This window comes from Phyllopteryx taeniolatus, chromosome 19 (genome assembly GCF_024500385.1).
Source record: "Phyllopteryx taeniolatus isolate TA_2022b chromosome 19, UOR_Ptae_1.2, whole genome shotgun sequence".
Lineage (NCBI taxonomy): Eukaryota > Metazoa > Chordata > Actinopteri > Syngnathiformes > Syngnathidae > Phyllopteryx > Phyllopteryx taeniolatus.
Window position 1 is genome coordinate 5,331,868 of NC_084520.1, and position 143,175 is coordinate 5,475,042.

Consider the following 143,175-nt stretch of genomic DNA (forward strand, 5'->3'; position numbering starts at 1 on the left):
AACTATCACTGAAACAATGGCTACTGTATGGGTCTTGGTTGTGCTGGTTCATGCTGTCTTCATGGACAAAGGTGATTTGTTTTCCCCCAGTGTAACTGAATTTGTGTTAAAATGACAATATTTTCCTTGAAATGAGTTTGTGTTTGCAGCCCTTTGTTTTCCAGGTGCGGTTAAACAAGGTGAGTCCAATGCTGTGCTTCTAAAAGGTGTGCTGGGTGAGAACATTCTTGATGAATTAAATGCTTGATAACTTATTTGCTACAGATGTTTCACTTGAGAGAGTTGCTGAACTTCTTGATTCTTTGGATAATGTGTTGAAGCTACATACTCCAGGTGAGAAAATTGGGATGATTGAGGACGTTTGCTTGAGGTATGTTCCCGTACTTTGAATACGATACGGCTCGCAAGCAGGCAACAAAACGTTATGTAGCATAGCAACCTTGTGGTACCACGAATGGTTGGCTGTAAACCTGCTGCCGTTCTGTTGACTCATGCTCTAAAGTTTCGGTGTGGGTGAAGTAATTTAATTACAGTAAGTTGGCACCCATTGTTTGTCATGTAATGTTGGTTTGACCTGACTGATTATAATACACGAGCTGACTAGAGCAGTGATTTCCAACCTTTATGGAGCCAAGAACAATTGAAAATTCTCAAACACCAACAAACAAAGTGGATACATTACTGTATGTACTTCCTGCATTTAATGGATCATTTCTTCTGTCTGTCACAATGCCTCACTGGCATAAATAGATCACCCAAGATACATTTATTGTAAATATAATTTTAGCGCAATTACACAAGTGTATATACAGTAAATGAACAGGTTATTTAAATGGACTCATGCTTGTTGGGTTTTTTTCAGCTGTGATCAGCCCCAAAAATACTGATTGTGTAAAGCCTAATTGTTGCTGACTTAAAGAATTTTAAAATTCAGTATGGTACTTTTAAGTCTAGTTCAGTTGCATGTACCTTAAGTGCAATGGCTTCAATTCAGCTTTTTGAACTGCAGGGTTTCAAAGATCTTTAAAATTTCATGTAACTTGTTGTTCACTGAATTTGGATTGTTCACACATTGCTTATTTCAGTAGTATGCAATATTAAATGTACTTCTGGACTATGCTTTTAGCCATGCTGGGGTTGGGAAGTGCAAAGTGTTTCTGTTTGTACTTTGTATAAAAAGTTCAAGAATTACCTGAATCAGTGTATGAATGTCAAAGTTGGGCATTTTCAGCCACAATGGTTCTTAAATGAAGTTTTTTGCTTAAAACTGCACTGGTTTGAAGTTCTTGTGGGCTGTACAGTCTGCTTATCAATGGCATAGGTTTAACAGATGGCACAGTAGTCTGTTTATAACTATTCTAGTCCCGCTTCTATTAGTTTAATGGCAACTAATGACTTTTTGTTGTAAAGCCCAACCTGCAAGCAAAGGGGTCTTTAGAGACAAAGCAAGCCACAATGTGAGAAACAACCAGACGAGCAGCAAGGGCCACCAGAACGACTCTGTCAGCCATGACCAGCAGAGCAACAACATGAGCAAGGGTCGGCATATTGAGTTATTTCAAGTCCAGGAGAGCATCAACCAGAACAACACGATGAGCCACAACCCCCAGAGTGAGTCCTTTCAACAAGTCCAGGAGAATGTGGACCAGAACAACACTGTGAGCCACAACCCCCAGAGTGAGGCCTTTCAACAAGTCCAGCAGAGCGTCAACCAGAACAACACGGGTAGCCACAACCCCCAGAGTGAGTCCTTTCAACAAGTCAACCAGAACAACACTATGAGCCACAACCCCCAGAGTGAGTCCTTTCAACAAGTCAACCAGAACAACACTATGAGCCACAACCCCCAGAGTGAGTCCTTTCAACAAGTCCAGCAGAGCGTCAACCAGAACAACACTGTGAGCCACAACCCCCAGAGGGAGTCCGTTCAAGTCCAGCAGAGCGTCAACCAGAACAACACGGTGAGCCACAACCCTCAGAGTGAGGCCTTTCAACAAGTACAGCAGAGCATCAACCAGAACAACACGATGAGCTACAACCCCGAGAGAGTCCTTTCAACAAGTCCACCAGAGTGTTAAACAGGATGGATGATGACTCTACAGATGAGGGGTTGATTGTGAATGTTTCATTTGTCATGGAAGAGCTGTTTTCTGTAACTCATGTCTGATTGAATTAAAATCCTTCTTTTTGAAAACATCAAGTTGTGCACAGACATGCAGGTGCAACAATTTTAAGATACCGGTAGTAGCTGTAGCGTATATTAGTTCAGCTAAAAAATGTAACGTAGGAGAAAAGCCAGAAGCAATGCCTGGTTTAGTGTGATTTTTAAGTGTTAAAATTTCTCAAAAGGGCACCACGTCTCATGTAAAACTTCAGGGCAAAGTGACTCAAAACCTGTGTAATCTGAAGGTTGCTACAGGAATTGGTGTTCGGTATAACCAGAGGTCTTGTCAAGTCCAAAAACAAATGATCCAGGCAGTGGATTTTGACAGAAAATTTAATGAAATGAGTTTACAGGAATGATTTAGACTCAAAAGGACAGACAAACATTGGTAAAGGAGGTTGAACTTCTAATGGGAGAGTGGAATGAGCGTGTGGTGACAATGCATAGAACTGGGGGTTCCTGTTAATTTAAACCCAACTATGCACCAATCTGTACTTCAGTAGCCTCTGGGGGACAAAAGGGAGCTACACTGCCTTAAGTTTCCATCCTAGGCTTATTTTGTGGTTTAAAACCAGTGTGATAAAAGAGTGGATCTAAGATGAAACCGGTTTCCAGTTTTGGATTGTCATGCATGGGTTAATCCATGTAAGGAGTGTTTTCAACCTTATGTAGTGGCTAATAACTGTTTTGAGAGAAACACACGCATATTTGGTTGGCAAATTTCACCAGCAGACGTTCAAATTTAGAAAAAATATAATTACATGGCATTGACTGACATTTGTGTGGTGGTAGGCCCTGGGAGCATTCATGCAAAGTTCTTGTCACACAACATTAAAATTCTGGGACGCTCACCCTGAGTGTTGTTCCCATCGGCAGTAACCCTCCACCGCCAGTGGGTGTCGCTGGGTTTCAATTGTCCCAGAGGTCTTCAGTTGCATTTCAAAGGGAAAATGGTCCTTTGAACTTTTATCTTGGGATGTGGGACCAGTGGATTTTCAAACGTTTTGGGTCAGTATCTTGAGCCCTGCACACACGGGGTCGACTGACTGGGAGCCCAGGTTTCTGGGGTAACTGTTCATTAATTTAAAATCCAGGGGGCTCATGTACAAAGACTTGCGTGGATTTACTCCTAAAACATGGCGTACGCTCAATTCCAGAAAACGTCGCACGCACAAAAATATTCACATGTATTTTTCTGAATGTGAAGTTGCTCAATAAAGTGGTGAAAGTCTTTGGCACGCTGTCCTCTGGCGTTAACACGCGAAAGGAGCGAATGGGACAACGCGTGTGTGGCTGTCAATGCTGTGGGGTCGGAACAGCGCACGCACTGAACTAAAAAAGGAGTGGTCGAACAAGGTGGATGTGAAGCGGAGGACAGCTGGCCACAGTGTGGCGGAAGAACCGGCGCAGAGGGCCTCGCCCCGTTCGAGGGGAGAATCGCTGTGATCATGGGTGATGCTGCTCTCTCAGGGGTGATAGGAGGACTATGATCACCCCACAAGGTTAATACCATGTATTTTTTTAGAACTCATAACAAATGTGTTCATACAGTAACCTACACTGTCCTGTGAGAAAAAGATTCATGCATAAATGTATGTGTGGTATTTGTAATCTTTTGAATTCAAATAGAAGCACATCAGCATATCAAAGAAGATATCAAAAAATTTGACTCCTTTTTGATTACTCTTATTTTAATACACAGGAGATGACACGCACACTGACAAAAAAAGTCGTTTTTTTTTAGAAGAGGGGTAAATTGTCATTTTAATCATGTGCAACCGATGTACATGTTCAAATGAAGTAAATTCAAAGGACTTTTTTTTTTTTTTTTTTTCTTCTTTCCCAGTGCATATGCTGGAGTCACGAAGCGATTTTGAGGGTAATAGGTGGCATAAATGATCGCCTTGATCAATTAATATAGGTGTTCTCACAAATATCAGTGGTTCATTAAATACACTGGTTAACAAATGAATTCTCAGTCCTTGCCTCAATTGCATTGTTGAAATCAAATGTTGCCGGGCATGAATTGTTCATCAGTGCTAATTATTCATCTGTCTCTGGTGTGCAGATTTGAGAACAGTTTCCCAGCATCACCTCCACGTGTCGCAAAAGCACCAAAAGCTGCAGAAACATGCATACGCCAGCCATGCAGTTGGCGTGAGGCACCGCACATTTCCACGGTCATGTCACTCTTGATACATCAGACCTTTGCCGTGAAAAAGAACGGATGCCACGTTTTTCTGCGTATGCACCTTTTGTACAGGTGAGAAGTCAGCATTTCTGGTCTCTGCTTTTGATGAGCTCTTTTAGACTGGCTGGTAATTCATTTAGCATCTGTGTGAGATAGACCAGGCATCGTCGTGACCATCTGTCTCGGCGGGGGAGTGTTAAGAGTAAACATTTTAAAAAATTACAATAACCAAGAAGAGCTCAACATTGATTTATCCATATCAATTGAGGTTGAAATATCTTTTTTTAAATGTAGCTTTGTTGCATAGGTGGCACAGCTGGAGCTAATTGGACCCAATTAGCACCAGCTGTGGTCACTCGTCACCTGCTATAAAAGCTCGCCTGGTCGGTCATTTTCACAACTGTCACTGAAACAATGGCTGCTGTATGGGTCTTGGTTGTGCTGGTCCATACTTTCTTCATGGACAAAGGTGATTTATTTACATTTTTTAAAAGCTTTTCCAGGAACATTCCTATACAATGTATAGTTTGAAATGTTTCCACTGCCAGTGACGGTTAAGTTGCCATATCATCTGTAGGTGCTCATTGTGGTTTTGTGAAGTCTTAAATCAACACAGCTCTTTAACAGGGGAAATTAGAGCCATTAGTGTATCCTGTTGACGAACTTTGAGATTCTGATTTTATGCAACTTCCCCCACTGTCAAATCTACCAAAGTTTGGTTAAATCATATTGTGCTTGATTGACCAGCAAACACACCAAACCTGAACAGGAATCACAACAGTGCTAAACACTGGATCACTGTGCTTCCTCGACAGTTATCATGAATCACAAAAATAGCCTCAACTTTATTCAGTAGTTTTCATCCAGTTGTTACCAGCTGCAGAATCTAAGGTGAGAGAATTTATGAAACAAAAGGGATTTAAAAAGGAACATTGAAACATGTAAAATATTATAATGACCAGAAGGAGCTCAACATAGATTTAGTTGAACCTTTCTGCATTTTCAAATGAAATGGTCAGTTTGAGTCCTTATATTCTTGAAACGAAAGCTAAATTTAAATTATTCATCTGCAGCGAATCAATAGTGCAAACCAAAAATGCCGTCTGCTTCTGTGATCTGATGTAATTTTCTTATGTATTGAGCCTGTGCACACATGCAAACACAACTTAAATGAAAAAATGACTTTTTCACCCAAGTTAAAATTTATACTTTCAAAATAAAAGCAAACTAAAATATTTATTTCACCTGGTTAATCTGATTTGCTTCTGAACCTCAGCGCACAGCATCAGTGCTGTAAACCTCACCTTCATTTTTACACACAATTGTAAGCTGAGGTGTGAGTGACGTTTGTTTTTAATGTAGCACATAGCATTACACTTTGATTTCTTCAGAATATTTTCTTCTTAGATTTACTGTAATTTCTTGTGTATAATTTCCCCCCCATAATTGTCAAAAGTCAATGGTGCGCATTATAAATCGCTATAGGGGGGAAATGAAAAAGCTTTCACATTTTATAAATGTATGCTGCCATGTAGAGGTTATGAAAGTTGTACACTTTCATTCCAATGTTACCACCACCTAGAGGTTATGAGAGAGGTGTTGCCTACACTTTCATTCCAATATGACAGAGGTACGTATGACTGCATATCCTGTATGTACAGCTGTGATCATAATTTTACATACCCTGGCAGAATTTGTGAAATATAATCAAACATATGAGCACAACTGTGTGTTTTCTCATTTACTAAATAAAAGTAAAGCTGTGAATTTCAAAATAAGAATTAAGTAAAGTATTAAAAATCATTATCAAATAAAGTGCTTAATTATTTGAAAAATAATACTTCATTTTGATCATATGGGTAGAAGCAAAATCATGCATTGTAGTAATGCATTATACATAGGTGGAAGGGTTTTCCAGAATTTTTAGGTCAACTTTGGGGGAGCGCATTATACATGAGAAATTACGGTACCTGCCAGGGGTCGAGTAGCTCAATCAATCTTGGCGCCGGGTGTTCCACATCGGTGGTTGTGATCCGCATTTTCCATGACAAAAAAATAAATTGTTCACACCATAATTTTAATTTAGAATTAGTTGAAAAATAAACTAAAATTTAAAAAAAAATTATAATTAAATGTTTTTTTTTTTTTTGAATGGTTCATCCTAAAGACGTGCTAAACACTGGATCACCGTACTTCCTCGACGATTTTCATCAATCGCCAAAAATAGCCACAACTTTATTCAGTAGTTTTCATCCAGTTATTCCCAAATGCAGAATCAAAGGTGAAATAAATTTTTAACAAAAGACTTTAATAAGGAAAATGTAAATCCATCCATCCATTGTCTTCACTGCTTATCCTCACTCGGGTCGCGGGTGTGCTGGAGCCTATCCCAGCTATCTTCGGGTGAGAGGTGGGGTACACCCTGAACTGGTCGCCACCCATTCACGCTCATATTCACACCTACAGGCAATTTAGAGCTTCCAATTAACCTACCATGCATGTTTTGGGGATATGGGAGGAAACCGGAGTGCCTGGAGAAAACCCACGCAGGCACGGGGAGAACATGCAAACGCCACACAGGCGGGGCCGGGATTTGAACCCAAGTCCCCAGAACTGTGAACTGGCAGATGTGCTAACCAGTCGTCCACCGTGCTGGGAAAATGTAAATGTTGTATAAAATAATAATACAATAACCTGAAGGAGTTAAACATACTGTAGCTTTATCCATATCAATGGAGATTGACGTTAATTTATTGTTTGGTAGCCCGGCCTCGCCTGTGTGGAGTTTGCATTGCATGTTCTCCCCGTGCCTGCGTGGGTTTTCCCCGGGTACTTCTGGTTTCCTCCCACATCCCCAAAACATGCATGGTAGGTTAATTGAAGAGTCTAAATTGCTGTAGGTGTGAATATGATTGAGAGTGGTTGTTTTTTTTTTCTATGTGCCCTGTGATTGGCTGGCGACCAGTTCTGGGTGTAGCTCACCAGAAGATGGGTGGGATAAGCTCCAGCACGCCCGCGACCCTAGTAAGGAGAAGCGGTACAGAAAATGGATGGATAGGTTGTTTTGTAGCTTTTTGCACAGGTGGTACAGCTGGAGCTATTTGGAGCCAATTGGCACCAGCTGTGGTCACTCGTCACCTGCCATAAAAACTCGTGGTCGGTCTGCTTTACAACTGTCACTGAACCAATGGCTCCTGTTTGGTTCTTGGTTGTTCTGGTGCATGCTGTCTTCATGGACAAAGGTTATTTGTTTATATATACATTTTAAAACTTTTTCTGGAATAGAATTTGTTAAAATGAGAATATTTGTCTTGAACTACTGAGATGAGTTTCTGTGTCTGCAGGTCTGTTTTTCAGGTGGGGCTAAACAAGGGGAGTCCAATGCTGTCCTTAAATAAAAAAGGTATGCATTGAATTAAATGCTTGTGATAAAACTTTTCAATTGCTACAGATATGGCTCCTGATGTTTCACTTGCGAGAGAGAGTTGTTGAACTTTTCCATTCTTTGGACTCTGGGTTTAAACTACACACTCCAGGTGAGAAAATTAATCAGTTTTCTAGTTACATGTTTACTGATCCAAGGCACATTTTTACAGGGGGGGGGGGGGGGGGTTACGGTACTCAGACCCATTATTACGTTTATCACCACCAAATGTTAGTGTAGATGGAATTAATTCTAGTCTCAATGTACACATTTACTTGGTTTGTAATCACTAAATGAAACTTTAAAACTGCATTGTTTTAGTGACATCTAAAATTCAGCCTAGTTCAGTTAGATTTTTCTGTTTGGCTGGCAGACAGTGCATGACAAAGCAATCCTTTCAGTCTAACTTTTTAAAATAAAGTTGGACAGATAGATGATTGCACGGGTAACTTGTACCTTCTACTCATCGCTGGCATTGATTTAAACAAAAATTGCACAGTGGTTTGTAATGACTACTTTAGTCTCAATTTATTTCAATGACAACTGTGACTTTTATCAAGCCCAACCAGCAAGCAAAGGGTCATTTGGAGACAAAGCAAGTGACTATGTGAGAAACGACCAGCAGAACCACAACATGAGCAGCAAGGGTGACCAGAACCACTCCTTCAGCCATGACCAGCAGAGGTACAACATGAGCAAGGGTCAGCACAATGACTTATTTCAACAAGCTCATGTAGCTCTGCTGAACGAGGGCCACCAGAATGAGTCCTTTCAACAAGTCCAGCAGAGTGTCAGCCAGAGCACAATGAGCCACAAGCGCCAGAGTGATGAGAATCTTGACCTGACCGATGACTATAGGTCAGGCTACCAGAATGGACGATGACTCGACAGATGAGGGGTTGACTGTGAATGTTTGATTTGTACGCCATGGAAAAGCTTAGTTTCATGTAACTCCTGTCTGACAGAATTAAAATCCTTACCTTCACCACTTCTACTGTTTTTGAACACATCCAAGCTATGCACACTAAAGACATACACGTGCATCAATTTTAGAATACTGGTAGTAGAAAACTTGAGTCAAGAGTGAAACTGCTGTTCTGGTCAGTGGGCCTACAACTTTGCACACAGTACCAGCATGAATTACATAGTAAGGGTAGCTGTTTATCAAAAACTAGGTCAGATTTTATTTTTACAGTGAATCTAAGCCACTAACATGAGGTACAGTCTAAGAATGGAACACATTATTCAAATGTCAACTGTAGCTGCAATGGTTTGTTTGTAACAGTATTGAACTTAAGGCAGTGAGTCTTGTATATGTCATTGCTATAGTATGGATTATTACAAGGAAATAGTTGATTATGGCTTACTGGCATCTAATATTATCTCAATGTAGGAGAGCGCTGTTGCACTTTAATAACTTAAAATGCATGCAAAGAATTGACTAAACATTTTTATTTTATTTTTTTTTGTTTCACTCCAGGGGTGGTGCAAACCAAGAGTGTATGCTTAAAGAGAATATTAAAAAAATTGGAATATTGTGGCAATCTGTCAAAAGTGAAATTACAATTAATCAATGGTTCTACAACAAAGTACCGCCCCAAAAAATACTTGACACTCAAAACACTAGACCAATGTTCAGAAGTCCTTTCTCAAATACATTGTGCATAACTTTAGCAGATTGCAGTTTGGACTAACATTTTCCTTGCATATATATTTAGTTACTGTACCTAAAACAACTGTTAGGTTAATTTCAAATGTCTTCAACTTAAAATTTAAATAAAACTGGAGAATAATAAAGCTGTTTTGCATACAATGAGGCAGGGGTCGGCAACCTTAAGTATCGTATTTTCAAAACCATAGGGCGCACCGTATTAAAAGCCAAGTCAAGTCAGCCTCCACTCGTAAAGTAGCAGTCAAGCCAGCCGCTTTCAGTTTCAAATTAACCTTGCTGGTTGCATTCCTTAACCGAAGAGCATTGACGTCCGTATTACTGATTGCTACTTTACGAGTGGAGGCTGGCTTGACCGGCGCTATATATCTAGTGGGGGTGTGCCTTGAGCGTCGTCCTTTACGTCCGCATGCTGTCCTCAGCCACGTCCGCTTTTCCTCTGTATAAGCAGCGTGCCGGCAGGAAATGCTCCCAGTCAGTCAAGTGGAGCGCTCTTCACACAACATTTATAGATTTTAGAACTCGGTGCACATATAAGGCGTCCCGTCCATTTTGGAGAACATTTACGACTTTTAAGTGCGCCTTATGGTCGTGAAAATACGGTACTCAGACCCATTTGGACAGTTTCTCACAGTAAAAAAACACTGGCAGCCGCAAAAGTGATTATAACGGCATTGGGTTTTTTTCATCTGTACTGTATGTTTAAAAGCTACAGTGTGGTGCTTTTAAATTTAACTGCCTGCTGAAACATTTAGAACTGCAAAAAAAAAAAAAAACTTGGTTGAAGCGTTCTGTACTTTCAAATGAAAGTCAATTTGAGTCCTCTTATTCTTGAAACCAAAGTTAAACTTTAAATTACTCACCTGCAGTGAATTAATAATCAAAACCAGAAATGCCTTCTGCTTCTGTTCTGCTATAATTTTGTCACATATGGAGCATGCAAACACACACACAACTTGAATTAAAAAGGACTGTTTCACTTAATATAAAATACAGCGGCTAAAATGAGCATTTAAAACCACCATTTTTCTCACCAAATATACTTTCAAAGGTGCGATTGACCTGAAAATGTAACCAGGTGTTTGGAACAACCCAAGTAATCCATCCATACGAAGTAGAACAAATAAGCTCAGAAATTGTGTAAAAATGTGCAATGACACAGGGAAAAAGTATTGAACACTTGAAGAAAGGGAGGTCAAAAAGGCATGGAAAGCCAAGACACCTAAAATCTATCAATAATCAAACAGCTATCCAGCCCCTTGTCAGTGCAAATGAATATCGGCTGGTTCAGTCCTAATTGATGGGGTACAAAAAGGTCTCATTGCCAAGGTGTGAGTCAAGACGTATCTCATGATGGGTAAGAGCAGAGAGCTGTCTCAAGACCTGGCATTGGTTACTGGCGCATATCTAAGCTTCTGAACGTTCCAATGAGCACGGTTGGGGCCGTAATACATAAGTGTAAAGCCAATCATACCACCATAAATTGGCCTCGATCGGGTGCTCCTCACAAAATTTCTGACAGAAGAGTGCAACGAAAAATCAAAAGAGTTGTCCAAGAGCCAAGGACCACCTGTGGAGAGCTTCAAAAATTCCTGGAATGAGCAGGTACTAATGTCTCAAGGATGCCCTGCAATTGGCTGGCAAAGATAGCTGGGACAGGCTCCAGCATTCCCACGACCCTTGTGTGGATAAGTGGCTCAGAAAATGGATGGATAGATGGATGGCAATGCACATTGCGCTAAAAGCACCATACCAACAGTGGAGTTTGAAGGTGGGAACCTGATGGTGTGGGGATGATTTTCAGCAAATGATACTGGTAAACTTCACATTATTGAAGGAAGGATGAATGGGCAAATGTAGTGAGACATTCTTGATGAAAATCTGCTGACATCTATGAGGATGATGAAAATGAAACGAGGGCGGACATTTCAGCAGGATAATGATCCAAAACATGCTGCCAAGGAAACTCTCAATTTGTTACAAAGAAAAAAAAAATAAAGATGCTAGAATGGCCCAGCCAATCACCTGACTTGAATCTAATAAAAAATCTCTGGAAAGAACTGAAACTCAAGGTCCATAAAAGAAGCCCACTGAACCGTCAAGATTTGAAGACTGCTTGTGTGGCAGAATGGGCCAAAATCACACCAGAGCAATGCATGTGACTAGTTTCTCCTTACAGGGGGTATCTTGAACCTGTCATTGCAAACAAAGGCTTTTGCACAAAGTATTAAATAAATACCAGTTGGTGTGTTCAATACCTTTTCCCCGTGCCATTCCACATTGTTACACACAATTTCAGAGCATATTGTACTTTCTTTGTATGTGTGGATTACTTTGGTTGTTACCAACATCTGGTGAAGTTTTCATGTCAATAGCACCTTTGGAAATATATGTAGTGAGAAAAATGGTGACGTGTTAAATACTTATTTCAGGCGCTGTATACACTTAATAATAAAAATATTTTTTTGACCATTTAAAATGCTTGTCTTCGTCTTTTATATTTCCTATTGTCATCCATAGAGGTAAAGGGTAAGTAAAGGGTATAACATTTTCAAATTATGAAGTAAAAGTAAAAAGTCACAAAAAGAAACGCTGAAATAAAGTACATTTACAAGTATTTGTAACCTATTCTAACCACAGGAAAAAAACAGATGTAAGCACAGGAAGAAGTGGAAAACTCCACACAGGTTTGAACCCGACCTCTCGACTGTGAGGCGGACGTGCTACATGCTTTTTTGTTTCTGCTACATGCTTTTTAATCATGTAAAGCACATTGAGTTAGCTTGTGATAGAAATGCGCTATATAAATAAATTTGCTTTGCTTTGCTTTACTACTTAAATACTACTACAATAACCAGACGGAGCTCAACAAAGATGTATCCATATCAATTAAGGTTGACTTTTTTTTTTTTTTTTAAATGTTGTAGCCTTGTTGCACTGGTGGTACAGCTGGTGCTAATTGGAGCCAATTAGCACCAGCAGTGGTCACTTGGCACCTGCTATAAAAGCTCGCCTGGTTGGTCTTCACAACTATCACTGAAGCAATGGCTGCTGGATCGCTCTTGGTTGTGCTGGTCTATGCTGTTGTCATAGAAAAAGGTTTTTATTTTTGTTTGTTTTCCTGTAACTGAATTTGTGTTGAAATAACTATATTTGTCTTGAAATGCTGAGATGGGTTTTTGTGTGTGCAGGCATTTGTTTTCCAGGTTGGGCTAAAGAAGGGGGGTCCAATGCTGTGCATAAAAAAGGTGTGCCAGGTGAGAATGTTATTGATGAATTAAATGCTTGTGATAACGTTTTATTTGCTACAGATGTGTCTTCCAACAATGTTTCACTTGAGAGAGTTGTTGAACTTCTTGATTCTTTGGCTTCTGTGTGGAAGCTGCATAAGCCAGGTGAGAAAATTGGGCTAACTCAAGTTTTGTAGGGGGGCCCTGCTATATATTTTTTGTTTTGTTTTTTTCTCTCTCTCTTTTTCTTCCTTTTGCATTTGTACTTGGTTACAAAAGGTTTAAGAATGACCCGTATCTGTGCATGAATGTCGAAGTTGGGTGTGTTTCTTGCCCAACAATGCATGAATGAAAATTCAGCCACAATGGTTCTTAACTGAACTTCGTTTCTAGTTAAGATGGCACTGTTTGACGTTCTAGTGGGCTGTAATGTTGACAGTGCATGACAAAGCTGTTTTTTCGGTCTAACATGAACAGGTGGCTGCTTACATGGGTAATTGTAGTCTGCTTATCAATGGCATAGTTTTAACAAAGACTGCACAGTGGTCTGTAACTATTCTAGTCCACCCCCCCCCTTTTTTTTTTTCTATTTACTTCAATTGCAACTGTGACTTTGTTTTCAAGCCCAACCTGCAAACAAAGAGGCATTTGGAGACAAAACAAGCCACAATGTGAGAAATGACCAAACGAGCAGCAAGGGCCACCAGAACGTTTCCTTCAGCCATGACCAGCGGAGCTACAAACTGAGCACGGGTCAGCATAATGACTTTCAAGTCCAGGAGAGTGTCAACCAGAACAACACAATGAGCCACAACCCCCAGAGGGAGTCTTTTCAACAAGTCCAGGAGAGTGTCGCCCAGAACAACACAATGAGCCACAACCCCCAGAGGGAGTCCTTTCAACAAGTCCATCAGAGTGTCACCCAGAACAACACAATGAGGGAGTCCTTTCAAGAAGTCCAGAAGAGTGTCAACCAGAACAACACTATGAACCACAACCCCCAGAGGGAGTCCTTTCAACAAGTCCAGCAGAGTGTCACCCATAACAACACTATGAGCCACAACCCCCAGAGGGAGTACTTTCAACAAGTCCAGATGAGTGTCAACCAGAACAACACGATGAGTGAGTCCTTTCAACAAGTCCAGGAGGGTGTCAACCAGAACAACACTATGAGGGAGTCCTTTCAACAAGTCCAGCAGAGTGTCACCCAGAACAACACAATGAGCCACAACCCCCAGAGGGAGTCCATTCAACAAGTCCAGCAGAGTGTCAACCAGAACACAATGAGCCACACCCCCCAGAGGGAGTCCTTTCAACAAGTCCAGCAGAGTGTCACCCAGAACAACACAATGAGCCACATCCCCCAGAGGGAGTCCTTTCAACAAGTCCAGGAGAGTGTCACCCAGAACAACACAATGGCCCACAACCCCCAGAGGGAGTCCTTTCAACAAGTCAGGGAGAGTGTCACCCAGAACAACACAATGGCCCAGAACCCCCAGAAGGAGTCCTTTCAACAAGTCAATCAGAGTGTTACCCAGAACAACACAATGAGCCACAACCCCCAGAGGGAGTCCTTTCAACAAGTCCAGCAGAGTGTCACCCAGAACAACACAATGAGCCACAACCCCCAGAGGGAGTCCTTTCAACAAGTCCAGCAGAGTGTCACCCAGAACAACACAATGAGCCACATCCCCCAGAGGGAGTCCTTTCAACAAGTCCAGGAGAGTGTCACCCAGAACAACACAATGGCCCACAACCCCCAGAGGGAGTCCTTTCAACAAGTCGGGGAGAGTGTCACCCAGAACAACACAATGGCCCAGAACCCCCAGAAGGAGTCCTTTCAACAAGTCAATCAGAGTGTTACCCAGAACACACTGAGCCACAACCCCCAGAGAGAGTCCTTTCAACAAGTCCAGCAGAGTGTCAACCAGAACAACACAATGAGCCACACCCCCCAGAGGGAGTCCTTTCAACAAGTCCAGGAGAGTGTCACCCAGAACACACTGGCCCACAACCCCCAGGAGTCCTTTCAACAAGTCCAGCAGAGTGTCACCCAGAACAACACAATGAGCAATAACCCCCAGAGGGAGTCCTTTCAGCAAGTCCAGGAGAGTGTCACCCAGAACAACACAATGAGCCACACCCCCCAGAAGGAGTCCTTTCAACAAGTCCAGGAGAGTGTCACCCAGAACAACACAATGGCCCACAACCCCCAGGAGTCCTTTCAACAAGTCCAGGAGAGTGTCACCCAGAACAACACAATGGCCCAGAAGGAGTCCTTTCAACAAGTCCATCAGAGTGTCACCCAGAACAACACAATGAGGGAGTCCTTTCAACAAGTCCATCAGAGTGTCACCCAGAACAACACAATGAGGGAGTCCTTTCAAGAAGTCCAGAAGAGTGTCAACCAGAACAACACTATGAACCACAACCCCCAGAGGGAGTCCTTTCAACAAGTCCAGCAGAGTGTCACCCATAACAACACTATGAGCCACAACCCCCAGAGGGAGTCCTTTCAACAAGTCCAGCAGAGTGTCACCCAGAACAACACAATGAGCCACATCCCCCAGAGGGAGTCCTTTCAACAAGTCCAGCAGAGTGTCACCCAGAACAACACAATGAGCCACATCCCCCAGAGGGAGTCCTTTCAACAAGTCCAGCAGAGTGTCAACCAGAACAACACAATGAGCCACACCCCCCAGAGGGAGTCCTTTCAACAAGTCCAGGAGAGTGTCACCCAGAACACAATGGCCCACAACCCCCAGAAGGAGTCCTTTCAACAAGTCCAGCAGAGTGTCACCCAGAACAACACAATGAGCCACACCCCCCAGAAGGAGTCCTTTCAACAAGTCCAGGAGAGTGTCACCCAGAACAATACAATGGCCCACAACTCCCAGGAGTCCTTTCAGCAAGTCCAGGAGAGTGTCACCCAGAGCAACACAATGGACCACAATCCCCAGAAGGAGTCCTTTCAACAAGTCCAGCAGAGTGTCAACCAGAACAACATGATCAGGGAGTCCTTTCAACAAGTCCAGCAGAGTGTCACCCAGAACAACACAATGAGCCACAACCCCCAGAGGGAGTCCACTCAAGTCCAGGAGCGTGTCAAACAGAACGCAATGAGTCACAACCCTCAGAGGGTGTCCATTCAACAAGTCCAGCAGAGTGTCAACCAGAATGACAGATTGGCTGATGACTCAACAGATGAGGGGTTGATTGTGAATGTTTGATTTGTATGACATGGAAGAGCTCAGTTTTATGTAACTCTTGTCTGATAGAATTAAAATCCTTCCCATTACTAAATTTGTTTCTCAAAGCATTCACATTGTGCAAACCAAGGACATACAGGTGCATCAATTTTAGAATCTGGTAGTCAGAAGCTATTTCAGTCAAGAGTAAAACTACCGTTCTGTTCAGTGGTCTTAAAACTTTGCACAAAGTACCACCCAAAAAAATTACATTGCAAAGTACCAGCATGACTTACATAGGCTAGTTTTAGGAGGGATAAGGCTTCATCAAAATAAAGGTCAGATTTTATTTGTAAAGCATATCGAAGCCACAAATATGAAGTACAGTTTAAAAATGAACTCAAAACTTCAATTCACTAACTATAGTGGGGGTGGCAACTTCAAGTGTGCTTTTAAAGGGAAAAAAAATACAGGTATCTGGAAATCTGTCAAAAGTGAAACTAACATTTATCAATGGTTCAACTTAAAGTACCACCGCAAAAAATACTTGGCTCTCAAAGCACTAGTCATGGCAAAACTAAATACAGTAGTATAGTTCAGAAGTCTTCTCAACTACATTGCAATCAATGAAAGCACTTCAAACTGTAAAAAAAAACCCATAGTTGAAGTTTTCTGTACTTTAAAATGAAAGTCAGTTTGCGTCCTTGTATTTTGAAACTAAAGCTAAATTTAATTCACCTGCAGCGAATTGAACTGAAATTTCCGTCTGCTGCTGTGTTCTGTAATATTGTTTATGGAGCATGCAAACTTGAATTAAAAAGGACTGTCTGTAAAAAATAATAGCCAACAATTTATTTGACAGAGTTGGGATTTTCGTCTGACCCTCCAGCGCACAGAATCAGTGCTGTAAATGTAATTTTAGAATACTGGTCGTCGGAAGCTATTTCAGTCAAGAGTAAAACTACCGTTCTGTTCAGTGGTCTTAAAACTTTGCGCAAAGTATCAGCATGAATTACATAGGCTAGTTTTACGAGGGGTAAGGCTTCATCAAACTCAAGGTCAGATTTTATTTGTAAAGTATATCTAAGCCACAAATATGAAGTACAGTTTAAATGAACCCAAAACTTAAATTCACTAACTATAGTGGGGGTGGCAGCTTCAAGTGTGTGCTTTGGAAAAAAAAATAAAAATACAGGTATCTGAAAATCTGTCAAAAGTGAAACTACCATTGATCAATGGTTCAACTTAAAGTACCACCTCAAAAAAATACTTAGCTCTCAAAGCACTAGTCATGGCAAAATTGAATTCAGTAGTGTAGTTCAGAAGTCTTTTCTCAAATACATTGCAATCCACGAAAGCATTTCAAACTGCAAAATAAAAATAAAAACAAAGTTGAAGTTTTCTGTACTTTGAAATGAAAGTCAGTTTGAGTCCTTGTATTTTAAAACTTAAGCTAAATTTAATTCACCTGCAGTGAATTGATGCAAACTGAAATTTCCATCTGCTGTTGTGTTCTGTTATTTTCTTGTTTATGGAGCATGCAAACTTGAATTAAAAAGGACGGTCTATGTAAAAAAATAATAGCCAACAATTGAGTTGACCGAGTTGTGATTTTCTTCTGAACATCAGCACACACAATCAGTGCTGTAAATGTAATTTCTACACAATTGTAGAGATTGTAGATGTGAGCGATTTCAATCTAGTTTGTCACACGAAGCATGAACCTCTTTGATTTCTTCAGAATTCTTCCCCCCCCCTCTTCTTTCTTCTCCCTCTCTGATTTGTCCCTGGTTTACCTACCATGAGTTGAATAACTCAAATCTTGGTGCCAGGGGCCTCATGTACAAAAGGTGCGTACGCACAAAAACGTGGCGTACATTCTTTTTCACGGCAAAGGTCAGATGTATCAAGAGTGAAATGACCATGGAAATGTGCGGTGCCTCACGTCAACTGCATGGCTGGGCCTACGTCATACACGACATGGCTTCTGATTGGCCGACCATTACATCATATCCCACAGCACTTACACATTAAAAGCATTCATACAAAGTCAATGAGGAAAAGCGTTATTGCAACAGAATATTCACCAAGTATACGACATATACATTATAAATATGTATGTACTATACAGTATCATGCTATGTAATGCTACTGCTTAAGTTCGGCTTACTATTGTACTTTATGGCTATTGGTCAATGCTGTATTTTATTTTGAAGATAATTTCCTTTTCATCTCATATAAAGACACACTCATATAAACGTCAAATGTCTGCAGACATACAGGTCAAATAAGCTCGCATAAACATATGTCAAATCTAATCACACACTATCCTCAAATGCATTAATATACTAAAATCCATTCACACACCATCCTCAAATGCATTTTAAAAATATACTCAAATCTTTTCACACTTCCATCTCAAATGCTCGCATACGTGCTTATTTGTTTTTTTCCCCTTGGGAGATTTTTTTTAAGATAGATAGATTTTACAAATATAATTAGACTTGGAGACTAGTGAATGCCAGTGACGTGTGCGTGAATGTGATTGACATGCTCGCGTGAATGGATTTGAGTACTGTTTATGAGAGCGTGTGAGTAGCGTCATGAGAGCAAGACACGTGCGCATGAGAGTATTTGAGTAGTGTTTATGAGCGTTTGAGTAGTGTTTATGAGAGCTTTTGAGTTGTGTTTATGAGAGCAAAACTCGTGCATATCAGAGTATTTCAGTAGTGTTTATGAGTGTTTGCATAGTTTCTATGAGGAGGATGAAAATGAAACAAGGGTGGACATTTCAGCAGGGTAATGATCCAAACATACTCCCAAGACAATTCTCAATTTGTTACAAAGAAAAAAAAAATAAAGCTGCTAGAATGGCCCAGCCAATCACCTGACTTGAATTCAATCAAAAATCTCTGGAAAGAACTGAAACTCAAGGTCCATAAAAGAAGCCCACTAAACCTTCAAGATTTGAAGACTGCTTGTGTGGAAGAATGGGCCAAAATCACACCAGAGCAATGCATGCGACTAGTTTCTCCTTACAGGAGGTTTTCTTGAACCTGTCATTGCAAACAAAGGCTTTTGCACAAAGTATTAAATAAATACAAGTTGGTGTGTTCAATACCTTTTCTCTGTGCCATTTCAAATTATTACACACAATTTCAGAGCGTATTTGTTGTACTTTCTTTGTATGTATGGATTACTTTGGTTTTTCCCAACATCTGGTGAAATTTGCATGTCAATAGCACCTTTGGAAATATATGTAGTGAGAAAAATGGTGGCGTGTTAAATACTTATTTCAGGCGCTGTGTACACCTAATAATAAAATTATTTTTTTGACCTGGTTAATGTTATTTTTGCTTCTTAACTTCAGCGTAAAGCATCAGTGCTGTAAAAGTCACCATTTTTACACGCAATTGTAAGCTGAGGTGTGAGCGATCTTTGTAATATAGTTCATGTTGCACTGTCGAGTGGTGACACAATATCACAATCATTGCATCTGATTGGTGACACAAATAAGCCTAAAAAGTGCATAACGCAATGAATAAAATGTATAAGTGATAGCACAAAATATAATTGAATTGTTAACCGGATACATGTTCAGGAAATTATTAATGCAATTGGCTAGAAATGTGTGACTGCAAATGTGATGTGTTGCTCTAGACGTCCACAGGAGGGAGCCAGGAGTAAAGGTCAACCAGGCATGCACAACCACAAATTGTCCATATAGGATGGAGCCAAAGTAGAGGTTAAAAAGGTCACACAAATGTTATAATACAGTCACACATTAACAGACATATATAACCTGTAACAGCTTATTACAAATATTTTGGTAACTCAGTGTTAGAAACCCACAATCATCTGTGTCCACACTGTGACGTGAAATAGTTGAAGTGTTTAGGAACTTTCATTGTAAAAGTGGGAGTTGCAATGCGTGGGTTTTCTCCGGGTACTCTGGTTTCCTCCCAGATCCCAAAAACATGCATGGTGGGTTAATTGAAGACACTAAATTGCCCGTAGGTGTGAATGTAAGTGCGAATGATTGTTTGTATGTGCCCTGCAATTGGCTGGCGACCAGTTCAGGGTGTACCCCGCCTCTTGCCCGAAGATAGCTGGGATAGGCTCCAGCAGCCCGCAACCCTAGTGAGGATAAGCGGTACGGCAAATGGATGGATGGATAATTAAGAATGATTTGTGTACACGTACATCGTTGCGTGATTGAGGGTGTGAGCCATCCCTAGACAAAGTAAACACAGTGGGTAAAACAATGCCCACCAAAGGGAGCCAGGCTTAACTATGTTTTGTCTCCATGGAAGAGAAGTCAATGGCAAGAAGTTTCAGCCCACTTGGGAAAATTACCATGATATAATCTGTCTCTAAGTATTGTTTTTTGTACCCTTTAAGGGCACAGAACTGAAATTGGAACCAATGTTTTTTAAGCATTTGTGATCATTACCTGATAGAGACATGAGAGTAAGCCCTCCCCAGATGGCTCCGTAGTGCTCTCATAGGCCAGACTAAAATCATGCAGGGACTCAGACCCCTGGTACGGCTCATGTCTTCTATAAACTAAAAATGGATGATTTTAGTCCTCTTGTTCTCCCGGAGGTCAGCAACTGAGGTTAACAGTTTAGTCTCATATCTATCTTTGTGTAAGACGCAGGATGATAGAGAGGCAGCTTAAAGAAAAGACAACTTGAAAAGCCTTTGAGAACAGGTGAGAACCAAAGGGGGACTGAGCCCTTGACCTCTCTCTTCTAAGCCCACACCTATTCTCAACTCAAATTTTCAAAGTTGGGATGTTTGACCTGATCAATCGAATATTCCTTTTTTCATGCGAATTGAATTTCCTTTCTATTTAATCATGTTTAGAATTTTCACACTGTGACTGTTTTTATTTACCATCAATTGAAACTTTGAATGTGACCATATACTTTCCTTGAATTTATGTTTTTAGACTGTTTTGGTTTGTTTTTCAAAGGGTCGGCTTGGAACATTTGATCTCATTTGTGAGTGAGCAGATGTTTTACATACAGTTCATTTTTCTGAATTTCATTATTATTATTTTTATAGGCGGCACGGTGGACGACTGGTTAGAGCGTCAGCCTCACAGTTCTGAGGACCCGGGTTCAATCCCCGGCCCCGCCTGTGTGGAGTTTGCATGTTCTCCCTGTGCCTGTGTGGGTTTTCTCCGGGCACTCCGGTTTCCTCCCACATCACAAAAACATGCATTCATTGGAGACTCTAAATTGCCCGTAGGCATGACTGTGAGTGCGTATGGTTGTTTGTTTCTATGTGTCCTGCGATTGGCTGGCAACCAGTTTAGAGTGTACCCCGCCTCCTGCCCGATGACAGCTGGGATAGGCTCCAGCACACCCGCGACCCGAGTGAGGAGAAGCGGCTCAGAAAATGGATGGATGGATTATTTTTATATTTTTATTATCTGCGATTGGCTGGCAACCAGTTCAGGGTGTACCCCGCCTCCTGCCCGATGATAGCTGAGAAAGGCTGCAACACGCCTGCGACCCTAGTGAGGAGAAGCGGCTCAGAAAATGGATGGATGGATGGATATTTTTATTATTTGATACTTGTGCCCTTGTTAAATTCTATTCATTAAAGTACCTTTTTGTGAGCATTGAAAAATCTCCCTTCATTTTCTTTTAAGAATAATAAGCGCTATGTTACCAGACCTAATAACATTTTACCAACACAGCCATTAATTATTTTAATTCTATTTTTGAAGGTTGTTTCGGCTGTAATTTAAATAACAGATCCTAACTGTCGCACAAATTGTCTGTCAAACTGTTGTCTAATTTTCCCAGGTCAATTTCAAGAGCCAAAGATCAATAGGGAGAGAGCAGTTTAAAAAAGGTGTGGTGAGTTTCACCCAACATCTGCCAAGGTTACTCTGTTCAGGTGAGGCCTAACTTAAGCGGGGCCGACGCTTCACAAGTGGCTGTGAGAACCTAGGAGAATCTCTCTCGACACCGGCTTAAGCAAGCTCCCGTCACCGGTTACAGTCCACTGTGTAACATGCAGGAACAACGGGGAGCTTTAAACGGAGAGCTGGTCAGGACTCCCTCAGTGCCTAAAGGTGCAGGGGAGCCTGGGGTAAGCTAGATCTGACACAACACGTAGCATTACACATTTTGATTTCTTCAGATTTTATTTCTTCGATTTATCCATGGTTTACCAGCCAGGGGTCGAATAGTTCAATAAATCTTGGCGCCAGGTGTTGCACATTGGTGCTTGTGATGTATGTTTTCAATAACAAAAAAAAAAAGTTAACACTATAATCTTCAAATTTAGAGTTACAGTTGAAAAACAAACAAACTGAAATAAAAAAAAGTCAATTAAACACTTATGATTATTTTTTTCAGTCACAGAGAGCCACACTACTCGAGGAAGCCCTCCTCCCACGTTGAGAATCACTGCGTTTAAGGCTGCTATCAAAACAACCTAGGCGTCCATAACACCTCAACAGTGTCACAGATTAGTCACCTCCACGCCACACTTTACAGGGTCTTTAATCAATGGATAATTGAACACAAATAGCAACACATGTAGACAGACAATATAACAATACTATTAGGCATAGACTGTGTTTTTTCCTCTGTGAAAAAGAACTAATATTACTCCAGTGACTGAGTCTTCCTCATTTGTCTCCATAACCATAATATAGTGCCCCCTCGTGGCCCAGTCGCACACACCAGAAGGAATCATATTGAATTAATCATAATGCAGTTTAATTCTTTGTATTCCATTTAAGTTTTGACTATGACTTTAAAAAAAGTACGTTCCTTATTAAAAAACACATTACACATATCTTTGTGTTTAGGGTGTAGGTTGGAGGTGGCACGGTGGATGACTGGTTCAAATCCGGCCTCACCAGTGTGTAATTTGCATGTTTTCCCTGTGCCTGTGTGGGTTTTATCCGGGTACTCCGGTTTCCTCCCACATCCCAAAAAAAAGCATGGTAGTTTGATTGAAGACTCAAAATTATTCGTAGGTGTGAAAGTGAGTGCAAATGGTTGTTTTTTTATGTGTGCCCTGCGAACAGTTCAGACCCTGCCTCTTGCCCAAAGATAGCTGGGATAGGCTCCAGCACGCCAACGACCCCAGTGAGGATAAGCGGTACAGAAAATGGATGGATGGATGGATGGGTGTAGGTTGGAATGGATTAATGGTATTTCCATTCACTCCAGTGGGAAAAAAAGGATTTTAGATTCAAATGTTTTGAATTACGAGCATGGGCACCGAACAGACTAAAGTTGTACCTCAAGTCACCACTATCCATCCATTTTCTGAGCCGCTTCTCCTCACAAGGGTCGCGGGCGTGCTGGAGCCTATCCCAGCTGTCATCGGGCAGGAGGCAGGGTACACCCTGAAGTGGTTGCCAGCCAATCGCAGGGCACAAACAAACAAACAACCATTCACAGTCCCACCTACGGGCAATTTAGAGTCTCCAATTAATGCATGTTTTGGGGATATGGGAGGACACCAGAGTGCCCGGAGAAAACCCACGCAGGCACAGGGAGAACATCCAAACCCCACACAGGCGGGGCCGGGGATTGAACCCAGGTCCTCAGAACTGTGAGGCTGACGCTTTAACCAGTCGACCACCGTGCCGCCAGTCACCACTACAAAAGTAAAAATATACAGATTTTGTACTTAAGTACAATTTTTAAAAAAATAAAAAATGCGGCCGACTTGACCTCCATCCATCCATTTTCTGAGCCGCTTCTCCTCACTAGGGTCGCGGGCGTGCTGGAGCCTATCCCAGCTGTCATCGGGCAGGAGGCGGGGTACACCCTGAACTGGTTGCCAGCCAATCGCAGGGCACATAGGAACAAACAACCATTCGCACTCACAGTCATGCCTACGGGCAATTTAGAGTCTCCAATTCATGCATGTTTTTGGGATATGGGAGGAAACCGGAGTGCCCGGAGAAAACCCACGCAGACACGGGGAGAACATGCAAACTCCACACAGGCGGGGCCGGGGATTGAACCCGGGTCCTCAGAACTGTGAGGCTGACGCTCTAACCAGTCGCCCACCGTGCCGCCCGACTTGACCTGTCTTTGTCTTTTATATTTCCCATTGTCATCCATAGAGGTAAAGGGTAAGTAAAGGGTATAACATTTTCAAATTATGAAGTAAAAGTAAGTCACAAAAAGAAATGCTGAAATAAAGTACACTTACTTGTAATCTTCTAAAGTACATTTACAAGTATTTGTAACCTATTCTAACCACAGGAAAAAAACAGATGTAAGCACAGGAAGAAGTGGAAAACTCCACACAGGTTTGAACCCGACCTCTCGACTGTGAGGCGGACATCCTACATGCTTTTTTTTTCTTTTTTTAAAATGCTTATTAATCATGTAAAGCACATTGAGTTACCTTGTGAAAGAAATGCGCTATATAAATAAATTTGCTTTGTTTTGCTTTACTACTTAAAATAGTATTACAATAACCAGAAGGAGCTCAACAAAGATGTATCCATATCAATTAAGGTTGACTTTTTTTTTTTTTTTAATATTGTAGCCTTGTTGCACTGGTGGTACAGCTGGTGCTAATTGGAGCCAATTAGCACCAGCTGTGGTCACTTGGCACCTGCTATAAAAGCTCGCCTGGTTGGTCTTCACAACTATCACTGAAGCAATGGCAGCTGTATGGCTCTTGGTTGTGCTGGTCAATGTTGTTGTCATGGACAAAGGTGATTTATTTTATTTTTCTTTGTTTGTTTTCCTGTAACTGAATTTGTGTTAAAATGACTATATTTGTCTTGAAATGCTGAGATGAGTTTTTTTGTGTGCAGGCATTTGTTTTCCAGGTTGGGCTAAAGAAGGGGGGTCCAATGCTGTGCATAAAAAAGGTGTGCCAGGTGAGAATGTTATTGATGAATTAAGTGCTCGTGATAATGTTTTATTTGGTACAGATGTGTCTCCCAACAATGTTTCACTTGCGAGAGTTGTTGAACTTCTTGATTCTTTGGCTTCTGTGTGGAAGCTACATACGTCAGGTGAGAAAATTGGGCTAATTTTGTAGGGGGGGCCTGCTATTTTATTTTTTTCCCTTTTGCATTTGTACTTGGTTATAAAAGGTTTAAGACTGACCTGTATCAGTGTATGAATGTCAAATTTGGGTGTGTTTATTGCCCAACAATGCATGAATGAAAATTCAGCCACAATGATTCTTAAATGAACTTTGTTTCTATTCAAGATGGCACTGGTTTGAAGTTCTAGTGGGCTGTAATGTTGACAGTGCACGACAAACAAGTTTTTTGGGTTTTTTTTTTTCGGTCTAACATGAACAGGTGGCTGGTTACATGGGTAATTGTACAGTCTGGTTATCAATGGCATAGGTTTAAAAAAAGACTGCACAGTGGTCTGTAACTAGTCAAGTCCCCCCTTTGTGTATTGTTCAATTGTGACTTTGTTTTCAAGCCCAACCTGCAAGCAAAGAGGCATTTGGAGACAAAACAAGCCACAATGTGAGAAATGACCAAACGAGCAGTAAGGGCCATCAGAACGTTTCCTTCAGCCATGACCAGCAGAGCTACAACATGAGCAAGGGTCAGGATAATGACTTTCAAGTCCAGGAGAGTGTCACCCAGAACAACACAATGGCCCACAACCCCCAGAGGGAGTCTTTTCAACAAGTCCAAGAGAGTGTCGCCCAGAACAACACAATGAGCCACAACCCCCAGAGGGAGTCCTTTCAAAAAGTCCAGCAAAGTGTCGCCCAGAACAACACAATGAGGGAGTCCTTTCAAGAAGTCCAGCAGAGCGTCAAACAGAACAACACAATGAGCCACAACCCCCATACTGAGTCCGTGCAACAAGTCCAGCAGAGCATCAACCAGAACAACACTATGAGCCACAACCCCCAGAGGGAGTCCGTTCAACAAGTCCAGCAGAGCGTCAACCAGAACACGATGAGCCACAACCCCCAGAGGGAGTCCGTTCAACAAGTCCAGCAGAGCGTCAACCACAACAACACGATGAGGGAGTCCTTTCAACAAATCCAGGAGAGTGTCAACCAGAACAACACTATGAGCCACAACCCCCAGAGGGAGTCCTTTCAACAAATCCAGGAGAGTGTCACCCAGAACAACACAATGGCCCACAACCTCCAGAGGGAGTCTGTTCAACAAGTCCAGCAGCGTGTCAACCAGAACAACACTATGAGGGAGTCCGTTCAACAAGTCCAGCAGAGCGTCAACCAGAACAACACGATGAGCCACAACCCCCAGAGGGAGTCCGTTCAAGTCCAGCAGAGCATCAACCGGAACAACACTATGAGCTACAACCCCCAGAGGGAGTCCGTTCAAGTCCAGGAGAGTGTCAACCAGAACAACACGATGAGTGAGTCTGTTCAACAAGTCCAGGAGAGCGTCACCCAGAACAACACGATGAGCCAGAACCCCCAGAGGAAGTCTGTTCAACAAATGCAGGAGAGTATCACCCAGAACAACACAATGGCCCACAACCTCCAGAGGGAGTCCGTTCAAGTCCAGGAGAGTGTCAACCAGAACAACACGATGAGGGAGTCCGTTCAACAAGTCCAGCAGAGCATCAACCAGAACAACACAATGAGCAACAACCCCCAGAGGGAGTCCGTTCAACAAGTCCAGCAGCGTGTCAACCACAACACAATGACTGAGTCTGTTCAACAAGTCCAGGAGAGCGTCACCCAGAACAACACGATGAGCCAGAACCCCCAGAGGGAGTCCGTTCAACAAATCCAGGAGAGTATCACCCAGAACAACACAATGGCCCACAACCTCCAGAGGGAGTCCGTTCAGCAGCGTGTCAACCAGAACAACACGATGAGCCAGAACCCCCAGAGGGAGTCCGTTCAACAAGTCCAGCAGAGCATCAACCAGAACAACACGATGAGCCACAACCCCCAGAGGGAGTCCGTGCAACAAGTCCAGCAGAGCGTCAACCAGAACAACACTATGAGCCACAACCCCCAGAGGGAGTCCTTTCAACAAGTCCAGCAGAGCATCAACCAGAACAACACAATGAGCCACAACCCCCAGAGGGAGTCCGTTCAACAAGTCCAGCAGAGTGTCAACCAGAACAACACTATGAGCCACAACCCCCAGAGGGAGTCTGTTCAACAAGTCCAGCAGGGTGTCAACCAGAACACTATGAGTGAGTCTGTTCAAGTCCAGCAGAGCATCAACCAGAACAACACGATAAGCCACACCACCCAGAGGGAGTCCTTTCAACAAGTCCAGGAGAGTGTCAACCAGAACAACACGATGAGTGAGTCTGTTCAACAAGTCCAGGAGAGCGTCACCCAGAACAACACTATGAGCCAGAATCCCCAGAGGGAGTCCGTTCAACAAATCCAGGAGAGTGTCACCCAGAACAACACAATGGCCCACAACCTCCAGAGGGAGTCCATTCAACAAGTCCAGCAGCGTGTCAAACAGAACAACACGATGAGGGAGTCTGTTCAACAAGTCCAGCAGAGCGTCAACCAGAACAACACAAAGAGCCACAACCCCCAGAGGGAGTCCGTTCCAGTCCAGCAGAGCGTCAACCAGAACAACACGATGAGCCACACCCCCCAGAGGGAGTCCTTTCAACAAGTCCAGGAGCGTGTCAACGAGAACAACACGATGAGTGAGTCTGTTCAACAAGTCCAGGAGAGCGTCACCCAAAATACAATGAGCCACAACCCCCAGAGGGAGTCCTTTCAACAAGTCCAGGGGAGCGTCACCCAGAACACAATGAGCCACAACCCCCAGAGGGAGTCCTTTCAACAAGTCCAGCAGCATGTCAACCAGAACTCAATGAGCCACAACCCTCAGAGGGTGTCCATTCAACAAATCCAGCAGAGTGTCAACCAGAATGACAGATTGGGTGATGACTCAACAGATGAGGGGTTGATTGTGAATGTTTGATTTGTATGACATGGCAGCGCTCAGTTTTATGTAACTCTTGTCTGATAGAATTAAAATCCTTCCCTTCACTAAATCTGTTTCTCAAAACATTCACAATGTGCAAACGAAGGACATGTGCATCAATTTTAGAATACTGGTAGTCGGAAGCTATTTCAGTCAAGAGTAAAACTACCGTTCTGTTCAGTGGTCTTGAAACTTTGTGCAAAGTACCAGCATGAATTACATAGGCTAGTTTTATGAGGGGTAAGGCTTCATCAAACTCAAGGTCAGATTTTATTTGTAAAGTATATCTAAGCCACAAATATGAAGTACAGTTTAAACATGAACCCAAAACTTGAATTCACTAACTATAGTGGGGGTGGCAACTTCAAGTGTGTGCTTTTAAAGAAAAAAATACAGGCATCTGGAAATCTGTCAAGTGAAACTACCATTGATCAATGGTTCAACTTAAAGTACCACCCCAAAAAATACTTGGCTCTCAAAGCACTAGTCATGGCAAAATTGAATGCAGTAGTATAGTTCAGAAGTCTTCTCAACTACATTGCAATCAATGAAAGCACTTCAAACTGTAAAAAAAAAAAAACATAGTTGAAGTTTTCTGTACTTTAAAATGAAAGTCAGTTTGAGTCCTTGTATTTTAAAGCTAAATTTAATTCACCTGCAGCGAATTGATGCAAACTGAAATTTCCGTCTGCTGCTGTGTTCTGTAATTTTGTTTATGGAGCATGCAAACTTGAATTAAAAAGGACTGTCTGTAAAAAAAATAATAGCCAACAATTTATTTGACAGAGTTGGGATTTTCGTCTGAACCTCCAGTGCACAGAATCAGTGCTGTAAATGTAATTTTGGAATACTGGTAGTCGGAAGCTATTTCAGTCAAGAGTAAAACTACCGTTCTGTTCAGTGGTCTTAAAACTTTGCGCAAAGTACCAGCATGAATTACATAGGCTAGTTTTAGGAGGGGTAAGGCTTCATCAAACTCAAGGTCAGATTTTATTTGTAAAGTATATCTACGCCACAAATATGAAGTACAGTTTAAACATGAACCCAAAACTTGAATTCACTAACTATAGTGGCGGTGGCAACTTCAAGTGTGTGCTTTTAAAGAAAAAAATACAGGCATCTGGAAATCTGTCAAAAGTGAAACTACCATTGATCAATGGTTCAACTTAAAGTACCACCCCAAAAAATACTTGGCTCTCAAAGCACTAGTCATGGCAAAACTAAATGCAGTAGTATAGTTCAGAAGTCTTCTCAACTACATTGCAATCAATGAAAGCACTTCAAACTGTAAAAAAAAAAAAACATAGTTGAAGTTTTCTGTACTTTAAAATGAAAGTCAGTTTGAGTCCTTGTATTTTAAAGCTAAATTTAGTTCACCTGCAGCGAATTGATGCAAACTGAAATTTCCGTCTGCTGCTGTGTTCTGTAATTTTATGGAGCATGCAAACTTGAATTAAAAAGGACTGTCTGTAAAAAATAATAGGCAACAATTTATTTGACCGAGTTGGGATTTTCTTCTGAACCTCAGCGTACAGAATCAGTGCTGTAAATGTAATTTTTACACAATTGTAAGCTAAGATGTGAGGGATTTCAATCTAGCTCATGTCACACGTAGCATGACGCTCTGTGATTTCTTCAGAATTAAGTTCGGCTTACTATTGTACTTTATGGCTGTTGGTCAATGCCGTATTTTATTTTTAAACTAACTTCCTTTTCAACTCATATAAAGACACGCTCATATAACATGTCACCATTGGAATCCCCTTGTTTAACCCCACCTGGAAAAAAAAAAAAAAAAGGCCTGCAGACAAACAAACTCATCTTAGCATTTCAAGACACAAATATTCTCATTTTAACACAAAGTTTTAAAAAACAGTTTTATTATTAAAAAAAACAAAAAAAACTAACAAACTTGCACATGAAGACAGCATGGACCAGTACAACCAAGAGGCAGACAGCAGCCATTGTTTCAGTAACAGTTGTGAAGACTGACCAGGCGAGCTTTTATAGCAGGTGACCACAGCTGGTGCTAATTGGTTCCAATTAGCTCCAGCTGTACCACCTGTGTAAAAAGGCTACAACATTAAATAAATAAAATGTTAACCTCAATTTACATGGATAAATCTATGCTGTGCTCCTTTTGGTTATTTACATTTTTTTTAATAGGTTTACATTTTCCTTTCAAAGACCTTTAGAAAATTTTCTCACCTTGGATTCTTCATTTGATAACTAGATGAAAACTACTGAATCAAGTTGTGGCTATTTTTATGATTCGTGATAATCGTCGAGGATGCACGGTAATCCAGTGTTTAGCATGTCTCCCTCACAGTCCAGAGGTCGGGTTCAAACCTGTGTGGCGTTTGCTGCTTCTTCCTGTGCTTACATCTGTTCTGTCCTGGGGTGGAAATAGGTTACAAATACTTGGAAATGTACTTTAGATTACAAATAAATGCACTTTACTTGAGTGTTGCTTTTTCTGACTTTTTACTTTTATTTCCTAATTTTAAAATGTTATACTCTTTGTCAAAATAGGTTCATTACTTTTTTCAACTTTTATGGATGAGAAAGGGCAACATAAAAAAAGAGGTCAAGATAACTGCATTTTTTTTTTAATATATATACTTAAGTACAAAGTCTGTCCATTTGTACTTTTGCAGTGGTGACTTGAGTTACATTAGTCCGTTCGGTGACCATGCTCGTAATTCAAAAACACTGAAATAACTTTTTTCCCACTGGAGTGAATGGAAATACCATTATTCCATTACAACCTACACTAAAAACACACAAATGTTTAACGTATTGTTTAATAAGGAAAATAGAACTATAATATTGTACTTTTTTAAGTCAATTGGCAGAGACCACTTTTGAGACATAAAGACAATGAGAAAAACAGTCACTGGTACAATTTTTAAAACTTTTTTTTTTTTTTTTTAGGACAATTGTGCAAAAGATGCAAGTCCTCTAGCACTTAAAGCAGTTTGAATGACTAATGTACCAATAGTCCGGTGCAATGACCATTGAGAGAATTGTTGAACTTCTCGATTCTTTGGATTCTGTGTTGAACCGACCTACTCCAGGTGAAAAAATTGGGCTAACATAAGTTTTGTAATGCCAGGTTCACTTTTTGAGCCAAGCCATATTTTACCTTAAGGAAAGAATTTCACTGCAATTGGCTGGCAACCAGTTCAGGGTGTACCCCGCCTCCTGCCCGATGATAGCTGGGATAGGCTCCAGCATGCCCGTGACCCTAGTGAGGAGAAGCGGCTCAAAAAATGGATGGATGGAAAGAATTTCACTCATCACCATCAAACAAATGTCACAGGTATAGATGGAATTAATTGTCTCAATGGACATGAATTTACTGGGTGTGAAATCTGTGTAATGAATTGATGGTATGCAACATTACATGAACGTTTTGGAGAACTATGCTCCTGTATTTTAATGTTGGTCATGCTGGTGGTGGTAAGAGCAAATATTTTCCTTTGAGGTTCTACTTGGTATAAAAAGTTCAAGAACTACTAACTTGGAATGACTTGGATCAGTGTATGAATGTCCGTTAGGAATCTTTACTCACCGACAATGCACTAAGGAAAATTCGGCCACAATTGTTTTAAATGAACTTTTTCATTTAAGGCTGCACTGGCTTGAAGTCCTTGCATTCTGTAATGTTGACATTTTTAGGCAGAGTTTTCTTTTTCAGTCTAATGTGAAGGCCAACAGGTGGCTGATTACATGGGTAATTGTACTGTCTTCCTATCACTGGCATAGATTTAACAAAGACAGCAAAGTGGTCTGTATCAACTATTCTAATCTCTTTTATATTTTAGTTCAATGGCAACTTTTTTAAAAGCCCAACCAGCAAGCGAAGAGGTATTGAGAGACAAAGCAAGCCACAATTTGAGAAATGACCAGACGAGCTCCAACATGAGCAGCAAGGGTGATCAGAACGACTCCTTCAGCCATGACTAGCAGAGCTACAACATGAGTGAGGGCCACCAGAATGAGTCCTTTTAACAAGTCCAGCAGAGTGAGACCTTTCAACAACTCCAGCAGTATGACAGAATGGATGATGACTTGACAGATGAGGGGTTGATTGTGAATATTTGATTTGGACTGCATGGAAAAGCCATTTCATGTCATCCCAGTCTAATAGAATTAAAATGCTTGCCTTCGCCAAGTGTTTTTGAAAACATTCACGCTGTGCACACTAAAGACATCACTTTTAGTCAAGAGTGCAACTTCTGTTCAGCAGTCCTAAAACTTTGCACAAAGTACCAGCATCAATTATAGAGTAGGGTAGTTTGGTAGGGGTAAGTGTTCATCAAAAACAAGGTCAGATTTTTATTTGTAAAGAAAATCTAAGCCACTAACATGGAACACGAAACCCAAATAATTCAAATGTTAACTATATATGCTTTTTTTATCGATAAAACAGTATTGAACTTAAGGCAGTGGTTCTTGTGCCGTTGGAGGAGCTGTCAACACTAGTCAAGCGATTGACATTTTGATTGTATGTTTAGGTGGAGACTGCAGAGTGAGTGAAGCAAACTCATGATTTGGTGGTGACAAAGATCAAATATTGTCATGGAATTATTGTGCTGCTCAAATGTAAAAACTGGTATTTTAAGAGTAAATCGATTGGCGTGTTTATTGGTTAAGTACTTAAAACACAGTCTGTGCTGCACAAGTCAAGTCATCCTTAACACTTCTAAATGTATATGTGCATTTTGACTTCACTAGTTTGATTAAACATACTGTACACTATTGTACTTTTTGTGGATGGTCCGCATTCATTATTTTTCATTGGGGTAATGAGGTACAATTGCATGCATGTTTCATGATGGGATTTAAAAAAAAACATTTTTAAATTTCATAAACTAACAAAATACAGACATTATTTCCACTCATTTTTTTCATTCAATAATGAATAGAAAATGCAGTTTTGGTGTTAACATGAATGTGTGAGGTCCCACTACACAGGCTTTATAATCAGCTAAATGTTTGTTGCAACTACTGTATGTGTAGGACATCCTGATGGACATCTGAGTAGTTTATATTTTAAAAAAGTACACAGAGAGTAATACAATTAAAAAAATATATTGTAATGCAATGTGTGTATGAAACTGATTAATTTCATATAACATTAAATATAGTAAACTCATTGTTTATAGACCTGTTGATATACAGTACATTAGACGTGTAATGATAAATTATGGAAACGTAGCTCACTGTATCCTATTCAATAAATTAATTCAATACATATTTTCATAGTACACATTTTCCATGCCTGATGTGTTCGAGGCTCTCTGACAAAATGTTCTACACTGGTGACACTCCGTCCCATCCACCTTTTCGTGAAATTGGCCATGAAGATCATGCCCATGCCACCTGAAGCATTTTTTCCACAGTCAGCAGTTTTTCTCTGGGTTTTCCCATTGATTCACCGCTTCTCGTCTCCAAACTGTCAATCTTTTCCCAATCTGAGAAGGTCACGGGCTTCACTCCTTTGGGGATGACAAAACAATGCATTTTGAGCAATTTGTTGACTACTTCAAACAATATATGCATAGAGAGCTTGCAATGTGCCATTTTATTTTAACACTGACAATCTAGTAATGCAGAAAGTCAGTTTTTACTACTACTACCGTATTTTCACGACCATAAGGCGCACCTAAGTCTTACATTTTCTCCAAAATGGATGGGCGCCTTATAATGCGGCGCGCCTTATGTGTGCACCGAGTTCCAACATCTATAAATGTTGTTGTGTGATGAGCACGTCGCTTGACTTTTTTTTTTTTTTTTTTTGGGAGAATTTCCTGTCGAGGGGAGGTTGCGTGAAGTAGGATGCTAAAGCCACGCCCCCGCGCCGGGGTGTTTTTTTTTTTTTTTAACCGCTTGACTGACTGGGAGCATTTCCGGGGTGTGCACTTTGCAAAACAACATCGGTTTGGCTAAGGACCCCTGAAAATGTTACCTACGAAGAGACACTCTTATGAAGCACAGTTTAAACTGCAAGCTACCAGTTACGCCGAGGAACATGGGAATCGAGCAGGCGCGAGATAATTCAAGATGAACGAATCCATGGCTCGCAAGTGGAGGAAGCAGGAAAACGAGCTTCGCCAAGTCAAGAAGACGAAGTTGAGTTTCCGCGGAGAAAAAAAAGAAAAACAAAACGCGGAAACAAGGCGAGGTGGCCTGAGTTGGAAGACCAACTCGAGCAATGGATTAATGAGCAAAGAACAGCCGGGAGAAGCGCCTCAAGTCACCATTCGACTGAGTGCAGTAACTCGGGGCTTGCCAAGTCTCCTCCTTCAATACCAGATATCTGTCGCAGCACCACCACTGACCTGTAACAGGCAACATGGTGCTACAGGTCTTCCAGACTGCCAGAAAATACAAATAAGACAAAAAAATAGTACTAGAAAAAGAAATGGAAGACACCAGGCTAACATTCATTCTGCCTTATGGTATTATTATAAATGCAGGAGCTTCGAGAAATGGTGACGCTACCAGGCACCAGACCTGAGATGCTGCCAGCTGATTTTGGAATCACTTGATACCTTTTTATTTTACACTCACTCATCCCTTTCGTCGGGTAAATTTGCATATTAAAAAAACCCCTGCCCTTACAAACTTAATAGTTAGACAAACAAAACAAAACGCGGAAACAAGGCGAGGTGGCCTGAGTTGGAAGACCAACTCGAGCAATGGATTAATGAGCAAAGAACAGCCAGGAGAAGCGTCTCAAGTCACCATTCGACTGAGTGCAGTAACTCGGGGCTTGCCATCATTCCGGGAGGCTTGACGAACCGCTGGACATCCGTGTAAACAGGGCGTTCAAAGTGAAGTTGCGAGCGGCGTCGGAGCCATGGATGACAGATGGCGAACACAGCTTTACTGAGACTAAGAGGCAGCGCCGGGCGAGTTCCGCCACCATTTGTGAATGGATTGTGGATGCTTGTTCGAACTTTCGCACGGCAACGAGACTGACTCGAACCTGGCGTTTGATTGACAACTTGCCCAGCTGTTCATTTCGGATACAGAAGATGAGGACTTTGATGGATTTGTGGATGAGGATTGATAAAAAAAATAACGTGAGCACATTGTTAAATACTTCAATAAAGTACAACCGAACTCAGTTTTGCTCCCGCTGCCTTTTTTTGCTGTTTTCGCGTGCATACCGTATGTTTTAAGCTAGCGTATGTTTTACCATGCCTGCGCCCAATAATACAGTGCGCCTTATGTATGTGTTAAATACAGAACTAGACCCCGTAACTGAGACTGCGCCTTTTAACACGGTAACTACTGTAAGCGTTTTTCTCATGTATTACAGCTTAAAATTAACAAAGCATATTGACCAGAATTATACCTCTCTTTTCAAGAAGAGTTCTAATACTTAGTGACCCAGATTTAGCAACAGACATGTCCAAGTTCCCTGCATCCATGTCTTCCATTAAGGATCTTGCAGTGTCAAAACTATTATTCATAGTGGTGGCGATCACGCCAGTTGGGCCCGTCTTAAGCCAGCCGCTACAGTACAGACCTAAAAGGAAAGAACGGTGTTGATGTTAATTTATACCTGGTTTTTCATTGATTGGTGTGGGGTTTTTTTTGTAAGTACCTGGAGATTGTTGAACGCGGCCCATTTGGTTCGGGACTATCGCTTTGCCAGAGTCAAAGGGCACTGATGGGTCAATGAGAAGACACTTGTAGCCAATGCTGCTAATGACAAGGCCACAGGTCACATCCTCTACCTCGCCAGTGAGCACCGCACGAGCAGCCTCACCTGAACCCTGGTTACATGCAGGCAGACAAGTAAAATACAAATTGTTAATTCGGCAATTAAGATGCGGAAATCTACCTCCAGTTTGTTGACTGCAAGTCGGATGGCAGCTGTCCTGGTGGCATCAGGACTGGGAAGGACGAGAACAGGGCTCCGGAAGAATCGAAGACCCCAACTGCGCAAGCATTTGCTTCTTCTTTCCTGTTCCTCCTCCGCTGGAAGCTCGGCAGCTGCCTTTAACATCAACTCTGTGAGACGTTTTCTTGGTCTTGGTAAATCTATAACAGCAAAGGCACATTTTTGTTTTTTGGGCTAATATCATTTTGTTTATGTGGGGGATACGTTCCCAAACTACCCATCTTCTTCTTTCAATTCCTTTCGGCTTGTCCCTTTAGGGGTCGCCACAGCGCATCATCCTTTTCCATGTAAGCTTATCTCCTGCATCCTCCTCTCGAACACCAACTGGCCATCATGGCTGGCCACAGCACTGTTTTATAAACTTTGCCCTTCATCCTAGCAGAGACTCGTCTGTCACATAACACACCTGACACCTTCCTCCACCCGTTCCAACCTGCTTGGACCTGTTGCTTCACTTCCTGACCACACTCAACATTGCTCTGGACAGAGCCTGTCTCACCTCTTCCCAAAAAGCTGAACAACACTCGTCCTGTCTCAGCTGCCACCACATGGTTCTCTGCTCTGCCTTTGTCTTCCTAATCTTCCAGTCCAACACCGAGAGTCATCTTGCACACCACCATCCTATGCCGTCTACCCATACTCTCCCCTACCACAACCTTACAGTCGGTAACCTCCTTCAGATTACATCGTCTGCACAAGATGTAATCCACCTGCATGCTTCTACCTCCGCTCTTGTAGGTCACCCTATGTTCCTGCCTCTTCTGGACAAAAGTGTTCACTACAGCCATTTGTATCCTTTTTGAAAAGTCTACCACCATCTTTCCCTCCAAGTTCCTTTCCTGGATGCCCTACTTACCCATCGCTTCTTCATCACCCTAACAAAATGTAGTTTTTTTTTAATAAACCTTCAAACAAGTATTTAAACTACAAAATGTGAAAATTTATGAAAAAGAAATATATTAGTAGGTTAAATTAAATTGCGCACATTACTTTTGGACTGCCCCTTATATTTATGCAATGTATTCACTCGGGTGAGAAAGGGAAGCGTGTGAATTACACCAACATATTTCAAAACAGACTGGTCATAGTACATTTCCTGTAGTGGTGCGCAAGTTAAGTCGCACCCTGCCTTTATGTACAAATGTTCACCCCTGAACTATACACAGCATCAATCAGCCCTGTTGTTATTTCTCTGGCAAGGACAGGCCCTGTGGTCAGTGGAATGAGGACAGATAACTGTGGGGAACAACTTTTCTTTCTTACATAAGAAAACGTTTGAAAAGGAGAATACAAGAATGACTGTCTTTATAGTTGAAAGGTGGAGAGGAAAGTATTTAAACTGCCTGTAAACCACAGCCTATGTTCAATGCTGTTCCTGCTATACACATAGTCATCATAAGCAGTTCTACACCCAGTAGAAAAAAACAACACTGTTAAATTAATATTGCACTACCATTGTCAGTCACATCTAACTATTAAGTTTGTAAGGGCAGGGTTTTTTTTAATATGCAAATTTACCTGACGAAATGGATGAGTGAGTGTAAAATAAAAAGGTATCAAGTGATTCCTTGATAATATTTAGATGATTTCTCACCTTGAAGAACCTCAGGGACACCCTCAAAATCAGCTGGCAGCATCTCAGGTCTGGTGCCTGGTAGCATCACCATTTCTCGAAGCTCCTGCATTTATAATAATACCATAAGGCAGAATGAATGTTAGCCTGGTGTCTTCCATTTCTTTTTCTAGTACTATTTTCTGTCTTATTTGTATTTTCTGGCAGTCTGGATGACCTGTAGCACCATGTTGCCTGTTACAGGTCAGTGGTGGTGCTGCGACAGATATCTGGTATTGAAGGAGGAGACTTGCTATTGTAAGGTGTGGTGTGCTGGGTTTGTCATCTCCAGTAAACCACATACAAATAACACTACAATTAAAAACATTACATTACATACATTAAATACAACTGGGAATTTGTCAATGCGGTGGTGGGGTATTTGTTTTGCAATGTGTCCCTGCACACACTGAGCACTAATTTGACACTTGCCGATTTTTTCCTTGTCAATGTGATGGGTCCCTCTAATTTTAAAAATGAGTTAAGATATATATAAAACAAAAAACAAAAAAACGGTGTGTATTTAACCGCTTTATCGTTAAGGATGAAACCACAATTAGATGAACCTTACACAGCTTCTCTTTTAATAGTTACTTGTTAGATAAATGTAAAAAGACATGAATCTCTGTTAATTGTAAAATGTTGAACAATAAAACACTCGACCTTTAAAAAAAATGTTTGCTGTCATATGGTGACGCAGCAGTAAATTTTTTGTTCATCTCCTGACAAACCTTGTTGAGCTGGTTCACCAAATGAAAAAGAAAAGCACATGTATAGTTTGAATTCGAATGAGTTCAAACTCCTGACATTTAGTGTGACTTCAGTGGCACCAGAACATTTTGAAGTGTATAGCGTTTGACTTTAGAGATTCCACTGTACTACTTACAGAAGCATCAATTGCACACCGACAATAACACTGTGTAAATGTTCGTCTCAATTGTGACCTTACTTACATTATACATATGTAGTGACTTGATTTGTATTATCTTCCAAAAGTCAACATCAGTTGTTGTACTATAGTTATTTGAAAACTGACACACCTTGATTGTGTACGCAACCTGCATGGGTCCTCTCCTGCCGACAATGAGCACCCTGCGGACTTGGCTCTCCATCAGAGCTTCAAGGGCAGGCTGAGTGATGTCGGTGTTCTGCAGATAACCACAACCAATATTATTTTATGTAGATGGATAGATGAATGCATTCCCTCTGCCACAGACAACACTCATATCCAGTCCATTCGCTCAACTGAGAAAGGGCAGCCCCCAAATTTATGTCAACTTTCTTGTTATATTACAATCCCTAAACCACTGATAAATTATAACCCTTAATCTAGATAGACGGGAACCATCATTGGTAATTTAATTGGTGTTCACCATGGGGCAGCAAAATATGTTGGAAGAATTTAGATCAAATGAGTTCCTTCACATCTGCACATACCGTCAACACCAGTACAGTCTTACCCATCCACTTACCTTTAAAATGTCAGTAGGTGACAGTAATATTCTTGCGACGTCCAAAGCCACATTGCCCTGTCCCAGAATGACTGCTGTTTCACAACTCAGATTGGGGCTCAGCTGAATGAGAAAAGATAATGGTTTACAATCTGATATCTGAGGATAAAGAAGCAAAAGGAGAAGAAAGATTCTCCATGAAGAGACGTACCTCTCGGCAGCTTGGCAGTCCATTGTACCAACCCACGAAGTCTTTGGCGGAATAAACACCGGCCAAGTCTTCTCCGGGTATCCCCATCCTCCTGTTTCCCTCTGCCCCATAACTCTATGACAACATATACAACACTACATAATAAAAAAAAAAAAACACACTTACTCCAAGCTAGTTTTGAACGAAAGCTTCTTACGAGTATTACTGCATGGTACGCTTGCTGCAGCTCTTGAACGCTCACATCCTTGCCAACGTTCACGTTTCCGTAGAAACTACAGCGTGCATGTTTGGCAGTCTGCGTGAACGTGTTGATGACGTTCTGAGGAGATTACAGACAAGAGAAAGAAAAAACTGGTAAATTAGTGTTGTTTTTCTTAATCATAAATCAGTTTCATTTTTTGAAACAGTGAATTCAAATGTTAATCCCACTTTAGTAGTTTTAAATGAGTACTACCAAAAAAATACTGTAAGTGTTCATCAAAAACAAGACAGAAGTTTTCAATAATATTGTAAGCAATTTGAACATTAGCAATGCACTTCTATATAGGAAAATATTCTTAAATAACCATTCAATTGAAACGTATAGCACATAAGTTAAATACAAATTGGGCCCAGATAAATGTTTAAAACCAAACACATTTTTTAAATTAAGATGCACTGTATTGAACTTAAAAGTTAAATACAACTGGGAATTTGTCAATGTGGTGGTGGGGTATTTGTGTTTGGCAATGTGTCCCTGCATTACAGCATAGTGTTTTAGGTGCTGCCTCCACGAGTAAAAATGCTTTTATAGTCTCCAAAGCCCGCAAAGCCCCTCTAGTCGGTCGTCATGGTGACGAAAGCCGGACTTGCCATCGGCCCAGCAATATATTGGGCAGGATGACGGCTGGCTCACTCGCATGAGACAGGGCCACCCCCTAAAAATTGGCAAATTTTAGCAAGACAAAAAATGGGCTGTGTAAAGTGTTCTATAAGTCTTGACCCTTGAGGTGTTTTCATCAAAACATGTCACAGACACCTGGACCATTAATCTGGTCTGTATCATTTCCTTTAAGGTTCACCTTCACTTCAGGATGATCCGGGGCGACCCCGAACCTGACGAGGCCAAAAGGGACGGGTAGTCGCTCGTAAATATCCACCTCAACATCTTGACGGGCCTGGGAAAATAAGCAAAGATGTAACCATACAGTGCCTTCAAAAAGTACATTTCCCTTACCTGATTTCTGATGTTAACTATGTCCGAGTTTAACTTAACATGGTAGAGAAGGCCCCCCCCCAAAAAAATAATAATAATACATCCTCATTCAAGCTTTTTACCCAGTTTTATTAATTGAGCTGCCTTTGTCAATTGACAGGAGTGGTTTGTTTACTATGAAAGGGCTTGAGCTTTTACAACCCGGAAGTACCTGTGACGCCATGGTGAAAAAGTATGTATACTGTATTTACCTTGATCAAGTGCTGTGCTGTGTAGAAACCTGCTGGTCCACTGCCAACAACGCACACCTTCGGTTTGCATGAGGAAAACGCTGCCTCTCCTAGAGGAAATACAAAATAATAATAATAATAATAAAATTAAAAAAAAGCCCAAATTGTCAAGCTTGATCATTTCCGGAAAAAACGCTAAGAAATTATTTGCAACCAAGCTCGAAAGCTAATAACTGCAGTCGTTTTAGACGCTTTCTTTTTACAGAGCCAAGCTTACTTGAAATGCTAAAAAAAATGTTTAACAATAACGTAGAATAAAGTTGACTCACCGCGTCGACTTATCCATCTACTCCTTCTCCACGTCCTCAATGTGACACCGGCAAACAGCCTTGTAAAAGCACCCATTTTGTATTTTTTATTTTATTTTATTTTTTTTGCTTGCAATAAACAGTGTTGATTTTAAACAAAAGTGTTTCTGTTTGGTAGGCAGCTCAACATCGCATCCTCCTCTACACCGGACTGACGACAGGGACCGAGAGCAAAAGGCAAGGTAAGCTTTTTTTCCTCTCTCTCTTGGTTGGTTTGCTCCACTAGACTTGGTTACTGATGTTAGATGCGGCAGGGCTCCTCCACTTATTAACTTCGTCACATTGTGAACACAACATCTAGTTATCTCACGCTTCTACGCTGTGTACCACCTTAAGTAGTCCGATAGAAAAATTAATACTAACACATTGGTTCCCCCAGGAACATTTATATGAAAATGTCAATTAAACGTAAAAATGGGAAAAACATTTATCAAGTATTGTAACTCTTATTATAACTGTTCTTAAATTAGCAGTCACCCATGTAGATTAGTTCTGAAAAAAATGAACACAAATAAACCAACTGAAAATAAACAAAATGTAATCATCGATTTAAATGCAAAGTGTTATATATATTTTTAATTGTACGTGTATTTTTTTCATTTGAATTATGTTTATATATTTAAAGCGTGACTTCATTACATTTTACGTTAATTAATGTACACATAAAATGCAATTAGAAATTGTATTTATTTATTATATTATATAACATATTTCTTGGTCGTTTTCTAGACTTTTTATTTTATATACCTTTGTATCCTTATTTTGCACTGGCCTTAATACACTGTATGTAGCCCCAGATCCACAACATATTAACTCCATATTTGAGTATTTAAAAAACAAAACAAAAAAACATTCATGATTAAAGAATCAATGTGATATACACTCCAGGATCTTTTCTTTCTTTCCTGTTTTAATTTGGGAATTTGTTTCTATCAAGAAATTTGAGGTTGAACAGCAAAATTGTGAACATTTTGTAATTTAATGCTGTTTGTTGTTATGTAATGTACACTATTTCAAAATGAATAAGAAAATAATGCTTGCACTGGTATTTCCATGTTCACATTTCACGCACAGCAAACATACAGGCCAGGATGTGGTAGCTCTCTTTACAGGCCTGCTAAACATATATTAGAAAAGGAAGCAAAATGTGTTGACACCTTTGCAGGGTATGCTTCTTGCTGCAATATCAAAAATGATCTACTGCAAACCACAAATGCTTATTCATGAACAGTTCAACGATAACTTATATGTATCTGATGTCTGCAGCATTTTCAATGTAGCGATAATTATGCTCCCGCTGTTGCTCCTGGTGGTGGCAGACATTTTCTATCCTGTACAGTCTGGTTTCTTTTGAACTTCTCCTAGACATGAAGTGATTTTTAAACTACAGGAACACAAAGAAAATACATTCAGTTGAAAGTGCATTAAAATGCAAACAACCAAAACACTTCATGGTAATAATGCAACTTACTTTGTATCTGCGTCTCACAATCACTGCTCCGGCTACCACTGTGACAGTTAATACTGTCACAGTTACAACAATCAAGGTGCTATCCAAAATCTTACTGCATTGTTTCACATCTGTGAGGGAAATGTTTTAGATTTAACTTGAATCAACACACATTGTTTTACTCTTTACTTTTTTTTCTTTACTCTTTGTACCTTTGACAGTGATAAGGGTCTCATTGCAGAGAAGGGTTTGCTCTCTGGAAAGATCTAAATTGAAAAACAACCATTTGCAGTAATACAAGTCCGTGTCTTCCAGCTGCAGTTGAGAAATCTTGATAGTAAAGCCATGACCTTGATTGGTGTGCCGGAAAGGGGTTATGTGAATTCGGCCCTCAAATTCTGCAGCTGTCGTGTTCTTGGTTAACCAAGCTCTATCCAAGGACAGGAACAGCACTTTCCTTTCACCTTGAAAATGTCTGTTTAAGTAAACTCCCACTGGATTGGACAACATGGTGGAGCATGTTATCTCAGAGGAGAAGTCGACACTTGCCACCGATGTGTGTGAAGGATCCTGTGGATCTACAAGAGAGAGATTCATTTTTAAATGAAATTTTACAGTTCAGGCTGGCAGTGGCCACAAAACCAAATGGTCGTGAGATAATGTGCAGGGTCGGGGCGAGGGGGCATCAGTGGTAGCTGGCCATTGTGACAGCCTATCATTGGCGTGGATGCATGCGACTGTCAAAAAAATTGGCCAAGGCAGTCCCAGTCAAGGAAACCTAGTGGGCTGTTGTAAAATAGGGTGAACGCAACCAAGCCTGACACAAAGACAGTGCGTATCAAAACTTGGTCAGTATGTGAGACAGGAAGCATATGTAGAGATTGATTAGCAAATTAGTTGACAGAAAACTAACATATTGAACCTAACCCATATTTATTGAGTGGGAGTATGCCCCCCGCGCCGACACTGGAGCCTGACCAGGCAGGAAAGCTTCATTCGACTCTGCCAAGGCCACAAACTTGCTCCAAAGCTGCCCGCCATCCTCATTTAATCCGTAGAACGCCTATGAGAGCGACCCCCACCAGAATGTCACGGGGTTGGAAGAAATGTACTGGCATCAGAGGTAAACAGGGGGCAAAACAGTAGTGCCCTTTTAGTCTTTGGGAGTCAGCAGCCCCTTGCCCCCACAGCCTCTCACGGGTACCGTGATAGACCATGAGTAAACTTAGTAAATTTGAATGCAGAGGGAAAAAACTGGCCGAAATCTCATACCGCACTACGTTTCGGGCAAAAGGGGCAGAGTGGCAACCAGGAACATAATGTAAATGTAGCCTAAAGAGGACTTTCGGTAAAAAAAATTATGAATGGATGATTTGTTTCTGACCTACGATTAACTGGTGCCCAAGTAAAATAGGATTGTCTCTCTATCTTAAACATGGCCTACTTTCCTGTGGTAGAAAACTTAAATACATTTATGCATACTCATCTTTTTTCCACCTCTGAACTTTCTGTATGTTCACTCCAAGTACACATGAAGAGCTAATTTCCAAAAGGAGATAAAAGCCAAATTTAAAAATGATCAGTCTTTCCATGCCATTTATTGTGAACAGACTCTATTAAACCTTTATTGAAAATATTCAGACAGAGCCAATTAATTGTTTTAATAGGATTTAATTATTTTCTGCAGTTCCGGCTGAATGTCATTTTTCTTAAATGATCAAAATCGATTTATAGCGATTTGGAAATAGACTTCTATTAATCTTATTTATGCTGCTGCACTACACAAAAATGAGTTTGTCATTTTAATCGTTCGTTTATACATCTCACAAGTGTTCTATATTGAGCACGTCAATTAAGTAGTTACACACAAGTTACATCTGTGTATTAGCTGCATGGTAGTTTCAGCAGATGCAGTACCTTTTGCCTACTTAAAAAGAAAAAAAAGCATCTGAAGTCAAATACATATAAAGCAGTTTGAGAAATAAAATTGATTTTTTTATGGTCAGTGAAAATGATGTGTCTGTAACCAGCTGAAAAATCACTCTTCTTTGAATAACAAATTTTTGGGTCAACAACCCAAAACATGTTTTTCCTCACCTGACCAGGTGTTCACCTCAGAGGGAAGGCAGAGTAATCCAATCACACAGCTCCACCAGTGAGCTTTCATCCTTGCAACAAGGGCTGCATGCAGGTTTAGATGCCCAGTTGACAGACTAAAGATCTTGACTTTCTCACAAATGCTGAAATGGAGCTATGTGGTTCATAAAGGAAGTGCGTATCACACACAGCGCCTCGTCTTTCCTTTACTCAGCTCATATGCTGCAAAATGCTTTCTGCACTTTCTACGCTCAACACAAGTTTCGATCAAAAAAAAACAAAAAAACAACCAAACAAAAAACAACACGTACACAAAAAAAAATACTTGCCATGGTACTGATGGAATAGAGTGATGAGACTCTTGCATAGTTATCTTTGTAACACTGCTGCTGTACGCTTTCAGCAAAGCTGACCAAAACCTTTTGACTGATTTGGCAAAAAACAACATCTCTAATGTGCATTTGGTAACCTCAAGATCAGATCATTGGTTTCCAATGTGCTAAACGTTCTCTTAGTTTTCTTATTGCTCGGCAACAACAAATAAATCACATTTGCTACCTCAATTTCCAGAACCTTGTGTGGACTGTAGTAGTTTTTATTTTGAGCTTATCTCTTGTCGCCAAAGCATATACAACGCCATCCAGCGGACAAATTGAAGAACTGCATCTATTGAGTCCCGCTCTTGACTTGATCAATGGTATTGGGTGGTCCTTAATTTCTCCCAATAACAGTTTGTGAGCTCATCTGAGCAGATTTCCAAACTAACCAAAGGTGTCTCTTCATGTTCCATCATCCTCACCACTGCATGTGTGGTGGCTGTAAGGGGGTCAGACTCTGACTCCTGTACTGTGTGTGCAGCAGCTTGCAAGTCTGTTGGGAATCCTGGCTCTGAAGCCAGTCTTGATAAAGGGTCTGCAGAGTTGGGTTGACCTCCGGGAGACTGACAGGCAGACTGCTGTAGACCTCCTCCATCTGCTGGACCAGGTTTTTATCCACGCGGCCTGCCGTCTCATTCTCGGCTTGACCGCGGCCGCTTAAGCACCCTGAAAGAAACAAGTGTTCACAAATGAGAAATGCAAATATGTGCTCCATTTGTTCTCTACATTTTTAATTGGTATTAGAAAATAAAAATGAAGCAGTGACAGATTAGTTTATTTGTCTTTTAATTTAACAGACAAAATGATAACATGCCAGATTTTTCATATTTCAATTTTAGGCTGAGATCAAAACTATTAAATGAAAAAATGGTTCACAGGACTGAGTTTAATATCAAAGCAGTCGGGTTTACGTGAAGGAGTTTGATAAGGAGCATTAGTAAATATATGTTACCTTGTTAGCAGCCACAATTAATCCGGTACCACGATCAACGATATTATATCAAGGATAAACGTGTTTCAAGCGTTATTGTAATCGACTTTATGCATTACAACATCACATGCGAGATATTCTTTCACCGCTCTTTGTCGGATCACGTTGTTTTCATCTTTTCCATATCCGCACAGAACACCACATGTGGACAAGTAGAATTTGGGCAAATCGCTTCAACAACACTTTTATTTTCATTCTTTCAACCAGTGCACTGATATGCAAGGAACTTTGTGTACCGCTATGTCTTGTTTAGGGCCATGGTCTTTGGTTAGGATTATAAAAAGCCAAGGCCAGATTATGATGCCGATCTCTCAGTAGTACAGTGTGCGAAAGGTTTGATGACAATCACAGTTACAAAATGTTAGCAAAGGGAAAAGGTCAGCGCCAAAGGAAAAGCATAAGCTGCAGTCAGAAGCAGTTTGTGAATGTTTCCTTCTGCTCGGCCTACTTGAACCATACTGACTGGGCCACGCCTCTGAATCGGGACATATATACCGTATTTTTCGGACTATAAGTCGCAGTTTTTTGTCATAGTTTGGCCGGGGGTGCGATTTATACTCCGCAGCGACTTATATGTGAAATTATTAACACATTACTATATGTGATTTGGAGAGACACTGATGGTTTGGTAAATTTGTTAGCATGTTCTTTATGCTATAGTTATCTGAATAACTTAATGTTACGTTAACATACCAGGCACGTTCTCAGTTGGTTGCTTATGCGTCATGTAACGTTAGCTGAATGTGTTACGTTAGCATACCGTACACCTATTCAGCCTATTGTTCTCAATTTTATTTTTATTTTAAATTGCCTTACAAGATTAAATGTCTGTTCTTGGTGTTGGATTTTATCAAATACATTTCCCCCCAAAAATGCGACTTATACTCCAGTGCGACTTATATGTTTTTTCCTTCTTTATTATGCATTTTTTGGCTGGTGCGATTTATACTCAGGAGCGATTTATAATCCGGAAAATACGGTACACAGTTCCTTGCTTATCATTGCACAATGGAAAAAGAAATGAAAATAATGGTGTAGTTGACGTGATACTAGTGTAGTCATCCACATGAATGAGTTGAAAACAATGTGCTCAGATAGACAAACAGCAGTGAAAGCACATCTTCTGTGTCACACGGAAGCATGAACTCAATTACAATAATGCTTCAACCAACTTTGTCCTGGATATAATATGGCTGATTGCTCATTTGATGGATTGTGGTCTTGGTCCGGACTGACTGTGACGCTACCATATCTTTACTAATACCCGTTATCAAATGTCTGGGTCACGTAAACCTGACCAATTAAATATTGAAATCCAATTAACTCCTGTGGCCTGTTTTTCCAATTTGATCAATTTCATTTTGATTTTAGTCTAAAATTAAAAGATGAAAAATCACTCATTTTCATTTTTTCAGGTTAAATTTAAAAAAAAGAAAGAAAAGATGACAAAATATTGTCACTTCTTAATTTTTCAATTTAAAATAGAAAGAACAAGTGCCACACTGATTAATACGCACGACTGGCATTCTTTCACATATGCATTCTTACCTCCTGGACAGGACAGCACCTCCACTAACTGGTAAGGCACTCGTCCCTTCCTCATGCGGTGCACCAGGGTCTGGATGTTCCTGAAACCGTAAACGGCAGCAAACTGCAGCAGCATTTCGCCGTCTCGCTCTAGTATCACCTCCTGAAAATCACGGTTCCTGCAAAACGAACAATAACCTATGTGTTTTTTCATGGAATGATACGGTGAACCCCCACTTGTGTCATCTCCTCTCACCTGAGGGTCTTGTATGTGATCTCGTGGACGTCAAGGCCAAATAGCTCCTTGGCAGCGTGCTTGAACACATGTTCTAGAAAACCCTCTGAACCGCGACCTTCGTGCCGAATCAGCGCCACGTCTCCACCTTCTCCAAGACTGCAACAGCAATTTTGAAAATGAGATATTGTTAAGTCTATCATCAATTTACTATAAATGATCTTTCTTCCCCCGTACGCTGTTTTTATTGTATTTTTATTTTTCCGTTTGTTTTAAAGGTTTATAAGCTGTTTTTTAAAATGCTTTTAATCATGTAAAGCACATTGAGTTACCTTGTGTATGAAATACGCTCTATAAATACATTTGCTTTTTGCTTTCGAACTCTTATCCTCATTAGGGTAGTGGATGAGAATTCTTCAGTGGACCAATCGTGTGAATGTCAGTGCACAAGTGGATGAAAGAAAACAACTAAGTAGCAGCACCTCCTAGTGTGGTGTTAACCTTTACCTATTTTTCAAAAGATTGTCACAATTTCACAAATAAAGGTTAGGAATAAAATGAACAAGGACTGCGTTCATATAAGTTCACAGTGGTCAATATGTTGGCACATCTACACCATCATCAGTATGAACAGACTAATGTTTGTGTCTGAATTAAACAGACTAAAATAGCTTTTCATTGGGTTTGTTCGATCAGCAAATCAGAAATCTTTTGACCTGATTAATATATTGCAGGTCCCTAAAGAAAGACTCCTGCTAGTCTCGGACCAGTGAGTTAGGTTTTTCAGGTTTATGTGGGAATGTTGGCATTAGCTTGTTAAAATCAAAACTATATTCCTGTAATATTATAATAATAATATTTTTTTTGTCTTTAAACTTCATTCAACAATTTAATATTTTTTTCCCCATTCAGTGTGGCCTAATACTCCCTCAAACTATGATAAACACAAACTGTGAACATTTGCCAAATAGAAAATTACTAACGACTGTAAAACCTTTTCAATAAAACATGACCTGCATTATCTGAGCCTGTAAAAACGGAACTCTACTGTCAGTAAACATAAAGGTGCAGCTCAAGAAATTACAAAATGGTGGAAAACATCATTTTGGTAGTACAATTCAAAGAGTCAAACTCATAGTTAGATCCATGACACAATGAAATAATCAATGAAATATATAAGTTTTTATCATTTTGATGGTTAGCAAAACCCCCAAATTCAGCATTTCAATAATTGTGAACATTACATAACCTGTCAAAATGATTTTTAATGAGGTAGCAATTGGTCTCATGAAAAGTATTTTCCTGTGTTTAATGAATCTATAATATACGAGTTTCACTTTTTAAATTGAACTATTGAAAGAAATAAACTTTTCCACAATATTCTTATTTACTGTGACGCACCTGCATATATTGTATGAATGAAGAGGTGTTAACTACTCACACATGGTCCAATGGAACAGAGTCTAGCTCTTCTGCAGAGACCTTCTTCTGTTGCATCAGGCAGTAAATTTCCCCTGGAACATGACACATTATACTCATCAATTGTGCCATACTAATGCCAGCATCAACAAGTTTCGCTTGTTTGATTTCATCTTATGCCTGGAGGGAGAATGTATACTGAATACACATATACATTAATTGACAAAAATGATGTCTTGTTTCCCCACTTCTACTATCATTTATATATAAAAAATAAAATAATACGACATTCTATATCCAGGGAAGAAAAGGGGGCGTTTGAAGGGTGTATTTGTGGTCATTTGGGACAATAAACACAGACCATGTTGTGTGAGAAACCGAACGCAATGGTCAACACAACCTCTGGAACAAAAACAAATCTGTAACACCAACTGGTATTTTATTTTATTTGGCTTCCGCTGGCTGTGTCAGAGATAAGGAGTATTGAACCTGAGGTAAGGACACAGTCCACATCCCTGCTCTCCAGAAGACTGTTGTAAAACTCTTCTCGGACAGCCTCCAGCTTTTTGTCAAAGCAGGGGGCCACCACCAAATGGTACACTTTGTCCGCATTTAGTTTCTGTTGGCAGAAAGGAAAAAAATGTCAGATTCATCCAAGACGTATTTAATAATTTGTTGAGTCAAATTTAGTGGGCACAGTGTGTGTGTTGATCTGTAAATGATTGTTTGCGCTTGGTTTGGAGCAGTTGATGATGAAATGAGCTTGGCTATGACTCGCTGGTCTAGTAGCACTGGTTCCTTCCCCACTACAGATATGCATATTTGCCCCGAAAACCAGTTTTTCTGAAGTCTCCTTGTTCCGAGCACCTAACCACTAATCCAACCAAACTCCTGACTACAATCTCACTTCCCAAGCTTCTTATTCTGGGCCAGACTTCATAGCTACCTTAATACCGAATTTCCTCAAATACCATTGTGGCCTCTGTTCTGATAGGGTTGGGTGTGTCATCCGAGTGAAGATGGCTGCTTTTTTCCCAAGGGAAAAAAATAATTGGTGGGGCCACGAGATTACAGATGTCAAACTCAAGGCCCGAGGGCCAGATTTTGCCCAAAGCAACATTTTATGTGGCTCACATCAGCAAATAGTTTATCTACTTCATGTTTCTTGTTAAATGGAGAGGAGATCTGTTAACGAAATCGTAATTTTTCTTCACTGTGAACAAATATTACTTTTTGTCCACCGAATCCCTTCTGAACACAAATCGAACATGAGTTGAATACTTTACATGCCTCCATATACTTTAAATGCTGTACCTATAATAGCCATACAATAAGAGGAGTAAACAATGCCTCAGCTTTTTTCCTTAGACAATGTATCCACACACCCAATTTCCACCAATATTCAACAATGTCATCATTAAATGATTAGTATTATTATTACAACGTCATATATAATTCCACTGCACTTACTCACCTGCTGTTTGGAGAAGTAGTCTTTGACTAGACATCCCATAATTTGCTGCGGAGACCTTGCCGTGCAGATGTGAGGAGTAACCAAACTCCCGAGGACGCGCTCTGAATAGCGGATCCAACCTTAAATAAGTACAAATGTGATTTATTGCAACACTTAGTTCAGGTTCTGTTTCTGTCATTTTACAGGTTTCAGTACAAGAGCATCTCTATACTAGACCTCCGAAAACTCCCTGACTTTACCTGTCTGAAGTCGTACATGGGAATGAATGGATAGCTGTCAGAAAGTTCAAAAACTGTTACTGTCCCTGTTGCTGAAGAAGGGAGTGGTGCAAGACAAGTTCTCTATCTATCACCACCAGCACTGCACTGTTATCTACATCGCGACATCAACGTGCATCACAATAAATTAGACTATTATAGAAAATTTCATTTATTTCAATAGCTCTATTCATAAAGTAAAACTCATACATTTTTATTAAACAGCTAGATTTTTACATTAAATTGAAAAATCCTTTTGATAGTTTATAATATTATTGGCAAATCAAAGGGATGCACCAAAAATTCGGTCACCGAAAATCTTCCAGAAAAAAAATGGTCCAGAAGTGCATTTTCGGTTTTCGGAAAATGGCTGAATGAGGATGTTATGATGATGCAAGCGAAAACCGCGCCCGGCGTGCTTTTCTCTGGGTAAAGCCACCAAGGAGGAGGCGGCGTGAACCGTGGGCATCTCAGTCTCGCTGTTTAGCAGATATGACGGTGCGTCAAATTATGTCTTAATTAGCGCTGGGCGAAAATAAACCGATGATGGTACATATCTCAAAATAACATCCATCCATCCATCCATTTTCAACACCGCTTATCCTGGTTAGGGTCACGGGACGCTGGAGCCTATCCCAGCTGACTTCGGGCGAAAGGCGGACTACACCCTGAACTGGTCGCCAGTCAGTCGCAGGGCACATATAGACACGGACAACCATTCACACTCACATTCACACCGTCACTGAGTGGGAACTGAACCCACGCTGCCTGCACCAAAGTCAGGCGAGTGTACCACTACACCATCAGTGACTCTCAAAATAACATTTCCTTGATAAACATTTGAGAAGCAGTCAATAGACTTTGATAGATTACATTCATTCATGTTTTGACAGAGAATACGAATAGCCAATAATAATGCGAGTTGCTCCACGCTGAACCAATCACGTGGCGTCAATAGAACTATGCCAAGTTAGGTTAACGCACACAGCACATTAGCAGCGAGACACAACAGTGTTGGCGCTAATGTTTGTAGCCAACTGCTGCAGCCGTGGGAAACTACTAGTTTCTTGTTCTCACAAGAGAACAAGAAAAACAAAAACAAAATAACTCCACACTGCCAAACTTTTCGGGCCTTTCTTCTCAACAATGTCATTGCGCACCGCCCATCCAAAAACAACAAACAAATTGTATCGCAAAAAACATGCTAGGAGAGTAATGAGCACAGTTGAAAATAAGTTACCAGCTCCCCAGGTGTAAATTGGAATTGGAAAACTTTTGGAAAAGCTTTTGCATGGTCAGATTTTATTTGTCTTACACAATATATGTATAATGTTCCATGTCATGTTTAACTTCCATCCATCCATTTTCTGTACCGTTATCATTTCGGTGCATTTTCTATTTTACTGAGATGTGCCTGTATATCTCAGATGCATAAGAACTCTAAGCCATCAGGGTTAACGGTAAGCCAGAAATGAAGGTTGAGGAAAGTTTTACCTGGGCAGGACGAGGTGAACATGGGCAAAGCGTGGGAGTCATGGTGCCTCCTGCGATATCGCTGAATAAACTCCTTTTGACTCTCTATGATGCTAAAGCCTGCCGCCAAAGTGGTATCAAACACAAACTGCACCCCTGCATGGAAAAGAGAATAACTGAGAAACGGGCAGATAAAAGATTGATGATACAGGTTAGCTAAAACACAAACATCTAGATGTAAGAACAGTTTCTTCCCCGCTGCCATAAGGATTAATTTACTTTGCATAGTTCAAGTGACACAACAATTTTTTTTGCTCTCAAATTTGGATAGGCATCATGGAAGCGTAAATAGAAAAAAACAACAACAGTGAATCGCATATCTACAAATCAAAATTAAATCTGATATTATTAATCTGACAATGTGAGTGCAACATAAACGCACATATCGGATATCCGTCATCAATGCAAGTATAACGTAATCAAAATACACCAATTGTTGACATGTAAACACCTAGGTCTGTCCAAACAACACAAATAAAAACGTTAAAAGAACACCTAATGTAAATCTAAACTACAGTGAAAGTATAGACCACTGATTTTCAAAATGTAGTGGTACAAGAGCTGCCGCTGGTGGTCTGGAAGAATCACTCAATTAAATGTTCAAACTTTATAATATTAGAGTGGCTTAAGTTTTTTAAACTCCAGTAGCTGGCACAGTAAATGCTCTTAAGTACAGTTTAGTCGTATTTAACTTTTAAGTAGAATACATTTGCAGGTAATCGGTGAGAACTGTTTGTTTCCAAACATTTATTTAGGTACAATTTATTTTAAATTTTTACAACTTACTGTATGTGCAATACATTTTAATAAAATGTGTCTATTTCTACATAAAGTTTGAATATATTCATCATACAGATAATAAATACATCTCCAAATGTCTAGTTAGCATTTAGCTCACCCAGGCTCTTGAGAAAACCGCAGAGTTTACCGGCGGCATCAACGATGTCCACGCCAAACTTGACGGCGAAGAAAGGTAGCGATTGTGGACACACTGACGCCACCAGAACCCTGTGCTTTGTCACGTCACACTTCTGATGAGGACAGAAATTTCTCCACTAAGGTGCAACTAAAACAATGCATAAGCTTACACAGTCCGGAATCATTTGAGTGTACCTTGTTGAGAGCCAAAACCCGCTCCATCTCCTCCAAGTTCTGCTGAGAGATCTTCAGGCTCTCCTCCTCGGACATACAGCCATCGCAGGATAGACAAGCACTGAGCAACAACTGTGATCCCTCATTCTCCTGATGGAACAACGACAAAAGTCTTTTACATATTCATAAACAACCTGGGGGTTTTCAATTTGACTATTTAGAAACAAGATTTTACCAGTCCATTGACTTGCTCTTCCTCTTGGTGTGAGCTGACAGCGCCATCGCTCTGTTTCTTGTTGCACTGTACGTCAAGTAATTGATTAACATGCAGATATACATTATATATACTTATGTAGTAACAAATTTAGGGGTGGGGGGAATATAAATCACCTGCTTGGTGCAGTTCTCACACTTTTCCTTGCGCTTCCCAATGCTGACCTCAGACATTTTGTTAATCAGTTATCTGTAAATAGATGGCAGTGAATTCAGATAATATCCCTTAACAGCACTTTCCAAGAAACTTCTCATTCCCACGTAGAATGCTTCCTTAAAAAATGCAAGTCATATGAAGAATTCCCAGCACTTTGCTGTTTTTAACAACTCCACCCTCCTCTGACTGGGTCGACGTTCTATCACAAACAGCCTGCTTATCACAAGCACCTCAGAAGTACCTTGACATTAACTTGTTAAATGACGAAGACTTCATTATATAAACATTACAAAGAAAGCTTCAAACCCAATGTTATGCAAAGATGTACAGTATTGTTACAGTCGCCCATCCTGTTATTTATATATATATATATATATATATATATATATATATATATATATATATACACACACACACACACACCATTGTGTGGGTAATTTAAGAACACAACCACAAGGGAGGACAAACAGATTCAGGTAACTCACCTTGGGGTAAATATAGCTTGTATTCAGACTCTTGTTAAAATTAGAAGGACGAGGAAACGACGACGAAGAGACGCATAGCACCTTTGGAGGAGCCACAGCAAGAACACACAGGAGAGGTGAACCCACAAGAGTCCAATACTTCTAAAATGGGAAGAATAAGTGTGTGTGCGCAGTTGCCGGCAGTGTCCTTGAAGGACTCTGGCGTTACTTCATGACAAACAAACTAGTGCCTTTAAGAGAATCGGCGTTTTATCAAACCGAGCATATTGATGTCTACGGACATCGGACTCCATTGTCGTAGCCGGTGAACGCTACAGTACAAAGCTGCGCATGCGCAGTTGCGCACAACGTAGACCCCTCCCTGTACGGAAGTACTCTATGAGCACGAGCTAAACAAAAAAAAAAATATTTTTTTAAATTAAATATTATGCTTCCAATATTGTAGAAATTTTAATGTATATATGACAGGATTTATTAAGTTAATTTTCAAAACGCCAAAACGCAGTACAGATGTACAAAGTGGAACTAGATTTACAATTTACCGTATAAATTGGGCGAATTTTTCTTGATTAAAATATTATAACATTAAAGTACATATATATGGTACAATTTTGAGTTATAGTGAGGAAGACTTCAAGTTTGCACATATTTAAATAGCTTTTATTTTGAAGCGCAGCGGAAGTGAACCATCCAATCAGCCGACAAGCATCCAGGAAGGAAGTATCAGCCATTCAAGACAGTACAATTACACGAGTAGAACTTCCTTATTTATTCATCTAGTGTAATACACCTTTTCATTTTATATATTTTTTATTTTATTTTTATTTTTCTTTGGGAGGGGAGAAACCCTACGTATATTTAGTTATTTAAGGTAAGGTATTTGGTGGTTTTTTTTAGGCAATGAAAGGAGTTAACGTTGTTGAACAGCATCTTGTTTACTTGTTGTGCTTCCTGGTACAATTTTATATTTACAACCCTCAAAATGGTTACATTTTGGAGAAAAGCCTCATACATACACTCAGTACTGCTATATTTGGTGAGGAGTTGTAATTTAAACGGAAGAATTGGCTTCTAAAACCGATAGATAAGAACATGTAATGTTAGAATGACCAATAATTTATTTTGGAAAATATAACAATATACTGTTTATATATATATATATATATATATATATATATATATATATATATATATATATATATATATATATATACACACACACACACACACACACACACTGAACAAAAATATAAACGCAACACCTTTTGCTCCCATTTTTCGTGAGCTGGACAGACACAAAAGGCCATTTCCCTCAAATATTGTTCACAAACCTGTCTAAGTCTGTGTTAGTGAGCATTTCTCCTTTGTCGACATAATCCATCCCACATCACACGTGTGGCATATCAAGATGCTGATTAGACGGCATGATTATTGCACAGGTGTCACAATAACAGGCCACTCTGAAACGTGCAGTTTTATCACACAGCACAGATGTTGCAAGTTCTGAGGGAGCGTGCAATTGGCATGCTGACTGCAGGAATGTCCACCATAGCTGTTGCCGGTAAATTGAACGTTTATTTCTCTACCATAAGCCGTCTCCAAAGGCTTTTCAGATAATTTGGCAGTACATCCAACGGGCCTCACAACCGCAGACCACGTATAACCACACCAGCCCAGGACCTCCACATCCAGCGTGTTCACCTCCAAGATCGTCTGAGACCAGCCACCCGGACAGCTGCTGCAACAATTGGTTTGCATAACGAAAGAATTTCTGCACAAACTGTCAGAAACCGTCTCAGGGAAGGTCATCTGCATGCTCGTCATCCTCATCGGGGTCTCGACCTGACTGCAGTTTGTCGTCGTAACCGACTTGAGTGGGCGAATGCTCACATTCGATGGCGTCTGGCATGTTGGAGAGGTGTTCTCTTCACGGATGAATCCCGGTTTTCACTGTTCAGGGCAGATGGCAGACAGCATGTGTAGCGTCGTGTGGGTGAACGGTTTGCTGATGTCACTGTTGTGGATCGAGTGGCCCATGGTAGCAGTGGGGTGATGGTATGGGCAGCGTATGTTATGAGCAACGAACACAGGTGCATTTCATTGCTGGCATTTTGAAAGCACAGAGATACCATGATGAGAGCCCGAGGCACATTGTTGTGCGACTCATTTACGACCATCACCTCATGTTGCAGCATGATAATGCACGGCCCCATGTTGCAAGGATCTGTACATAATTCCTGGAAGCTGAAAAGATGCCAGTTCTTGCATGGACAGCATACTCCCTGGACATGTCACCCATTGAGCATGTTTGGGATGCTCTGGATCGGCGTATACGACAGCGTGTTCCAGTTCCTGCCAATATCCAGCAACTTCACACAGCCATTGAAGAGGAGTGGACCAACATTCCACAGGCCACAATCAACAACCTGATCAACTCTATGCAAAGGAGATGTGTTGCACTCTGTGAGGCAAATGGTGGTCACACCAGATACTGACTGGTTTTATAACCCCCCCAGACTCCCACAATAAAGCAAAACTGCACATTTCAGAGTGACCTTTTATTGTAGCCAGCCTAAGGCACACCTGTGCAATAATCATGCTATCTAATCAGCATCTTGATATGCCACACCTGTGAGGTGGGATGGATTATCTCGACAAAGGAGAAATGCTCACTAACACAGATTTAGACAGATTTGTGAACAATATTTGAGGGAAATGGCCTTTTGTGTATGCAGAAAAAGTCCAGCTCACGAAAAACGGGAGCAAGGTAAAGTGTTGCGTTTATGTTTTTGTTCCGTGTATGTGTATATAATATTAGACCTTACACCGATTTGATCGGTATCGGCCGATAATTACCATTTTATGCTGATCGGCTTTAATGTAATTATTCGGCGATCTGATCAATGATGACATTGATCGGCTCTGTGTTTAGATTTACTCCGCGTCGCCATCGTGTACGTTATATTTGAATCCAAAAGCTGGTTTATTTTTAGCCTTGTTGCATGTCTTTTGACGTAATACTGTAAATATCAGACAGCCAGTAAAGTTATTTAAAAAAAAAAAAAAACATGTCAGCGGTGTGGGACAGACACGTCTGAGACAGACAAAACGTAATGCGTGCATCAGACGACAAGACAAATTTGGTCTTTCACGATTGCACTATGTCAGACTACTGCAATAAATCTTGTATTCCGATACCACCGCATCCCGTCTTTTACGATCACTGGGCTTTATCTTGTCAACTCAAAGCCGACTGGATACACGTTACCACGGCGACGACAACAACAATGGATCGCGTCTCGTGTATTATAAGAACAAAATGGGGAAAACCGTGTGCTGGTGGTGACCGGTGCTCGGGAGAGGAGTTTAATTCAAGAACTGCTTGAGATATGTTAACGTAGTTTTAATACAATATGGCTCGCAAGCAGGCAACAAAACGTTATGTAGCCTAGCAAGCTAACGGTTGTACGTGAACATGGCAGCGTTCTGTCGAATCATGCGCTAAGGTTTTGGTGTGTGTGAAGTAATTCAATTACAATAAAGTAATTTAATTGGTAAATTAGCTCGCATTATTTCTGTCATGTTGTAATGTTGGTTTGACCTGACTGATTAGAATACATGACTTGACAAGATATTTTTGAAGAGACTCAGTATACAGTACACAAGTATATACAGTAAATGAACAAGTCATTTAAATAGACACATTGCTCCATCGTTATTGTTTTTTTTTTTTTTTTTAACTCGCTGATCGGCCCCAAAAAGCCTGATCGTGTAAAGCCTAAAAAAAATATATATATATATAAATAAGCAACAATGTTCCGTGAGTCTGTAGTTTGAACGAACATGTTTTTGTCCCTTGTTTTAGATGGGTTACATGGTTGTAGAGCAGCGCAGCTCGACAATGCTGCACCTGAAGAGAAACCCCGGCATCCGTTCCTGGTCTCTTTTTATTGGTACATATTTTTCTTATTTGTATAGTTAAATGAAATACAACCCCAATTCCAATGAAGTTGGGACGTTGTGTTAAACATAAATAAAAACAGAATATAATGATTTGCAAATCATGTTCGACCTATATTCAATTGAATACACTACAAAGACAATATATTTAATGTTCAAACTGATAAACTTTGTTTTTAGCAAGTAATCATTAACTTAGAATTTTATGGCTGCAACACGTTCCAAAAAAGCTGGAACAGGGTCATGTTTACCACTGTGTTACATTACCTTTTCTTTTAAGATTCAATAAATGTTTGCGAACTGAGGACACTTTTTACTTGATGTACAGCTTCAGCTGTTCAACAGTCCGGGGTCTCCGTTGTCATATTTTACGCTTCATAATGCGCCACACATTTTCAATGGGAGACAGGTCTGGACTGCAGGCAGGCCAGTCTAGTGCCCGCACTCTTTTACTATGAAGCCACGCTGTTGTAACACGTGCAGAATGTGGTTTGGCATTGTCTTGCTGAAATAAGCAGGGGCGTCCATGAAAAAGACGTTGCTTGGATGGCAGCATATGTTTCTCCAAAACCTGTATGTAGCTTTCAGCATTAATGGTGCCTTCACAGATGTGTAAGTTACACATGCCATTGGCACTAACACAGCCCCATACCATCACAGATGCTGGCTTTTGAACTTTGCGTCCATAACAGTTCGGATGGTTCTTTTCCTCTTTGGCCCGGAGGACACGACGTCCACAATTTCCGAAAACAATTTGAAATGTGGACTCGTCAGACCACAGAACACTTTTCCACTTTACATCAGTCCATCTTAGATGAGCTCAGGCCCAGAGAAGCCGGCGGCGTTTCTGGGTGTTGTTGATAAATGGCTTTTGCTTTGCACAGTAGAGTTTCAAGTTGCACTTACGGATGTAGTGCCAAACTGTATTTACTGAGATTGGTTTTCTGAAGTGTTCCTGAGCCCATGTGGTGATATCCTTCACACATTGATGTCGGGTTTTGATGCAGTGCCGCCTGAGGGCTCGAAGGTCACGGGCATTCAATATTGGTTTTCGGCCTTGCTGCTTACATGCAGTGATTTCTCCAGATTCGCTGAACCTTTTTATTATATTATGGACCGTAGATGATGAAATCCCTAAATTCCTTGCAATTGTACGTTGGGGAACATTGTGCTTAAACCGTTCGACTATTTTCTCACGCACTTGTTCACAAAGATGTGAACCTCGCCCCATCTTTGCTTGTGAAAGACAGAGCAATTCAGGGAAGCTCCTTTTATACCCGATCATGGCACCCACCTGTTCCCAATTAGCCTGTTCACCTATGGGATGTTCCAAACAGGTGTTTGATAAGCATTCCTCAATTTTTTTCCACGTGTCCCAGTTGTTTTTGGAACGTGTTGCAGCCATAAAATTCAAAGTTAATGATTATAAGCTAAAAACAATCAAGTTTATCAATTTGAACATTAAATATCTTGTCTTTGTAGTGTATTCAATTAAATATAGGCTGAACATGATTTGCAAATCATTGTGTTTTACAATATATATGAAAATATGGGTGGCACGGTGGACGACTGGTTAGAGCGTGTGTCTCACAATTCTGAGGACCGGGGTTCAATTCCCGGACCCGCCTGTGTGGAGTTTGCATGTTCTCCCCGTGCCTGCGTGGGTTTTCTCCAGGCCCTCCGGTTTCCTCCCACATCTCAAAAACATGCATGGTAGGTTAATTGACAACTCAAAATTGCCCGTAGGTGTGAATGTGAGTGCAAATGTTTGTTTGTTTATATGTGCCCTGCGATTGGCTGGCAACCAGTTCAGGGTGTACCCCGCCACCTGCCCGATGATAGCTGGGATAGGCTCCAGCACGCCCGCGACCCTAGAGAGGGGAAGTGGCTCAGAAAATGGATGGATGGATGGATGCATATATTCTGTTTTTATTTATGTTTAACACAACGTCCCAACTTCATTGGAATTGGTGTTGTAAATGTATCCCCAATGAACATAACAAAATGTGTCTTCTTACCTCCATTTTCTCCAGGGATGACATCCATTGGGTTCGCAGCTGCCTACTACAGTACAGGTTCAAAATCTCAATTTTACAGGATTACCTGACAATTTTTAATTTTTGTATATGTTTTCTACACAGATAGCATCTTGTGGAAGCTTTTCTATGTGACCGGCTGTCTGTTTGTGGCCATTCAGAACATGGAAGAATGGGAAGAGGCAGTGTTTGACAAAACTAACAATGAGATTCAACTCAAAACCATTAGCTTGTACACTTTAGTTCTGACGCTATGGAAAAAGGGGCAAGAGAAAGGTAAGTAATGACAGAGGTTTAGTTATCCACTTGGGGGCGCAGAAACGCAAATCCAAAATAAATGCTTTGCCTTTCCTCTCCTTTTAAGTTGTCTTGGACTTGAGGCATCTACATGATGTCTGCGTTGAAGAAGAAAGGGTTCGATATTTGGGGAAAGGCTACCTCCTTATGTTGCGCCTGGCTACAGGTTTCTCCTACCCCCTGACGCAGAGTGCCACACTCGGGGGGCGAAGGTAGATCCTTACCATGAACACACTAATACAATATACTTTTAAAGTTGAACATCTCTAAGGTCATACAATTTGGGCGAGAGGCAGGGTGCACACATGACTTGTCACCAGTCAATCACAGGCACATACACGAACAACTACACTCACACTCCCTTTCATACCTATGGACAGTTAATCGACTACAGTATGCATGCGTGATTTTGGGTGAACTTGTGGTTAGCATGTCTGCTTCACAGTTCTGAGGTTCAGGGTTTGAATCTTGGCTCCGGCCTTAGGAAAGTCTGCTTAGCTTAATGCTAACAAACAATGTACAACCCCAATTCCAATGAAGTTGGGACATTGTGTTAAACATAAATAAAAACAGAATACATCCATCCATCCATTTTCTGAGCCGCTTCTCCTCACTAGGGTCGCGGGCGTGCTGGAGCCTATCCCAGCTGTCATCGGGCAGGAGGCGGGGTTCACCCTGAACTGGTTGCCAGCCAATCGCAGGGCACATACAAAAAAACAACCATTCACACTCACAGTCACACCTACGGGCAATTTAGAGTCTCCAATCAATGCATGTTTTTGGGATGTGGGAGGAAACCGGAGTGCCCGGAGAATACCCACGCAGGCACGGGGAAAACATGCAAACTCCACACAGGCAGGACCCGGGAACTGTGAGGCTGACGCTCTAACCAGTCGGCTACTGTGCCGCCAAACAGAATACAATGATTTGCAAATCATGTTCAACCTATATTTAATTGAATGCAAAAAAGATATTTGATGTTCAAACTGATAAACTTTATTGTGAGGAAATAAATCATTAACTTAGAATTCTATGGCTGCAACACGTTCCCAAAAAGCTGGGACAGGTGGCAAAAAAGACTGAGAAAGTTGAGGAATGCTCTCACACCTGTTTGGAACATCCCATAGGTGAACAGGCTAATTGGGTACAGGTGGGTGCCATGATTGGGTATAAAAGGAGCTTCCCTGAATTACTCAGTTATTCACAAGCAAAGATGGGGCGAGGTTCACCTCTTTGTGAACAAGTGCTTGAGAAAATAGTCGAACAGTTTAAGGACAATGTCCCTCAACGTACAAATGCAAGGAATTTAGGGATTTCATCATCTAGGGCCCATAATTTAATCAAAAGGTTCAGAGAATCTGGAGAAATCACTGCATGTAAGCGGCAAGGCCGAAAACCAACATTGAATGCCGTGACCTTCGATCCCTCAGGTGGCACTGCATAAAAAACCGACATCAATGTGTAAATGATATCGCCACATGGGCTCAGGAACACTTCAAAAAAACGATCTCAGTAAATACAGTTTGGCACTACATCCGTAAGTGCAACTTGAAACTCTACAATGCAAAGCAAAAGCCATTTATCAACAACACCCAGAAACGCCGCCGGCTTCTCTGGGCCTGAGCTCATCTAAGATGGACTGACGCAAAGTGGAAAAGTGTTCTGTGGTCCGATGAGTCCACATTTCAAATTGTTTTGGGAATTTGTGGATGTCGTGTCCTCCGGGCCAAAGAGGAAAAGAACCATCCGGACAGTTATGGACGCAAAGTTCAAAAGCCAGCATTTGTGATGGTATGGGGCTCTGTTAGTGCCAATGGCATGGGTAACTTACACATCTGTGAAGGCACCATTAATGCTGTAAGGTACATACAGGTTTTGGAGAAACATATGCTTCCATCCAAGCAACGACTTTTTCACGGACGCCCCTGCTTATTTCAGCAAGACAATTCCAAACTACATTCTTCACGTGTTACAACAGCGTGGCTTCATAGTAAAAGAGTGCGGGCACTAGACTGGCCTGCCTGCAGTTCAGATCTGTCTCCCATTGAAAATGTGTGGCGCATTATTAAGCGTAAAATACGACAACGGAGACCCCGGACTGTTGAACTGAAGCTGTGCATCAAGAAAGAATAGGAAAGAATTCTACCTACAGAGCTTCAACAATTAGTGTCCTCAGTTCCCAAACGTTTATTGAATGTTGTTAAAAGAAAAGGTGATGTAACACCGTGGTAAACATGACCTTGTCCCAGCTTATTTGGAACGTGTTGCAGCCATAAAATTAAAGTTAATGATTATTTGCTAAAAACAATAAAGTTTTTCAGTTTGAACATTAAATATCTTGTCTTTGTAGTGTATTCAATTAAATATAGGTCCAACATGATTTGCAAATCATTGTATTCTGTTTTTATTTGTTTAACACAACGTCCCAACTTCATTGGAATTGGGGTTGTAAAATGCAACAGAAAGGGTAATGAATAGCATCGCTGTCACAGTGTTATAACATTTTAAGCAACAGATGTTTGAACACAAACAGTGGAGTGACATATAATATACAGATAATATAACAATAGGCCCAGAAGCAATTGCAATGCAAAAAACGACAAATATTACTGCAGATTACTGAAGAGTTTTGACCGTCTCCATGTATAGCCATGTCTGTTGTACTGCCCACAGGTGGCCAAGACGCATATACCAGGAGCCACAGAATCAAAATGAGTTACCATGATGCAAAAGCTATTTAATTCTTTACATTTATATTTAAATACTTATTATTTTTTGTACAGTAAAGTGCAACATTATAGAATGCTATTTTCCTTATTAAAAAACACTTGTTTTTGGGGGGAGGCTGTAATGATGTCGCATTAGACACTGAGCAACGAATCACACATGACCTCAGGTACTTCACTAAATGTCAGTTTAGTGGGCATAAACTCTGAATTTGCAATGCAAGTATGTTGTTGTTATGATTAAAAAACTGAACAGTTAAATTACATCAAAGTGTGAGAACATCTAATCTAATGCTCTACTTTTTTCCTTGTGATACTCATCAGTGATGTGGAGGCTATAGCTGCATTGCTGAAGCGCTTTTTGGGGATGGAGGAGCGCCGGCAGCAGAAGGAAATGGCTGAGTATGCAGAGGAGGAAGCTGATTTTTTGGATAACAGCAGTGATTCAGAGGATGAAAAAGAAAAAGCTTGACCTCTACGTCATCTACTTTGAAATTGAGTTCGGGATGATGCCACGGCTAAGGAATAACAGTGGCTAAGGTTACTGAGATGCTTTCATTGCTTGGTGTGCTCACTTACTGACTTTAAATAAAGTACAGGCATTTTTTTTTAACAGAATGTTAGTAGTGACAGTTAAGGAAAATATTATCTAGCTGTATTCTATTTTGGGAGTATGGTGACTTATTTCTATTCGTTTTACACTGTTAAAACAACTATGATCTAATTACTATTACAAAACACTCCATGTTGCAGATTTACTGTGCCTTCCTACTGAACAGTTTGGTATTTATTATGTATGTCAACTGAAAAGGCTGTTTGCACAATTTACGGGACCAACCACATTTTGGTTGTTTATACTCAAACAGCTGGCAACCAGGATGAATGCATGTACCAACAGTAATCACCCATGAAAAATTTCCATGACTCAACCAACAGTAAATTGTGTGTGAATTTCACCGTTTGTTGCCGGTCTTTTGTGAACCAAATACATTAATATTTTTGTTTGACTGTGTATTCTAAATCAGGGCTGTATTGAAATCCAAACAAGTTACTTAAAACCACTTGAAAATCTTTTTGTTTCTACTGTTGGATTCGATTTTTTTTTTTCATGTTTATATTTTCTGGAATCATATGTTTTGTATTCAAAAATCAAAAAATTCTTGTTTGTCTTTATTAAAATGCATCTTATACATAAAAAAACTATTCAGTGCTGAGATGAAAAATTATTCTCTGGAACTATCTCTATTGTGCACTCTGTGATTTCATCTATAATCCTCTGAAGGGGGGCAATCACTGGGCTAACATGTTCATCTATCCACTCTTGAGCTGCTGAATCTGGATAAAGATGGATCATCTCCTCCCTTACAACATCTATCTTCTGTTGCAATAGAGCCAAATACCTTGGGAGACAAGATTGTGAAGTATTCGTGATCAGAACACATTTCACATGCAAGAAAAGATTGTGTCCAACATGTAACATGAGAAGTGTTTGCTTACGTTGATGCTTGACTCTGAATCTGCACGGTGATTAGAGGATTTGCCATTCTTCTTGATCTGTGGTAGGGACTGAACCATCCTCGTACATACCTGAGGTTACATACAGACTTAATTTAACCATTTAGAAGTCAATATAATTACTACATTGTTGGTATCTAGAAAAGTATGTATTTTGGAGGCGTGCACATTGGACACCTCATCCTGGAAAACAAAATTTCGGGTTGATCGACCCGTTTGCAGCTTCCTTTTTTTCTGGGAAGACTTCCTTCTAAGACTTGTTTCAGTGGGAGTTGATGTGAGACAAGAAGCTGTAATTGCATTGTAATTGTCCATTGTAGTTCATCCCATTGGTGTTCGATGGGTTGAGGTCTGGGCTGTGTGCAGTTTCTTCAACACCAAACTCATTGCATTGTGTCCTTCTGGACCTGGGTTTGTATCCATAAAGAATCAAAGTGCTAAGTGTAGATCTATCCAAATGACTCATTTCTGGAAAAACCATGCCCAATCATTCCATGAAATGCAGGGTTAGCTACAATTCTGAGAGTTGATTCATTGTAAAGAGAAAAACTTTTCCCAAAGGATTTTAACCCTTAAAAATGCCCCTACGCTTAACATGCTAGGAATGCAGAGCAGGACTTTTAAGAGACAATAATAATCTTAACCACAAAACAAAATGGCCACAAGATCTAAAATTACAGAGGATCTGCTACACACAATGGCTGACAATGAAAACATTTGAAGTGGATCGTGTGGTTAGCACATCTGCCTCACAGTCAAGAGGTTCAGATTTGACTCAGCTCAGGACTTTGCATGTTTATAGAATGTTCTAGGTGTTATCAGTAAGATAATTGTTGACACCAATGATTGGGGTCACAGCTTCTGTCAGAAAATGATCACAGAAATAATTTGAGGAGTTCTTAATCTTATAAATACCATGTGGCAGTCTTATGTAAATGACTTCCACACTTTGCAGGCTCTGAATTGTTTTTATTTATTGGAGTTGGAGTGATTGATGGCAGCTTTATGAGTTAGTGTACCATTAGAAAATGTTTATGTTAAGGGAGATATATTACACATTTAATTCACAATTTAAAACAGTTTCCAGGTGCCTTAACATGCTTCTGTTAAAATGCCCCAAGGATCAAGAATTACAGGTCACTTTTCACTATTTCGAGGGGTCAGTGCTGATTCATGTAACTGAGCCACTGCACACCCTGCCCTCTCACCCTGTGTTTTTTTGGGGGGACAACCAATAAGAGTTCACTCTTGAAAATGGTGTCAACTCCACCTCCTCACTAAGATAAAGGTTTTTGATTTCTCCTTGCTCGGAGTTGCTTTGAGAGTGGTTCTGAATAACTCTTTACGCAAAGACTCCAAGTTCAAAGTGTTTCAGATAAGTGTACTCTGTGGTAACCCATTATGGAAATGGGCCCTGGGTTTTTGCACTTGAGCACAGTCATTTCCCCCCTCCTTTCTCTGGTGAGACTCACATTCACACAACAGTGGACAGTTTAGAATGTTACATTAATCTTACAGAGCGAAGAATAACAACACATCATAGCTAAACTAAACGTAATGCAATGCAAAACCCACGCAAACGCAGGCAGAACATGCAAAGGCTACACAGGAGCGTCTGAGCCAAGATTTGAACCCCAGAGATCAGAACTATGAGCCAAACGTGCTAGGCTACTGCCCATGTTTAACCAAGCAACTCACATATTTTTTTCAAAAGACCTTATGTCCTCAACACAAAGTAGTGAATCCAGTTCCACAATCGACTCCGCTAGTTTCCTTCCCGGGAACAGGGTGGCGTCATCAAACGTGCTAAACACAACATGAGACAAAAAGTGAAATGGGAATTAACATGTATGTCTGTTTTAATTAAAATTAAGTTTATCGCCTCACCTTCCCATGGACTCTGCCTCTACAGAGGAGACACCCAACATTTTAGTCACTTGGTTTTGAGCCTCAAGACTAAACTGGCCATGGATAAGTGTTTGGAGACAAGCTGCTAGTGACGGAAGAGCCACAGGCATGAGCTCACACAGCACTGAGAGGTGGTCATACCTGACATTGGGAAAACACAATGTCATCTTTGTGTACCTAATGAGCGTTTGTGCATGTGTAGATGAGGTTACGATGCTATAAAAGTCATGTGAAAAAACAGTCTTACCTTTGCCAGCCTGTCATGGCAATACCCCTAATGTTTAAGACAGAGGATACAGATGCAGCCACTTTTAACCATTGCAAGTGGTTCTCTACATGTCTCTGTGTGCTGGGTACATTGGTGTGAACACTGGTGGAGCCTTTAAAGGAGCTGGCCGCCCACATGTCTTGCATACCGGCACTGTAGTACTTCTCCAGCAACGAGACTATTCAAGAAAATTGGAAATCCATCAATAAAATCCATAACAACATACACTGCATCATATCTTGATCTGGAGGACCAACAATCTTCACAATTATGGCATTGTTACGCAATACCAGTTGTTGATTTACAAAATAGCAAAATTACAGTTCATACCAGTTTTCTCCACATCCAGATTAGGGGTGTAATCCCACAGCATCGGTTGGACTAGTCCTACAATACCACTAGCTGCGTCATGGATAGCAAAACAGATAATGATATGTCAAACATTCAACTTTATTACTTTCTACTTTAAACTTTGATACAATAGATCAAATATATACTGTATATATACAGGGAGGTCCTCATTTTACGGCGGAGTTCTGTGCCTGGTGAAGTAACCCACATTTGTATGTAAATCAGAACGCGTCTACTCCACATAGACTATGCTGATGCAGTCGGAGAGTCATAATAACATTTTTAAAATGTATTCATTTTTATTTGATTTAGTTTTTGTTTTTAATTCAGTTTTAATATATTTTTTTTTACATATTTGAATGACAATATTCATCCATCCATCCATTTTCTGAGCCGCTTCTCCTCACTCGGGTCGTGGGCATGCTGGAGCCTAGCCTTGATGATATTATGGACCGTAGATGATGAAATCCCTAAATTCCTTGCAATTGTACGTTGAGGAACATTGTCCTTAAGCTGTTCGACTATTTTCTCACGCACTTGTTCACAAAGAGGTAAACCTCGCCCCATCTTTAATTGTGAATGACTCAGCAATTCAGGGAAGCTCCTTTTATACTGAATCATGGCACCGACCTGTTCCCAATTAGCCTGTTTACCTGTGGGATGTTCCAAACAGGTGTTTGATGAGCGTTCCTCAAATTTCTCAGTATTTTTTGTCAACTGTCCCAGCTTTTTTGGAACGTGTTGCAACCATAAAATTCTAAGTTAATGATTATTTGCTAAAAACAATCAAGTTTATCAGTTTGAACATTAAACATCTTGTCTTTGTAGTGTATTCAATTTAATATAGGTTGAACATAATTTGCAAATCATTGTATTCTGTTTTTATTTATGTTTAACACAACGTCCCAACTTCATTGGAATTGGGGTTGTACTTTATTTCCATTAATTCATGTAATTTCCCATATATTCCCATTTATTTCTATGTATCTACTTTGAAAGTTTTTAACTTTCAACAGCTCTGCTATGAATTCTGTCTTTAAAAATAAATGATCAAACTCGAAACTTTGAGGTGGGGCTGTAGTATTTGATTAACAGTGTACCAGAATTATTAACCGGGTGCCAATGAAAATACTAGCCTTTTAATATCAATACAGTGCTTAAGAAAATTTACTGGAAAAAAAACTAAAAAAAAAAAAAAACTGGGATGTACTGCATGTGTAACAACACACAGGGACAAGGGTCTCAGTGTAGGAAGTTGGATGGGGTTGCAGACTGCATTACTGACTACATCAACTCAGAAGAAGAAAGCCTTAAAAGACGGTGATCCACAAGCTCAAGCGTTTCCAAAAAGAAACAAGATCCCAGCTCAAGGAGGCAAAGGAGCGGTACAAAAGGAAGTTGGAGCAGAAGCTACAGAACAACACCATGAAGGAGGTATGGGTTGGGATGAAGAACAGCATCAGTTCCAAGAGAGGTTCCACGGCTAATCGGGATGTTGAAAGAGCAAACCAGATGAACCAGTTTTTCAACAGGTTTAGTTCAGTAGTGTCTCTTTCACACCTCTGAATCCTGCATCCCTTCCCCTCTGAAGAAAACAACACAGAATAGAACATCCCCACTGCGATTGTTGGATGTATTGTGTCAGGAGTGGACAGGAGGAGGAGTACAGGACACTGATTCTGACGTTTTTCACCTGATTCGCTTTCAACACCCTGCACCTGAACACCACTAAGACAATGGAAGTGGTGGTGGACTTGAGCACAATTAGGCCCCACCCGGAACTGGTTTACAAATAAGGTGACAGCATGGCAGTTGTACCAAAGTACAAATACTGTACCTGGGTGTGTAGCTGGATTGGACTGGTGACTGGACTGCCAACGCTAACCGCAGTGTGTAGGATAGGACAGAGCCGCCTTTAATTCCTCAGAAAACAGACTTCCTTTAACATTTGCAAAGAGATGCTGCATATGTTCTACCAGTTTGTGGTGGAGCACCCTCATGTTTGCATCGTCAAGAAAAAGGACGCTTCTCGCCTGGACAAACTGAGGAGGAAGGCAGGCTCTGTCGTGGGAACAGAGTTAGACAGCCTGATATCTGTGGCAGAAAGGAGATTCTGTCCATCATGGACAATCCACAACATACACTGCACAGCACCATCTCGAGGCAGAGAAGCAGCTTCAATGACAGGCTGCTGTCACTGCCCTGCTCCACTGACAGACTGAGGAAATCCCTTGTCCCCATGCCATTCAGCTTTTGAATTCCACCCTGGGAGGGAAATGCTCATATTATTCCCTCAACTCTGTAGTGTTAATATTTTGTACATTGATCGCTGTGCACCTTATTCTTATTTTAAAAATATTTAACATACGCTTTTTTCTTTTTTATAATATTTTTAGGAAGACGGCAAGTCTAGATGTTTCCATTCTGGAAGCTACTGGAACAGTGAATTTCTCTCTTTTTTTCTGAAATAGGAAATATGAAAAATCATGTACAACAAAAATAATTCTATTCCAGAATTAAGAATCTTATTTCAGTAAAAGAATGTCTGCATGATGGTGTACCAACCATTAAATAGACAGGGAAAAAAATATTTTGGTAACTTAGGGCTGTGGCAAAAACATTTGTTAAGCATGTAAGCCTCATATACATACTAATTTATTTTAGTAGAGATTAACTTCCACTTTCTTTTTGCTTGCGTAATTGTATACAAATTGGAATTGTCATAACATATTTCCCATTCATTTCACTATAAATTCTTTGTACACTGATAATATTGTATTGTATTGATCAAACCTTTACTGCATTATGTCAGACATCTGACACAAAAGTACTTCTTACATTGAATTCCTTTTTAAGATGCAAACTCCAACGAACCTTTCAGCGTGTCGTGACTCATCCCCCTCATCATATCGTCCCACATGATGATGGTCATATGAGGCCACGCCTGCTTGATGTACTTTACCACGGATACAACGTGAGTCAAGAAAAGTTGTTCCACGGTGCGTCCCGGGGAAGCCAACCACAATTTTGACATCTCACCTTCACCCAACATGTAAACCTTAAGTTAAATACAAAGCCATAAGAGAATTGCTAAAACCTGAGAATGAACAAAAGAATGTGTTGTTTACATTACCTCATCTGCACCTATATGCAGTGTTTTTAGACCCGGATGCAGCTCCACCACCTGCTTCAGCATCTCCATCACAAGCTTAAGTCCTTCTTCCTTGTGGGGATTGAGAGTGCCCACGCAGTTTGACACTTCTCTCAGGCTCCACATGGGTCGATGCTTCAACACAAACTGCAGCATGGAGAAGAATACAGACTACAGTAGCAAATTATGCAGAGAATGTATCACAGCAAAACACAATGTCTGCCATACCTCCATATGGCCAAAAGTCTGCACAAGTGGTATGACCTCCATTCCCTTAGATTGTGCAACTTTCTGCATGGATAATATCAGATCTCGGCTGACAAAACACAGAATTGCACAAACAGTAATATTGATTACAATTCACTTCAGCATACCAGGTCAATAAATTCAGATCAAGAAATGGTTGAACCTATATGCAGGTTGTGCTGTGGCCTGCAGCAGCTTGAGCGCCCCCTCATAAGGAAACATGTCCTCATATTCCACGAGAAGGCTATCGGCACCCAGTCGAGAGAAGCATTCTATCAGCTACAGGGTGAGATTAAAAGGCAAATATGATAACGGCTTTACATGCAAATTATTTGTGTGAGAGGAGTTACCTGGTAAAGGTATTCCACTTTCGGAGGGGCACCTTTCAAATCCAAGTGAACAACTTTCTTTCCGTTGGGCCACGGTGGATTATTCATGTTGACTTGGGCAGCAGTGTTGGCATTAAAATAAATAAAACAGGTTTTGTGTTTTACCGTTTATAAATGACCACTTACCTGTTGGGCAGATCACTGTGGAGCCACTGAAGTATGCGCGTAAGCAGGAATAGGTATGTCAAGACACGCTGTTATATATACCTTATCCGATAAAGAACTATAAAATAGTGTACTGTTTGTTTAGATCATGTCCGCATACTCGGTGACGTACAACTTGAATGGACGACACGTTGTCCAATGAAACAGCAGCTTTCTCTTCAACCCAGCCAATCATGATGTCTGACGCGTGCTAACCCGGAAATGGAAAAAAGATTTGGGAGCAAGTGGCGCGGTGTGTGTAGCAGGGAACGAAGGCAACGGCAATACCCGTGCATGACCGCGTTTTTTTTTTTTTAGAAAGCTAGAATTTTAATGGCGCCGGTACGACAGAGAAATGCTAAAGGCCTCAATTCTACTGAGATAGGGAAGAAAATCAAAAGGTGAGCCAATCAAACAATTTGCGGCTTGTGTAAACCAAAGGGACTTCTTTCCAGGCAAAGTACAATTCAGCATGATACATGCTGAATCGTTGAATGACCCACTATTGTTCAGTGTAACTTTTATTAGCTTATAAAAGTTCGTCTAGTTGTTAAATCTACACAACAGATAGCAGCAAAACAAGGTGTGCTCAAGCGGCTGAGTGGGACATGGATCTGATATTCTACTTGAAACTTTGATGATCACGAGGACTGCAAATGTTTTATCCATACCCTCGACGGCAAGACCGTGATAAAAATAGATAAATAAATACAATTTATAAATACTCAAAATGTATTACACCAGCTTGTATTCATTTGAATTTAAGGTAGATGAATGCATGGGAGTACCCAATGTTTTTCTTCTTTAAGTTAACTAAATGAACAGACAGATAATTCCACATTGAGTCATAACTTTTTTTTTTTTTTTAAAGATTGTATTATTATTTTATTATTATTGTATTGCGGAAAACATGGAAAGAACTCATGCATTTTAAATAAACTGTCAATAGCTTGTGTAAATATGAGTAACTGGCTCCGTTTAATGGTGTTATATTTTGAAATTAGCGACAATCATATCTTTTCCAACTATTGGCTGGTTGACATTTTTTTTTGCGTGTTACTGTAATGGTTTATGTATCTGATCTTTTTCCTCTCTCCCTTCATCAGGGGTAACGCACTGCGGCAGGGCACAGCTTGGTGGACTTCCAGAGGGCTAACCACTTTGTTGCTGGTTACTCTTTGTTTGTGTGGTGCAGCTACTTGGCTGTATGTCTTTTCTTTTGATAGTGACATAACAGAAACATTGGTCAGCCAGCGTGAGCATGTCTTTCCCGAGCCCAGAGTCTACATCATCCCGTGCTCTGAGGACTACGAGAACTACAAACGCTACCCAGGTGAGGCTTTCGTGACTGGAATGGAATGAGGTCAAAATCATGACTCTACATTTTGGATTACTGTTTATGATGTGTCTGGGAGTTACAATTTGATTTGATTCCACGAGCAACCTCCTAGACCTAGTTGGCTCTCCAACACTGGCCAACCAAGATTTAATTACTGCCTCAGTTCATGTCTGGTCAATTGGTATTTTTCATTGAAATTGACACAAAAAAGCAAACGTGGAACAGATAACAAGCAGTGGCATTTCAGGAACACCCTTGCTTCAATCATGTAGGCAGATGAAACAGTAATGCGTAAAGTGACTGTAAGGCAAGACGACTTGCATTCCAAAACAAGTGCAAGAGGTTTGACTGTAAATAAAGCAAAGTGATGAAAAATGTTACATACCCTGTCAATCAAAAATGCGTCATTCAAGGTAATTGAGAACCTCAAGTATAATGTGTCATTTGAAGTATTTTTAACCTTATCCATGAAATAATGTAATTACTTTAATGGATGTATGGTTTTGTATGTATTTGTGAAAAAATTTGGGGCTTTCTGTGTTTATACATCAAACACAATTCTCTTATTTTAGAGTTTAAAAGTCAGTTTAAGTGTACTGCATTGTGCAATTTATTAGAACTTTTCGCTGATGTACCATTGCAAATAGCCATTCCAAATTGACGAGTATTTGAAATTGAAATGTGATTATTCCACAAAAATGGTTATTGCTGCTCATTTCTCTGATTTATTTGACAATTTGATAAATATATTTGCTCCCCAGCGCCAAAACTTATGAGAATACATGATACCGCGTTAGGATCAACATATACATACTGAGGTGCGATTGAGGATGTTAAAAAAGCCACCAACTGTCTTTCATCCAGTCTAATGTGGCAGCAGTTTCACCTCGACACCCAATGTGGTGTTATCACTCACTTTCCAGGAGAGGTTCGCTCATCTTGGTCTTGCCTCATTCCAAACTCCACCTTGAATAACTGGCACACAAAACTCCCACATGCTGTCTTCTCCCACCCACATGTTCATCACTGGTAGAATAAATTTTTTGAATCATAACTTTTCACGCAATATTTGAGTTGCACACCTCACACCACTTGGCCACCTGTGCAAATTCTAATAAGCGGAGTAAAACCCCAGTGATGTCGTCCGTAAAATTAATGATGCCCTTGGTGCAGCACTGCAATGTGCTGATATGTAGCCAAGGGAATAATGTAAATAGCAATGGACTAAGCCAGGGGTGGGCAAACTACGGCCCACAGGCCACATCCGGCCCGTTGATCATTTAAATCCGGTCCGTCAAAGATTGGTACAGAATCGGCCAAATCATATCAAAATCATGACTACATTCATTTGACCTTGTCCTGTAATCACGAGTGGTTCCACCAGGTTGTGCTGTAATGCCCAGCGGTTCCACCAGGTAGAGCAGTAGGTACAGTGATACATTGACTTGACTTTGGCTGTTTTTACTCTACTACTGCTCTCAACCCTTCTTCAACCATGAGTGAACCAAAGAAAATAAAAGTCGACAGTGAGTGCTGAGTGTTTAATATAGAATGGACTACTAAATACGTTTTCATTGAAGTCCAGTCAAAGGCTGTATGTCTAATTTGTTAAGAAACCATTGCGGTTTTAGAGCAATATAACATCAGCTGTCACTTTTCTACCAAGCATGCTGATTATGCTAACAGCCAATCAAGGCAGGAACTGGTGGCTACGGCTCAGCGGTTAAAATCAACCTTGCAAGCTCAGTAAAACACCTTTATCTGACAAATTGGCATCCAAAATTCAGTTACACAAGTGCCTGAAACAGCACTACGGGAGCTCAAGATGGAACTGGTTGATCTCCAATGTGATACCGTCTTAAAAGAGAAGTTCAACTTTCAAACTGGATGAATTTTATGCTTTTAAGCGCAGACAAATTTCCAAAAATCCGGAAGATGGCACAGAGGATGCTGGTGGTGGTTGGCTTTTTTTTTTTTTTTTTAATATATATTTTTTTTATATGTAAGCATCTAGTTCTGGCTTGGCCCGCCTGTCAAATTTTAAAAGTCAACGTGGCCCCTGAGCCAAAAGGTTAGCCCAACCCTGGTCTAAGAACACCTGACACCTCAATTCCAATAGACACCATGCTTCATTTTGGCACCAGGTGGTCGACCTCATAAAACAAATACCTCTCCCCAAATAGATGCCAGATTGTTTTTGCCCTCAGGAACAGGTAATGGTAATTATGACCAGCCTTAAATGACTCTGCTGATCAGTTCAGTATTCAACTCTACAAAGTAGAAAGCAACCCATGACAAATGTTTGAGGCAACTTTATGAGGTACTCAATCAGCATTATGTTGATTTAAAATGACTGCCAAGTGGTACGGGTTTGGTACAGTTGATACCCTGATTTAGTCAACGGTTGCACTGCGGCTGTGTCGCAGATGCCAGAGATATTTCTGTGAGTAGGGTGATGTCAGGGCAGAAACACAGCAGCAACAAGAAACACAACCCTTTTTCAATTCACTCTCCATCATAGCCCACTGCATTTGCAAGACCAAATCCTCCTCCCTCTCCCCATTCTGTAGTCTTCACATATGACCAAAAGACTTCTATTCTTTATATTTATTTCTTCTTTCTATTGATTTCTAATATTTAAACTATTTCTTTACTTACATTACATTTTTACACTTAAATTTATGTTATGGCGGCACGGTGAGCGACTGGTTATAGCGTCTGCCTCACAGTTCTGAGGACCAGGGTTCAATACCCGGCCCCGCCTGTGTGGAGTTTGCATGTTCTCCCCGTGCCTGTGTGGGTTTTCTCCGGGCACTCCGGTTTCCTCCCACATCCTAAAAACATGCATGCTAGGTTAATTGACAACTTTAAATTGCCCGTAGGTGTGAATGTGAGTGCGAATGGTTGTTTGTTTATGTGTGCCCTGCGATTGGCTGGCAACCAGTTCAGGGTGTGCCCCGCCTCCTGCCAGATGATAGCTGGGATAGGCTCCAGCACGCCCGCGACCCTTGTGAGGAGAAGCGGCTCAGAAAATGGATGGATGGAATTTATGTTATAATATGTACTATTACCGTGAAGGGATTCGATTTATACTGTGATTATACATTTTAGGCCAGATCACTCAACTGTACGTTCTTGCTTTTTACCCCTAATATTTAGAGATTTATCCATTAAATCGATCAAGCCATTTTACCGCACTGCCATTTTTTTGCGCCTGTCAGTTTAACAATCCTCGATCATCAGGCAGAATAAGGATACACCGCTAGATTTATTATGCCATTTAGTTTTGCGGTTGAGGCTGCTGCAGCAACGCATTCCAAGTAAAACTATTCCGGCTAAATGTATGCGAGAAACCACGTTTAATTTTATTTGAGCGTCATGTTTTTGTTGACTTGGAAATTTACTCCTGTAACTCGCTTAAAATATCAATTAACCTGATATTTCTTCTAATGTGTCAGTCTATAAATAAGACTTGCTACACTACTGTATAAAAAAATTATGTACAATTTACAAATGTACAATAAAATTGATTCTTATTGTATATTAGAGTAGCGATACAATGCCAAGACATAGTATTGACTAGATTAAAAATCAAAACAGGTAAAAAAAAGATAATAATAATTTGTTCCAACAGAACTATTCAAAGAGCGGCTTTTTAAAAAAAATATTCGTATAAGAGAAATAAAAAATAATCTCTTTGTATCTGTAATCATTGAACCTGATGGTCACCACAACTTGGCTCATTGGGCCACCACTCCTAAAGGATTTATGTCGGAGCCTGATGCACGTTTTTTTTTTTTTTAAATTGTCAGTTATATCTTCAAAGTTTCATTCCCGTGCAGTGGCAATTCAAATTTTGAATTGCATCATAACAAGTGGCCGACCGTCGGACACTCAGGAAAAATAGTCACGTGGTTTTGGACGTGTCGCTTAGCGTGCAGAGAGCTTTAGATTAATTGGAGACTAGTGTCGATGATTACTGGATGTCAGAGGTTGGATGATTTTACAATTCTTTCCTTGTAGTCATTTACTGGATTTGTTCAAGTAGTTAACCAATTGTAATTAAAAAATTTAATGGGGTGCCATACTATCTTATGTACGGTTTCCTTTTTCAATTGAAGCTGCTCTGGAAAGAACAGTTATAACTTTTAATTGATTTGCTGGTCCTCACATTTTGAAAAAATTTCAGAATCATCCCTTTAGGAAGACCACACTTGAATATTTTAATTGTGAAGTAGCATGATTGTCCCAATTATCAAAGCTGAGTGGCATGTGCCTCAAAATCACCAATGGCACTTGTGATGTTTTGGATTATGATATGCAGTTAAGCTTTTGTAGCAGACATGCAGGATTTTATTTCTAGAAATGGTGTCGATAGTCAAGTATTGTAGCGGCAACCATGCAAGCCAAGCAATTGTCCTCCCCTTGTGCCATTATTTCCTCTTCCAAATGCAATTGTATGAAGGGGAGATTTACTTCTAAATTGCCTGGCAACAAGTCCAGGGTGAACCCCCCCTTCCTCCTTCTTGCCTGAAGTCAGCTGGGATAGGCTCCAGCACACCCGCGGCCCTAGTGAGGATAAGCAGTATATAAGATGGATGGATACTACAAAATAGTCCCACATATGTGGGACATTAATTGTAAATGAGATTTTTCAGTGGAGACATAAATTTATTTTTTCTCATCAGTTCATTTAATGTTTAAAAAATGAGTACACACCAATGACATTCTTGCTAAGGAACAACATTAATATCAACATTTATGTTGTTGTTCTTTACCACCAGGCCTCAACATGGCACATGAAAAAGAATGACATCTCTCCTGCAATAAGTCCCGCTTTCCACATTTGGGTCGATAATGTGGTGGGCAGGATATGTTCTCTCTTCAATTCTGCACAAGGCAAATCCTTTCGGACTGGCCCATGTCTTTGTGACTACTGTAATTTCTTGTGTATAATGCGCATTCCCTCCCCAAGAAATGTCAAGTCAATAGTGCGCATTATATATAGGTGTAGGGGGAAATGAAAAATCTTTCACATTTTATAAATGTATGCCACCATCTAGACGTTATGAAAAAGATGTACACCTTCATTACAATATGCCACCTAGAGGTTAAGAAAAAAATTGTACACTTTCATTCTAGTATGCCACCGCCACCTCAAGGTTATGAAAAAGATGTAGCCTACACTTTCATTCCAATATGACAGGGGTATGTATGACTGCATATATGTACAGTTTACATACCCTGGCATAATTTGTGAAATATTGTTTTGTTTTTTTAAATGTGACTGATGACTGAACAACAACTATCATTAATTTCTTTATGGTTATGTTTTGTTTAATGATAATGCTTTTCTGAAATTATTTACAGTTTAATTTGAATCCCATTGAAATACAATTAAATATGTTTTGCCTGGCCCTTCATGTTTTCTTTAAAGAATTGTACCCATCTTACAAATTCTCCCAGGACAATCAAACATGAGCCCTACTGTGTGTTTTCTTATTTACTAAATAAAAGTAGGGCTGTGAATTTCAAAATAAGGGCAAGTAAATAAAAATAAAGTATTACGTGTTCAAATAAAGTGCTTAACTTCAGAATAATTCTTTGAAAAACTAATAAAATACAGATAATTCATGTTTTGATCATATGGGTAGAAGCAAAATCATGCATTGTAAAAATGCATTATACATAGTTTGAAGGGTTTTCCAGACATTTTAGGTCAACTTTGGGGGAGCGTATTACACATAGGTGCACTAGAAATGACGGTAATTAGTGGAACTCATACACTGTAAACTCCTTCCCAGGTTTTTCTTTCTGCTCACCAATTTCAGTGGGAATTTATGTAGATAAGCTACGATTAATTTTCAGTTCCTCACTGTGTTTATCTCCGTTCTCAGGATGCACCCCTCAGAAGTGTGGCCGTGCTGTCGCGGACGGTGTGGTGACAAGGGAGGAAGCTCAGCTCCTCAGGAGGTGAATACTGTCAAACAGAAAGCAGCTTGTGTAATTTCTATTTCTCAGTTGTTTTTCTTTTTTTTCCATTTACTTCCCCTGCCTTAATAGGAAGAGTAAATCACTTTTAATACTTTTTTTGATACAGGCTGGCTGAGAGGGGACTTCAACTGGCTGGATCAGAGGGAGGAGTGAGTATATTGTCAAATAAAACGAGAGGAACTTTAATGGTTCTGCACAATGCACAGTCAGCACTCCTCTCTACTAATTTTGTTTTTTTCTCATCTCATAAATGATGTTCTTGTAATACATTTTGGGATTGGAAATACCTGCTTAGAATAGAACATGATTTGGCCCCAGTATGTCCATATTGGTTCCACGCCATTTCTCTACATTAAACTTTGATGGATTATTATCCTAAAGCTAAAAAATAAAATAAAAAATCAATTCATTTTGACTGAAACTTGGCACAAGTTAGCTTTATGAGGTTAGAGGACTTCTTACGTGTTACATGCTTCAAATATTCAGGAATGATGTTTTTCTGTCAGAGAAATAATTAACATTTTGAGGGTATTTAGTTGAAAAGTCAAATTTGTCTATTCAAGTCAAGTTTATTTGTATAGCCTTTAATCATAAAATTGTCTCAAAAGGCTTCACAGGCTCACAATTAGCAATGATTGACTACATCCCCTGATCTAAACCCCCCAATCGGGCAAGAAAAAATTCAAAACACCATTTGGGGGGAAAAAAAGAAACCTTGATAAGGGACTGCAGATGGGGGGGATCCCCCTTTCACGATCGACCAGGCTGCAATGGTGTGGGCAACATTTTTCACCCAGTCTGGTGCTGCACAATGTTAAGAGTCCATTTAAATAGATGAAGGGCCGCAGGTAGATGCCTTCAGTCCCATATAAAGGCCAAGACCCTGGTTTTGAATTGTATCTGATACAAGAACAGAAGTCAAAGAGCCATTCAGAAAGTTTTCTTAGCTTTCCACAGGCTAGTTTTTAACCTACTAATTTATAGTATTTATGTTGGAGGAGGGGTCAACATTAGGTTCCTGGTCAGCCTCAGGTCGCTCCTCTCCAGATGATGAAACAGTAGCTCTACTCTTGAGACCACCGCACTAGAAATTGTTGCGTCTTTAGTGAAGGATAACACTTTCAAAAACTTCCACTTTGAGACTTTGTCCTGGAATAAGCTAGTTCTGTGTCCACTTTTACTAATTTGGAGAAAACAGCTTGAAGATTTCACTATTCGGATCTGTCATGCTTTGAGAGTTCTCCCTCAGTCTTCTGTGTGGAATAATTATTGACTGTAGAAGAGTGCCTTAATATATCGCAGCCATGATTTATTGCTTCCAGGACTCAGAGATATTAGAAGGTGAAATTTGAGATAGAACCTTCTGCTTCTGAGGAACATGAGTCACCATTAGTCAGCAAGTTCTACGTCCAACTTTAGGACCTCATGCCTTTAGATGTTTTCACTCATGATCAGGATCAGCAATTTCTATGTCCATCAAAGTTGTTCTTTTGAAAAAAAGAGAGAGAAGCACAAAATAGGAGTTTCACTCAATGGTACATACATGGTTTAAGTTTGAAACATTTCTTCAGAAGATTTCTTTTTTTGACCAACGTGGCCAAAAAGCTTTTTTGGCCAAAAAGCTAGAAATACCTCATTGTTTTTAAAAGTGAAGACAATTTGCAATTTTGGTATTTTAGCAAGAAACATGACACTCATGATTTGCTTTCGCGAGCCACAGAAAATGATGTGGAGGGGCGGATCTGGCCCTTGGGCCTTGAGTTTAACACCTATGTTCTAATGTGAAGCCAAGGCCATTTAAATTATAGAACTCTTATGTTTCTGCATGTAAATGTACAGTATGTATGTAGATGTTTACCAGGAAGTTAAGCTATTTGTGACATGGAAATAACTCCCATCTCAAAAGTATTTATTTTGCTTCCTATATTTTTTTTCAGTTGAGTCACATTAATCGTGGAATAAGTTTTGAAATGATTTATCTTGGTCTCTTTTTTTATATCACAAAATCCTGGCATTTGAGCACAGTGTGTAGACTTTTTATATCCTCCCCCATATATTGCAAGCTATTTGGATGTCCCTGCCATGTCCTATATCCCCTTCTTTATTCTCTAACAAGCCTGGTTCTTAGCCACTGATAGGCCAATTTATCAAGTAGCAACACGGTGACTTCTGTGGGAAATAAACGATGAAAAAAACACCAGTGTCCTAATGGAGTTAATGTTGATATCTATTAAAGGGTACAGGGGGGGATGGTTTGCAACAATGACTGTGCCATGCATCTGCTGAAATGTTTTCACGCTAATTCTTGTTTGTTTTGACCTTAAAAGGCCTCCATCTTGGACCTGCATTCAGGAGCATTATCAATGGGGCAGCAATTTGTCAACATTTACAGGTGGGACACTATTGCAAATTGTTCTTAGTGGATTGTTTTATGTATTTGACTGCCTGAATGTCTAGTGTAATATACAGTGTTTGCTGGAATATGTTCTCCCGAGTAGTCATCAGTTTTGCTCATTTTCTGTTTCCTATGAGCTTTCACCTTCAGGTCCATTGACCCATACCCACAATTTGTCACTGCCAAGAAAACCTGATTTTAATTGGGATCGTCTGCTCCTCCCTTACCTTCTTCCACGATACATGCCCACCTCCTATCATATCATCCCAAAGGGGAGGTGACTGATGTAGGATTCTCGGGAGCAAAACTTGGGTGATTTTAATCATAGTTGTATTGCGTTCCAACCCCTCACCCGTTACTGTACAGGTTCCTCAGATAAAGCAGATGGACATGAATAGTACTATGTACCGGGCCGGGAAAGCACTCCTCTCATGGCTGACCCATGCATGCTTGAATGTTTAATTTATGTTAAGAGATCCCACCTCCTCTCCTCTTTTACATAATGACTGCGTGTTTTTGTCCCCCATTCTGAATATGATCTCTAACTGGATTTGTTTGCATCTGGAAACTTTCCAGATATTTTGGAGAACATATCCAGGATGTGTTCACAGAAGATGATTTCCAGCTTTATAGGTGGGCAAGTAACCGTCGTTTTAAAACAATTAGGCTTTTATTTTATAGTGAAACTGGTAATTTCTCATGTATAATACGCACCCCCAAAGTTGACCTCAAAATTCTGGAAAACCCTTCAACCTATGTATAATGCAAGTTTACAATGCATGATTTTGCTTCGACCCATATGATCAAAACATGAAGTATCTGTATTTTGTTAGTTTTTTTCATAGAATTATTCTGAAGTTAAGCACTTTATTTGAACACATAGATAATAACACATAGTAAATAAGAAAACACACAGTTCTGCTCTTATGTTTGATTACCCGGGCAGAATTTGTAAGACGAGTACAATTCTTTAAAGAAAACATGAAGGGTCAGGTGAAACACATTTAATTTTATTTTAATGGGATTCAAATTAAACTGTCAAGCATTATCATTAAACAAACCATAAAGACATTAACGATGGTTGTTGTTCAGTCATCAGTCATATTTAAAAAAACAATATTTCACAAATTCTCCCAGGGTATGTAAACTCATGAGGACAACTGTACATATATGCAGTCATACGTACCCTAGTCATATTAAAATGAAAGTGTAGGCTTCACGTTTTTCATAACCTTTAGGTGGCGATGGCATATTGGAATGAAAGTATACACCTTTCTTATAACCTCTAGGTGGCTGTGGCATATTGGAATGAAAGTGCACAGCTTTTTCATAACCACTAGATGGCGGCATACAGTTATAAAATGTGAAAGTTCCAACCCGCCCCACATTTTCCCCTATACCTATGTATAATGCACACTCTTGACTTTTGACAATTTTTTTTGTGGGGGGATGCTCATTATACATGAGAAATTACGGTAATTTGTTCTAATTTCAGAAATTTATTTTCTGCCTTTCAGGTTGCCATCAAGTCCACATGAATAATTTCTTAGACAAAGGCGAACAACACTGATACCAGTTTTATTTAACTCAAAATTTATTAAAGACTAAACAATGAATGATCCGTCAACTCCTTGGCTTGTTTGGAGTTGTTTCCATGTTTATATACACACTTTAAAAAAAAAAAAAAAACTAGTATGGAAAGACAAAGGAATGTTGAACTCTTAGACAATCGGAAAAATGATCAGTCCTAATTCAGCCTTATTTGCAAAACTGTAGAGCAAAAGCTTTGACCGTGCTGTCTTAACCTATGTCATATTCTTTTCATCTTTAGAGTTGTACGCAAGCGAATCCAAACACTTATTGCAGAGGCGTTTGGTTTAGACCAAGCACTGATGTACCTCACCAAGCCCACCTTCTTCTCCAGGATCAACTCTACAATAGCCAAGACACAACATGACGAGTATTGGCACCCGCACATAGATAAGGTATTTGATTGCTGGTCGAGTGTGCAGTTAATTTTAGGTTTGACGTTCTTGATTTAGATGATGCGTCGAGCAAATGAAATTTGGGATGCTTACAAATACTAAAGCAGCAATGCAATGTATCCACACAGACTGACTGGTTTTATTAATTCACATGACTTTGGACATTTAGAATAATTTTGGAAGGATTTTCTGGTGCCTTGTGTCTTATAATGATAACGTTTCTGAGCGTGCATATACAGTACTGTATATGCCAACGAGTTTGGCACAGCGTACATTGAGAGCATTTAAGACATTTCTTGTTTGCTCCAAACATTCTTGAATCGTGCTGGAGGAGTTGGCCCCCTCTCCTGTAGTAAAACGGACTGTATTCTGCTGTTTTTATGTTATTTTATGTTCTTCACCTGATTCTAATTTGTTTCCCAGAAACAATACCTTAGTAAATTGTCTTTTAACCTATAGTGGTTCACACTAAAAATTCACCCAGTGTAAATGTTCATAGTTGAATACACTGTAGAACATTATTTTCACTAGAAATAAGCATTGTTAGGTGTTTGTTTTAAACCAAGAAGATTCTGTAGAAATGTAAGACTTTAAAGACATAGATTAACGTTTAAAAGTTTTCACGCTTTCAAATGACACAACGAAGGCAACCTCAAGTATTCAGTGGTACTTAATTTCAACCAGTCTGTTCTGTGAAATTTTTTTCAACTTTCAAAACATACATTTCCATTGAGACGACATACTTTACAAGTACAAATTAAGAAAACATGACTGGAGGGCTTTTTCTTTTGTTTTCTTTAATGAAGATGAAATATCTCACTTTAAAATACAGTACCCCGGTGTACTGGGGGTACAGCTCGCAGGACATGGACATCACGTATGACAAATGGTTTGTATTCACAAAATTTATGGATATTTGGGGTATATTTTTCACCCAAATTCTGGTCAAACTCCAAATTGTCCAACTTTTAGGGTGGTCAAACAAGGTTTTCTATACACTTGCCCACTTAACACCCTTTGGTGCAGCAAATAACATTTAGTCATATCAATTAGGAACTTTCAAAACAATACCTTCGGAAGCAAAATGTATGTATTGGCGTCACTTTTCATATTAATACTGTATATCCTTTTTAGAAAACTGAATCACAACGAGATGAACTCTGATTCAATACAAATAATGGAATTATATTTTGTTTTGCATTACCTTTTGGCATGTCTCCTGTGTCATTGGTTTTGTGTGGCCATATCAATATTTGGCATCTCATTTTCTCCTGCTGTAATCTCGATGGCTGAAAGAATTGAATGGGGAAGGATTTGCCTCCCTGCCTCTGTGGCTCTGCAGACATTTTGGGGGATAATTGGCTAAAACCTCACCCTCATTAAAATGTAAATGGACTTTGACATTTTTAATAGCAAATTTCCTCCCCATCGATCATACAGCAATTAGCGTGTCAGAGTGTAAATTGCAGTTTGACAGAATTCGAAGTGCATTTTGTACATAGTGGAGCTAGAAATACAGTAACATGAAACAAGATTAAAAGTAGGGGCACTTATAAATGCAAACATTACTTTTAGTCATGAAGGTGACTTTAGCTTCTCTTAGACATGAAGGTGAAAGTGTGCTATAGGCTGACATTTTATGTTCACTATTGCCTAACTGTATACACCAGGGGTCGGCAACCCTAAATAGTCAGAACCATTTTGATGATCTCCCACAGGAAAAACAACAAAAAACACTAGGAGCAAAAAAAAACCTTTTTGACATTTAAACAATACTGCACATATTGTTTTGTTTTTTTAAACCTATATATGTACAAACAATTGTGTGTTACATTCATGAAATCGGTGAACTGCTTCACAGAACCTGAAATTTTATTTCTGCATGTAAAAAAAAAAAAAAAAAACTAGAAAAGTTTTGTTGAAGCTTGCTTTAAAATAAAATGGTTATCTTATTGAACGAACCCAAAATGCAACCCAAAAACATCAGGGCTGCATGACTTCACCATGTATAATACACAATTGTAAACTGTCCTATGTGAGGGGTAAGTGCTGTTTGTTTTTAATATAGTTCTAATATAGTAGCACATTTTCTTCAGAAACTTTTCTTTTCTTGGATTTATTCATCTTTTTTTTACTACCACGGGTCAAATAGCTGATTAAAGCATCAGCCTCACAGTTCTGAGGACCCGTGTTCAATCCCCTGTCCCGCCTGTGTGGAATTTGCATGTTCTCCCCGTCCCTGCGTGGGTTTTCTCCGGGCACTCCGTTTTCCTCCCACATCCCATAAACATGCATTAATTGGAGACTTTAACTTTCCCGTAGGTGTGACTGCGAGTGCGAATAGTTGTTTGTTTGTATGTGCCCTGCGATTGGCTGGCAACCAGTTCAGGGTGTACCCCGCCTCCTGCCCGATGACAGCTGGGATAGGCTCCAGCACGCCCGCGACCCTAGTGAGGAGAAGCGGCTCAGAAAATGGATGGATGGATGGATGGATACATTTGGTCAGTTATCATGTTGCTTGGCGATGCAATGTACATGACTGTAATTCCACTGTTTAACACACAAGCCACAGCCAGAGTTTAATGGAATAACTTACCAGCCTGATTTATAGCTAATGCGACACTCATAACAATATGGAAAAAAAATGCAAGTAAAGAGCAACATTTATTCCCATGATGCTTTGAGCGCACTCATCTTCTGTTGGATTGTGCTCATGTAGAGTCTGGAGATGGCGACCTCAAGTGGACAAGTAAAATACCTGCACCTCTCAAAAGTCACTGACTTTGATTTGCATATATCCATCCATCCATTTTCCATACCGCTTATCCTCACTAGGGTCGCGGGCGTGCTGGAGCCCATCCCAGCTATCTTCGGGCGAGAGGCTGGGTACACACTGAACTGGTCGCCAACCAATCGCAGTGCACATAGAAACAAACAACCATTCACATTCACACCTAAGGGCAATTTAGTATCTTCAATTAAACTACCACCTACCATGTTTTTGGGATGTGGGAGAAAACCCCCGCAGGCACTGGGAGAACATGCAAACACCACACAGGAGGGGCCGGGATTTGAACCCCAGTCCTCAGAACTTTGAGGCAGATGTGCTAACTAGTCGTTCACCGTGCCGCTGAACTGCATATAGGAAACTTAAATTTATATAAATACTACTGTAAATAATTGTTCACTACTTCGCCGATTTCATCTATTGTGGAGAAGTTCTGGAATGTAAACAGCTGCGATAAACGAGGGATTACTGTACTCTCCAAAGTCACTGACAGCCACAGCAAACGGATGAAAGAGCCACACGTGGCTCTAGAGCCGCGGGTTGTAGACCACGCTGTTTCCATGTACTTTGCATTCTCACAGTCCTCTGTAAGAAGCTCTCTTCTTTGGTCAAAAGTTCCAGTTCCACCAAGCATTTTGGTTTTGATTGTCAAAGATGGGAAGGATACCAACATAAACTTTATGTTCCCAAGTTGAAACCTTGTGTTAATATAACCATTTAGTTAGATAAATACTGGCAGGAGTTCAGCTGCTCGCCCTTGCTACCTCCTCCAATAAACTATTTATTTTGCTCTGATAGCTGTTTAGGTAAATGTTTTTGTTTTAGTTAAGGTGCATGTGGTGACTGGAAATTTCTGTGGAAGACACTTTGTTGGCAAACAGTCTGATTTTCTTAAAGTGGCAAAGACTTAGATGAGAACACAGACATGGTGTGTGTTTCCAACGGTGCCAATAATTGTCTCAGTAAGCTAACATGCACAAGTATCAGCTCTGGTTGGCACCAAAATGGAAGAAGCCATCAGTCTTAAGTTTATATAGCCTTTGCCTTTTTAAAGTCAAAATGTGTTGTGCGATGAAACTTGTTCTGTTCTATGTATGATTTGATAAGTAATTACAGTGCTGCATTTATCCTTGGGTCACATTGAATCCTCAGGAAAATATAACACACAAGTGCATTTATAATTTCTAGTGATGTTGAAAATGTCATGTTCCTTTTACTTTCTTTTAGGTCACCTATGGCTCATTTGACTACACATCCCTTCTATACCTTTCTGACTATGGCTCTGACTTCACCGGAGGAAGATTTGTCTTTATGGACCAAGATGGCAATAAGACAGTAGAACCGAAGGCAGGTAAATACCAGCTGTTCATAAAAAAAAAACTCTAGACAAAGTAACACTTATCATTTATTTTATCTTAATATCTGCTCTTATATATTTACATGGCAATATTAACACCTGTAACCTACAGCTTTGTCGGCTTAAGTCCATTAAAGCCACACTTAAACCAAGTAATGCATGCTTAAGGATTTCATCTCGGGTAGGATTATAATGATAATCAGCTACATTAGGGAATCTCGAGGTAATTATAGCAGACAATGGAGTAGCAACGTGAGCGTAATCTCACTAAGTGGATAACCAGCTGTAGTGACTCATACGCTTTAGAGGATCAAGGGATTGGGGTAAACTGTTTTTATTGCACGTCCTGGAAGGTGAGGCTTTACACCTTAATACATAATACCTTATTTTGGGATTTTGGCACCATGTTTTCCATAAGTTATTTACATGTACAGAATTAAAAAGGAAAGCTCTGGGGTCTACCCTAACCCCCAAAATATAACATCACATATTATTATTTTGAGTTGTTTCCAAGTACACCTCTGTGCCAGTCAAGTACACTATGCTTGAACATGGTATTGTGTATACTCATAGCTACGAGTCAAACAGTCTGCACTTTTGGGGCCAGGGTTGCTTGGTATAATTCGGACCCCTTAGAAAGATCCAAAGATCCCCTTATTATTTTTTATAACAATTACATTTCTTTTACTGCCATTTATTCTGCTCCTGTATCCATAGTTGAAACTTTTACACTATTTTTATTTTATTTTTTTAAATTAACTTGCATATGTGAATACTTTTCAGGGTCCTTTTTATAAAGATGTTACATTGATTTCACAGCATTAATGACTTTCAAGTACGGTACAAAACAGTAACGGTGACAAGCCTGGCACAGTCTGAAGGAGTCCTGGTCATTTAAATACAACCCCAATTCCAATGAAGTTGGGACGTTGTGTTAAACATAAATAAAAACGGAATACAATGATTTGCAATTCATGTTCGACCTATATTTAATTGAATACACTACAAAGACAAGATATTTAATGTTCAAACTGATAAACTTTATTGTTTTTAGCAAATAATCATTAACTTTAAAATTTTATGGGTGCAACAGGTTCCAAAAAAGCTTGGACAGCGTCATGTTTACCACTGTGTTACATCACCTTTTCTTTTAACAACATTCAATAAACGTTTGGGAACTGAGGACACTAATTGTTGAAGCTTTGTAGGTGGAATTCGTTCCTGTTCTTGCTTGATGGACAGCTTCAGCTGTTCAACAGTCCAGGGTCTCTGTTGTCGTATTTTACGCTTCATAATGCGCCACACGTTTTCAATTGGAAGCAGGCAGGCCAGTCTAGTACCCGCACTCTTTTACTACGAAGCCATGCTGTTGTAACATGTGCAAAATGTGGTTTGGCATTGTCTTAAGCAGGGGCGTCCATGAAAAAGACGTTGCTTGGATGGCAGCATGTTTCTCCAAAACTGTATGTACCTTTCAGCATTAATGGTGCCTTCACAGATGTGTAAGTTACCCATGCCATTGGCACTAACACAGCCCCATACCATCACAGATGCTGGCTTTTGAACTTTGCGTCCATAACGGTCCGGATTGGTTCTTTTCCTCTTTTTTCCATCTTAGATGAGCTCGGGCCCAGAGAAGCCGACGGCGTTTCTGGGTGTTGTTGATAAATGGCTTTTGCTTTGCATAATCGAGTTTAGAGTTGCACATACCTTTTGATGATATTATGGACCGAAGATGACGAAATCCCTAAATGCCTTGCAATTGTACGTTGAGGAACATTGTCCTTAAACTGTTAGACTATTTTCTCACGCACTTGTTCACAAAGAGGTGAACCTCACCCCATCTTGGCTTGTGAATGACTGAGCAATTCAGGGAAGCTCCTTTTATGCCCAATCATGGCACCCACTTGTTCCCACTTAGCCTGTTCACCTGTGGGATGTTCCAAACAGGTGTTTGATGAGCATTCTTTCTCAGTCGTTTTTGCCACCTGTCCCAGCTTTTTTGGAACGTGTTGCAGCCATAACATTTTAAGTTAATGATTATTTGCTAAAAACAATCAAGTTTATCAGTTTGAACATTAAATATCTTGTCTTTGTAGTGTATTCAATTAAATATCGGTTGAACATAATTTGCAAATCATTGTATTCTGTTTTTATTTGTTTAACACAACGTCGCAACTTCATTGGAATTGGGGTTGTATAAGCAATTAATATGTATTACTCATAAAGCACTTATCTCCTCTTATGTTTGTCAGAAATTAACATACACACATATAACACATTGAATTATTCATTCATTCATCTTCCGTTCCGCTTATCCTCACTAGGGTCGCCGGCATGCTGGAGCCTATCCCAGCTATCATCGGGCAGGAGGCGGGGTACACCCTGAACTGGTTGCCAGCCAATCGCAGGGCACATAGAAACAAACAACCATTCGCATTCACACCTACGGCCAATTTAGAGTCTTCAATGAATGCATGTTTTTGGAATGTGGGAGGAAACCGGAGTGCCCGGAGAAAACCCACGCAGGCACGGGGAGAACATGCAAACTCCACACAGGTGGGGCTGGGATTTGAACCCCGGTCCTCAGAAATGTGAGGCAGATGTGCTAACCAGTCGTCCGTGCCGCCCCACATTACATTATTACCTCATTAAATTAGTGATAAGATTGACCGTACTTCTCACACAGTTTTTGTATTGTTGAAGTTGTGCGTGATAGACACACTCTTCAATATAATCCTACATTTCTAAATAAGACCTGCCTGCAATCCCCCCTTGAGAAAGTTCTCCAAGATTTCACCTTGCTAGGGGTAGCACACTGACAAATGTGCCAATAACTGTGAGATAATGTCAACCCAGTCTTTTTATTTCTTCTCCCCACAGTGTCATTTAAAAGGGGTACTACTCCTTTTTGTAGCTGCTTTTGTTTCAAGCAAGACTTTATACACCACCGCTGCTGGAAGAATAATGTCTTTCCCAATCGATCAACCTATTTTTTGAGCCAGTCTTTGTTCTCAATGAAACAAGACTCCAGTTCAGCTGGTTTTATATTTGAATTCCTTTATTAAATCTGGCTGCAGGCCAAGTGAATCATGAGTGAAGTGAGTGAAGCATGCAAGTGGTGCTTGACAAATGTATGTGAATGCTTTATTTGCTCAAGATGTAATCTAAGACCGGTTAAGACGTATGTTACAAATTAATTAGAATTTTTTTCCGTGGGCCCCCATGTTAAGGCTCTGTGGCCATCCTGTGTAGGAGTTTGCATGTTGTCCCTATGCTTGCATGGGTTTTCTTTTGGGTACTACGGCACATTCCAGAAAAATGGAAGACTCAAAATTGGCAATAGGAATGTGAGTGCTTGTTTATATGTGCCCTGCGATTGGTTGCCGACCCGTGCAGGGTTGTACCCTGCCTCTTGCCAAAGGTCAGCTGGGATAGGCTCCAGCTCCCCAGCGACAATAATGAGGAGGAGCGAAATAGAAAATGGATGGATGAATATATACTAATGTTTGTTTGTAGCAGAACACACCCAAAATTAAATGTCATCAGTTTGGTGTCCTAGTCAAAATACATAATGTCTGCTTGCATCAAAGTTGATTGGCATGTACATGTAAATTGCCTTCAAAAGCTGTGTAATTGAATGAAAAATGTTTGAAAGTGATTATTGTATAGTTTAATATATCATATCTCCCCACATTATTCTCTGTAACTGGACTGTTAATCTATTGTGTTTAAAAATATGTCCTAGATAAGGTTTCCATTTATGGTTGTCCCTCACTATCATTACAGAAACCATCATCTGCTCTTTTTTTACAGTGCCCTTTGATTAAATTTTCCTTGTTTTTTTTTCTCATTGGATTGGCCATCTTGACCTCTTATCAAAATAATCAGTTTCTTAATCACACAATAATTAGTTCCACTCGTTAAAAAAAAAGATCTCACTTTTAGTCAGACATTCAATTAAGTCAGCAGCGTGCATAAAGGCGACATTCTGTTGACAATGTCCTAAATTGGAGTGGCGAAGAGTGATGATGACATGCCTGTTGAATTGCCTCCGAGACAGCTGGGTGTGAATTGCGTAGTAGCTTGCATCAATGAAATGAGAATAATAATAAAGAAGTAGGACACACTGATCCCAAACCCTGTGAAGCGTGGTTAGTGTAGAACAGAAGAGAGTTCAAATGAAAAAATAAGATGACACCTGTCTTTTTTAAAGTCTTCTTGCCTGATTTTGAATTCTCAGCAGATTAAAGAACATGTTTAGAATCGTAATATGACAGAACTGTCAAAGAATCGATTCCATGATGCCTGAGACTTGTATTTAGAAACATGACAAAACATAACACGCATATTGATGTATAATGTTCGTGTGTTGTTTTGTCATGTTAGGCTATTGAGCCTAGCTACACTTTTTTTTTGCTAAAACACAACTTCACCTCATTGACAATGCACACAGCATGCAATGTGGTCGACTGTCATGTTTTGACTTTGCAGGGGGTTGATTTCAATGGGTGATTAGTTCACTGAGATAATCATGTCTCTTTGTGATGACTGACATTTAATTAGAACTCCAAGGAAAAAATCAGACTTGTGGAGAAAGCAAAACAATAAAGACACTAATTAATGACATTACCCATTAGGCCAAGAAGTGCAAAGTGTACAAGCTAAGGAGCATTTGGGGGATGAGTTGGTTTTAGCGAACGCAAATGTTTCCCAAATGGGGTAAGGGTAGAAAGGAAATGATCTGAATGACACAAGATAGAAATGTGATGGAGGACAGGACATAATCTGCACAAAGGGTATCAATGATACTTGGTGACCGACAGGCACCTGTGCATGCAGCCTGAGAGTGCTTATCTGATATTGGTGACTTATTTTCTTGCCGCGATACAAGGGGCCTGATTTACTAAAGGCTTGCAAATGCAAAAATGGGCGCAAGCTTGATTTCGTACACAAGTAACCAGGATTGCGTCTGTCAGTCAGCATTAAGTAAGGTAGTGATCCATGATATATTGTACTTGGACTTGTACTGGAAGATGATGTTGGTTATGGTCAAGTTATGCTCAGAGCAGAGAGTGAGTAGTCTCATTCCGTTTGCATTAGCCTGGCCAGTTCCTTATCTACCAAACACTCCACTCCATAGCCTCATTTCTGGCCCTGCTCTGTCATTAAAGTACCCAAGCAAAAAGATTTTATTATTCCTTGGGTCCTGTTCATCCAGTGACTGGTAGAATGAATCCTTGGTATCGCTCTTAGATGGGACGGTTGGTTCATAAGCACTGTGAAGTGTGGCGAAATGATTCCTAACCAGAGGAATATGGAGGGTCATTAGTCTCTTATCAATGCCAGCAGGTGTTTCAGTGAGTATTGGTAAAACTGCATTTTTGATGGCCAGTCCCACAAGGGGACTAGCTGGCCTCGATATCTGAAACTAGACGACACACGTGTACACGCTCTCTATCTCTATGGTTATTTTACATATTTCCATGGTTTACCTTTGATTTGATAAAGGGTACGGCCCTCAAGTGATGCCTTTCGTCATAGCCAAGATTCTACAGTTTATTCTTTCAGATCAAGACTGAATTTAGAAATGTGGCTGCTCCCTGGTACCCTTACATAGTAAAATATATGAAATTGTGTGCTTGCTTGATTTTCTTTTTTTTTTTTTTTTTTTTTTTTTCTGTTCAAGATCAAAGGGTTTCTTTTCTCACATCATAAAGTCTAGCACGAATCTCCTTGGCCATCCATATATATATATATATTTTTCCAGCATCACCTTTTATGGGTTGCGGCAGGGGCTGGAAACTATTCTGGTTGATTGCGGGTGAAAGGCACACCGCACCTTGGACTCAATGCAAGTCTACAGCAGGTGAATGGAACATTGAGTCTGAATTGATCCCATGTCTTCTGAATGAAAGTCATCTTTGAGAACCACTACACTCCCAATGGCCCTGAACTAATACCCTTATAAAAATATTGTGGGAGACTGAAGCAGCAAAGCCATTAAAGGCAAGCTTACCCATTAAAACTCTTCGGGAATTAATTTCTTCTTGCTGAGTCCACTATACGCCGAAGTGCGAGCACACCTGGCCTTTGGGATGCTTTAGCTTAACTAAAATAAGAAATCACACCTCGTAATAACATGCTATGTCCTTGTGCATGTGGTTAGATTAACTGTAGTTTATGTCAAGCTCATGTTTTTGTTATGGTGCTCAATGAGCAATAATAGTGCAAAGAGTGAAAAAGACATGCCTGTCAGATTGCGCCATTATGTCAGCAGAACAAACCTTGCTGAAATTGCATAATGTCATCTAAGATGCAAGTCTTATGCTGGAAAATATACAAACACTGAATTTGTCAGAATTTAATGTGACATGTTGATGATTTGCATTTTTAAAGCTGTTTAAGGAAAATATATAAACATTACACATTGGAATTTAATCTGACATGGTGGTGGTGTAAAGCATTGCCATTGTAATAGTTATTTTCCTCATGATCATGGTTTAAGTAGATTGGGCTTTGCATACACAACAATAAATTATTTCATATTTTCATCAGCGAGTGCTCCAAATCTTGAGCATGTGAAGTTACAATTAACTTACTTTTGTGCGTAGTATGTAATGTATAGTCGTATGTTAGCATGGTTTCCCTCCCCTACAAATGCCTTTAATAATGTTGTTGGCCTCCATTGTCATCGGTAATCTTTTCAGATGAGTGTGTTGTAGCAGCGTTACAGTGATTGTACTGCATAATTCAAAAAGCGATTACTCTATTGTGTCATTATCTAAAGCTTTGCGGCTAATTGAAAACTCAATAATGACCCCCCTTTCAACAATATAAAACAAGCAAACAGTCAGTTATTGTCTTGCTAATTGGTTATCAACAGACATTATGCAAAAGTGATATTTTAGGAACCAATTTTACATTACATTTTCATCAACTTCTTAGAGACTACTGCAAAAAGAATGAATTATATTACGTGAGGCAATACGTTACAAAGTGACTGCGTAAACAAGTCGAACCAAACACTCAAATAACTAGTATTCCATAAAGAGAAAATAGGACAACATGGCAAACTTATTCTTTTATTATTCAGAGTTACACAAAAAGTTCTATTGTAAGTCAAGTGTCTGTCATTTTTAATCTCCGAGTAATGAGTCACTGCACACAGAAGACAAGGTACACATCTCAAACACTGAGAAGTGGAACAAAAATAAGATTGACTGACAAATGGCAATAGTTCATTTACAGGTTCACTGAAGCAATGGCTTCCATAAATGATGCAAACCTTGCCATGCTCATTGTGCATGTATCACTCCAGGATAAATAATATTAATTTCAAATCAGACAGCCTTGCTGCCTTTTGTGTCGCTCCAGTAGAAGTATGATTGCTTTTCTACAATATAATCATGTATATGATAGGTACTAGGGTTGCACAGGAATTTCTGGCAAATTTTCAGATATTTTCGACAAGAGGTCATGATAAGGAATCTTACAAATGCATATATGATTATAAATAATGATAATTTACTGGATGAAAATGTGTCTATCATACAAACAATGTGTTTTGCTGAATGACAAAGATGACAAGCATGTAGACTAATATCAATAATTCAATGTTTTTATTTGTCACAAACCTCAGATTCAGACGTTGGTCACTGTGCTTTCTATATTTAGGTTCCCTTTATAGGAAAACTCAAAATTGTTAATTGTTAATTCCTTTAAATTTCTATAATCCGATGGAGTGTTTTCCAATTTGTAGTTACACAGTGTATTTTAATGCTTAAGTTGGAACAACATATAACCATACAATACATACAATAAAACCCTTGTTTGGACATTAAGTCCTTAACTGGCATTGGGAATGTGCTGAGCATTGCTCACCATCAAACCAGGATAAAAAAGGAAAAGTAATTTACTAAAAATGCACACTTGTATTATTACTCTAAGTGACTTGTTCTTTCAGTTAAAAAAATAATGGAAGGTAAATTGTCAACCAAAACAATGTTGGTGTTTAATACACTTTCGTGGTTTGACATTTGCTCACTTTTCTCTCCAATAGTTGCAAGTGTTGCCTATACATTCATTACGCACGGGATTCATGTATCCCTGTGCACCTTGAGAAACAAACTGACATTTCAACCGAATGGCCTAAGCCATCTCTAATTATACCACTCCCTGATACCTCAAGGGCTGTTCCCTTGCTACAGCACACTAATAATGGTCAAGCTTAATAGATGGTGGTGTTGTAAATTTGTTTCTGAATATGATTAAGGTTATCCTACTGCATCTATTTTTAATGATAGTCATAGTCACACTTTTTTTTTTTTTTTAAATAAAGCTATTAACTTCTCTTCCCAAACTGTAGAAATTCTGAATATTTTTGTATCTTTCCTCACAAGTCTCCTCTTTTTAAAAAAAAAAAAAAAAAAAAAAAAAAACCTCTCCCTGCCCAGGTCGAGTGTCTTTTTTTTCCTCCGGATCTGAGAACCTCCACCGTGTGGAGAAGGTCACATGGGGGACCCGTTATGCCATCACGGTGTCCTTTACGTGCGACCCTACACAAGGCATCGCTGACCCTGTCATGCCTTGAGGCAACCATGGGTGATGGGGCGGACATCACGGTCCTCCGGCTCAGTCAAGCCCTGCAGAAAGTGGCAGAGGGAAAGGAGGAGCGATGAGACAGGAGAAGAGGAAAGAAAGATTCATTTCTTGCTGAGTTTAGGTCCTGTAATCTTACTGTAAGTGCACAACCAGTCTGTTTTCTTAACAGGCTTTTATTTTTGATTGTGCAACAAAAAAAAAGTGACATTACCATCTTCTTTACGGAGGTGTTTGTATTAGTTTTATTGTACAGTATTTTTCTATCCACTTCAGTTTAGTTCGGGTGTTAATGGTGTTAAGGTTCTGCACATGTTTCCACATCAGTCCTTGATCATTCAAGATGGACTTCATCAGGTTGCCAATTAACTGACTCAATTTCAACAGTGGGAATTGTGCGTGTGTGTTGTGTGTGATTATGATATTTAATGAAGAGCTGCCTAGTACAAACCACATGAGAAAACATAACTCAGGAGAAGAACTTTCTTTGCCAGGAGTGCTTAACAGATTCTCTGTTTATCATAAGTTAATCATCTGTTTAATGTCCAGCTTTGGATTGAATTGCGTCTGCACCTCCCTCAGGGGTCTGTTGACTAATTTATTGGCCAGTCATTATTTACAGTACAGTACGTATGCAACACAAAGCTGTGTACATTTCCATCCATCCATTGTCTTAACTGCACATCCTCACTAGGGTCGCGGGGCTTTGTACATTTGACTTAGCATTTTTGATAGGACTGACTGATTTTTCATCATCTTTTTCATTGCATGTCATATCAATGATTGTCTGTGTAATTATGCATTTCCCCCCTTTGTGATTATGGAAGCCCAAACTTGTTTTTTAGCAATGATGGGCTTTTTTTTTTTTTTTTTTTTTTTTTTTTTTTTAAATCATGTGGTTGTTTTTGTTGTAATGCTTTGCTATGCTTTATGTTGCAAGAATTTGGGGGAGTTGTTATATTTATGCAGGCAATGTTTAATGATGTTTTTGAAATGCCAATACTTCCTCCCCCCCCCCCAAAAAATAAACACCGACTATGAATTGAGTTTTGATCTTGTATATTAAAGCAAATAATTTTTCACCTGTATTCATTTGAAACAGTATGAAGACATGATAATGTACCCCTTTTAATAAATCTATGGTTTTTCTGTGTGTGATGTATGCAATGTGTTAAATAACATTTGCAGTGGAGGTATTTTTTATACCTTGTGTATCCTTTTTGTACTTTTCAACCATTCTCTGTGGCATTTAGCTTTTCATTAATTTTTGCACTGAATGAAAGAAGATGATTAAATTTTGAGTTATCAAGCACTGTGTAATTTTCTTGTTGTACATGTACATATTTTTGGAACAGTGAACGGCTTTCTTGTCTATGTGACAGTTACCATATTGTTCTCAAGTTTTCTGTGTATGGATGGCATTGGCATATTAAGCAAGTGTTTAATTTTCATCGTGGTGATCTTGAGCTGCATAAGAAAGGGTCAAAGGCACATCAGCTTGCTTGAGAAAGAGGCTCTTCGCAAGCATCAGCTAATAACCTAATTTGTAATTATCACACGGTGGAAAGGATTAGAGATTACTAAACAGAACACAACGTAGTCAACAAAAATTATAGTACTATATCTAAACCTTTTAAGTTCATCAAACAAATGTATCAGACAAAGATAGCCCACGCAAACGTCAAGTGGAGTTTTTAAATGCCGATGTTATTTATTTAGGGGTAAAAAATATTCAAAGCTACCTGGCCCTGTGTGAAGAAGTAATGACCCTCCCCTCCCCCTTGTTAAATCATGAACTGTGGCCACTCACATTTTTTGCAAAGCTGAGTTCTTCACTGACCACACCCAAGCCTGATTACCTCCACACCTGTTAAATGAAGAAACCACTTACATAGAACCTGTTTGACAAATGGAGTTGGCCAAAAGATCTAAAAAAATCTAATGCCACAACCCAATGAAATTCAAGATCAGATGAGAAATAATTGAAATCTATCAAAGTGTTACAAAGCCATTTCTAGAGCTTTAGCATTCCCGCGAACCACTGTGAGAGTCATTATCCACAAATTGAGAAATTTCCCATGAGTGGCCGGCCTGCAAAAATTACCCCAAGGGAACAGCGGCGACTCAACCAGGAGGTCATAAAAGAGCCCAGGACAACATCTAAAGAACTGCAGGCCTCCCTTGCCTCAATTAAGTTTAGTGTTCAATGACTGACTCAACAATAAGGAAGAGACTGGGCAATAATGGCATCCATGGCAGAGTTCCAAGTTGAAAACCACTGCTAACCAAAAAGAGCATAAAGGTTTGTCTTACTTTAAAAAAAAAATATAATAATTCCCAAGGGGAGAATATTCTAAGGACTGACAAGATGAACGCTAAACTTTTTGGAAAGTATGTCTTGTAAAAGTAACAGTATCCATCCATCCATCCATTTTCTGAGCTGCTTCTCCTCACTAGGGTCGCGGGCGTGCTGGAGCCTATCCCACCTATCATCGGGCAGGAGGAGGGGTACACCCTGAAGTGGTTGCCAGCCAATCGCAGGGCACATACAAACAAACAACCATTCACACTCACATCCACACCTACGAGCAATTTAGAGTCTCCAATTCATGCATGTTTTTGGGATGTGGGAGGAAACCGGAGTGCCCGGAGAAAACCCACGCAGGCACGGGGAGAACATGCAAACTCCACACAGGCGGGGCCGGGGATTGAACCCCGCACCTCAGAACTGTGAGGCAGACACTCAAACCAGTCGGCTGCCGTAACACAGTATTTCAGAAAAAAACATCATACGAATAGTTAGAAATGGTGGTGGTAGTGTGATGGTCTGGGGCTGCTTAGCTTCTTCCGGACCTGGACGTGATTGACAGAACCATGAATTCTCCTATTTACCAGAAAATCCGGAAGGAGAATGGTCATCAACTCATGACCTCAAGCTGAAGCATGCTCTGCAGCAGGACAACAACCCAAAACACACCAGCAAGTCAACTTCTGAATGGCTTAAAAAAAAAAAAAAAAGTGAAAGTTTTGGAGTTGCCGGTAGTCATAGTCCGGACTTTAATCTGATTGAAAAGATGTGACATGACCTTAAAAAGCCTGTTAATATGCAAAAACCCTCCACTGTTGTTGAATTAAAACAATTCTGCACAGAAACATGGGTCCAAAAATCTCCACAGAGATATGGAAGACTCTTTGCCGGTTAAAGAACACACGTAATTTCAGTTGTTACTCCTGAGGGTGGCCCAACAAGTTACTATGTTTAATTTACAGACAGACAGTTCCCTGTCAATTGACTGTCTGTTGTCGTACTAGAACAGCTCCAACTACCGGAGACAAATTCCTTGTGTGTTTTTTGGACATACTTGGCAAATAAAGATGATTCTGATTCTTATAATTACTTTTTCACACCGGGCCAGGTAACTTGCACTGAATAGTTTTTTTCCCCTTAAGAAATTTTATGTTTGCTTGGGTTATCTTTGTCTGATATTTACATTTGTTTGATGATCTTAAAAATTAAAGGGGGGAAATTATTGCAAAAAAAACAAAACTATTTACCAAATACTTTTTCATGGCACTATAAGTACTAGTACAGGGGAAAAAACAACAGCTATTGATAAATATATAATTATTACACGCCTGACTTTGGTGCGGGCAGTGTGGGTTTAGTTCCCACTCAGTGACGGTCTGAATGCAAGTACGAATGGTTGTCCGCGTCTATATCTGCCCTGCGACTGACTGGCCACCAGTTCAGGGTGCAGTCCGCCTTTCGCCCGAGGTCGGCTGGGATGGTCTCCAGTGCCCTGCGACCCTAAACAGGATAAGCGGTGTTGAGAATGTATGGATGGATAATTATCACACCTACATACAAAAGGCCGCTCGGCTTTCTCAGAAGTCCAGCGTCAACTCATCCTGATGTCACAATATTGACATTCATGCAAACTTGAAGCATTTTACTGTATTTTATAACAATCAGAATGTTGTATGCATCGTCTTGGAAGATACAGAGATCTTTCCCTTGCATTATCTATTCGGTGAAACTATGTATCTTTTTTTTATGCAGTATTTTCACTGCAGGACTTTAGTATTTTTTTTTATTTTTTTTTTTTACGAGAACCGAAATGAGGTTGTTGAATAGTATTTCCATTCAAAAAAACAACCAACATAGAAAATAGCTCCTATGCTGAATGTTCTTTTCCTATATGTGACCAAAGATGTTACTAAAAGCAACCTTATTCATGGCCGACAATATTTAATTTTCTATGCCTTATCTCGCGTAATTTTCCATTAGTCCATATCCATGTTATCGATGTCAAATTGAATTTGTCTGACCCTTATTTCAAAAGTATGGATTACTGCCATGTTGTTTGTTCAATTTGAAGCCATGAGTGCTTATTGGTGCACTTGAAGGTCTTGGAAGATTGGTCCAGATGTGAAGCTGTTACACATTCTTAAAATTCAGCTGGTGTCTTTCAAACCAAGGTGTCCTAGTTTATTGTGACTATTGTCATTTTTCAATGTTTTGGTCAGTTTCTCAACTGTGGAAAATTCTCAGATGCGTATCTAGATGATATTGCTCTCCTTGCAAATGAATGAATCCAACATAAACAGGAAACAAAGCAGTAAAAAAAAAAAAAAGGTTTTGCTATTAAATGAAATTGCTATGAGATACTCTTTCCAGAAAGTGAAGCAACATAATGCGAGCATTGCGAAGAAAGAGGCTGTTGTTTCCACCTCTATGCACAGTCAGTGTGCACAAAGCACTAAGGGATAGATTGTAATGAATTCATGAGTTTGTGGCACTTGACATATCTACACACTCCAAAAGTGTATCCGGGACATTGAGTTTTTAAAATGTCATTTATCTAGTACTTGTAAACAAGTTGAAATGAGGGGTGAAGCAGATCAGGGTTGGCTTGGTAACTTGTAACAACCAATTATGTTAAAATAATCATTGCAAGTACTGCTATAACATTTCCCATCAAATGACCCTTGTAGGAAAGTTTCCCCAAACCCATATTACAAATTTTATTGGGTGGAACCGTCCATTTTGTTACCAAGTAGGAATTGCAAAATAATATTTAAATTAATAGAACACACTCCTGCCAAGACATTTTCTCCCTCACCTATTATCCATCCATCCATCCATCTTCCGTTCCGCTTATCCTCACTAGGGTCGCGGGTGTGCTGGAGCCTATCCCAGCTAACCTCGCCGGGAGGCGGGGTACACCCTGAACTGGTCGCAAGCCAATCGCAGGGCACATAGAAACAAACAACCATTTACACTCACATTCACACCTATGGGCAATTTAGAGTCTTCAATTATTGCATGTTTTTGGAATGTGGGAGGAAACTGGAGTGCCCAGAGAAAACCCATGCAGGCACGGGGAGAACATGCAAACTCCACACAGGCGGGGCCGGGATTTGAACCCCCTTCCCCAGAACTGTGAGGCAGATGTGCTAACCAGTCTACACCGTGCCTCTCCTCACCCATTATTTCATTCTAATTTGAATTTCAATAGAGATCTATATGTGCTCAAATTTTCTTGTTAAGATTCAGGACTTATGCACTGAGAAATTAAGGAGAAGTAAAAAAAAAAAAAAAAAAAAGCCACAATAATAGCTGTCAGTCTATTTGTATTCACTAGGGTCAAGGGTGAGCTGCAGCACATCCCAGTGAAGATTTATCCACACATCAGCATTTGATTAATTCTTTTTCCTTGCTGGAAAAGGGTTTCGTAATTTATAAATAATTTTACGAATGTAGAAACAAATGAAAGAATTGCTCACCTCGGCTGAACTATTTACAGTATAATAGTAAAGAAATGAGTGCTGCATTTTTGTTGACTGTTTTGCTGAACTTTTTTGGAGCATGCCAATGGTCCTCAAGGCTGGGAGCAGACAGAGATATACAGTCAACACAATTAGTGTACATAGTTGATAAACGGGCTGTGTATGGGCAGACGAGAAAACATGATGCAATCGCTGTGAAAAACAGACCGAGAAGTGACACGGTACAAAATAAGCCCAAGTAGTACATTAAACTATGCTACAGACTAACATATAGAGTTCCAGATACAAAAGATTCATTGTAAAAGTATTAACTCATTTAGATACTGTAAGTTACTTCTTCACGTTAAGGCTGTGCTTCAAGTATGTAATGTTCCAATGCCTAAGAAGCTGAAACTCGCACAAGGACAAGAGCCTTCGTTTTAGACTATTCACAAAAACTTAAGGATATTCGGCTTTCATGTTAAGTGTCCTGTTTAACCAAAAATGCACTATAACCTTTACAGGTGAACTTAAAATGACCTTGATTTTCCCGACTGTTCATTGTTTCAGTACTTTTTGCACAGCTTGCTGTTCTCTGAGCTGAACGGCAAAATTCTGCTGATGACATTGTGACACTCTAAGCTCAGGGGCCATTTACCTCTGAGAACATTCAGTTTAAAACCTCGCAACTACGAGGTACTGTTGATCAGTTTCATCTCGGTCTTATTATGTCTAAACATGTCCACATAATGATGAAGAGAACTGTTTAAACACCAATTATTGAACCGGGAACTATATTGGTCCATTTATTGATCAAACAGCTGTTGTAAATTTTGCCATTCAGCTACTTGTTCGAGAGCAGCCACTGGTGCAAAAAGTACTGAAGTTGGACAGGTGCATTTAGGAGATCACATTTAGTTCACTTGTAAAGGTCATTGTGCATTTTTAAGTTAATCTTGAAATATCACACGAAAGGCTAATAGAACTTTTTTGTTAAATATTAAAATGTTACCTAAAATAAAGTGTTGCTTGTATACTGCACATCTTGTTGTTCTTTTATTATTGACAATAGCCATTTTATATTGAGTAGTGTAAACCCGAACCCGACTGAACTTTCTCGCAGTGTGCGGAGTTTGGCATCTGATTTCAGGAGTGATCGATCTTTCAGCAACTGGTTTTTGCCGTGATTGAAAATTTGAACTGCGGTTGCACGATGTAGCAAGTAGCCAATCAAAATGCACATAAGCTTCCACTCACGCTAAAAATACATTTTTGGGTTTTAAGCGAGCGAGAGCGACAGAACGGCCACCGCCCCACCCCCAAGCCATATAAATACAGTATATAAAGTATCTAATATTGTGTTTTACAACAATATTTATCCACACTCTCAGTTTAATTCTCGCCCACATCCACGCTTTTTAACAACGCGCTTCTTCCTGAGTCGCCAGTTGTGATGATCCGGTCCAATTGAGTTCGCCTTCACCGCGAAGTGTGTGGTAGGCCCAAGGCGTTCCCATTTCGCAATAAGTTTCATTTCCGACTGTATGGTCGTCATCACATTGCTCCTTTTTGCCATTTCTGGTAACGTTCAGTGGTTGTCTAATAAAGAGAACTTTAAAAAAAAAAAAAGAAATTTGCCCGCACAATAGCGGTTCGAAATTATAAAATTTTAACTTTGAACTTGACATAAAAAGTTCCACTATCCCTGAGCAACAACAGTCTGTTTTATGTCTTAGCATTGTTATGCTAAAAAGAACAGATGGTTGTTTGATCTGATAATAGGTTAATAAGGCAGATTAAAGTAAACAAGCTTCTTTCATTACAACCAGATGAACCCTCCATAAAACATGAGACACATTTGAGCATTAGTTGATCTTCTCAAAAGAACATCTTGAACAACAAGTTATTCGCTGCCTGAATCCTTTTGGATGTTACATCAGTATAGCCGCAAAAAATCTCTGAAAGAAAATGGCAAACCATTTTTTAACTCTTCCAAAGTTTTGTTTTTGTTTGTTAATAAAGGTTTAAATAAAACATTACTTTTAAAAAAAACTAGATAAGCTTCTGGAGCATATTTCCCCACAGACTGATAACGATTAGACTGTTTTAGTGTCCACTGCCATCATGTATGGTGCTTTCTTTAATATGGTATAGTGGTAACAGAACATGGACCCTGATGTCCATGTTTACGAAGAGACAAGACACGAAAAGAAAGTAGAAGAGGATAAAAGCGATTCCTTGCTTTAAAACGCATGCAGACCGCTATCCAATCAATTTTCTGCAAATTGATATTTATGGAAAATATTGTCGAAATCAGAACGAAACAACTGTCTCACTCTCAGTCCTCCGCAAAGGCCCGTGCCTGGCCTGCATTTGACAAGTACAGAATCATCGCTATCCTCTTCTGCTTTACTTTCACTTCTTTCCTCATTTGAGTCCTAATCTCCAGTTCCATCTGATAGAGGAAAATACTCAGCATCACACCAACTAGCAACACATTCAAACACATCATGAACACATGAATGCATTGAGGCCAGCCTTCTGGTTACACATTTACGAATATGATCAAAAGATTCCACTAGATTTGACGTTTATCCAATCAAAATGCACACTATATGTATGTATATATATATATATATATATATATATATATATATATATACCTGTGTAAGCAGGTCACACATATCATAACTAGTTTTTTAATCGTGATCAACTCCACGCATGACAAGAAAAAAGAAAAGTGTGCTTACTGCTTCAGACCAACACGGCACACCACACACACAACCACGTCTCATATCACACAAAGGACAATCGTGAGTTGTAGTGCCAAGAATGAACTCTGAGAGGCAGTATGGTGCCATATGGCATCCTAACTGTGGGAAAATACTAAGAAGAAGAAAGGGTAGGAGTATAAGATGAAATAATAATAAGGTAGGGCACCTGGTACCTGATCTTTATTTCTAAATTTTATTTCTTTAATATTTACGATTGTTAGTCTGACTGTTTTCCTAGTAGATCGGGGAGGAAAGAAATCTCTTAAAACGTCCCACTCCACTTCAGTTGCTCCTCAATTTGAGTCGCTCACCACACACGTAAGGATTTGTGATCATAACTGTTGAACAGGTTTTAACATTTACGATTATCGGCCCGACTGTTTTTTGAGCAGACCGGCAAGGAAAAAAATCTCTCCTAACGCACCCGACACCGATAATCAGGCCTTTGCTGACTTTGATTATATGGCGGGCTTCATTGTTCGGAAAAAAAACTGTGTGTTTTGGTGAACAAGTGCGTAATGGTTTTACACACAAGATCGACCCAGGGTGGGACAAGCCGAAAGTCACAACAACAACTTGACACTGTCTGTATGCCTGAGGCGCTGTTGCTTCTCACCTATTGCGCTTCCAAAAAAGCCTTCACTTCATTTCCGAGCGGCTCCCACATCACTTGAACGTCCCCATGACGAGCGTCTCCGATGTGAACTCGAACTGGTTGCTGGAGGACGCTGACTTTCCCCAAGAATACAAGCTGGGCGGCCGCTGCTTGAATGATGACGTGTACCTGTAGAAGCTCCTGTGTATGGCAAACCGTTTGAGCACTTTTTAAAAAAAAATTGTGAAACAATAACAGGTTTCAGTGCGACAGAAAAACAAACAAAGTTAAATATGTGAATGTGCGTGTGGGTGCAGGTACATAGTAATCAATATAGATGATGATGTCAGGGAGTGTATACATTAAGAAAAATAAAATAAATGAATTTGCAGTTGCTAATCTGAGATAGCAGTGATTCAAGTTACAAGAATGAATTAAATTCGTCGGTCAAGGCAGGGGCGTAGCACTGTATTCTGGGCCCCCATACAGCACATTCACAGAGGGCCCCCTCCAAAAATATGTTGATAGGGGGTGGGGAGGGAAGATTTTTGTCCCCTAATTTTTCATCCCCCAAATATTTGTCAGTGGGGGTACAGAGTTCCCGTCCGAAAAGTATTTTTTGACTGGGGTGGTGTCAGTGCGTCCAAAATTTTATTTCTCGAGGGTGGTGTGGGAGGGGGGGGGGGGGGGGGGGGCATGCATGGGGGCCTGGGACAGTTGTCCCCATTTTTCCCCCTGTTCAACACCCTTGGGTGAAGCTGCCACTGCATGAACCTTGAACTGCATAAGTGGCAGTAACTTTGTACTGGTGCTAACAGCCAACGCCCCCAACCCCCCCGCCACGACCCACCGTCCGCCAGAGATGGGTGTATGTGGTGCATTACACACATGGGGACTGTGTGTGATGCATTTGAAACCAGAGGGGTTGACCCGTCAACAACAATAAACAGTCAACAAAAATGCAGCACTCATTTCTTTACTATTATACTGTAAAGAAAACACACTTAAGGATCCCACTATCGAACATTGGAATTGAACCACATGCAATCTTTCCACATTCCCAGGCAGATTGTTAAGTGGGTACTACTGCCCCCCCCCCCCCCAACCCCCGCTAGAACCGCCACTGAACTGGATATCCATCAAACTGGGAAAAAAAAAAAAAAAAAACCTGCTCCATAGGCTTTCCATACATACCTGTGTCTGTTCTTCAGGTACTCCCTGTAGTTCCTGGTGAGCAGAGTGTAGAGGAAAGGGTTGATGCAGCTGTTGCTGTAAGTGAGGCTGGCCACCAGGTAGTTGATGCAGGTGTGCGTCCTCGAGGCCAGACTCAGCGGCTCGCTGCGGTACAGCGGCAGCAGCTGCCAGATCCAAAAGGGCAGGAAGCACGCCCAGAACACCAGCACGATGGTGAAGATCATGAGGAGAACTTTTTGTTTGGGCGAGCGCTTATTTTCGCCCTTGCCGATGACCGCGTTGCTCTGGGACTCCAAGTAGGTGCGCGCCAGCTTGACGTACAGGTATCCGATAATGAGGCCCGGCGCCATGATGCTGGTGCCGAACAGGAGCGTCACGTAGACTTTGTAGGCGAGGGGCGCCCACGTGGGTGCGCACACCCTCTTCACGCCCCCGTCCGGCGACGTGGCGCTGGTCTGTGCCACCATCACCATCATGGGCACGGTGAGGAGCAAGGAGAGGAGCCACACGCCACACGCCAGAGCCTTGCGGTAACTCTTGGAGCGGCGCACCGTGTCCAGCGGCTTGGTGACGGCCAGGTAGCGCTCGGAGCACATGACGGTGAGCGTGAAGATGCTGGCGTGCATGGTGAGGAGGTCGAGGCTGAGCAGGACGCGGCAGCCCACGTCGCCGAAGTACCAGTCCTTCAGGAAGTAGGTGGACACCACGAACGGGATGGTGGACAGGTAGAGCAGGTCCGCCAGAGCCAGGTTGATGATGGAGATGTACATGGACGTGGCGAAGCGGATGGAGTGACACATCACCGCCAGCGTGTACACGTTCCCGGACACCCCGACGATGTACACGACGGACAGCAGGCTCCCGAAAGTAGACGTGATGACCAGTTCCTCGTCGGCTGTCGGCGGACCCGCACTTAAAAATGACTTGTTACTCATCCTCCCTTTTCTTTTCTTTTCTTTGCTTTTCCTTTTTTTTTTTTTTTTTTTTTAATAAATCAGCGTCGCCTCCCGTGCGCCCTTTTGGAAGTTTTGGGAAAGATGCGCTCGTTCACGCAGGCTGCGTGCGTCTCCCGTCCACGCCGATCCGCCTGCGAGATCGCAGCAGCCTGCGCGCGTACTGCAGTTGCGCCCTTGACGTCATCACGGTGACACTCGTCGTGAAGCTCTGGCAACAATTTCACGACATTAGGTACACTTGCGCAATCTAATGAGATCCAGCGCAAAAGCTGCATTGAATTTGTTCCACTGTCCCATAGCACGTAACTAACGGAATCCCTCCTTGAGACAGATAAAACAAATAAAACAAATAAATCAATTCCAATATTCCTTTCACAACGCTTTAAAAAAAAAATCATTATTCATTTTTTTTCAGTGGTTGTAAAAACACTGCATCATTATTAACAACAAATTTCATTTCAAATCAGAAGTCAACCAAAGATTTAAGTACACAACTGTTGTTCAGTTAATGTTGAGAAGGGATTCGGGTGGAATTCAATGCCGGTAATATCTGTACAAAGCGAAGAAAATCTGAAAATTTCGTACAGATTTCCTGCCAAATTGAAAGGATCAAATAATTCATTTTCGAAGAAACACAAAGCAGACACGCTGCAAAAACGCAAACTCTTACAGACTGAATTGATCATATTTCGAGTGAAAACATCTTGCTGTACTTATTTAGAGACAGTTTTGGCTTTCTTTTCTAATCAAAAGTTTGCTTAACCGCCATATTCAAATGTATGTATTTCGTCATGGTATTAAATTCACTTCTTTCTTTTTTTTTTTTGCGGTTTCTGTATCCATTTGTATAGTGGATATAAACACACCAGTTCAAATGCCACTGTTAATGTAATCTATAACTCAACTGTACAACTCAATTAAACCAATCTTTTAGGCATGGGAAGTAAAAATAAACAGCTGGAATAATGTGGTGGCACAAATGTCAACACCCTGTCATAACTGGGAATGTGGCTGAATTAACCAATCACATTCAAATGAATGTTATTTATTTATATATTTATTTATTTGTTTGTTTGTTTATTTATCTATGTATTTATCTATCTATCTATCACCTGTCATGTTTATCTGCATGGTTATATGCGTGGATCTGTATGCCCTTTTTAAAATGCTGGAACAGTTTTTCTGTGCGACAGTGGAGTTTGAAATACTCCCTCTATGGTTGTTTGCATCGTGACATTTATTGGAAATGCAGCCCGATATGAGGTTTGTGAGGGAACAGACGCAGAGAAAAGAGAGACCATAACAGAAAAAAACCCAGACGAATAGCAGAATAACATGGTATATAACTAGTATATAATGTTACATCTGAGTTGCATTCTTAACTGTGAAGGAAAGGCACACCCTGTGAGGAACAGGGAACAAAGTGGTAGTGAGCCAGGAAGTGTTACCGGTGGGACTGATATGGGATCGGCAGGGTGTGGGATCGGGTTTCAGCACGTCTGTGCTGTTTCCCGGTCCGTGTGCCCTGCCCCTCTGGATTTTAAATGCATCACACACACTCCCCATGTTTTAATGCACCACATACACCCATCTCTGGCGGACGGTGGGTCGAGGGTGGAGGTGGGGAGTTTGGCTGTTAGGCAGTAGTGCCTGGCAGCCCTGCCCCCACCCCCTCGGCTCACTGACCTCTCCAGATTGGCCAGTTGTCGGGGCTCATTGGTAGGGCCGGCGGACCGCCCTGGGTCCCTCGGTGTGGGACGTGTCCCGTCCGCCGGGCTGCTTTCGGGTGCACCCCTGGGCCTGATCCCGCACCTCGATTGATTGGGTGAGGTCCTCAGCCACTCCTGTCAGTCTTTGTGCATGTAAAACGGTGTCAATTCAATTTACATATGCATGTATCCGCAGGCACACCCCCCGAGGACTCTTTCACTGGGTGTGGGGTCATGCACTTACTGCGACAAATAACTCATGAAGATGCAAATCTCTTGTGTATCCACTCACTTATACTCTCGTCCTGTAGACTTTTATAATTTACATAATTTATGCCACCACACTTCAGTTGTACAGCTTCTTCTCCTGTCCTTGTCCTGTTCTATGTTGTCCTGTCCTTCCGTCACAGGGTGTAGCACTACAGCCCCATGCAACACTCATATTTAATATGTCATTGTTGTAGATAATGTAATGATTTACTTCTCTCATCCTGTTTACAATTAGTGCTTTGTCTTTTGTCTTTGTTTCTCTCTCCCTCCTAGAAACTTTGTTCTGTTCGACTGATCTAGTCTGATTCTCAATAAACCTCAATTATAATACCACAGGAGAAGCGTAAAAACTCCACTGTGACACAGTAAAACTGTTCCGGCATAAAAGGGATACAGATTTTCCATTCTGCCTGTCTTAACAGCCGAACAGGACAAAAAAAAAAAAAAAAAAAAGGAAGCGTTACCGGTATGTCAAACTCATGTTAAATGGGAGTCAGTACACACCTGCAACCATTTAAAGTACCTTTGATTAACCCCAATTAAAGTTCCGATGTTCTAGTAGTCCTTTCCTGGCGTTTTGCTTTCTAGCAGACACTGTCTGGTATTTGGAACTGTTCATAAATCCATCCACTATGACTAAGGACCCAGCTCCGGTTGAAGCTTAACAGGCCTAAAGCATGACACTGCCACCACCCTGCTTCACTCTCGGGATGGTGTTCTGTTGGTGTTGTGTTTGCGCCATACATACCTTTTGGAATTATGGTTGAAAAGTTCAACCTTGATTTCATCGGACCGTAAGACACATTTCCCACATGCGTTTGAGAGATTACAAGTGTGTTTTTGCAAAATGTAGCTGGTCTTGGATGCCTTTCTTTGTAAGAATAAGGCTTGCAATTCTACCTCAGAGGCCAGACATATGCAGGAAACAGAAGAATCTTGTTACTTGTACTACACAGACAGTACTTGGCAGAAATGTCTGCAGCTCCTTCAATGTTGCCTCTTGGCAGCCTCCCTGACCAGTTTTCTTCCAGCTACTGATCACATATGTCACTGTTGTCCCATGTTTTCTCCACTTGATGATAACTGCCTTCACTCTGTCCTGTGGTATATTTAATGCTTCCAATTAATGAGTATTATTTGTTTGAGTGACAGAAAAGCTAAATATAACAAATTCTGAAGTTCCTTTGAAATTGCTCTATTTTTTTTTACCAGTAGAAAGCATGTCTACTGGGAAAGAAATTGTGGACATAATGGAAAAGTCTCTACCTCTAAACCAAAATGTGTGTATCTCTGGGCAATTCCGTTGTAAATGCCTGAGTACTTGTCATCCAACACTTACCAGAAACATTACTATTCATTTTCTTGGAGTTACAGTATATAGGATCTATTCAGATTCTCCATTTGTATGATTTATATATCCTCATCATATATATCATATTATGTCAAACACATTTAGAGTAGTATTGTGCTTCTCAACAAATCTTCCCACTGGTCTGCATCCCCAAATATTTCTCCCATTGTGCTTTTATGGATCCACTAGATTTGGAAAAATTACAACACAATGATGTATAGCACTTACAATGCCTTTGGCAGACTGCATCCTTTAGTTGAATATCAATCGATGAATTTTCAGCCAACATAAGGTTTTTAAGTACAAGGCTATTTAACTTTTCCTCATTACTACTGAGTATGTCAACCAGCTCAGCAACATTTGTATCTAGCCATGCATCATTGTTAATCGGTTTCCCGGTAGCCATAAATAATACATTCTTCCATATTTGACAGAAGGTATACACTATTATTCAAGTTGTTTATGTACTGCTGTAGTTATTGTTTAATTGTTTAATTGTTTTGTTGTCTTTTTAAACCACCTATCAGATTTAGAGTGATACCAAAAAGGAGTTAAGCAGGTGTTTTTACAGTGTTCAGCTATAATCTTCTGCTCCAGCCATCTCCATCTCCCCACATCTGATTCAAATGTCTTATACTGGCTGTACACCATTATATACAAAATAATATGCATAAACATATCCCTTCACTCCTTTTCCTAGGGACAGACATTCTTTTTAGACTAATTCCATTTTTTTTGTCTTTCCATAAAAACAAAATTAAGGAAAAAAAAAGAATTTCTAAAGTTCTTTAATCAATTTTTAATGGAGGAGAAAGTAAGAAAATCTAATCTTGGGAGCACATTCATTTTAAGTACCTCCCCCAAAGAGATAAGGTTAAGTTTGTCCATATATTCAAATCATCCCACACAGTCTTTAATAATATGCTGCCGTTCAACCGAAAAACTGTCAGCTGGAAATGTGACTTTAACACCGAGACTATTTAAAGAGAAGGCCTCGCTCTTGGACCAGTTGATCTCGTACCCAGAAAACCTGCCAAACCTGCCAAAGATAACTTTAAGACAGCGAAGCACAGAGTGAGCACATCTAGACAATGTAAAATAAAATATAGTCTACATAAAGGTTAGCTGTAAAATCCTGATTGAACAGAGTAATACCCTTTATATTCAGATTTTTCCCAATAGCACATGCAAGGTGCTCGAGCGCTAAAGTGAAGATAGCTGGAGAGGCTGGGCAACCTTACCAAGTGGAACTGAAAAGCTGAAAAGTGTAAGAAATTAATCAATTGATTTTGACACAGGCAATTGGATTATGATAGAGAACCTTAATTCAAATGCATGTTGGTCCAAAATCTAATTTAGACAATATGTGAAACAAATCAGACCGCTAATTAAGGTCAAATGCTTCATCAGCATCGAGAGAGATTGCAACCGCAAGATGTTGAAGAGATGCCACCTCTGACATTAGGTGGAATACGATTTGCATATTATGAGCAGAATGACACCCAACAATAAATCCCACTTGGTCTAAATGAATTATGAGGAGATGACTTTCTCAAGATGCATTGCGAGAATCATAGTAAAAAATGTTCTAATCATTATTTAAAAGACTGAAAAGGTTAATTTTTCAATAGCATTTTCCCGCCTTAGGCAACGGGGAGGTGATGGCTCTATTCATTCTAAAAGGCATGGATTAAGTGACAATATTATCCCTATATAGTCATGTCAAAATTGGAGCTAAAACCTCCTGAAAGCATTTATCGAAATCTTCACTCAAACCGTCCTCAGCTAATGCTTTACCACCATTGAGAGCTTCCATTGCCGCCTTGATCTCAAATTCTTAGACATCTGTCTACAAGTATGTCCTATGATCTTCTTTCGCAGTGTTAAAAAAACAACTAATTTGTTTCATATATATTCATATATATTCACCAACATGACCATATGCATGCTCCATTCAGACTATTTTCAAACATCAAAAGTTTAAGTCAGTCTGCTTCTGAACTTATATTTGATGACATTCATGTCAGAAAAGGCTGACTCACACGGATATGTCGACCAGCCTTATTTTTATGGTCCTGGAATAATGATACCGGCACCACGGTTATAACTCTTTAACGATCCTGCCATCGGTGAAGGGCGTTTTGTGCTTTACAGTTGCTCAGGCTTTTTCCTGCAGGAAAGTCCTGGAGCAGGTTGCTGTGGACTTTGGCAAAATGTTATTCGAGATTGACTCTTTTACCGACTGCCAGACTCGTGCCACAGAACAGATACACGCACTTGTCACATTTGTGAAACAACAGTCTGTTTAACACTCTTTGTGGAATTAATAGCTCAGATTTTGTCGTTTACTGGTGTGACTGCACTCTGCTGCTATTGGTTTAGCCAAGTCGTTGAATGGTTGGGGGTGGGCCTGTTCCCTCCTGGTGCTAATGACAGACAGCAGCACAGTGTAAAAATTTGATTGACAGCTAGTTGACAAATAAACATTTAATCTCAGGAAGGGGCGAGACAACTTTGATTATGATTGGGTGACAATTGAAGACTCTACATTACCTGTAGGTGTGAATGTGGGTACGAGTGGTTGTTTGTTTATATGTGCCCTGCGATTAGCTGGCGACCATTTGAGGGCGTTCCCCGCCTCTCGCCCAGTCAGCTGAGATAGGCGCCAGCATGCCCGCAAAATCTAGTGACGATAAGCGGTATGGAAAATGGATGTGAGTTCCGGGATGCACATGTCATGGAAACAATGAGTCCCAACTGGAGAACAACGAGTCCCTGCAATTTATCATCACGGAATACAGCTACAGTAATCCTACGCTATATCACGATTCTTCCTTCACAGTCCCGCTATATTGCAGATTTTTATTACAGGTGTTACTCTGTTTTTTTATACCATTTGTACAATATTATTGTGTTATCCATTGCTCTTGTTCTCTCTCAGTATATGTGTTTAGGGCTGCCAAGATAGCAATTTTTTATTTGGATGATATATTTTTCCCAAAACTATCACAACAAACGATAGTAACGTTGATGTTTATTTTATGCCACTGATATAATGATATTGGAGCATAATAATTCAAACATATCCTTAAGAACAATTCAGGTTTAATTCTAATTCTAAGAATAATTAACATTGACATTGTAATGTAATGTAATGTAATGTAACATTCCTTGTGTGTTTTTGGACATACTTGGCAAATAAAGATGATTCTGATTCTGATTCTGATTCTGATGTAGACCAATAAATAATCTTAGATTAAAAAAAATATAAATTAAACAGACTCAAGCTCTCTTCACAAGAATTGCACTTCAACAAATATTAAAAATTTGGCACAGAGGTATAAACAGGGAATATACTGCCAATAAAGTTTCCAGTTGGTTAAGAAAAAGTTCCAAGTAGTAACATTAATGACAACACAAGTAGATCAAAGCAACCGGTTTGATTCAAGATGTGTACTACTTTTTAAAAGTCTGCAGCCTTTCTTTAAACGCTACTTTGTCAACATATTCAATAGCTACATCTCTTTACAGTAGTAACGCTATACTGTACATGTTGTGAGCATACGTGAGCCACATGTTTGTATTTGCATTCTTGGGCAAAGGGTTCCATAATTGCAAGCTGATGGGAAACATCCCATCGTGTCTTTTGTTCCCAGCTGAAGAAATTGGGTGGGATGGTCGTGTTTACAATGGATTTCGTCACTTTGAGGTTTTAAGTTGTGTTGTCTTTGTTGCAACTTCATAAAATTTTGACATTCCATCTTAATGGGATGGCCGCGTTCATCTGGCTTGAATCAAAAATGTTCCCACATCGTTACGGTGGCGGTTAGGCTTTGGAACTAATTCCATGAATTCCATTAACTGTGCAGCTACTGGTTCACTGTCAGAAAACTTCGTGTACGTGAGCACCCACATTTCAAACGCACGCACGTGCAAACAGACACACACGCGTGCACGCACACAGAAACACTCACGGCCAATCAGATGGAGGGTCCCCGCTCTTCACTATCTCTGAATTGTTTAGAGGCCACGATGAAACCCATCGTGTGTCTGCTCTCAAGTCGCGGAAATATTTTTTTCTTCCTCAAATGACTAGGCACCTGTATGCACCCTCTATTTTTATTTATTTACTATTTTTTTACTGTACCATTCAGAAATTTGGGAGCATGTGCGACCAAATTAGTCGCACTCTAGAGTCCTGTCTCGCCCCCCCAAAAATCATACGCCGGATTTCCAGCACCACGCCAGAGTACTAAACCATGCATCCGAAGACACAGATTGATAGTACTTCATGCGTCCTTGCTTGCTTCTGAGACGCAGAACGCACAGCAAATGAAATCCCTGTAATGTATGGATGTTTGCAGATTGACATGAATTTGAATTAATAATGGCTGGGGTACGAAATGTTCACACGTTAAGCATTTAATTAATACTGTATGACAATCTCAATCAACAGTTTGAAATGATTAACTTTGTATTTGACATCTCTGGATTGCAGAATGTTGATGTTGTGGACAAAAGGCATTTAAGGTATGGTATTTTAAATATACAGGATGTGATATTAAGATCAAGAGTGCTTGGACTCTGCATGGCAGCGGCATCCTTCTCCCTGAGCTGAGCTTGCACCTGATTCTGATACTGTACGAGATTCAGGGCCTGTGTGTTTAAAATCTTTGTGTATACCTCGAGATACTACTGCGATACTGATGAGGACATTTCAGGATTAGATGGTTGAAGGAGCTAATGATTTCAACAAGGCATCCTTCTTATTTGGTGTTTCGTCAATGACCTCCAGAGGGCTAAACAACATTGTATGATGCCACAGGTTGTTTTGGAGCCCAGGTGTTGTCTCTCGTCCTGACGCAGAGCCACTGACTGGCCATTTCAACAGCTATAGACAGGGCTTTTTTGCTTTGTGGGTCTGGAACTCGGATTCGCATACCCTTGAGGCGCCTTGTCGTTGACCGGCGAATGAAACCTCTGCAACCATTTCAACTGGGAGAACTGACCGATTTAGGCGTTTCATTTAAAGTATATTATAAGCACTGGCAACTAATCTAATCCCAACAGTCAGACAAGCTCAATAGTCCTTACTTTGGGTAATTACTTTTAATGTTCATGTATTTTAAGATTTGTGTCGCCTCTCACTCGGCGAGGGAGATATGTCGAACAATAGTTTTGAACAATTGAGATAATTAGTTTTTCCCTTAGTAGTCACATTGAGAGTTCTGATACGACTAGGGTTGGACATCGAGAATCGAGAACCGATTGGAACCGGGACTAATGTTCTGGTTCTCCCGGAGTCATTGAAATTTTAAAATTTTGGATCCCAGTTTCGATGCCTAGTCTTCCGACCGAAAGAAGAAGTGGCGAAAACCAATGAAGAAGCGACAAAAACCAACAAAGAAGAACGCATACGAAAATGTGCTTGTCCCCAACTGTGGCCCCAACAAAAGTGTTTCATAACTTTGTTAAAATTAATGATCAGTCGTCTCAGTGCAACACTTGGAATAAGATTATATAGTACAAAGGAGGCTTTCACGCTGTGTAGCGTCTGACGTGCTCCGAGCCTCAGCCGACACCGCGCGGAGCTTCAATGATGTCAACTCTCAGTCAATTGTGTGAGTGAAACAAGAAAATGCCAACACTGAGACAGCTAACAAGGTTAACGGTTTGTTGCACTTTTGGACTGATGTTTTTTAGAATTTATTTTAGTATTCAAACCAATTTAAGAGCTGATGACAGAAAAAAAAAACTTAATATTGAGCTAAAATTTCACCGTAGCAACTTTACATCACAATTATTTGGGACAAAATTCACATAAAATTGAAAAAATGATTCTGATTCTGATAAACGTTGTCTCACAGTATCACAAACACTAACATTGTGCCTCATCGGTGGGTAAGGAAAGAAATCAGCGTTTTACACACCACATCTGTCTTTTTATTTTTCGACAGTGCTATTTGTACAAACCATTGCTAATTGACCACAAGTAACCTTGTAGTTGACCCTCCATACAACGGTTTTGAATGGAACGTGTGCATGTCATTCATTAAACAATCACCATTAGTATCGGCTCAAACATCCATCCATTCATCCAGTTTCAACACCGCCTATCCTGTTTACGGTCACGGGGCGCTGGAGCTTATCCCAGCTGACTTCGGGCGAAAAGCGGACTACACCCTGAACTGGTCGCCAGTCAGTCACAGGGCACATATAGACACGGACAACCATTCGCACCCACATTCACACTGTCACTGAGTGGGAACTGAACCCACGCTGCCTGCACCAAAGTCAGGCGAGTGTACCACTGCACCATCAGTGACCCGGCTCAAACATGCCAACACAATTTCTATTTAATCAATATACAATCTAGTGTGACCACCATTTTCCTCAAGCACTGCAACATACAGTATATATACTTTACATAGAGTGGATCAGGTTTTTGATTGAGGCCTGTGGAATGTTAGTCCACTCCTCTTCAATGGATGTGCAAAGTTGCTGGGTATTGCCAGGACCTGGACCACATTGTCATATAAGCCGATCCAGAGCATCCCAAACGTGCTCAAACCGTGACATCTGATGAGTATGCTGGCCATTCCAGAACTGGGATGTGCAGCATGCAGCTTCCAGGAATTGTGTACAGATCCTTACAAAATGGGGCCGTGCAATGTCATGCTGCAACATGAAGTGATGGTCGTGGATGAATTGCACAACAACGGGCCTCATGAGCTCGTCAAACCATCTCTATACATTAAAAATGTCATCAATACAATGCATCTGTATTTGTTGTTCATAACATGCATCAATCCATACCATAACCCCACCTCCAAGGGCCGCTCAATCCGCAACGCTGACAACAGCAAACCGCTCACCCACATGACACCATACGCGCCGCCTCCGGTCTGCTCTGTACAGTAAAAAAGGGATTCATCTGTGAAGAGAATACCTCTCCAAAGTGCCCACTTAAGTCGGTTATGAAGACAAACTGCATTCAGGACGAGACACCACTGAGGACGACCAGCATACAGATAAGCTTTCCTGAGACAGTTTCTGACAGGTTGTGCAGACATTCTTTTGTTTCGCAGCAGCTGTCCAGGTGGCTCGTCTTAGATGACCCTGGAAGTGAGGATGCTGGATGTGGTGGTCCTGGGCCAAATTCTCTGAAACGCCTTTGGAGACTGCTTATGGTAGAGAAAGTAACATTCAATTCAAAGGCAACAGCTCTGGTGGACATTTCTGTGGTCAGCATGCCAATTGCAACCTCCCTCGAAACCTGTGACAAGGCATTGTGCTGTTTTGATAAACCTACACCTTTAAGAGAGTTGTACTGTGGAAAGCCTAAGGCACACCTGTGCAATAAACATGCTGTTTCATCACGATTTTAACAGGCAATACCTGTGAGGTGGATGAAATTTCTCGGCAAAGGAGAAGTGTTCAATAATAGATTGACAATTTGTGAAAGGTATTTCAGAGAAATAGACCTTTTTGTACACAAAAAAATGTGTAGCGCACAAAAAATAAAAGTGTTGCATTGATATTTTGGTTCAGTTTACAGTAGTTTGCAGTGGTGTAGAACTGTACTGCATAATTCTGAGAGCTGTGTTGAGTATTTTGGTTACCTTGAAATTTTTAATATTTATGTGAGGGAGTAAACCATATTAGGAACAGCAGTTTAATCATAGTTTGGAATTCGAAGTCAGTCTCACTCATTACCATTTATCCATCCATCCATCCATTTTCTGAGCCGCTTCTCCTCACTAGGGTCGCGGGCATGCTGGAGCCTATCCCAGCTAGTATCGGGCAGGAGGCAGGGTACACCCTGAACTGGTTGCCAGCCAATCGCAGGGCACATACAAACAAACAACCATTCGCACTCACATTCACACCATATACCATGCATATTTTTGGGACGTGGGAGAAACCGGAGTACCTGGAGAAAACCCACGCGGGCACGGGGAGAACATGCAAACTCCACACAGGCGGTGCCTCAGAACTGTGAGGCAGACACTCTAACCAGTCGACCACCGTGCCGCCTATTACCATTTAGAGCGACAATAATTGCCGAGTCAAGTCAACTGAAATTGCTTGATGTATTTTTTTCTTTTGTGAGAGTGCCTCAGTGTGTCTGCAGTTATGTTACAATAGCTAATGATAGAGGATTATAAAAAAAGACTGAAACACTCAAATTTTGACCCAAGCTAAATATGTGTAGGCATCACAGTGTTGAGTGGTTAGAACCATCGCCTCACAGATCGGAGATTCATGGTTGTGAATCAGAATTTCATTAATATATGAATCTCAGCACGTCACTGATGGTGTAGTGGTACACTCGCCTGACTTTGGTGCGGGCAGCGTGGGTTCAGTTCCCACTCAGTGTTGGTGCGAATGTGAGTTCGAATGGTCCACGTCTATATGTGCCCTGCGACTGACTGGCAACCAGTTCAGAGTGTAGTCCGCCTTTCGCATGAAAGCCCCCCCCCCTTAACAGCCGGCCCCAGATGGCCCCGGAGCTCCTGGATGCGCAATGTGGAAGTCCCGAATGAGCAAGTCATCCACGATAAACGCAGGCGGCACCCATGAACGTTCCTCAGGCCTGTAGCCCTCCCAGTCCACCAGATATTTAAACACCTTCACCCTCCGACGAGACGACAACAGCCGCCGCAGAGTGAAGACAGGGCCCACATACACGAACCGGAGGAGGGGGCCTGGAATGCGGGACCAGAGGGGACTCCAGGGCTGGCTTGAGCAGGCTTATGTGAAAAGCAGGGTGGACCCGCATCGACCTTGGGAGCCTATGCTTCACGGTGACAGGGTTGATGATCTTTGTGATGGGGAAGGGCCCAGCCCACCCGGAGTGGAATATGCTTGGTGGAAAGCCAAACTTGCTGACCCACTTTGTAGTTCGAGGCCGGTGTCCTCCAACAGTCAGCAGCAGTTTTGTAGGACCGTCCCTGGTGCAGAAGCATCTGGTGGGCTCCCTCCCAGGTCCTCCTGCAGCATCTCACCAAGGTCAATGCCGCTGGAACTGTGGACTCTGGGGCTATTGCAGGAAATAGAGATGGTTGGTAACCATGCAAAACGTGAAAAGGCGATAGACCAGTGGATGCAGAGGGGAGGGGATTGTGACAGAATTCGACCCAAACCAGTTTCTGAGACCAGGATCGTGACTCCTGTGAAGCGAGACATCGGAGCCCAGTCTCCAGGTCCTGGTTCAGCCTCTCGGTTAGGCCGTTGGTTTCAGGGTGAAACCCAGATGACAGACTGACGGTAGCGCCTATGAGATTGCAAAACTCCTTCCAAAATTGCAAAATGATTTGGGGACCCCTATCGGACACCACATTCTTGGGGAAACCATGTAACTTGAATACCTGGTGTATGAATTTCTTGATCAGGAGAGCATAGTGTCACTTTAGGAAGAACCCGGGCCGGGTCTTCCTTAATGAAATTCAGACTCACCTCTCCCGTGCCCTTGTTACCGGCACCGGCAACTTTGACGTGACAGTTGCTCACGGAATGACCCAACTGCCCGCAGTAGAAGCACCGCCCTTCCCTCAGCCGGTGTTGACGTTCCTCAGAGAGACGGAACCTGCCCAGTTGCATGGGTTCATCCGTGGTGATGCTAGCCAGTGGATTGAGACCGGAAACAGGGGATCTGCCTTGGTTTGGCTGGTCACAAAGGCTCGTCCTCCAAGTGCGCAGTGGCGCAGGCCTCCGCCAAACTCCGTCCAGCTCGCGATCCAAAAGCCTCTTGTCGATTTTCACGGCGAGAGCGAGTCCTTGAAAAAAATGCATCGAGCAGTGCCCTATTATTCTACTGACTCTCAGCTGCTAGAATGCTCAAACTAACTCAATCGCGTAATCTGACACCCTGCGCTTGCCTTGTTGTAAGGTGACAAGGGGGCGAGCTGCCTCACGATCTGGTGTGGAAAAAAGCCCATGAATGACACGCGGCGGAATTGCAAATGAGATACTGTAGTGAAAAAGTTCCTCAGAAGTGCCGCCTATTATCTCTAAGATCGGGAGGATTTAATTTTTTTACCACGGCGGTGCCTAAGAAGCAGGCTAGCTTTGGGGTTATGGAGCAACGGCTCTGGGCCTGCCTGGGGGTGAAGTTTGGCCTCATGTATCCGGTAGTTCTGAAACTGACTCTGCAGGACAACACCATGGACAAGTTTGACGGTCCGGCGCAAGTGGCAGACTTCCTAAGTAAGAACGTGAAGGTGAATTCTGATCCGAATGGAGGAGGCTAAACTGTGGGTCGACGGGGCTTGTTGGCTGGCAGTAACTGGCGTCTGACTCACATTGGCTGGTAACTCACTGCAGAAATGAAGGTACTGCTGGCTCTTTTTTAGCAGGGAAGTTTTCTCATTATATACTATTTATATATTTGGTCTTGCGGCACGGTGGACGACTGGTTAGAGTGTCTGCCTCACAGTTCTGAGGACCGGGGTTCAATCCCCGGCCCCGCCTGTGTGGAGTTTGCATGTTGTCCCTGTGCCTCCCACATCCCAAAAACATGCATGGTAGGTTAATTGACAACTGCCCGTAAGTGTGAATGTGAGTGCAAATGGTTGTTTGTTTATATGTGCCCTGCGATTGGCTGGCGACCAGTTCAGGGTGTACCTCGCCCCCTGCCCGATGATAGCTGGGATAGGCTCCAGCACGCCCGCAACCCTAGGGAGGAGAAGCGGCTCAGAAAATTGATGGATGGATGGATGGATATTTGGTCTTTTAATGCATTGTCTAATGTCAGAGTACTGAATTAATATTGTGTATATCCACGGTGTGCTATGTACATTTACAGTATCCTGTGACTGGAAAACATTTTTATTATTTTTTTAAAGGTATGTGTGTTTGCACTTTAATGCTCAGGCTCCAGCTCATGAGCGACACTAATGAGGACAAAGAATACATAGAAAATTCATGGATGGATAGTGATTACGTCTCAGTTGTGCAGCTCCATTTGAAGCTGCTGTTTTTGAGGATTCTCAAGTGTCAGTTAATAGCAGGAGGTGATTCATTTCGACACAAATTGTATAAATGTTATTGTCAAAGGAACTTGTGAAGTTATTACCTCTGATGGCTATGGTAATACATGGATCAATAGAGCAATAACACTTTGTCAGCTGAAAAGAAAATTGCATTTTATTAGTTTTCTCATGGGACGGTGGACGACTGGTTAGAGCGTCTGCCTCACAGTTCTGAGGACCGGGTTTCAATCCCCGGCCCCGCCTTTGTGGAGTTTGCATGTTCTCCCTGTGCCTGCATGGGTTTTCTCCGGGAACTCCTGTTTCCTCCCACATTCCAAAAACATGCAAGGTAGGTTAATTGACGACTCTAAATTGCCCGTAGGTGTGAATGTGAGTGCGAATGGTTGTTTGTTTGTATGTGCCCTGCGATTGGCTGGCAACCAGTTCAGGGTGTACCCCGCCTCCTCCCCGATGATAGCTGGGATAGGCTCCAGCATGTCCGCGACCCTAGTGAGGAGAAGCGGCTCAGAAAATGGATGGATGGATAGTTTTCTCATTTACAGAAAAGTTATAGTTTGTCCTGGTGTGCTATTTCAGTTTCTGTTATTTTAGTAAGGGACTGAAGACCAAGCCTTTTTCGCAGAAATCTTGTGAATGCTCCAACATCCACAGTTGGAAAAGATAATAGACATTTATTTTGTGTGTTGAAACAGTAAGGAATGATGAATGAGTGTTGTTTTTACCGGGATATCACAATGAAAACATGATGTAATTGCTAGCATAGTGTCCAGGACCCAAAAGGTTGAGTAACAAGACTCATCCAAGTCACATTACCTTTGATAGCAGTATTAATGATGATAGAAATATTCAATTAGTTGCATCATAATTCTGTGTGTTGTGATAAGGCTTAATTATGTGTTTACCCATTGCGGAGTACACACAAAATTTTTTTTTTTTTTCAAGCGGAGGAGATCGTAGATATCCAACACTTTGTGAGGAAAGAAATCAGCAAGTTTATGTTTCCTGCTCTTATCATAGTTGTGGTGTAATCAAGAAGATCAACACAGCACAGCACACACACGGCGATATCTCCAACAACAATTGCGATTCTCCTCCCCTTAAACCAATCCTCCCCTTGTAACAGTGCAAGCTTCAGGTTGCTTTCAAAGTAGCTGTCCTTCCATTTCACATCAGAGTCACGACGTTGACCACACATCATAAATTGCGATAGTAAATAATGAACAGGTTTAAGATTTTCGACAGTCCTTAACCGTTTTCAGAGCAGATTGTTGATGAAAAATCACTCTTAAAACACAACAGGATAACCAGTCTGGATCAAATTTCAGGGACATCTAATTTTCAGGCCTTTACTGATTTGGATTTAAATGTGATTAGTCATCTTGCAGGTGTGGAATAATTCATGCATTTAATGGCTACTTTACTTACTACAGCGCAAAATCAAGGGCTTCATAAAACGTTTTTGCCTTCATAAAGATAACTAGAATGACACCAAACACCTCATCATTTCTTATTCTTATATTTAGATGCATGCATTTGTCACCCAAAAAGAAAGCAATACAATTTTGAAAAATGTTACCTATCATGTTAACAGTATAGAGCACAGACCTCTGCCAAGGCCTAACAATCCCGAGCATATGTTTGACCAAATATACACATGCGCTAGCGATGGGCCACATTTCTATCTACTGGATCAACTCAGCCCAAATGCAAGCAGACTGTAACAAAAGTCTAAGAATATTCCACAGTCTTTACCTTTATCGAGATCTGTATCAAAATGTATTGGGCTTCTCCACACCTGAGAGAATTTTTACGTAAATTGTTAATGCAATTTTTTCACAATACCGCTAGGTAAGTATTGATCCATCCATTTTGATATGAAAGGGGAATAGTGAGTGCTCTGATTAACAAATCTGCGGCGAAACCTAAAATATACTGACATAGTATTGAAGAGACAAAGGTATTTTTGTTCAATACCCCTTGAATGTTGATCTCTAGAGCGCTTTTGGAGGAAGATTCTTTCTCTTCCTTTATTCGCTTCGAAGCTGCTACCAACATGGATTTGAAAAGTCCTATAGAAAAAATGATTTCTTTTGTCATATGAAACCAAGCTTGTAATGCTATCTCAGGTCTGACACACACACACACACGCACACACACACACACACACACACACACATGCACGGAAACCCATGAAATTGAACTGAAATGAAGTGCTATCTCTTAAAGTAAAATGTTTTTTTTTTTTTTTACACACACAAAATCTACCACAGTCAGCTGTTATTGAAGAACCTATTTGAATTCTCCATGGATTATTTTTATTTAACTCCAATTTATTTTGTAAATGCTAATATAAATATAACATACTATTGGCCCAATACTACTTCTAAATGTTGCATCTAAATGGGACTAACACAAAAGTTATCTTTATCTTAGATCAGAAAACAATTTCATACCTGTAGGACAGAATGGAAAGCTGGCGGATGGAACGAGTTCCTGGGGTCGAATCTTCGATCCGGCCACCTTGCTTAGCACCGATTGGTGGGTCAAATAGGGGGTGAAGGCCACTAATCACGGGGGTCGGGGGGGGAAGGGGGGTCAGTCGAGAGGAGCACCAGATTTACAGTCATCACATTCATAATACAAACTGGAAACACAAAACTACTATCTGCCAAAACAGATGTATAAACTATAATTTAACAATTACCAACAGGTTTTTATCAACATTGTAAAAAGTCAATAATCGTATTCATTTGTGTGAATTTAAATTTGATTAAGCTTATAGTTATGCATATTTGCATTAGGCTCTATGTCACACACAATGACAACAGAGTTACGCCTGCTAATGTGTGAGGTGTTAACACACAGCCCAATCGTCACATTGACTGCACTCCCATAATACACCACCAGCCTTACGTTATTTGATAATTACTTTTTAAAATGTAATATTCCATTTAGAATCAATTACATCTGCATCACAGTAAATCTAAGAATCGATTAGATATCCTATCCCTGTTAGAAAATATCCTTAACTTTGGCAAGGGGCAACACTCCAGCACATATTTTAACACCCCGGTGGGTATTTTACAGTTAAAGTATCATTTTTAAATGGTCTGTATTTAACATTTCCCCCAAAAAACATTTTGAACCACATGGTAGGACAGACGGCGAACATTGGATCTTGTAACAGGTTTAGACAGTTGATTATAATGACATATTTGTAATAAAAGAGTCATTGCGGATAAAGTACGATAACTTGATGCAATGGCATTTTGTGTGTGTGCTTTTTGGTGGTGTTGACGCATTTAGTGGATTTGAGCCAGGCAGTTGATCTAAAAGCCTGCAGCGACAGGATAGAATATTGATCAAACTGGTAGGAGAAACAACTATGAAACAAGTTGTGATCTGAAAAACCGAGACATTGAACTGACCCTGATACAATCCATAGTGGCTTTGGAAAACCGCAGAGTCAGGTTTTTTCATAATCCTCATGGTCATTACAGACCATGACAAGATAAAATATTGATCAACACAGCTCAAAGTATTTTTACGGCATATACTGTAAGAAAGAGATCTTATAAATGTTGTATTTTTGGCGATTCAACAGTAAGTTATCGTTTTATACATGTGGTTTAAATCAGTCACTGTGCATACGGTACACTCAAAAAGTAAAGGTTATTTTTTTAAACACACATTCACACTTTCCTGTATGTGTTTTTTTAACAATACAAGCAGTTCATTAAAAATGGAAAAAATGTTTACTTCATTCATACTATTTTATATTGGATTCTATTTAATTTTGCATTAATTTTACTATATGTGTGACTACTATCCGTCCATCCATGATCTATTCTGCTTATCCTGTTCAGGGTTGGAGGAAGCTGGTGCCTATCCCAGCTGACACGCACAGCAGAAGGATGATTGAGTGGCTTGTGGAATGAAAATTGAGCTGAGCTGAAATCCACCCAAAAAGCTGGAAAGCTAGATATGAACTAGAAATCAATTCATTTTCTTTTACTGAGAATCAGAGTGTGTGTTTCGGGGTTCATGTTTATTTTTGTGTGTGCTAATCTCATATCTATGAGTGATGTACAATAGTCCCTTTAAATGATTTTAATGAGTGTATTTGTACAGTACATAGCATAGGTGTGAGGGTCCCAGAAGTTACCTCAGTTCTGCTTTCATTGCATTAAATATACTTTTAGCATGAAGTATTAACATGTTAATGCAACAGATAATCATGGTTTCATTTCCCCCTATGGGATGTTTTGGAGGAGCAACGTTCCATAAAAGTGTTTACTACATGACAATCACAGCACTTGGCCACGCTGTAGCTGCAACAATAGGTGTTAATTTGCAGTAATGAGGCATGGACAGGAAGACAAAGAACAACGTGAATCCAATCCACCCACCATTCCATATAAAAACCAATAGCCAACCCTTTGTGAACACTTTAAAAGGAAGCATGACATATTTCCTCCTTTATTCAGTTTTTTTTAATTCAAACCAATAATTCAATGCAAATAAGATGACATACATACTGTACCATTAATTATGTAAGGTATATAAAAAGGTATTTCTTGATGCTGTATAGGGGGGTTGTAAGATGTATGACTTTATTATTGATGAGGTTTGATGGAAAAGTGGGACTTTGATGTAAGACCATGGAAACTCAATGATATTCAAATAGATGAGCGGTAAAGAAAATGGATGGATGAAATAGAATGATAGAGAAAGGCAGTTACCAGAATGTTTTTTATTATACTAATGTGGTCAGAGCTGTTAAGTACTTGCTCACTCATGCACTTGGCCAGCAAAAAGTCTTGCAGCTTGTGCACAAAATCTAAATGAAGAACTTCCCAGAATAGTGATAGCTTTTTCCCCACATGCTGTTTGGAAGACACAACTGTCATATGGATGACATATTCAAGGACACACACACGCACACACACAGACACACGCACACACACGCACAAACACAGTCAACTGACTTTCGGAATTCATTAGCCCCAGCAAGTGTGTTCAGCTTCATCCACAATGTGACTTTTTAATGATGCAAGACACCTGCACTGCAAGCACGACAGACAGTCCAACTATATATATATTAAAGGATTTCAAAGTTAACAGTTTGTGCAGTATTTACATTTAAAGGGGACATGTTCTAAAAATGCAACTTTTTAATGGCTTGTTTTCAAACACTTTGGTGTCCGGGGTGCCTTCCCACCCATCAATTGTAAAATTAAACAACCAACAAATCTGTTGGGGCCAATGGGGCTAATTTACAAAATACAGTAATTGCTCCTATATTCATGACACGATCAGCAAGGCTGAGCAAACATCCAGTGCCGCGTTCAGGTGACTGCCGGAATCCAGTCACTGAATAAAAATGCTTTAATTTTAGAGCGATGATCGAGGGCCACACAAAAATGCTGACATTATGTTCTATAGTAATTTAAAGATGAAAATTTAAAAGTTAAATTTAAATGTAAAACAATGTCCACGGTGGCCGACTGGTTAGAGCGTCAGCCTCACAGTTCTGAGGACCCGGGTTCAATCCCCGGCCCCGCCTGTGTGGAGTTTGCATGTTCTCCCCGTGCCTGCGTGGGTTTTCTCCAGGCACACCGGTTTCCTCCCACATCCCAAAAACATGCATTTATTGGAGACTCTAAATTGCCCGTAGGTGTGAATGTGAGTGCAGATGGTTGTTTGTTTCTGTGTGCCCTGCGATTGGCTGTTTTTTTTTAACATGATGACTAGGGGCAGAGCCTAAGCAGTACCACTACACGATTGCCAGTTCAATTAAAATGTCAATGTTCCATAATCCTTTGATGTCTTTCTAAAAAGCAGTAAATTGAATTGTTTTGATGGACTGGTATTAGTATGGATATGGTATACAATTAGGCAATAGAAATAAACAATATTATAAACAGTCATATTAAATGTGTAGGTATAGAGGATGTATATAGTGTACACATAGTAATATTTTATTACTATTTAATCAAAATCGAAATGTTTGCAATGTGAATGCATGGATGATTGAACCCTATGAACACTGTCTGGCAACGTGACAACCAGCAGTTCTTGTGATCTACATTGTTGTGCTATATAGCTGACATTTAATTCAATAATGAATCATTTGATTTTTATTTTGTTTGTGTAATACTGTCCAACAATTCTATTGTTTAATAAATAGTAAAAAGGACAAAAGACAGTAAAAGTAAGAATTTTTGTTTGACTCGAAGAAGGAAGAGATACCCAATCATAAATAGTACACTTTAAAACCAGCAACAATAACAATAAAAAGGTGATGATGGTGACAAAGTAGCTCTAGACTAGAAACACACGCAATTTGTGAGTGCTCAAGCAACAATTTTTTCCCCCCCTAGAGTTTGTACTTGTCACAAAGTGAAGCACATAGTGGAGAAAACAATACATAAAATATTCACAATTGTGAATGGAGGGTATGGTTTGTTAGTCTTTATTGTGCAGCTGCTTCTTCTAAGCTGTTTACTGTGAGTGTTGAGTGCTTTAAAATAATAAATATACTGTTTGTCATGTGAGCTCGTATGTTTGAAGCATATCCCCCTTGTGTGTGTGTGTGTCGGCACGTGAGTGGGGGTGTGTGTCTTTGCCTTCTGGCAAGGCTGGCAAGGTACAAGAGGGTGCCATATGGCTCCAGAGCAAGTAAACAAAGCACCAAGGAGACGTTTGACTACAAAGAAAAGAAATAAAAATACATAAAATACTTGTTACATGGTATGGATAATAGCAAACGGAGCACTGCTTGGCATGCTGGGTCCTCCCAAGCAAAATGTCAGCGTGCCAAAGCAAGAGGTACAAATGCACAGCAGTGTTAGATGGTGATTATATGACATACATCACGTGTAACTAAAGTGATTTCTTCTCAGTGTAAATCTTACAGACACAGAGAGCTGAAAGAAACCCCGCTCATCTGTCTTTATTTGGGCGCCGGAACACCAAAGAGGGCTAAAACCTACTAATTACAGCCTTAGACTGCTAAACCTGCACAAACATATCTATAATTTATACTATACGGTGTCCGACTGCTTAGAGCGTCTGCCTCACAGTTCTGAGGACCAGGGTTCAATCCCCGGCCCCGCCTGTGTGGAGTTTGCATGTTCTCCCCGTGTCTGCGTGGGTTTTCTCCAGGCACTCCGGTTTCCTCCCACATCCCAAAAAACATGCAGGGTAGGTTAATTGAATACTTTAAATTGCCCGTAGGTGTGAATGTGAGTGCGGATGGTTGTTTGTTTGTATGTGCCCTGCGATTGGCTGGCAACCAGTTCAGGGTGTACCCCGCCTCCTGCCCGATGATAGCTGGGATAGGCTCCAGCACGCCCGTGACCCTAGTGAGGAGAAGCGGTTCAGAAAATGGATGGATGGATGGATACTGGTGGAGATTTGAAAAATCCTAGCAGTTGAGTTACCGTTGCATTTGCACCCATATGGAGGAAATAAGGGCGGCACGGTGGCCGACTGGTTAGAGCGTCTGCCTCGATGTGCCGTAGTACCCAAAAGAAAACCTATGCAAGCATACGGACAACATGCAAACTCCTACACATGATGGCCACAGAACCTTAGCATGGGGGCCCACGGAAAAAAATAAAAATGAATTTCTAATTTACGTCTTAACCGGTCTTAGATTACATTTTGAGCAAATAAAGCACTCGCATATATTTGTCAAGCACCACTTGCATGCTTCACTCACTTCACTCATGATTCACTTGGCCTGCAGCCAGATTTAATAAAGGAATTCAAATATAAAACCAGCTGAACTGGAGTCTGGTTTCATTGAGAACAAAGACTGGCTCAAAAAATAGGTTGATCGATTGGGAAAGACATTATTCTTCCAGCAGCGGTGGTGTATAAAGTCTTGCTTGAAACAAAAGCAGCTACAAAAAGAAGTAGTACACTTTTTAAATGACACTGTGGGGAGTAGAAATAAAAAGACTGGGTTGACATTATCTCACAGTTATTGGCATAATTGTCAGTGTGCTACCCCTAGCAAGGTGAAATCTCGAGAACTTTGTCAAGGGGGGATAGAAGGCAGGTCTTATTTAGAAATGTAGGATTATATTGAAAGAGTGCGTCTGTCACACACAACTTCAACAATACAAAAAGTGTGTGAGAAGCACGGTCAATCTTATCACTAATCTAACCCTGAACTGGCAACCAGTTCAGGGTGTACCCCGCCTCCTGGCCAATGATAGCTGCGATTGGCTCCAGCACTCCCGGGACCCTTGTGAGGATAAGCGGCTCAGGAAATGGATGGATGAAATAATCTTAATCTATTAATACAGTATAAAAATACATTGAACTCATCCCATAGAGTTTTTATTCCAACTAAATATTGTTTTGAGGTCAAGAAAGAGAAGGTTTCGGCTGTATAGTTCATACATTATACTGCTCTCCAGTACATACAGTATAAACTGTTGATCATAAAGTAGAAATAAAATGCCTGCCAAAGACATTTTATGCATACATCTATTTCTCCTAGGAAATTGGGACACAATGTAATCATTGGACCTCGTTAAAGGTGATTTATGAGGCATTCAAATAGGATTGTGTCTGAAAAACAAAATTAGTTCTCCTTTATGGGCAACAATGTTGAGCAGCAGCAAAACCTGAAATGAGAATATATGCAGATCTTCCCCACACCACACAGTAATAACTCACAATCTACACCCCCTTTACACTTAAAGCTATAAACCACAATTTTTTTGTGTCCCCCTACTGTTACAATTCAGCATTACAACAAAGTGATCCGTCGCTTTAATATGACGTAGCCTGTGCGGAGTCCAACTGTCCCCGTCTCCCCCTCTCCCAACTCCTTGCGGGTGGATATACACTAACGTAGTATATAATAGAGCTGTTGAAACCCATGTGGTAAACAAAACGGGTGAGCGAAACAGTCAATAGTTCAATATCTAGTGTACAAATATGTTCTCTAACCTCTGCGGTGTTAATGCTGAGACACACGCATATATTTCCGGGTTCCAACTAAACCATTCCGCTAATGTACATTAGAAGGTATTGTATTTTACTACTATATTTATAATGTACCTGTGGATAAAAAAAAAAAGCTAAGCCTGTGGCCAAAATGTACGTGGTTGATATACATACGTACGTTTGTTCTGCTCACGTTCTTCCAACTATTAATCTATATTTTTTTTGGTTCAATAAATGTGACAAAGTACAACATACTATTGGCGCAGCATCAAACGCGCATCCACATATCCAATGGCTCAATGTGCACGGATGCTTTGTTCGCTTCGCGAACGTGGAAGACGCTTTTCGCTTGTCGTCCTGCTCTTCTTCCTCTTTTCCCGTCTCGATAATGCTTTTGTCACGTCTCCGTAACTCAGATGTGTTACCGGCGATTGAGATTCAGGAAGTTGCGAATAAAAATTGCAACAAACAAACAACATCTACCTCTTTTCGAGAAGCCATTACCTGCCAGCAGCTGTGTGGGTGGTCACGTAGTCACGACCTAGCACTCCTCACCTTCTTACATGTGTGTTTTTATTGCTTTTGTTCATCCTTATCTCATTTCTTTTAATGTGAGAATTGTGTTATCTCCTCTGATAGAGGCTTGGGTGAAAATTACAAAACAAAAAAATAGTTGTCGATTGCACGTTTAAGTGCTCATACTAAGGACATTCTCCCATATGTGAATAACTGAATGTTGCAAGCTTACAATTATTATTCCATATATTTTTTACCTCAACGCTGCAAATTGTGAGATGCTACAGTAACACAAAATTTATATTGTATTGTATTGTATTGTATTGTATTGTATTCTATTCTATTCTATTCTGATAATCGGCCCCATCCCCTCTTTCAAAGTCATCAAAGGCCAAAAATGCTGATGTCCTAATAACTACCCTGACTGATTCTCCTCTGGTGTGTGGACTGTTAAACGGAATTTTTCCGATTATTCATGATCTTTATTTGAATGGACAAGTTCAGCCAAGCCACACACTCTGCGATTGTGACGTGAAAAAAAACTTACAACTCGTGCTGCATCGACTTTACAAATGGAATAGCAACTGGTTGGTGTTTGTATAACGTGTCTCTCAAGTTTCTAATGTAATGGTATCGGCATTTAAAATGACACTTCTCAGCACTCTGAATGAAGCCCACCTATTGAAGTTCACTTGTAAAGTAAAAGTAATACAATGTGTTTTCTCATAATTACTGTAATTTCACATTCAAAGCAAGCAGCACTGTTTTGCAAGTTCTCAACAGGATATGAAATTCAGGTTAATGCCACCTCTTGGTTCTTGTGTGTCCTTTAAGATTTGTTTTAGGGTATCATTGAATTTTTCCTCATCCTGCGTTTTCCACTGGTTTCTGCTCATGCCTTTTGTACTCACTCTGCTCACATCCATTTCTGCTGAAACAAACTATAAATCATCTTCAGTTTATTTCATTAGGAAACTTGAGCAAAATTCATATCAATGTTCTCCTTACTCTTCTTAAAGTTTTTATTATCCTTATATTGGATGGCTGTAGGCAAAATATTGATTGCCTGGAAGGTATTACCAAATCGATCAGACTGCCTTGAAGCTGTCCTTGATTAGGCCGTGGGACCAGTTATGTTTCATCACTTCCAGAGGTTAAGGCTTAGATGCTAAGAAAAAAAGCAATGACCACTCAAAAAAAGTTAAACTGATAAAAGTGAAAAATAAATTTAAAAATGTGCAAAACAAATATCCTATGCAAATCAGCCACTGTTTTATTTTTGTTTTGGTCCAACAGAATTATCTTAAAAACCAAGCCTTTGAAAATGGCCTGGACAAAAATAGTGGTACCCTTAACTTAACCTTTTGAGGCAATCACTTTCATCAAACATTTTCTATAACTCTTGTTTAGACTTTTAGCATGTCTTGACAGGTACTTTAACCCACTTTTCATTTCCTGACTGTATATTTCAGTTTTTTCCACAGATTTCTACAATAGTATTTATATCAGTACTCTTCCGAATAGTCTTAGCAATTCTTGATTTTTTTTTTTTTTTAATTAACTGTGGGTTTGTATCCTTATCCTGCTACAACTCATGACCTACAACTATGAGCAAGCTTTGTGGCACTGGGCAAAACATTTTGCTCCAGAGTGCCTTGACATTCTTGAGATTTCTTTCCACCTAGCATAGATTCAAGACACCCTGTGGTGAGTTTACAAAGCATCCCCAGAACATAACTGAGCCTGCTGTTTATTTCACAGTAGGTACGGTGTTCTTTTCTGTGTACACACGGCACAGGAAAAATCATTGGTACCCTTTTGTTAAAGAATGAAAACCCACAACGATTACAGATATACCTTGAAACTGATGATACTGAAATTTTCTGAAATGCATATTGAAAAGTCACAATGATTTTGTGCCAATGTTCTTTTGACATTGTGGGGTTTTCTTTAATTAACAGGGGCCTCCCAACAATTTTGTGTATAATGTCATTTCTTTCATATCTTTTATTTGGATATTTTTTGTTTTGATATTTTTGTTGTGGTATTTTGTTGTCCTGTGTGGTGATTGTACAGTAGGTAATTGTTTTAAGGTATTCTGTATAAGCAAAGCACATAGAGCCACAAGAGACAGCCTTGATTTGATTAACATAAATTAGTCTAAAGGAAGCAGGTGGCTTCCATATGTTTGACTGGTGAGAACAGTCGGACATTATTGAATCACAAAAAGTAATTAATTGTCACTATCTCCCAACAAACTTGTAAGCCTACATATTGAATTCCCGCTATTATATTATTTGTACACTTGGTGATCCCAACAACCGGCCTCTGATTTATAATACTGTATTGTAAACAATCCCTCCAACAACATGAGCATTATTGCACTTGCATGACACACACTAAAACCACTGGCAAGTCTATATCAACAAAGCTCACAGACCAGACATGATGTACAGTATGTACATGCCACCATTGTGTTATATTTTATGATCCATTTATCCCTTTTCTATACTGCTTGTCCTCATCGGAGCCTATCCAGGCTGACTTTGTGTGAGAGGCCAGTCACACCTTGGACTGGTTGCCAGCCATTCGCAGGGAACATTTAGACAAACTATGATTTACATTCACACCTATGCATAATTTAGTCTTCTTTGAACCGAGCATGCATGTTTTTGGAATGCGAGAGAAAGCTTGAGTACTCGCAGAAAACCCTTGCGAGCACAGCATTAACCTGCAAACTCCACTCACCGGAGGGCGCGATTTGAGATTCAAACTCAGAACTTCTCGACTGGGAGGCATACATGCTAACCATGTACTCACCGTGCTGCCTTATATTTTACCCTAATTTATACAGTAAATGGTCAGATCTGATCATTTTCAAAAGCAAAAGAAATCTGACCTGTCTGTTATTTGAAACAATTTACTGTGTATTACTTCCATAAGAGACTGAATTCTCATGACTCCTCATCATTGGCCCACTGTTGAGCAATGAACAACGGTGTATTACTGTATATTGACATGACTTGGTTGACTCTGGGCCTTTCTAATCCTCCTTGAGTGTATATTAGTTATCGTCAAACAAGTTGCCAACATTCATTCTGTAAAGCCCAAGTCGGCCTTCACCCAATTACTGACCCAATACCATTACTTTGACTGAGCCAATAAGGACAATTAAGATGTTACGGTTGGGGATAGTTCGCAAGGTTCTTATTTCCCAGTTTCGGTCTTCAAGTAAATTAACCTGTCAGCTTTAAAACTGCTAAATAGCTAAAATAGGGGGGACATTTCCACAAGGGGAGAGACTACATGATTTCTCAAGGGGACAACAAAGGGCCTGTCATGAAATTTATTAAACCTATACAGAAATCCTTAAATAAAACATGAGTAAATAATTAAAGTCACTGTTGGTGTAGTGGTACACTCTCCTGACTTTGGTGCAGGCAGCATGGGTTCAGTTCATACTCAGCGGTGGTGTGGAATGTATCTGATTATGATTTGAAAGTAAAAAGGTCCTTTTATGTATGACTTAAAAACTTACAAATATGTGCTGTATGACAGAAAATAAATACAAGGATAGCAATTATTGTGTCATCATAAAGAAATGAAATACAAGAAAGCGTCGTGGTGGATGATGGCCAAATTCTACAAATACTTGGATGGAATGTTCGAGTATCAATAATAAGCAGAATATGTAACTATCTAACCAATTTTTTAAAATGTGAGAGACCCCACACATGATAAGGAAAAACATCAAGACTGTGCTTACTGCTCTTATAGGGCCTTGACTTTTGCACTTTTTATCTTCGCGTATAATCCCGACTTCTGACCAGGACCATAGTAAGACTAATTTTCATTCCTGGAATTTTATGGCTCAGACCAGCCCACTTTAGTTCACAAAGTTTTAATGAAGATGTATAATTTTCCCCTTATTAGTGTATCAATCTTAAATACCTTACCATTCCCTCTAACATAGATATTCATATTGTATTTGATTTGATCTAATCTAAATTACAACTGAATACGCTTACAAAATCATGATCAGTGTTTATTTGAACAAGTACTTGTACAGTGCTTAACAAATGTATTAGACCACCTGGTATTTCTGTCACAGAGGCCATCTAGCATCATGAAGTGCTTTAATGCGGAGGGTTTAATTTTCAGTCAGCTCTCCACATTTTACCATTTTAAACAGGAATGAGGGATTTCCAGCTGAATTCACACAAATTTGAGCTATCTCACTAGGATTCTCTGAAAAGTCAGAAATTAATCAAGCATTACATTAAACAACGAAAACTGTTTTTTTTTCTGTTCAGGAATGCGAGTAAATAACTATAATTTGACATATTCATCAAGAAATATTGACATGCTTTATGACATCTGTCATTCTCAAAGAGTAGTACGGAAAACAGTCCCTGAATTCCGCAGTTAACCCATCCCACACTAGAATTTGAAAACATAATCGCTACTTCATCTGTAACACATTTGTGTGGTCCCTAATTACAGTATTTTTGGGGTATTTTACCTCTTGGACCTGTGGATGGTGTCAAGTGTCCATTCCAATACCTTAACAAACACAGAAATATTTAGAATGTCAATCCACCACTCATCAAAGTCAATTTTCTTTGCAAATTGGCAATGTCATTATCGTGCAGGACCATTATTTCACTCGCATTGCACTTATTGCCCATGTATGTGAAGTAGGTATGTGTTCATTGCTATTTCATTGATTCAGTCAATCTGAGTAAATGTCATAATTGTGATCAATGCCTGTAAGGAGCCAATTAGGGAGTCTTCATCTTCTGTCCTGAAGCAAATTAACCTGCCAAATTTAAAACTGTTAAATGGTTATGCCAGTGCCAAGTCCAGCTATATTTGAGCTAAATTATACAAAAAAAATCCTTCCTTCCAATTTCTACAAAAGCTAAAGGAAGGTTAAGGCTTCTTCCAAGGACGAGAGTACTACATTTGGGTACATATCAGAATAGAGGTAAGGAATGAGAAATATTTTTTTTCTCCTCTTCTATTGACAGTACATGTAAATCTAAGGCCGTATTTTGAGTCCTTCTGGTTGTTGGTACTGCTCAATTACAATTACAATTACGATGTTCAGTTTCAATGAAAGTCTTGTTGCCAATTAGTTGTAGTTCATAATGCATCCTTTGAGAGGAGGCAAATGCAAAAACTCAGGTTGAACTAGGGAATATTGGACAAAAATTAATTCATACAGTGCAGTAGACAACCTTACTGTCCTTGGTTGGAAACATCTTAGATCACCCACTGCAAGATAGTGTGGTCATGATGTAGTTAAAATGATAAATTAATTGAAAAAAAAGTTTACATCATGTTGCTAAAAAATCTCAAACATATGCAGTCAGGCTTTATTGCGGTTCAATCCCATTTAACACATCTTAAACTGGTGTTAAATACAGCAAATACTAAGTCCACATTATTTTCCACAAGCAAAGAATTAATATCAAATGTATTGATTTAACCAATTTAGGGGACTAAAATTTAGATACGTACAATATTTGGTATGGTGTAATGGGACATTTATTCACATACAGATTTTTTTGGTATGGAGTATTCGATACAGTCCTGTTGTACATGTTTTTCTACACTGAGGTCCACACTTCTGCATATTCGCCTCATTACAGGTAAAGTACTGAGATGCATTGCACCGTACAAGTTCCCAAACTGAACATATTAGATATGGGACAACTGCCTCACGCTCTAGATGCACACTACTCCTTAAACAAATACTCAGCTTCTGTCTAGCGGACATCATGGCTAGTGATATGCCATTAAATATTAGAGTTATATTATACTGTATATGCCGGCACGGTGGAAGACTGGTTAGCGCATCTGCCTCACAGTTCTGAGGACCGGGGTTCAAATCCCGGCCCCGCCTGTGTGAAGTTTGCATGTTCTCCCCGTGCCTGGGTGGGTTTTCTCCAGGCTCTCTGGTTTCCTCCCACATCCCAAAAAACATGCAAGGTAGGTTGATTGGGGACTCTGAATTGCCCGTAGGTGTGAATGTGAGTGTGAATGGTTGTTTGTTTCTATGTGCCCTGCGATTGGCTGGCGACCGGTTCAGGGTGTGCCCTGCCTCCCGCCCGAAGATAGCTGGGATAGGCTCCAGCAGCCCACAAACCTGGTGAGGATAAGCGGTAAAGGAAATGGATGGATGGATGGATGGATTATACTGTATATGATAGTTATTTGCTGTTATTTCGCTTTATTTTACTCTGCTGTCTGCACCCAGTTCGGCATTGCAAATGAGAATCTGTTTTCAATTGCCTTACCTGGATAAATAAAGGCTAACTACCTAACTAACTAATGTAAAACACGTTAACTCATTTGAGACCACAGGATGCAAAAAAATGGTGTGGTGCAAACGGACCTTTCAGTGGAATTCAAACTAGCTCTTCAGATCGAGCCAAAGCTATAACAAATACCATTGATGTTTTTATGGCATTAAAATTCATACTGTTACTGCGGCACTTGCCTGCAGAATATGATTGACATTGCAATTTCTTGTTGTGCTATTATACATTATTAAATCCTTTTTCTATTTATCTTGTCCTAAATTGGGTCAAATGGTGAGTTGAGCCTATTCCAGCGGACATTAGGCGATAAATAGAGTACACCCCTGGACTCAATCATCTGTATTGAGCTAGTATGTTAAAAACACACAAGGAATTTGCTTCCGGTAGTTGAAGCTACTCTAGTACAACAGCAAACATATGGCTGTTTGGCACAATCCATCTTTCGTAAAAGTGCTACTGATCACTTTTTTTTTGCTGCACAGATCAGAACACTAATTACAGCGAGTACATTGAGCCTCTGTGGATTTGTGCTATGTGATCCGTGACCATGGCTGTCATGAGGAAAAATGTATGACACTGCACAGGGAACATACTTGAGCGATGCGCTAACAATGTTTGAGCTCAGCAATTCCCCGGTCACCCTGATCAAAAGCACCGACTGTGTTAGCTCTGGTGCCCTGCACCATTTACTTTTAATGAGTTTCACACTTACATTGGCATCAACACCACCGGTCTGTTTCATAAACAGCATGTCGTTTGGTGTAATAAATACTTCAAAGGAATGACTCATGGAGAAAATTAAAGGCCTTTTATTTATATATATATATATATATATATATATATATATATAAAGGCCAATTGGCTCCAACTGTTCTTTTTCATTTTTTGGAGTCTTCTTTAAAACAGACGATAGCAAACACATAAAATCGCCCAATCTTCCCTACAACAATAGTATATGCACAAGATGTGAACTTTAGAGAACATGGACACTCAATTAAATAGATGGCCAGTTCAGGAACAGTTCTTCAAGGTCCAGTATGTTATAATTAAGTCTGCAAAAGTTTTTTTTTCCAGTACAAAGTATTTTGCAGCAGTTTCTTTTCCATTTAAGAACATCACCTGTGTCTTCCTCTCTAACTCCAACTGCCCTCATTTCATTTCACCTCCTTATCACACTCACCATTGCTCTGCACTGTTGACCCTTAGTATTTAAAGTCCTTTCCAGCGTATGGCTCCACCTTTCTAAATGTTCCTCCTCCACCTGCTCACCGCTTTCACTGCAGATCACAATGCCATCTGCCAAATTCCAATCTAACCTCATCTGTCAGCCTATCCATCACCACTGCAAACAGGAAGGGCCTCAGGGCTGATCCCTGATGCACTCCCACCTCCACCTTAATCTCCTCTGTCACACCTAAAGCACACCTCACCACTGGTTCTGCTGCCCTCATACATGTCCGGTATTATTCTAACATACTTCTCTGCCACACCAGACTTCCTCATGCAGTACCGCACCTGTTCCTCTCTGGGTACCCTGTCATAGGCTTTCTCTACAAAGACAAAAATGCAGCTCCTTCTGACCTTCTCTGTACATCTCCATCAACACCCTCAAGGCAAATAACGTCTCTGTGGTACTTCTCCTTGGCATGAAATAATTCTACCGTACTCCAACAAGAATATATATTTTTAGTTTTAACATATAAAATATTTTGAAATCAATTGTGCCTAAATAAAATGAAATTGCTTTCCGATCCAAACAATGTGAGGCCAGCACAAATGTCTGCGGTTAGCATGTCTGCCTCACATCTTTGAGTTTCTGTGTTTGAATCTTGCCCCAGGCGTTCCTGTGGGGAGCTTGTACATTATACAAACTCTCCGGGCTTATGTACTGTAGGTTTTCTCCGGGTACTCCAGCTTTCTCCTAATTAACTGAAGACTCCAAATTGACCATAGCTGTTAAAGAGTGTGGATAGCATACAAGTCGCCAATCGGAAAGCCCTTAATCTGTTGTTCTTTTCCACTTGTTCCTCTGATTTAGACCATCAGTATCACAGTGATCAATAGCAAGCGCTAGAAAATTGGCAGGATCAAGCAGAAATGCCAGTAAGATGTGATGGCTTTTACAGGTCTTCTGTGTTCAAGTCAATCAACTGCTGTTCATCACTTTGTACCTCAAGAGCTTTAACCAGTTTTTGTTTTGTGCAAGGATCTTAATACAGTACTTAAAATCAAATTATTGGTCTACAGTTATTGTACCCTATTTTCACGACCATAAGGCGCACTCAAAAGTCTTACATTTTCTCCAAAATGGACGATGCGCCTTATAATGCGTCGTGCCTTATGTGTGCACCGAGTTCCAAAATCTGTAAATGTTGTTGTGTGACTTTGATGAGCGCTCTGCTTGACTGACTGGGAGCATTTCCTGCCGGCACGCTGCTTATATAGAGGAAAGGCGGACACGACTGAGGACAGCATGTGAACGTTAAAGGGGAAAGGGTGCACGTGAAAGAGGACGCGAAAGGCACGCCCCAGTACGTATATAGTGCCGGTATGTGCATTGTGCAAAACAACTTCGGTTTGGCTAAGGACCCCTGAAAATGGCACCTACGAAGAGACACGGTTACGGTCAGGGCTGCTGTTTCAGTACCCCGAGTCCAGCCTGTGTGTGTGTGTGTGTCATGAGTGCTTTGCAGAGTTGATGTGTTGGATTCTAGCAGCTGCACCTTGTCATCCTAATTACACCTGACTGCTCTTAAGACGCTGTGGGACCGTTGCCGCATCCCTGCGCCCCCTTACACGGTTGGTCAGAAAGTGTGGCTCAGTACGAAGCATCTATCACTCAAGGTTGAATCCAAAAAACTGTCCCCCCGTTCCAATCGCCCCTATGAGATTGTGGACTTAGTAAATCCATGTGCGGTACACCTTAAGCTCCCTGCCTCTCTTCGCATTCACCCCACCTTCCATGTTTCCCTGATAAAATTGGTTTCTTCCAGTCCTCTGAGACTGACTCCGACAATGACGAGAGGGAACCCGGCTTGTTTAATGGAGAACTTGCCCAGCTGTTCATTTCGGATACAAAAGATGAGGACTTTGATGGATTTCTGCATGAGGATTGATCAAAAAATAACAGTACATTGTTAAATACGTCAATAAAGTACAACCGAACTCACTGTTTACATTGTTAAATACTTCAATAAAGTACAACCAAACTCAGTTTTTAAAAACATACGGTAGCATGCATGCTAGCGTGTGTTTTAAAATAGCGTATGTTTTACCATGCCTGCGCCCAATAATATCGTGCGCCTTATGTGTGTGCTAAATACAGAAATAGACCCCGTAACTGAGACTGCGCCTTTTAATACGGTGCGCCTTATGTTAATATACGGTAATTAAAAGAGCATCAACAATGGCAATGAATTGTTCAGATAATCTGTGAGATCAAAAAGAAGAGATGCTGTCAGAAAAAATACTCTCTCTCTCTCTCTCTCTCTCTCTCTCTCTCTCTATCCACGACCAACCAGGGGGGCAGTATAATACAGTTATGAATAAACAAATAAAGACACCTTTCACATCGACTGGAAGTGACCCAGTAAACTGCGGTAATATTTGTCATATTTTTCCAGAGGATAAATTATATATGCATATGAATAATTCAACTATTCATGTTCCAAATTGGACCCACGCCTAAAACCACATATACATTGATTGAAAAGTAACTCCCTATTTTAAAATTCTTATAATTTATTCATATATTGAAATATTTTTCTAAATTTTTTTGTGTATGTTCCATGATTAAAGGAGCAAGTCTATGCTACCAAACTAACGGCTTTGGAAGAACTTGAAGGGCGACTACGAGAACTTATGTCTTCCATCCCACAAGAGTTCCTTGTGAAATCAGTGAATGCGGTTCCCAGGCGGCTTGAGAAACTGGTGGCTAATGCTGGCGCCCATATTGAATTTTAAATAAGGCTCCCTCCACTACACGTTCTTCTCATGTTCATTTCTTGTCAGACTTATAGTTCAGAAATAAATTACAAGTACTTAAAAATAGCCATTTCAGTTATCGTTGATTTTCTTTTTTCTTTTTCTTTTGTGGCTGGTGCAGCCACTAGGGGCCACAAACCATTGTATTTCGAGTGCTTGTCAAAGCCACTGTAAATGGTCATGGTTGTGTCAGGAAAGACATCAAGCATAAAACATTGTCCATAGACAATGCAACCAGAGAGAGATTGGAGGCTGCAAAGTGGTGACAGGGGAGAGCATAGGCAGACCATGTTTGTGTGTAAAATGACAAAAGAGGTGAGAAAAACAAGAGAGTGAAGTTTGAGCAGAGGATCAAATGGTGGAAGTTAAGAAAGGAGGACTGTTGTGAGGACTTTAAGAAGTTGAGAAAAACTGTGGGTTGGGTCTAGGGACCCGCCAACAATGCCATTGGAATGAATCATTTTTGGGATGTTTGAATTTAAATCTACTTGTGCATATCCTCTTTAGTAGAAACAACCAAATTAAATTCAAATATTCAATTAAACATTTATCCATCATCACTATTAGAAATGCTGCACACATGCAGGAATGTCAGATTTACAGTATGTGATGATACATCATAATCCTATCAGAGCTTTCAACTTTCCCAAAGGGTTCAATCGCCGGCCCCGCCAGTGTGGAGTTTGCATGTTCTCCCCGTGCCTGCGTGGGTTTTCTCCGGGCACTCCGGTTTCCTCCCACATCCCAAAAACATGCCTTAATTGGAGACTCTAAATTGCCCGTAGGTATGACTGTGAGATAGGCTCCAGCACGCCCGCGACCCTAGTGAGGAGAAGTGGCTCAGAAAATGGATGGATGGATGGATGGATGGTACATTACATTAACACAATAATATCATAATTTTTAAATGGGCCAAAAATAAGGTAGGGGGGAGGAACTCCTCAATTATGATATCATTTTTTTATGATTTTGTATTTTTTAAATGATGCTATCCATCCATTTTCTATACTGCTTAACCTCTTTAAGGTCACCGGTAACCTGGAGCCCAGTTGACTTCGGGTGAAAGGCGAACTACCGCCTGGACCAGTTGCAGCGCACGTATAGAAAAAGACAACCATTTACTCTCACATAATCACTGAGTTGGAACTAAACTCACGCTGCAGTCAGGCGAATGTACTACTACACCATCGACTACGATATAATAATTAATTTTAAACTATTTTGAAGAATAATTGTTTTTTGCTTAGGGGGGAAAAATGAAGTGTGTATTTGAGGAGAGGTTCTCATTTGTTTCAACAGGGCAATGCACCGAGACAGTTTAGACCTTGAGTTTTAACTTGAGAATCAAGAACAGAGGGGGTTACAATTAAAGAACTGAGATATACTCAAATAATTGCCCCTCTATTTGCGTCCGACAACAGTGTGAGCTTCAGGCCCCTTCCTAATGGGCTATTGTTCTGTTTCATGTCATAATCACAGAGTCGGCTGAACTCAGTGTTGACCCCAGTAATAAGGATTTGCGATCGTCAATATTGAACAGGTACAACATTTACCATTGTCGGCCTCGGTCATTTTCAGCACATCAGGGAGGAAATATAACTTGTAGCACACTTCACATGCAGGCTAATCGGCCAGGATAGTCTTTAAATACAATATCATCGGCCCCTAACTGACATAAGCAATGAACATTATGAACATTATGATGTGACAGCTTGACTTTGTATGGCGCTGCTACTGACGAAAAGAATACAACGATAACGAGAAAGAACCATCCACTGGACAGTGTATCACATTCTTGTCCTGGAGGGGAATATCACAAGTCGACAATTTTCAAACAGGTAAAGTGGACAAAAGGGGTTATGCAAGAGGTACGAAGGAAGTAAAAAAAATAAAAAAAATAAACCACATTCCACACACATCACCGACGCATACTTTACCTGCACCTTAATTATAACTGGGTATGACATTTACAGGAGATCAGTCAGAGGTTTTCAGGATGCATGCATGAGCCAAGAGCTAAGGCCATAATTAAATTGACCATATTTATAATGCCACTCTTGTTAGCAAGTTAGATAATAGCCTCACACATGCTGAGGATCATTGATCTGACATTTCGTAGCCATGCGGGGAAGCTTTCCTGGATATTACTTCCTGGGGTTTTCATCTCAGGCCTACACTT

General features: G+C 40.4%; 9 protein-coding genes across 30 annotated transcripts in view; 5 read left to right on the top strand and 4 right to left on the bottom strand.

Annotated features, from left to right (window-relative positions):
- Positions 1-2,196, top strand: part of LOC133469675 (GATA zinc finger domain-containing protein 14-like) — a 2,238-nt gene extending 42 nt beyond the window's left edge. The window contains exons 1-4 of one of the 2 annotated variants that reach the window (XM_061757018.1): positions 1-71; positions 150-179; positions 265-333; positions 1,411-2,196. The exon at positions 1-71 is cut by the window's left edge and continues 42 nt beyond it. In XM_061757018.1, coding sequence (XP_061613002.1) covers positions 17-71; positions 150-179; positions 265-333; positions 1,411-2,078 — 822 coding nt within the window. In that variant the 5' untranslated portion in view covers positions 1-16 and the 3' untranslated portion in view covers positions 2,079-2,196. The remainder of the gene's footprint in view (positions 72-149; positions 180-264; positions 334-1,410) is intronic. The other variant, XM_061757019.1, reaches the window with a different exon arrangement.
- Positions 2,197-4,327: 2,131 nt separating this feature from the next.
- Positions 4,328-8,764, top strand: LOC133469293 (uncharacterized). Of its 9 annotated transcripts, XR_009785665.1 has the most exons (5): positions 4,497-4,824; positions 7,426-7,597; positions 7,700-7,712; positions 7,807-7,891; positions 8,340-8,764. XR_009785665.1 is itself a non-coding variant. In XM_061756165.1 (4 exons), the coding sequence occupies exons 1-4, from the start codon at positions 4,348-4,350 to the stop codon at positions 8,660-8,662; spliced, it is 516 nt and encodes a 171-aa protein (XP_061612149.1). In that variant the 5' UTR covers positions 4,333-4,347; the 3' UTR covers positions 8,663-8,764. The 9 variants fall into 9 exon arrangements, 7 of the variants coding, with proteins under 7 accessions (XP_061612151.1, XP_061612149.1, XP_061612150.1 ...); XM_061756165.1 differs by lacking the exons at positions 4,497-4,824; positions 7,426-7,597 and adding an exon at positions 4,333-4,427 and having other exon boundaries at positions 7,700-7,725; positions 7,805-7,891; XM_061756166.1 differs by lacking the exons at positions 4,497-4,824; positions 7,426-7,597 and adding an exon at positions 4,333-4,427.
- A 3,649-nt stretch (positions 8,765-12,413) lies between these two features.
- Positions 12,414-27,856, top strand: LOC133469152 (protein kinase 4-like). 10 transcript variants are annotated; one of them, XM_061755867.1, is made up of 5 exons: positions 12,414-12,547; positions 12,640-12,705; positions 12,760-12,843; positions 13,303-14,829; positions 14,893-15,981. In XM_061755867.1, exons 1-5 carry the CDS (start codon positions 12,493-12,495, stop codon positions 15,906-15,908), a joined length of 2,748 nt encoding a protein of 915 aa, XP_061611851.1. In that variant the 5' UTR covers positions 12,414-12,492; the 3' UTR covers positions 15,909-15,981. The 10 variants fall into 10 exon arrangements, with proteins under 10 accessions (XP_061611851.1, XP_061611852.1, XP_061611849.1 ...); XM_061755868.1 differs by having other exon boundaries at positions 13,303-13,468; positions 13,535-15,981; XM_061755865.1 differs by having other exon boundaries at positions 13,303-15,981.
- A 4,776-nt stretch (positions 27,857-32,632) lies between these two features.
- fdxr (ferredoxin reductase) lies at positions 32,633-40,899 on the bottom strand. Its single transcript, XM_061755876.1, has 12 exons — positions 40,736-40,899; positions 40,428-40,516; positions 40,043-40,138; positions 39,178-39,300; positions 38,982-39,095; positions 38,792-38,893; positions 38,360-38,467; positions 37,302-37,386; positions 35,648-35,847; positions 35,408-35,579; positions 35,156-35,329; positions 32,633-33,290 (listed from the first exon to the last, which is right to left on the bottom strand). The coding sequence occupies exons 1-12, from the start codon at positions 40,809-40,811 to the stop codon at positions 33,160-33,162; spliced, it is 1,470 nt and encodes a 489-aa protein (XP_061611860.1). The 5' UTR covers positions 40,812-40,899; the 3' UTR covers positions 32,633-33,159.
- Positions 40,900-43,879: 2,980 nt separating this feature from the next.
- On the bottom strand, positions 43,880-54,475 carry narf (nuclear prelamin A recognition factor). The gene is made up of 12 exons (XM_061755877.1): positions 54,142-54,475; positions 53,617-53,689; positions 53,462-53,527; positions 53,248-53,376; positions 53,033-53,165; positions 52,096-52,230; positions 50,345-50,463; positions 49,360-49,489; positions 48,893-48,965; positions 47,473-47,610; positions 47,238-47,395; positions 43,880-45,364 (listed from the first exon to the last, which is right to left on the bottom strand). The coding sequence occupies exons 2-12, from the start codon at positions 53,671-53,673 to the stop codon at positions 45,117-45,119; spliced, it is 1,386 nt and encodes a 461-aa protein (XP_061611861.1). The 5' UTR covers positions 53,674-53,689; positions 54,142-54,475; the 3' UTR covers positions 43,880-45,116.
- Positions 54,476-54,846: 371 nt separating this feature from the next.
- Positions 54,847-64,383, top strand: LOC133469167 (cytochrome b-245 chaperone 1 homolog). 2 transcript variants are annotated; one of them, XM_061755895.1, is made up of 6 exons: positions 54,847-55,012; positions 58,007-58,094; positions 60,135-60,176; positions 60,243-60,413; positions 60,502-60,646; positions 63,485-64,383. In XM_061755895.1, the coding sequence occupies exons 2-6, from the start codon at positions 58,007-58,009 to the stop codon at positions 63,630-63,632; spliced, it is 594 nt and encodes a 197-aa protein (XP_061611879.1). In that variant the 5' UTR covers positions 54,847-55,012; the 3' UTR covers positions 63,633-64,383. The 2 variants fall into 2 exon arrangements, with proteins under 2 accessions (XP_061611879.1, XP_061611880.1); XM_061755896.1 differs by having other exon boundaries at positions 60,135-60,170.
- Positions 64,313-71,260, bottom strand: hexd (hexosaminidase d). The gene is made up of 12 exons (XM_061755889.1): positions 71,115-71,260; positions 70,950-71,041; positions 70,763-70,878; positions 70,582-70,669; positions 70,336-70,500; positions 70,077-70,260; positions 67,182-67,253; positions 66,831-67,029; positions 66,563-66,724; positions 66,374-66,481; positions 64,658-64,747; positions 64,313-64,560 (listed from the first exon to the last, which is right to left on the bottom strand). The coding sequence occupies exons 2-12, from the start codon at positions 71,034-71,036 to the stop codon at positions 64,365-64,367; spliced, it is 1,467 nt and encodes a 488-aa protein (XP_061611873.1). The 5' UTR covers positions 71,037-71,041; positions 71,115-71,260; the 3' UTR covers positions 64,313-64,364.
- An 85-nt stretch (positions 71,261-71,345) lies between these two features.
- On the top strand, positions 71,346-95,583 carry uts2r2 (urotensin-2 receptor 2). Its single transcript, XM_061755894.1, has 9 exons — positions 71,346-71,533; positions 72,239-72,465; positions 78,369-78,444; positions 78,572-78,614; positions 80,793-80,857; positions 81,437-81,493; positions 82,692-82,845; positions 86,861-86,984; positions 95,447-95,583. Exons 1-9 carry the CDS (start codon positions 71,466-71,468, stop codon positions 95,581-95,583), a joined length of 951 nt encoding a protein of 316 aa, XP_061611878.1. The 5' UTR covers positions 71,346-71,465.
- LOC133469165 (urotensin-2 receptor) lies at positions 95,496-107,066 on the bottom strand. Of its 3 annotated transcripts, XM_061755891.1 has the most exons (4): positions 105,924-107,008; positions 104,751-104,930; positions 99,233-99,399; positions 95,509-95,635 (listed from the first exon to the last, which is right to left on the bottom strand). In XM_061755891.1, the coding sequence occupies exons 1-2, from the start codon at positions 106,856-106,858 to the stop codon at positions 104,801-104,803; spliced, it is 1,065 nt and encodes a 354-aa protein (XP_061611875.1). In that variant the 5' UTR covers positions 106,859-107,008; the 3' UTR covers positions 95,509-95,635; positions 99,233-99,399; positions 104,751-104,800. The 3 variants fall into 3 exon arrangements, with proteins under 3 accessions (XP_061611874.1, XP_061611875.1, XP_061611876.1); XM_061755890.1 differs by lacking the exon at positions 99,233-99,399 and having other exon boundaries at positions 95,496-95,635; XM_061755892.1 differs by lacking the exons at positions 99,233-99,399; positions 104,751-104,930 and having other exon boundaries at positions 95,516-95,635; positions 105,924-107,066.
- Positions 107,067-143,175: the final 36,109 nt, after the last annotated feature.

What these genes read in the sequence shown, in the direction of transcription:
- LOC133469152 (XM_061755865.1), top strand. Translation starts at nt 12,493, where the DNA reads ATGGCTGCTGGATCGCTCTTGGTTGTGCTGGTCTATGCTGTTGTCATA. An exon ending in TGCTGTTGTCATAGAAAAAG is followed by an intron (nt 12,548 to 12,639) that starts GTTTTTATTTTT and finishes TTGTGTGTGCAG; the next exon opens with GCATTTGTTTTCCAGGTTGG. An exon ending in GCATAAAAAAGGTGTGCCAG is followed by an intron (nt 12,706 to 12,759) that starts GTGAGAATGTTA and finishes TATTTGCTACAG; the next exon opens with ATGTGTCTTCCAACAATGTT.
- uts2r2 (XM_061755894.1), top strand. Translation starts at nt 71,466, where the DNA reads ATGGCGCCGGTACGACAGAGAAATGCTAAAGGCCTCAATTCTACTGAG. An exon ending in ATAGGGAAGAAAATCAAAAG is followed by an intron (nt 71,534 to 72,238) that starts GTGAGCCAATCA and finishes TCCCTTCATCAG; the next exon opens with GGGTAACGCACTGCGGCAGG. An exon ending in GAACTACAAACGCTACCCAG is followed by an intron (nt 72,466 to 78,368) that starts GTGAGGCTTTCG and finishes CTCCGTTCTCAG; the next exon opens with GATGCACCCCTCAGAAGTGT.
- narf (XM_061755877.1), bottom strand. Translation starts at nt 53,673, where the DNA reads ATGTCTGAGGTCAGCATTGGGAAGCGCAAGGAAAAGTGTGAGAACTGC. An exon ending in GGGTTTTGGCTCTCAACAAG is followed by an intron (nt 53,166 to 53,247) that starts GTACACTCAAAT and finishes TGTCCTCATCAG; the next exon opens with AAGTGTGACGTGACAAAGCA. An exon ending in TCTGTTCCATTGGACCATGT is followed by an intron (nt 47,611 to 48,892) that starts GTGAGTAGTTAA and finishes TTGCTGTTGCAG; the next exon opens with TCTTGGAGAAGGTGGAGACG.
- hexd (XM_061755889.1), bottom strand. Translation starts at nt 71,036, where the DNA reads ATGAATAATCCACCGTGGCCCAACGGAAAGAAAGTTGTTCACTTGGAT. An exon ending in ACAGCACAACCTGCATATAG is followed by an intron (nt 70,670 to 70,762) that starts GTTCAACCATTT and finishes GTGTTTTGTCAG; the next exon opens with CCGAGATCTGATATTATCCA. An exon ending in AGACTTTTGGCCATATGGAG is followed by an intron (nt 70,501 to 70,581) that starts GTATGGCAGACA and finishes TCCATGCTGCAG; the next exon opens with TTTGTGTTGAAGCATCGACC.
- LOC133469165 (XM_061755890.1), bottom strand. Translation starts at nt 106,858, where the DNA reads ATGAGTAACAAGTCATTTTTAAGTGCGGGTCCGCCGACAGCCGACGAG. An exon ending in TACCTGAAGAACAGACACAG is followed by an intron (nt 104,931 to 105,923) that starts GTATGTATGGAA and finishes TGCCATACACAG; the next exon opens with GAGCTTCTACAGGTACACGT.
- LOC133469167 (XM_061755895.1), top strand. Translation starts at nt 58,007, where the DNA reads ATGGGTTACATGGTTGTAGAGCAGCGCAGCTCGACAATGCTGCACCTG. An exon ending in AGCTGCCTACTACAGTACAG is followed by an intron (nt 60,177 to 60,242) that starts GTTCAAAATCTC and finishes TTTTCTACACAG; the next exon opens with ATAGCATCTTGTGGAAGCTT. An exon ending in GAAAAAGGGGCAAGAGAAAG is followed by an intron (nt 60,414 to 60,501) that starts GTAAGTAATGAC and finishes TCTCCTTTTAAG; the next exon opens with TTGTCTTGGACTTGAGGCAT.
- fdxr (XM_061755876.1), bottom strand. Translation starts at nt 40,811, where the DNA reads ATGGGTGCTTTTACAAGGCTGTTTGCCGGTGTCACATTGAGGACGTGG. An exon ending in CGTACCATGCAGTAATACTC is followed by an intron (nt 39,096 to 39,177) that starts GTAAGAAGCTTT and finishes ATGTTGTCATAG; the next exon opens with AGTTATGGGGCAGAGGGAAA. An exon ending in CACCTACTGACATTTTAAAG is followed by an intron (nt 38,468 to 38,791) that starts GTAAGTGGATGG and finishes GGTTATCTGCAG; the next exon opens with AACACCGACATCACTCAGCC.
- LOC133469293 (XM_061756168.1), top strand. Translation starts at nt 4,781, where the DNA reads ATGGGTCTTGGTTGTGCTGGTCCATACTTTCTTCATGGACAAAG. An exon ending in TACTTTCTTCATGGACAAAG is followed by an intron (nt 4,825 to 7,425) that starts GTGATTTATTTA and finishes GTTGTTTTGTAG; the next exon opens with CTTTTTGCACAGGTGGTACA. An exon ending in GTTTAAACTACACACTCCAG is followed by an intron (nt 7,892 to 8,339) that starts GTGAGAAAATTA and finishes ACTTTTATCAAG; the next exon opens with CCCAACCAGCAAGCAAAGGG.